The sequence below is a fragment of the Camelina sativa genome, chromosome 2 (genome assembly GCF_030686135.1).
Source record: "Camelina sativa cultivar CO46 ecotype springtype chromosome 2, ASM3068613v1".
NCBI classification, from domain to species: domain Eukaryota; kingdom Viridiplantae; phylum Streptophyta; class Magnoliopsida; order Brassicales; family Brassicaceae; genus Camelina; species Camelina sativa.
Window position 1 is genome coordinate 5,352,059 of NC_141881.1, and position 120,612 is coordinate 5,472,670.

The following is a 120,612-nucleotide window of genomic DNA, read 5'->3' on the forward strand; positions in this document are numbered from 1 at the left end:
TTAAATTGTTATAATCTTGTTATTTGTGAATGAGTAAAATTATTAGATGTTGATGTGAATCACATTCTATTGGGCTGGTCTATTCTTTGAAGTGAATATGACTTTATGCTATAAATGGTTTTCATTATTCTACTACAATATTAAGAAGTAGTAGAAAAAGTATTGAAAGCTTTTGAAGAATATAATAGTCTCCCAAGTCTCAAAGTTAAAAATGTCTAAGATATAATAGACGACCCAATTTGAGACTCTATATGTCAATGGTGGTGAAACCAGGCTATGTGATTGACAAAAAGACTCTATATGTCAATAAGTTCGCATCGGGCCAATGAACTATCATGAGTACTCCCCATTACAATTGGTTTGGGTCATAAACCAGATATATTCCATCTAAATGTGTTATACATGTTGAGTTGCTCCACCAAGTGATTAAAATGGGATTTGAAAGAATGTTGGAAATATATTAGATATAGATCTCTCTTGATGATTGAATATCTCGAGATGCAGAGACTGTTGTTTTAGTGAATCAGTCTTTCCAACATGAGGGGGAGAAAATAAACAGCTCGTAAAGAATTATATAGTAAAAAATTATCTTGATCCTCGTACTAAGAAATGTGCGCTAGAAATTAAAATGATAATTTATTGGCTAAGTTTGCAAAGATGCTAAAAGCATACCATAGCCAATTTTCTGACCTTGAAAGTGAAAAAGTCACATATACTAGCTGTGTTCCAATTAATGTCCAAGAAGGATAAGATCAACTGCTAGTATGTCTAAAGATCGCATGAAGTGTGATAGACTTATGGTTCCAAATATAAGCATCCTCAGAATAAAAAAGGAGCATAAATTAATATGGCACCGAGGAAGCAGAGAGTTATGAAAAATCTCTAAAAGAGATCTAGAGACTTAGACATGAGTAAGAAAGAGATTCAGGTACCTGAGAATGATAATGAAAAGAAATCTCAACAAGTTGAGTCATGTCTAGAAAGAAAAGGAACCAAAAAGCAAATCGACGTCGTAAATATGTTTGCATGCAATGATGCAGTTGATTATGTTATGGATAAAATCGAGGATCATAAACTGCGGTTAATAGAAAATGTTATATTGAAAATTGTACACAAAGAATGATTGGTTAATCACTGAAAGAAGTAACTATGAAATAGTTCAAGTCTCTTAAAGAGATAATATTTGGACATGTAGTCCTTACACTTGATAGTGTAAAATGAGTGAGACATAAGTGGATCTGTATGAGAAATAGAGTACGTATAGTAGAACAATGATTCTCAGAAAATACTTATGAGAGATGTACTCTCTTTTGGTGGAAGCAACTATTCTCGATTCCTTATGAGTTTGACAATAAGAGCAAGACTTGATTCAGTCTATCCCTTGAAGTGATTATATTGCTAAAGACAATATTTTATAGTTCTTGAGAACATTGTAAAAGTGAGAAAACGTTTTGATGCCCTTTGACACCTTTGGGGAGTAAATGGTGAGAGTTTATCTCTATGAGAGAATCCTGTATAGAGATTATTGTTGTTGATCTTAAGGATCTCATTGTAGGTTGAAAATAAATCGGGAACAAGCTAAGAGAAGATCTTAGGGTTGTGTAAATCCGAGATTGAACACTAATTTTAATTGTGTTCAAGAAATATTTTCAACAAATTTTGAGGACGTATGCATTTGCTGAACCTCGTTAAAAGAAAAATTATATGTCTTTTGTCTCTTCAGCACTTACAAGTGGTTCTTGTTAAAAGAAAGGTACAAGAAAAAGTGCAAAATATGTTGATGATGAAAATATTATCTGATCTCCGGTAGAAACAATCAATGATGAAATATTACTCCTGAAAGATGGAGAAATCGGATTTTATAAGATCATATTTTTCATGAAATTTCTTGAGGTTATGGATTTACATCTGTTGGAAGAGATGTTATCTCAAGATGATTACATCTTACATAGAAAAATGGTCTTGTAGTACCATACTAAGAAGAAGAGTTGAAAGAGAAAGTTTTACAAAGAGATTATAAATAACTCATATGTATAAGATGATTGTTTGGAAGATTGTATGTAAAAGAAGATTTGGGCTTAAAGTTCAAGTAGATATTCTATATGAAAAGGGTGCAAATGACTTGAAGTTCAATGACCCGAGAGAATATATGATGATCATATGAGTTTGTAAACTAAAGCTCTGTTTATTACAGTTTAGAAAAGGTGATATATATGATCACAATGCATAATCTGAAGATGATGCTTTCAAGGGGAGAAATATGATCATGTGTGTGGTTGTACTCTTTTTTCCTTATCATGGTTTTATCGCATTGGGTTTTTCCATGAAATTTTTTTAACGAGACAACAAAGAACACGCACAAGATAAACATCTTGAGGGATATATTATGATTCCAATGGTGAAAGACTATCATTTTCAAAGTCTCTGACATACACTGATGAGACCATGAGAAATGAAGATAATGATCAAGATGAGCCATTTAAGAGACCAATAGCCTACAGAAGAATGGTGATGTACGGTGATATACATGTTCTATACATTTGTTCAAGTGAAGATTTGGCGAACCATTTACCAAGGCGTTTTCAACCACTACTTCAAGAAGTTACTTCATCATATTGGATTGCGACATTTTGAAGATTTCAAGTGATGTACTCAAGAGGGGGAGTAAAAGCGCACTGCACTCTTTTTCCCTTAACCATGGTTATTCCCACTGGGTTTTCCTGGTAAGATTTTTAATGAAGCAGCATCTCATATGCGCATTAGGGTACATTTTTAACATGGTCTCCAAGGTGGAGTGTTATGAATGATTATATTGTTGTATGGATGCCCATTATCGGCCCATTAGTATAAACCCTAAACCCTAATATTGTATCCCTATATATGTTGTATCATATGGAATAGAGAATAATACAAGAAAACAATTTCCTAAACCTTTTGTCATAACATATTGTATTTATTTGTTATTTTATTAATGTTTTATTAATTTTGAAAATATAAAATCTTACAAGTATTTGATATAAGTATTCCAAATATAGGATTTTTGTAGTGTTTTCAAGGTTTTAACCCGTGTGGTATATGTATAGTCTAGTAATACATTTATCTACTGGTACACATCTAAAAGTGTTTAAAAAAAACATATATGGGATTAATGCCAACCCGTCTCACCAAAATCAAAATAAGTTTTTGCGTAAAAAAATAATCAAAATAATTTTTTTATCAAGTTTAATTATGTTAATTGTTTTACCAAATTAGCATATTATTTTTACCAAATTGTCTTCTTGCTAAAGTTAAATATTTGTGAATATTGGTTTTCTAATCATTCTAAAATTGGATTTTCAATTTAGAAAATTTATTAATGTTAATATAATTATGGAGATTGTAAACTTTTGTTATAGAAAATTTGTTGTATATCATTTAAATTTGAGAGATTCTAGCATCCATAAAATAATTTTGGAGATTTATTGGGTTAAATCTTTAATGGGTAGAGTTGTTTTTGGAAAAATCGGAATGTATAGATGTTGTTAAGATTTTATGGCAATAAATGTAACAAATGTTGATCAATTTAAGAAAGTTTAGTATTTGAGTTTCTCTGCAATGTTATTTATGGAATTGTTTTAGGGGTTAATGTTGTAAAAACAAAATTAAATAACTAAAACTTAAAGGGCATAAACCAAAATGTACTTCAAAAATGTTAATATAGATTTATTAACGGGTTTCTAATGTCTTCGGGGTCTGGGGGTAAACTTAAGATCAAGGTTCCACGGTTTGACAACTCTGCATTGATTGAGGGTTATGCTAAGACCTTAATTGGCATATGCATGAACCCTGGGATGCAGGATATGAATGCGCTGTTGTTTATGCTCCCGCGGATTTAGAAACCTGAGGAGAGAGTGGTTGGGGCTGATCTGGGTATGGGTCGCTGTCAGTTTGATTTTGAGCAGGAAGAGGATATTCAGGAGGTCTTGAAGATGGAACCGTACCATTTTGATCACTGGATGCTTTCTTTGGTTAGATGGGAGCCAGTGGTGGACCAACGCTATCCTTCCAGTATCAAGTTCTGGGTTCGTGTGATGGGGGTTCCACTACACTTCTGGGCAAATGAGACTTTTCGCAACATAGGATCTGATTTGGGGGATGTAGAGGATGTTGATCTCGATAATGGTCGGGTTAGGGTTGTGTTGGATGGATTCAAGCCCCTGGTCTTTGATGCCTCAGTAGAATTCCATAGTGGGGAAGAAACGACAGTGTCCTTGCGGTATGAGCGTTTGTATGGCTATTGTAGGAGGTGTCATAGTCTCTGTCATGATGTTTCACGGTGTCCAGTTTTGGGAGAGAATGGGAAGAACAAGATGGGGGATAGGTCGGAACCATAAACTTCAGAGTTACAAGGATGCAATGATTAATAGGGTACACCCTGGTAATGCTTCCGGTTTGAATGGAGATAGTTCAGGGGTGTCTCACCAAGCTTCTCTCTCAGGGAATGGGCGTGGGGCAGGTTCTCAGCCTATTAATCATTGGTACAAACAGGGTTTTGGTAATAAGGAAAGGAAGGGTAGAAGGGATATTCAATCTAGGGAGAGATCAGTGAGGCAAGCCAGAAATCCGCCTTTGGTTCCTGCTCATGTTTCAACCTCTCAGGTTGCAGTCTCGGGAGATGGTCTCAATCAGCTGCGCACCAGCGAGGTGGGCCACCATTTCTCTGATAATGAGCAGAAGATGCTTGAGGCTTTCCTGGGACCCAATCTGGAGGAGGTTGTGGGTCCGACTGGTCAGTTAGTTGTTGAGGAGCCTGTTGGTGTGCAAGGTGCTAATCGGAAGGTGTGTAAGAATTTGTTTCCAGGATCTGAGGAAGCTAATGAAGAAGTTTCGGGTTCCATGGAGTTGTCGCAGCAGGAGGCTTTGTTCTCGGAGGATTTAGGTGAGTTGCTGGCCACGAGTTCCCTCTCAGGGATAACCAGTCGCATGGGTTTATGGACGCTATTATGGAAGAGAATGGTGTGGAGTCAGAGGCGACTCATGAAGATAATACACTATTAGTGGAAGAGGAGGTGCAGTTTGCAGAGGAGGGAAACATTGAGGTGGCCAGGTCTGATCAAGGGTTAGATGGGGCACTGAGTGAGGCTGCAGAGGGCACCTCTGAGGATAACTCACAGGGTGAAGAAGCTGGGGGATTGGTTCACCCACCTCGGCACAAACTGGTCAAAATAAGGGAGTTCTCCCGGGGGTTAGTCTTAAGAAGAGGAATATGTACGCTTTAACATCACCGCGTAAAAAGGTTGTCACAAAGGGTGTGGGACTGCAGGGGCAAGTCGGTTCTCACCATGGAGGGAAGCATCCAGGTTCTTTAGCTAATTGATGTGTGTAGTGCATAAGGGTTGGCAAGGGGGTGAGGTGGATCCTTACTTGACTCGGCTTTGTTTCTTCTTTTGGGAGCAGGCTTCGGTTTCGTCTTCTGCATTTTTTATGTTTATTTCTGAGCTTTTGGTATGGAATAAGTTACCAACGGTTGTTCCGTATGGTCTTTGCTATTTTTTGCTTTTCTTCCCAATTATGGGATCTCTATGTACTGGTTTGTACCTTGTCCTATGGTTTTTCTTTGTGAGAGATTTAATAAAAAATTGTTGCCCCTCTTCTTACTCTCGTTCATCTCACTTTAATGGTCTCTTTGGTTTGAATCAGATTGGGCTCTATGTTCGATGGTTGTACATTAACCATTGTCTCTCCATAAAGGTGTTCGATTGGGTTTTGTTATTTCATAGTTTATGGTTATTATTTATCAAAGTCATTGAGTGGGGCTTCGATTATGCTTGTTTCTGGTTTCTGTGTTGGGCTTTTATATGGGCCTTATTTTTGGCAATGTTTGTGCATATTTCATACACAGATGATTCAAGCCTGCGGTTGACGTTTGATTTCTTTTCAAAACTTATCGTGGCTTTGGTTTTTGGGATGTTTTCCTGCTTACTTTCTCAAGGGTTGGAGGAGGTGGGTTTAGGTGTTTTAACACCACCAAACATAAGTTTTTTTTAAATAAATATTGTTAGTTGGAATTGTCAAGGTTTGGGTAACAAGGCTATCATTGGGAATCTCAGGGATTTATGGTCTAAACATAGGCCAGATTTTCTATTTCTTATGGAAACAAAACAACCTACTATTTTCATGGAAAATTTCATTTGTCACTTCGGATATAAAAATTTAAAAACAATTGATCCTATTGGTTATAGTGGTGGTTTGACTCTTTTTTATAATAAAGATGATTTTCAGGTCTCAATTTTATTTGAGTCTAACAGATTAATTGATGTTGAAGCAGTTTTTAAAGGACACATTATTCACTTAACATTTTTGTATGGTGACCCTGTTCCTAAGAACCGCGATTTGGTGTGGGAACGTCTATTACGAATTGCTTCCTCTCGGTCCTCTCCCTGGTTTATTGTTGGTGATTTTAATGAATTGACGGGGAATCATGAAAAACGAGGAGGAAAGCTTCGTCATCCGGCGTTGTTTCTTTCTTTTAATAGAATAATTCGGGATTGTGGTTTTTTGGAATTTCCCTATCTAGGTGATTGGTTGTCTTGGAGGGGTTGGCGTGATAAAAAACCGATACGATGTCAGTTGGATAGAGCTTTAGGTAATGAAGATTAGCATGAACTATTTCCTGACACAGTTACAGAATATTTACCTAGCACAAGGTTCTTCTAATTTTGTGGATAAAATTGCGAACTATCGTAGGGCGATTTCTCGCTGGCGCAAATCACATGTCCCCTTTGGCAGGGATACAATCAAGGATTTAAAGAAGCAATTGGCTGAGACTCAGGCAACTGATTTACCTCTCCCGTCTGTCATCACATATTTAAATAATCGCCTACGAGAGGCTTATAGGGATGAAGAGGTTTACTGGTATCAGAAGAGTCGGAGCAAGTGGATGCGGTAGGAGATAAAAATTTAGATATTTTCATGCCCAAACAAAGCAGAGGCGGGCCTGCAATCAGATCATAGGTCTTTTTGACAAAATTAATATTTGGCAACGGAAGATGCTGATATTTGTAATACAACGGTGTCATATTTTGAGGATTTGTTTACTTCTATTAACCCGGTAAATTTTGAGGAAGCATTAAGGGAGGTCAACTGTGTAATTATGGATGAGGATAATGAGCGGTTAACAGGACCAGTCACAGAGACAGAGGTTAAGGCGGCTTTATTTATGATGTATCCGGATAAATCCCCTGGTCCTGATGGGATGACAGCGTTATTCTTCCAGAAAGCATGGAATGTCGTTAAAACGGACCTAGTGTCACTGGTATATAGGTTCTTCGAGGAGGGTATTTTTGATAAGAGTTTAAACAGGATGCACATTTGCCTTATTCCTAAAGTGGCTAAGCCAACCCGGATGGTAGATTTGTGTCCTATTAGTTTATGTAATGTGGGTTATAAGATTATTTCTAAAATTTTATGTCAGCGGCTTAAGAGGGTCTTACCGGTCCTTATCTCTGAGACTCAATCAGCCTTTGTCCAAGGACGGTTAATTTTAGATAATATTCTGATTGCTCAAGAGATGTTCCACGGGTTACGCACTAACCCGTCATGTAAAGGGAATTTCATGGCGATAAAGACAGATATGAGTAAGGCGTATGATAGGGTGGAGTGGGCCTTTATTGAGGCGCTACTACGAAAAATGGGGTTTGCGGAAACTTGGATTGCGTGGATTATGTTATGTGTCACCTCGGTTGATTATAAAGTTCTTTTGAATGGCCAACCGAATGGGTTGATAGTCCCAGAGAGAGGTCTACGGCAGGGGGATCCTTTATCTCCTTACTTGTTTATATTGTGCACGGAAGCTTTGATTGCAAATATACGGAAAGCGGAGAGGGATAAGCTAATTACAGGGATTAAAGTGGCGAATAAATGTCCGCCAATAACACATTTGTTGTTCGCTGATGGCAGCCTTTTCTTCTGTAAGGTTGACAAGGACCAATGTAAGGCCATTTTGGATATTTTAAAGCAGTATGAGTCGGTCTCGGGGCAGCAAATAAATTTTGCCAAATCTTTGCTTCAGTTTGGTCATAAGGTTGATGAGGATAAAAAGGCAGAGATGCAGGGGGTTCTTGGGATTACAAGTTTGGGTGGTATGGGATCTTATCTTGGTTTACCGGAGAGTTTGGGTGGGGCTAAAACGAAGGTTTTCGCCTTTGTTCGGGATAGGCTACAGAGTCAGACGAATGGTTTGACAGCAAAATTGCTTTCAAAAGGGGGAAAGGAAGTGATGATACAGTCTGTGGCGATTGCGATTCTGACGTTTGTGATGCAATGTTTCCGGTTACCGAAGACAATTACATCCAAACTCACTAGTGCAGTGGTAAATTTTAGGTGGAGTTCCAATGGCCAGTCGGGAGGCATGCATTGGTTAGCTTGGGATAAGTTGTGTGTTAGTAAGCAATTGGGGGGGGGGGGGGGGGTTAGGTTTCAGGAATGTAGATGATTTTAACTCGGTTTTGTTGGCTAAACAATTATGGCGACTAATTGAGGTTTCCGACTCGCTGTTTGCCAGGGTTTTTAAAAGTAGGTATTATAGGAATACACACCCACTGGACCCAATTCGGTCTTATTCTCCATCGTATGGGTGGAGGAGTATTTGTTACGGTCGCTCTCTGGTAAACAAAGGACTTATTAAAAGGGTTGTCACCGGGAATTCCATCTCAGTATGGAATGACCCCTGGATACCGGCTCAATTCCCGAGACCAGCGTTATGTAAGGGTCCTTTTAAGGATCCCAATCTCCAATTGACTCACTTAATTGATTGTCGAACAAATACTTGACGTCTGTACATGCTCAACGAGCATTTTGATCCCCTGGATGTTGCATTGATAAGGGCAGTACCTTTGGGAAGCAATCATAGGGAAGACCAGTTAGGTTGGCATTTTACAAAAAAAGTGGAAAATATACAGTTAAGTCTGGTTACCATTTGGCTCGTTGGAAAGTACCTGGAACTTTCTAAGCACCTGATTGTGGCCCGGAGATTACTTCCCTTCTAGCTAGTGTTTGGCAGGTCCCTTGTCCACCAAAAATTCACCATTTTATGTGGCAAGTTTTATCAGGGTATATTTTGGTATTGGCAAACTTGGGAAGACGGGGCATTTCCTGCGATCTGGGTTGTGCACGGTGTGGTGCAGAGGAGGAAACGGTAAATATGCCATATTTGTTTGTCCTCCGGCTCGCCAGGTTTGGGCTTTAGCAAACATACCAGTGGGGGCCATTTCTTTTCCCATAGAGTCCGTATATGCAAATGTGGATCATTTTTTGGACAAAAATAACCCAGCATCTCAGGTTTCAATTTTTCCATGGCTAATGTGGTATATTTGGAAAGCAAGGAATGCACGGGTTTATGAAAATATTGTTGAAGGTCCTGAGGATATGGTCTTGGTAGCGGAAGGAAAGGCTTTGTCGTGGCAGCAGGCTCAGGTGGAGAATGATGGTATAGATTCGACCTCTACCAATCTTGCTCCAGACCCCCGTCAGAGAGTGGCCACTGCTAACCTTCCTGCGTTTGTTACGGGTTATCGCTGTTTCGTCGATGGATCATTGAAAGCGGGTGACCCGCTCGCTGGTGCGAAATGGGTTTGTTCACCGTTTCAGGACACGCCACCAATTCGAGGAGCCACTAATTTCCGATGGAGTCTCTCTCCTTTACATGCAGAAGTAGAAGCTTTCATTTGGGCGATGTGGTGCATGATTGGACATGATTTTAGAGATGTGGCTTTCTTTACAGACTGTTCAGACTTGGTGAAAATGGTGTCGTCCCCGGCGGACTGGCCAGCTTTCTCGGCGTACCTTGACGACATCAAGATTGACAAGGAAGTGCAAATGTAATTGCAGACTCCCTGGCACGCAAAGCGCATCGTTATCCGCATCATATTTTGTTTGTAAACAATTTCCCACCCAATTGGCTTTTTGAGCTAATCTTTTGTTGACAAAAAAAAAATAATGTCTCTTACGTTCTTCTTAGCGTTTGTTTTTTTAGTTTTCAAAATTTCTATTTTAATTATATGGAAACTTTTGCACAAAAAAATTATATGGAAACTAAATAAATTCTTTAAATAATTTTAGTTTTTGATGTTAGGTATCATCATTTCCAAAATCAAGTTAAAATTAGTTGGTGGCAAACTAAAAGATGAAGACCATTTTTCATTCGTTATAATTTCTTGACGTAATAATTATTTTTATTAGTTTATTTGCTATTTTTATATATGATCTCTAACTTAATATGTTATTCATATGTACATGTTTTTGGTTTTTGGTTTTGATCTAATAAACTGTTAATTATGTTTTATTATACAAAACAACATAAACAAATTCCAGCGGGAAATAAGAGAGAGAGAGAGATGGCGATTGTGATGTCGACTGGTTTTCAGATCTGAGATGGTTTTTTTTGTTGATGGTGGGGGAGGGAGAGATTGTCTCTCACTTCCTGGTTTCAAATTTTGCGCTCGGGGATGGAGCGGAATTCCATCCTGGACTTGATTTAAGATCCGATTCGTGTGGGTAGGGTTTGGTTTCAAAAGGGGATATTCGATCTCGGTGGGTTCTTATTCCATGATTTCTATGGATCTGGAATTAGAGGTGTTTATCAATATGGATTCTGGTGTGATCAAGGTTGGGCAGATTCAGTCTATTTTCTGCGATTTGGGGCTGATCCGGATTGCGTCTTCATTATGTCGGATCGGGGTGTGGATTTCTCTGTGCTGTAAGTATGGAAATGTTCACGTTTTATCGCTGACGATTAAGGCAACTGGGATTTTCAGAGTAATGGTGATGCGATCGGATTTTATTGGGTAGTGATTTGCATATCCTTTATTCGATTTCGTAGCGGTAATGGGGCAAGTTTTGTAGAGGAGGTATTTATGCGGTGGCTTGGGTTCTGTTCAGGAATCACTTTGCTCATTATTTCCCTTGGGTTCTCTTTAGTTCATCTCATTTCGTGTATCATTCTCTGGTTATTTTTCTTGGGTGGTGGTCAAAGCTTCTTATTGTTGCGAGATATTGCTCAGTTAGCGTTCACCAAGAGTAAGGCTTCATTGGTTCGCACCAACACAGTGACAATCTCCAACTCGGTCTTGGCTCAGAGAATTCAGCAGTTTTCTATGATTCTCATCGGGAGGTTAACGAATCCGTCTTGTCAGAGAATGGAGTCAGTGATAGCCAACTTCCCAAAGGTTTGGAAACTTGAGGAGAAGGTAGTGGGAGCGGATCTAGGTCAATGGGTCTTTCAGTTCAACTTTGAGGATGAAGAGGATATCCTGTCTGTTTTACAGAATGGTCCATACCATTTTGATGGGTGGATGGTTTTCTTGGTGAGATGGGAGCCAATCATTTCCTCCTCTTATCCTTCTGCAATTAACTTTTGGGTGAAGGTGACTGGGATTCCAATGCATTTGTGGGAGGTGGCAACCCTTGAAGCCATTGGTAAGAAGATTGGCAAGATTCAAGAAGTTGATGAAGAGTCAGGTAGTCTCTGTGTTTGTGTCAATGGGTTTAATCCTTTGATTACAAAGATGGTGGTGCCATTTGCTACTGGTGATGAAATTGTGGTTACTCTATAGTATGAGAAGTTAGGGGGTGTATGCGATCACTGCTCTAGGATGACTCATGATTCGAAAGTGTGCCCTGAGGTTCTTAAGTTGGGTACTGGTCACGGTAGTGAGGAGCTTTCAAATAAAAGGGGTGGACAAAGGCAGCTTCCTTTGGTGAAGCAAGAGGTGCATCATAAAGTTGGGGGTTGGGAGAAGCCTTGGAAGCATGCTAGGAGAGCTTTAGATTTCCAGTCTGCGGAAGCTGGTGAGTATGGATATTTCCCACAACTTCGTCATGGTGATAGTGGTCTTCATGGTCCTCGGCAACAGGAGAGGTTTCATGGTCAGATTTGGGGTCAACAGAGGAGCTTTGGGGAAACTGCTGCCCGTGAAGAAGGGTCTCGTCGCGGCTTTCATTCTGGTGGAGGGGAATCCTCGAGTAAGGCTCCCGGTTTCCATCTTAAAAGGAAAGGTGCGGGGCTGGCTTGGCCAAAACCTTTATATATGGTGAAGCAGGCTCCTATGGAGAAGCATTCCCAGCCGAGTCTTGAGAATAATATGGAGATCTCCAGAACTGGTGACGCAGTAGCGGTTAGGGACCAGGCGGGATACTCTCAGAAGGGTGATGGGGTGGCTGCTATGGCTATGGACTTTGTGGTTAAAACAGATGATCTGTTGGAGGATGGTGAGTTTAATGACAATGCCAAGGGTGACCTTAAGATCGTCCAGGAAGAGGGTAATTTCCAGGAACAGGGTATTGAGTTACACACTGGTCAAGGGACTGACTTGCAAACTGATCAAGAGTCTGATATTCCGAGTGATTCTGATGGTGGTCAGCAAGGTAACTCCCTTATTTCTGATCCGGTTGAGCTTGATGTGGGTGTAGTTAATAGTGCTTTGGCTGCTTTTACTTTAGGCGATAAGAGTGGTCATAAAAAGAGGATTATTAGTCCTTATGTTAGAAAAGGTGTACGTGGCCCTAGGATAGCTACTTTGGTTTCGGCTTCTCCCGGGAAACGTTTACTAGCTAAGGTTTTGTCTAAACCTGCAGGTGATGGGAACAAACAGAAGACGTTGGGGAAACAGGAACACTTTACAATGGGCGGTAAACCATCGGATGGTGGTCGTCTAGGCAAGAAAGGGATGGGGGCTCTCCCGAAACCGCCGGTTAGAACGTGAAGATCCTGAGTTGAAACTGTCAGGGCATTGGGGCTGATCTGACATAAAATTATTTGGGTGATTTGTGGAAGAAAAGTTTTTCTTATTTACAAAAATTTCAGAAAAAGTTTGGTTATAATAATTTGTATACTGTTGAACCCCGCGGGTCTAGCGGTGGCCTTGCTTTATTTTTTATAGATGAAATAAAACTTTCAGTTCTTTTTGATAATGATCGTATTATTGATACACAAGCTTATATTGGACAACAATTCATTTTTATGTCTTTTGTTTATGGTGATTTTGTTCCACAACATAGATAGGTCGTTTGGGATAGGTTGATGGATATTGGGTCTTTCCGAGTTGACCCTTGGCTTTTGATTGGTGATTTTAACGAATTAGTTGGGAATCATGAGAAAAGAGGAGGTGCACTGCGTCCAATTTCTTCTTTTGTGCCTTTTTGCTCAATGCTTCGACATTGTGAGATGCTTGAATTTCCTTGTTATGGGGAACAATTATCCTGGAGGGGTAATCGGTGTAATAATCAAGTGGTTCGTTGTAGGTTAGATCAAACTGTGGGTAATGAGGATTGGCATGGGTTGTACCCGAAATCAAAGGTAGATTATTTGGCGATGATTGGTTCTGACCATTGTCCAATCTTAGCAACTTGTCTGAAGCTGGATAGGAGACGGCTTAGACAGTTTTGTTTTGATAAACGTTGGTTGGGTAAGGAGGGTATAAAAGGTGCGGTTGAGTTCGGGTGGAATTGTACACGAAATTTTCGTATCCCTAGTTTTGTGGATAAGATTAGGAATTGCAGGAACTCGATTTCTTGGTGGCATAAGAACAATATAACTTCGGGCCCCTCGCCGTTATATGGATGATTCGATTTCTCAAGAGTAAATTCGGGGTATTGAGAGAAAGTTAAAGGAAGAGTACCATGACGAAGAAATATATTGGCAACAAAAAAGTAGGAAATTCTGGCTTAGGGTTGGGGATAAAAATACTAAATTTTTTCATGCCTCCACTAAACAAAGGCGAGTAAGGAATATGATTGTTGGTTTATTTGACACTGATAATACCTGGAGTGAATCGCCTTCGGGTATGGAGCATATTGCTACTAAGTATTTTGAGAATCTCTTTAAGAAGTCGGCTGGTCATAGGATTTCAGAGATGATTCAAGAAATCAACCCACTAATCACAGAGAGTATGAACAGAGATCTTACTCGAGATATTTCTGAGGCGGAAGTCCGCAAGGCTCTGTTCGCGATGCACCTGGAGAAAACACCAGGACCCGATGGTATGACAGCTTTGTTCTTTCAACGGTTTTGGTCTTCATTGAAAGGGGATTTGGTGGCTTTGGTTCAGGACTTTTTTTGGACGGATCGTTTTGACCCTCTTTTGAATGAGACAAATATTTGTCTTATTCCTAAAGTTGATAGACCGCAGCGGATGGCGGAGTTTAGACCAATCAGTCTTTGTAATGTAAGTTATAAAATTATTTCTAAAGTATTGTGCTTCCGGTTAAAACGGTTCTTACCTATCTTGGTCTCAGAAACTCAGTCGGCCTTTGTTTCTGGTCGTTTAATAACAGATAATATTCTGGTCGCTCAGGAGATGTTCCATGGGTTAAATACCAATCGACGGTGTCAGGCGGAGTTCCTGGCATTCAAAATGGATATGAGTAAGGCATATGATCGAGTTGAATGGGATTTTTTGGAGGCGGTTTTGGTTAAATTAGGTTTTGCCAGAAAATGGATTTTGTGGATAATGTGGTGTGCTTCTTCTGTGTCATATCAGGTTTTATTGAATGGTCAACCCAGGGGTTCTATTCATCCTCAAAGAGGTTTATGCCAGGGGGATCCGCTATCGCCGTATCTGTTCATTCTTTGTACAGAGGTTCTAATAGCAAACATTACGAAGGCTGAACGGGAAAAAAACTAACGGGTATCACAATTGCCGGTGATAGCCCTACAATTTCGCACTTGTTATTTGCTGATGATAGTCTGTTTTTTTGCAAAGCAGAGGCAACTGAGTGTAGAAAGGTAATGGAAATAATAGGTGATTATGGCAAAGCCTCAGGACAAGAGGTTAATCTGGATAAATCTTCTATTATGTTTGGCAAAAAGGTCCCATCTCATCTACGATCTCAATTAAAATCCGTTATTGGTATTTCTAAAAAAGGCGGTATGGGTTCGTATTTGGGTATTCCCAAAAGTCTTCAGGGTTCGAAAACTAAGGTTTTTAGCTATGTTAAGGATCGGTTGGATGACCGAGTAAATGGTTGGTCCGCGAAGCTTTTATCGAAGGGGGGCAAGGTGATTATGATTAAGTCGGTGGCATTAGCACTTCCTCCCCATGTTATGTCGTGTTATAAACTACCGCAGGAATTGACATCTAAATTAACGAGTGCTATTTCTACTTTCTGGTGGAAGTCGAATGAAAAGGCTCATGGTAAGCATTGGGTAGCTTGGGATAAAATGTGTGATAATAAGTGTGAAGGGGGTGTAGGTTTCAGAGCTCTGGATCAATTTAATGATGCTATGCTGGCGAAACATTTCTGGCGCCTGATTCAGTATCCAACTTCCTTAATGGCCCGGGTAATGAGAGGCCAATAATTTAGGAATAAACATCCTCTTTTGGCTAAAAAAATCATATAATCCTTCCTTTGGTTGGAGGAGTATCTACTCAACTAAGGCTCTAGTGGAGCAAGGAGCGTGATGGGCGGTAGGCTCTGGCTGTTCTATTTCGGTTTGGCGTGATTCGTGGTTACCAGATATTCGGCCAAGACCAGCTAATGGTCGAGGTCGATTGCTGCTTCCGATTTTGATGGTCAATCATTTAATTAATCCAACTACAAATGATTGACACTTACCTATACTGGAGGAGTTTTTTTTATCCGGTGGATATACCGATTATTCGGAGTATTGCGGTCAGTAAATTTTATAGGCCAGATTGCTTAGTATGACATTTTACTAAATCAGGAAAATATTCGGTGAAATCAGGCTATCGGTTAGCACGAGAACTAATTAAGGAAGTTGAATACGGACCTACGTGTATGGCTCTTCGAGCCCAAGCATGGAAACTTGAGGTTCCCTCCAAGGTTCAGCATTTTTTCTGGCAGATCACTTCTGGTACTCTTCCGGTATTGGAACGACTCGCGTATCGAGGTATCCGATATGATACCCTGTGCAAACGGTGTGGTCTGGGATCAGAGACCATCAACCACGCCCTATTTGAGTGTCCACGTTCGCAGAGTATTTGGGAGCTGGCTCTTTCATCACGGAGGTTTTCCATATGCTTCAATCTATGTGAATCTGGATTTTATATATTGGCGGGCGGCTACGCATTCGGGGATTTCTGAGGTCACTCTTCGTCTTCCCTGGATACTATGGTCAGTCTGGAAAGATAGGAATAAAAAGATTTTTCTGGGATTAGAGGCAGAGCCGATAGATATTTTAATTCAGGTGACTAATGACAAATTATTGTGGGATGATGTCAAATCTTTTACCTGGAGTTTTTCAACTTCTCTGGTTTCTTTGGAAGTTAGGGAGTCTTCTCCCCGGTGTCAAATTGATGGCTCATGGAAAAGTTCGAATGTTCTTCAAGGTTTCGGGTGGTGGTTTTGCAGTGGTGATGGTTTGACGCTTCTCCTGGGAGCCCGGAGTCAGCGACGCGGCCTTTCTCCCTTACATGCAAAGCTTCAAGCTCTGATATGGGCTATGGAGTCTATATTGGTGGCAGGAGTGGATTGTCAAGCTTTTGAGACGGATTGTGCAGAGCTACTCACGATGGTGCATAAGCCCGATGATTGGCCTGCTTTCTTGATCCTACTGGAGGACTTCTCTACACTCAGATCATCTTTCCCTTTCTTCACCCTGGACAGGATCCCGCGTAAATCTAATGTGAGGGCAGATTGTTTAGCCCGCTCTTCAAGAACTTTAGTTTCTGAAATTGCTTTTGTAAACTCTTTTCCTCCGGTTTGGGCAACCAACCTCGGAGTTCTCTTTTAATTTATGTTTGGTTGAAAAAAAAAAAAATTCCAGCGGGTTTTTTTTTTTTTTGGACGAATTCCAGCGTATTAAATCTTACAATTTAGATCTTAAAAGTATATTAATTAGTAATTAATTATTTTATTTCACCTCTCATCTAACAAATAAGATATGGAGTTTAAGAAAATAATTACTTCTAAATTTTATATTTAACCTTCATAAACATAATACATAAATATTCTAATTTTACAGATTTGAAAAGATATATTTTATTATGTTGTAATTAAAAAAATTTAATTTATAAAAGTGTACAGTATATATGTAAATATAAAATAATAATTTATCTTAATAAAAAAATAGAATAGCAAGCCGAGTGAGAAGGTTAGTATTAATATTCATTCGGTGTAAAATAAGTGAAATGAAATTGTAAATCTCCTTTAAAAACTCTAACTATAAATGTATAATTCTAATACTAAATAATCAAGTTTTTTAAACAGGTTAAATCTATAAGATACTAAATTCTAAAGTTTTTTAATTTTAATATAAAATTAGTAGACCATATTTTTTAAATATTATTATATGTAAAAATAAAAAATTATCCCGTGGTGTACCACGGATTAAATTCTAGTTTTATTGAGAGCACATGTATAATATAATTAGCATGCAATGGAAAACATATTGATTTTGTTAGTTTTCCTTTTTGATTTAGAAAAATAAATTTTTTAAAATATAACATGTAAAATTCTGTAAAATTAATTAGCTATCCTACTACGTTTATAAAAAAAAATTGACACGTGTCAACATCTAATCAATATATTTGACACGTGTCATAATCTTGTTAATAAGTAATTTTGACATCAAACTTTATATAATAAAATATATTATTTTCTTTTAATTTCTTTTTGCGTGGAAAAAGTTGTATGGGCTGGTCCTTCTACATTGCCCTTCTGTCTTTGTAGCAGACTGTTTGGCTCTCAAAAAGCATTCCTAGGAGTTTTTAGTTTTTACTGCTTTTAAGGACTATTGTTTTTTCCCAATATTTCCCTCTTTTGTTTTCAACCAAACATTAATAATTAAAAGAGAACTCCAAGATTGGTTGCCCAAACCGGAGGAAAAGAGTTTACAAAAATAGATTCAAAAATTAAACATCTTGAAGACCGTGCCAGGCAATCCGCCCTAGCGTTGACGTCTAGAGGGATCCTGACTAGAGTGAAGGAGAGGTAAGAAGATCGGAGTAAAGCAAAATCCTCCAGCAAATTTGAGAAAGCAGGCCGTCTGCACCATCGCAACTAACTCAGCACAGTCCGTCTCAAAAGCCTGACAAACAACTCCAGCCGCCAGTAAAGCATCCATAGCCCAGATCAGTGCTTGTAATTCCGCGTGTAAGGGAGTAAGGCCTCTTCGGTGACTCCGTGCTCCCAAAAGGAGCGTTGAATCTTCTCCACTGCAGCACCACCAGCCCAAACCCTGTAAAGGATCCGTACTTTTCCATGAACCATCAATCTGACAACGTGGGAAAGAACCCCTGTCCTCCAATAAAGGCGGTGAATCCAGATAACGGGCCGAGAATGATTTCCCTCTTATTTGGAGTGGTTTTGGATGTTTAGGTTTTGCAAGGTTTCTCTTCTTAGTTGAATGTTTTTTCTGTTTTTGTCGCGAAGCTTTGTAATCTTTTGGGGTTGCTTTGGATATTATCAATCAAGATACTTGTGAGATTATTTATATGCTTGGATCTCTTGTGCTTTTTTTTTTGTAACTTTTATATTCTATTTATAATTGTTTTACCACATTTTGTGTGGACTTTGTGGCATGTGCCTCGCTAGTTGCTTGTTAGTTGCTATATCTTGTATTTCTTTTCTATTGTATTTAGATGTAAGACTTCGTCTTTTAGAATCTTAGGCTTCCTTTAATTTAATGAAAATTAGTTGTTTGAAAAAAATGTTTAAGTTGGAAAATCTTAAATAATGAATCTATTATTGATTCCACAATTCATTCTTAAATTGCATCTTAAATTGTAAACAAACCCATAGAGAGATACAAGATTCACCTATCAGTTGATATTTTCTTCTTTGAAATGAAAATTTAGATATAAACTCAGTTCAGGATCAAAGATTTTGAATTTGGGTAACCAAATCTAATTTCACTTTTAGACGATTGATTGATTATTCATATTGAATACTAAAAAGGTAAAAAACTTAAAACTTAACAAAGACACATAGAGAATTCATGTAAATGTAGAGAAATGGTAATCCAAATGATGTACTCTTAGATGAAGCCTTATAGTACTGAAATTATACATACCAAAGTAATTTTTTAAACATAAAAATCATATAACCGAGCGTTTACTCCTCAAAGGAAGCCTTATAAGATTTGAAATTAGTTATGTTCAAAAGTAACTTTTTAAAGATACACCGAAAAACGGATTTTTTATACCTGGACAATTCCAATATGTTCGATTCATACATCGGACTATTGACTGTACGAAAACATACATAGACTTTTAAAATTTTTGAATTCCATACCCGGACTTATGATTTTGTGCTACAATATACAAAACGTTATTAAATTAGTAACTCCATTAATCTTGCCGTTAGACCAATCTGACGTAGAATCTACCTGTGCAGAGGAGATCAAAATGACGTCGTTTTAGTTAAATATAAAAATTTAATGGCGCATACTAGCCTCGAACCTGCAATATCTAAGCAACACTCAACTTCTCTTTTACCACTCGGCCATATAGATCTATTTTGGATTTATGAACAAAGATTTAATATATCTTCTTCTTCAATCACTCTTCTTCTTTAGTCAAAGCAACAAGACAAACCGTAGAATTGTTTTCTTCTGCTCCGATCGAATTCAGAACAAGCTTTGATGATTCTCTCGCTTCAACCTTCAATTACTGTTTTTTTTTCCGATTGCCAAATATCTTCTGATTAAATTTTCATTGCATCCGATTTCAAATTTAGGGTTTTTATTATTTTTTTCAAAATTTAGGGAGATTATGGTTTGTGAATTTTTAAAGCCAGCCATTCTCTTTGAGGGTTTCTTGAGTTTGTGTTACAATTTGGTTGTTTGAATTGTTCGATTTACCCAGTTGATTCAGTTTGACTAGTTGGATTGAAAAAAGCGTACACCCTTACGATAGAAGCATAATACCAACAATCATGTTTCTTGACTTCTCACAAAAATTAGGATTTTACTCAATTTATCGATTCAATTATTAGGTTTTGGTCTACCTAAACATCACAACAGATCTCGACTCAATTATGATCCAGTTGTAGCAAGATCTAAAAAAAAATATGGGAAGAAAGAAAGAAGCATTTGATTGATTTTAGAGAAGGAGAGAGAGAGAAGATGTAATAATAAATCTTTCTTCGTATAACCATAATAAATGTATATGGCCGAGTGGTAAAAGAAAAGTTTTTAGGGAGTTTGACTTTGTGGATTTGAGCCTACCGACGTTGGTTCCATGTCAAATTGGTTTAACGGTAAGATTAATGGAGTTACTAATTTAATCACGTGGATTCTAAGTCTATGTATGTTTTCGCACAGTTAATAGTCCGATGTATGAATCGAACATATTGGAATTGTCCAGGTATGAAAAAGCCGTTTTTCCAAGATACACCATATATGTATCAAACATATAGCCAAGACTTACTTCATTCTCCACCAGTTAAATTCCAAAACCATAGAGTGAGCTAAGATTCCATAAACCAAACTGGGTTTTAACTTCTAAAAGATGTCTTACCTTTTGAAAAAGATGCTTCTTGAACTATTTTTGGAATGTCTTATGTATGATACCAATAGCCCGGACATGATGGTTTAGTCTTGGTGGTGGGACATCTTCCTAAACTAGCAATGGTGAGGATTCATTTGATTGCTAATCAGAATCATCATCATAAACTTCTTCATCCTCAGAATCAAATGCAGTCAGGTCAAGCTGGTAACGAAATATCCCTCCGATTCCACCAAACCCTCTACAAAATTGAGGCCCCTCTTGTGATTTATTGGTCACAAATTCTAGCGTACAACCAAAATGCTTGTACTCATTAGCAAGCCACTCCAACAATTACAGTTTCTCCTCCACATCCAAGACCATATCATTTACTTTGATTCTCCATGTTGGCTTCTTGTTCCTTATTCAGGTGCTTGATTACAGCTTCAATAGTCACACTGTTCTTCATCATATATCTGTTGATATCAAGATTATCCCACGCAATCAGTGTCTCGACGTCACCTGAATCCAAAGCGTTCAATGTATCTTCCACACCAAACACGTATTTCCCGGTGTCATGGCTTATCTCCTCAAATTACTTCCCTATTAAACGCTTCTCTTGAACAAACTTCACATTCACCAAGATTTCCGCTGACAGCTCGATTGCTTGATTGAAACCATTATCACCTCCGTAAGATACATCCACCACATTTAGTATCTTGGCAGCGAGTCGAGGATCAAACATATCTGACTGACTTAATTCAGTCTTGAAATCCGCTGAACCAGCAAGTATCAGCCCTGAAACATTAGGCTGACCTGTTGAAGGATTTATGTAGTATTGCGTAGCATGCTTAGCAGTTTTTCTCACGTAATTATGGCGTTTCTCCATACGGAGTCGGGCAAAACGAAGAGCTGATTGTCCTCCTCTTCCGTGTTTCTTAGGAAGATCAACAGAGAACTTGTGAAGCACCTCACGGGTATTACCGCTCAGAGTACCAAAGAGAGTTCCATTTTCCATCCATTACAATGAAACCAAACTTGTCATCGGACTCGAGCAATTCATTCAAAGTTTCGGTATGGAACTTGTTGTCACAAAGATAGAAAGAGTTGTTTATCGGTCTGAAAGGCTCAAAGTCAATAGTAACCTTCTTTTCCTTTCCTTCCTCATTAACTATGGTTCCAGTATAAAGCACAATACCATTGGGAGGGACCCTGTTGTAAAGTTTCAGCCTTTGTTGAGAAGAAGTTATGCCCCCAAAACCAGACTGGCGATTAACTCTGCTTTTGATGTTTGACGTGGTTCCATACTCATCTCCCAACATCTTGGTAACATAAGAGACCTGATCATGTGGTGGCACAATGAGTGAGATCATGCTAGTTCCATTACCCCTAGCAGTTTCTAGGGATTTGATTAGCTTCTTAATCTTCCATATCTCAATGTTCTTGTTGTCATCGTTTTTGTCTTCCATTTTAGCTGCAATAACCCATGGACCACATGAGACTAATTCAACTCAACATATATAATTAAAGTTGGAGTAGAAAATATAATTCTCAATCAACCATCACAGTTATATGAGGATAAAGGTCGAAATTAAAAACAAGATACATTCCATTTGTAAATTGTAAGATCAAATACTTTCCGACAAAAGAAAACTATCACCAAAAATTTATACAATTTGAGTCATTTGACATGGTCCAACTTATTATTATTTTTCTTTTTGGCAGGACGTTCCAACTTATTTTTATATGCAATAATCTTAATCATAAAATATAAAATCATCCATGAAATTTACATTAAATCTAATAAACTTTTTTGCACATCACTAATTAATATAAATCTTAAGGGAAATTCTTGTGCATAACAAATTACTTGCAATTCTTGTAAATACCACTAAAATCATTTTTTGTTTTCATTTTTAGTATTTGTGTTTTTTTTTTGTATGTTTGTGTTTTTAGACTAAAAAGGTTTGTAGTGTTATTTATTAAAAAAACCATAGTGGTGGTACTTTTGAAACTAAAACTTAGTTTATCTTCAACACAGAGCATGATCTACAAGATGTTCTAGATAAAGGAGCTCACACCTTTAACGACTGGTCTATAGCGGTAGACAGATGGTATGAATACCCTTTGTTTGGTGTCTTGAGAGAAGACCAGGTTGGAACAGATTCTTTCACAGGTAGACCTAGAATTGCTCTGGAAGTACTAGAAGGAATGAGACGGTACCTCCTAGCAACAAACGGCGAAGATCACTCTACTAAGGTTGCGAGGGTAAAAAAATCAGTAGGGGAAGCTGAAAAAGATCCCATAGCAAAAAAATCCATCTTACAACTGGAACCCATTCCGATTATTCATCCTGAAGTTAATGGAGAGAAAGGTCGGGTCTTTGATTATTCGAGAGACTATTCACTACATCATGAAGATATTTCAATTGGCTTAAGTCTCTCCTTATTGCCACCAATATCAAAGCCAACCTTGGATAGATCTTGGTTATTGGATGCTCGCTTGATAGAAGCTGAAGGAGGAAGTAAATTCCTTGGTTTGTCCCAACCTTTTCAGAGTAAACAAACGGTTTTTAGGACCGGTTCCTCTGATGCTGGTCCATCCGGGTTTACCTTTAAAAAGGAAAAGCAAAGGAAAAGGCCAACCAAAATCAACAGGAAACCAAAACCTTTCAAGCCTCCTACTCTCGGTGAAACCCAAGTATTAAAGTCCGGGATCATGGTAGGTGGAAAAGATAAAAGAAAAGCAGAAGATGTGAGAACAAGCACTGCTAAAGTATCAAAGCTTAATCTCAAAGAGGTGATTCCAATGGGGGGGATTGCCCAATGCCCAATGACCATTTTGAGCTGGAATTGCCAAGGCTTGGGACGGTCTCAAGACTTGGATTTTCCACGTCTTAGGGAAATGCGTAAACAACATTTTCCTGAGATGATGTTCTTGATTGAAACGATGCATGATAGAGATACTTTAGTAGATGTTCAAGAATGGTTGGGGTATAGTAGGGTGTATACAGTGGACCCGGTTGGAAAGTGCGATGGTTTAGCAGTTTTTTGTAAGAGTAACGTTCATATAGAGGTGAAGTATGCAGATAAAAACCTCTTGGATTTACAAGTTCAGTTTGGAGCTTCCTCTTTTTTTTTGTGTCCTGTGTATATGGAGATCCATATTTAACAAAAGAAAAGTGGTATGGGAAAGAATCCGTAGGATTGGTATTAGCAGAAGAGAGAGTTGGTGTATGTTGGGCGACTTTAATAATATTCTGCATAATGGAGAGAAGCTTGGAGGTCCTAGGAGAAGCGAATGTTTATTTAAGCCATTTTCTGATTTGATACATGCTTGTCAAATGACTGAACTCTCTAGTCACGGAAATGGTTTCACCTGGGCAGGAAAGAGATACGACTTATGGATTCAAAGTAAGTTGGATAGGGTTTTTTGGGAATAAAGAATGGCTAACTCAATTTCCAGCATCAAACCAGTCATTCTTAGATTTCAGAGGATCGGATCATAGACCGGTATTAATGAAGCTTCTTACTTCTCGAGAAGAGTACAGAGGACAATTTCGTTTTGATAAAAGACTTTTGTTCAGGCCAAAGGTTGAAGCAGGGGTCATAAAAGCCTGGAATTTGTCTCATGCTCGCACAGATTGTTCTTCTTCGGATAGATTACGTGGCTGCAGAAAGGCTCTTAGCTCCTGGAAAAAGAAAAACAACACAAATGCTAAGGACAAAATCCATCAGGTTGAAGTAGCTCTTGAAAAAGATCAATCAGCTAGATTTCCAAATTTTGATCATGTTCATTTCCTAAAAAAAGAGCTAGCTCGAGCATACAGAGATGAGGAAATATACTGGCATCAAAGAAGCAGAGATAAATGGATGAGATGTGGAGATCGAAACACCAATTTCTTCCATTCATCGGTAAAAGGTATCAGATCAAAGAAAATGATTGAAGTTCTAAAAGACATAAATGGAAACGAGCAAAAATCAGAAGCAGCCAAAGGAGAAGTGGCCTGCACCTACTTTCATAAACTCTTCACAACTTCAAATCCTTCTAGTTTTGCTAGCTGGTTCGATGACTTTCCATCTAAGGTCACAGATGATATGAACAAATTTCTGCTGGAACCGGTTACAGATGAAGAGATCAAAAGAGCTACTTTTGCAATCAAACCCTCAAGTTCTCTAGGAGCTGATGGCATATCTGTTTTGTTTTTTCAACATTTCTGGACTACAGTTGGCCCCCATGCTATACTTGAAGTTATTCTTTGAGACAGGTATTTTTCCCATCAGAATGGAACTATACACATCTCTGCTTAATACCCAAGATTCCCCACCCTACAGAAATGGCAAATCTGAGGCCAATCAGTCTCTGTTCGGTTTTATATAAGATTATCTCAAAGATCATTGTTCAAAGATTACAGCCTATTCTCCCACTGCTTGTCTCTGAAGCACAATAAACCTTTGTCGCTAAAAGACTGATCTCTGACAACAATCTGGTGGCTCATGAAATGGTTCATAGTCTCAATGCTCACACGAATATCTCTTCAGAATTCATGGTAGTGAAATCAGACATGTCTAAAGCCTTCGACATAATAGAATGGAGCTACTTAAGATCCCTTCTTGGAGCTCTGGGATTTCATGAAAAATGGATAATTTTGATCATGTTCTGGGTATCTTCAGTTACGTATTCTGTTCTGATAAATGATCAACCATTTGGAATGGTCATTCCACAGAGAGGTCTCAGACAAGGAGATCCTTTATCTCCATTCATTTTTGTACTTTGCACAGAAGGATTATCACATCTGCTCAACTCTGCTCAATCAACTGGGCTCATTAATGGTATTCAATTCAACGAGGGGGGTCCTATCATTAACCATATCTTATTTGTAGATGATAGCCTCTTTGTGTGTAAGGCCAACAGAGAAGAGAGTTTGGAGCTACAAAAGATTCTCAAAGTGTATGGCAAGGCAACTAGGCAAGTAATTAATCTCAATAAGTCCTCAATCACTTTCGGGAAAAAAGTTTTAGAGATCCACAAACAAGAAATCAAGTCTACTCTTCTGATTCAAAATGAGGGGGAGCGGGTACCTACCTAGGTCTACCAGAGTGCTTCAGTGGTTCCAAGATTCAAATGTTGGATTACATTAAGGATATGCTAAAGGCCAAACTCTCTGGATGGTATGCTAGATCTTTGTCTCAGGGAGGAAATGAAATCTTGTTGAAATCAGTGTCTTTAGCTATGCCCGTTTTTGCGATGTCGTGTTTTAAATTGCCTAAGACTATCTGCTCCAACCTTTCTAGTGCAATGGCTCAATTTTGGTGGAGTTCTTTTGAACACAACCGTAAAATCCACTAGCAAAGTTGGGATAGAATGTGTCTTAGGATTCAGAGACATCGAACTTTTCAACCAAGCTTTGTTGGCGAAGCAGGCCTGGAGAATCGTCCAATTTCCGGTTTGTTTCTTCTCAAGAGTGTTGAAGAGCAGATACTTTTCAGACTGTAAATTTGTTGATGCTTCGCTTGGTCAGAGTCCTTCCTTTGGATGGAGAAGTATACTTCATGGTCGAGATTTACTCTTAAAAGGCTTGGTTAAAAAAGTGGCAATGGTGCCTCTCTTAAAGTTTGGGTGGACAGATGGTTGGAAGATGAAGTCAAAGGCAGAAGAGCCCCTTGGATTAAAAATGATCTTATTAATCCAGATCTTAACGTGCAGGAGCTCATTAATTTTGAAGAAAGAGACTAGGATATGGAAAAACTACAATATCACTTCTTTCCAGGAGAAATAGCCTTGATTAAATCAGTTAAGTCGGTTGTATCCATTGATGATTTTTGGGTGTGGAAACATAACAAGAGTGGAGATTTCATAGTCAAATCGACTTATTGGTTGGTGGCAAACTCAAATGAGAATCTCCTACTACAGGAAGCTTCCATTCAACCGTCCATCAATACTCTCAAGGAACAAGTTTGGACTATCTCTACTGAACCCAAAATCAAGGTTTTTCTGTGGAAAATGTTGAGTGGAGCCATTCGGGTTGCGGATTTACTCTCACATAGAGGAATGAAAGTAGATAGCAGATGTCAAACTTGTGGGCTTAAAGGAGAATCAATAGAGCATGTCATTTTCAACTGCACTATCTCTAGGCAGATCTGGGCATTATCAGATTACCCAATGCCAGAAGGGGGTATGGTTTCAGGTTCTGTTTTTTCTTTCATTCACCATTTACTCATAAATAAGGACAATCTGAGATGGCCTAGAGACTTGAGGAAAAGCTTTCCGTGGATTATATGGAGAATTTGGAAGAATCGTAACCTACTCTTCTTCGAAGGTAAATACTTATCTCTGCTAGATTCTACTCAAAAGATAAAGCAAGATGTTGAGGACTAGTTTCTGGCACATATTGTTCAAAATGAGGTTACTGCTGTTTCAAATGTTCAGTCGGTCGTGGTGCCTTCTCCCCTGTCTTCTTGGGAAGCACCAATCTCAGGTTGGGTTAAATGCAATGTAGGAATATCTTGGTCGAGGAGAAATGGGTTGGTAGGTGGTTCATAGGTGCTAAGAGATAACACATGGGATGTGTTGCTGCACAGTAGAAGAGCTTTAAAAAATATAAACTCTAAAGAGGATGCTAATCTTTGCTGTGTTATATGGGTGATAGAAAATATGTTTTCTCATAAGTATAACTATGTTATATTCGCTCTTGAAGATGTCCAGTTAGTTGGAGCAGTTCTCAGGCCAAATGCTTGGCCTTCCTTCCGATATTAAGCTGCAGAGTTATGGAGAGTTCTAAGTAGGTTAATTTTTTGGCGGTTAATAGTAGAAGCCCCTTCTGCGAACAGAGGAGCTGCTCTCATTGCAAAAAACGTCACTTCGGATTTGTCGTCTACAATCATATGCTGCAATAAGTCATCTTTCTTGGCTTAACATTGTCTTTCATAATGAGAGAGTTTAATCCTCTGTAGGTTTAGAAATGGTGATAGGCTAACCTTTCTATTGATTTTTTGGTATAGGCCCACTTCTTTAGGGTTGTTAAGTCCTTATATATCTTGTTAGGCCTACTTGTGAAGGCTTTTAGTGTAACTTTTTGTAAAGTCTGTGACTTTCTTCTCATAATATAATTAACACCAGATGTTGAAAAAAAAAATACTAAATGGGATTATCGGAGCATCACATTTATTATAAGATTGAAAACTTAATTACAAATCATTGCAGAAAAAACAATTTAAGATAAATATAAGTGTCTATCTAAAAAAAATTATGATAAAATTTATATCACTCGCGAAACTTAACTGCAATTACTCCTAGCAATAATCAGAGAATTCTAGTAGAACAATGATGAACACATAAAAAATTAGAACCAAAAAAAGAGAAAATAGTGATGAAGATAGGAAATAACCTGAAGAAGAAACTATGCGGAGGCTTTAGAGAAACTTTATTTTTTCAATTCTTGATGTGGTAGAGAAAAATATATATATATATATATATATATATTGGCTAAACTTAATCAATTGGTATATTATAGTTAAGTTTGTAAAACAATTTTAAGAAGTCATATCAAATATTTTAAACCATCAAAGCAAAATATCATATGAAAGTAAGGTATAATGATAAGTTATTAAGTTTAGTTTTCTATTTTACCAATATTTTTCTTAGATTTATATATGTTATAAATTTTATAATAAATCTTTAAATATATAATTAATTTCAACAAAAAGAAAATAATTCAATGAAAATTTACAATTAATATATGTTGAATGTATTTAATATATATAATGTAAATGTATATAAAATATATAAAAACTAAATTTTGTCCTTATATTAACAAAGTGAAAGATCTTAAAGCTATTTCTAGATTACTGAAAGAAGAAAAATATTTAAAGAGGGCAATGAACTATTAAAAAAAAGGAATATTAAAGTGCAACAAATTTTTAGAAAAATATAACAGAAACACTAGTTGAGATATTTGACACGTTTCCACTATTTTACATTTTAATGTGATAATAAAAGAAACACTAGTTGAGATATTTGAGTCGTTGCCCTAATAAGATACTTAATATTGTGTCATTGGAGTGAAACTAATTGATGTGAGCTTGAAAATTTTGGTTTCAAATCAATTAGCGAGCCTATTTTCTCTCATTGTTCTCTTTCTTCAGTATTCTCATTTTCTATTAAATGTATCTCTCATGCTTTTCCTTTACAAGAAACTCTTACACTAGAAAACTGTTTAGTAGTATTGTTCTTCTAATAAGACTTTGTCGTCTTGTTACATTGAATCAATCAAAGTTTCGGAAGTGCTGATGGTAAGAAGAAAACTTGCATGTAGCCATCGATGGTTGTCGAAAGTTTGTCTCATTACATAGATGATTTTCTGTAAAATACAAACAAAACTCAACGTTTAAGAATCACATGTCTGTGCAATTGGATTTACATTCTGCAGATATGAGCTTTTGATTTTTGTTACTTTTCGGTTTTACTTGTGCGTTTTTATTGAATTTCATTTTTTATTGTATGGTGATATCTCCGAACTTTAAATTTATGATAATAATTTACTATCGGCAAAAATTTGGTTTACATATGAAAATCCCATGTTTTTTTTCTCTCGTATGTTTCTTATTGATATATTTTTCTTTTTTAATTTATTATATTTGTTGAAGAAATGATAGAGTACTAGATATTTACCCACGGTACACCGCGGGACTATATTTATAAATAAAAAACAGTTTATATTATAGATTAATTATATACATAACTAAAAAATTTTACTTTTTAAATGTATAACCTTACAAATATATATCTATTAGGTAGTGTAAAAATTGTTTTGTTTGAAGTTTATTGTTTTTTACTATAGGAACTATATCATATAATTCATTAAGTAGTGATTTCTTGAAGAAAAAGACTGTTTATTTCTTTTTATTTTTCAATTTAAAGATAGTAGTATTGTTATTATATTGTAATTTCTAAAATATATGTATAGTATAATTTTTGTATTGTAGTTTTGTATGTTTTTTTTAACATCTGATTCATTCATCTTATTCCCCATTAGAGTAATAAGATATGTGAAATTATATACATTGAAGTAATATCTTATTTCCTATTGAAATTATGGGGAATATATGTGTATATATAATTCCCCATTGAATTTTTTGGTTATTAAGTTTGGAGCCATTATGTCTGTATATAATTTGATAGAAATAAGAAAATAGTTATTAGCAGAAAAACAACAATTGCAATATCACTAATAACTTATATATATATATATATTTATATATATATATATATATATATATTGTAATTGGATTTTTTTTTTGTGAAATCATAATTTGCTTTTGTTTTTGTTTTGCCTGGATCACTCTAGTCTCAGAAAACAAATCTATCATCTTCTTCTTTATTTTCATTGGTCCATTTCCGACATCTCCGCCGTTCTTGACTTTTTGGTTAACCGATTTCATATCCTTATTTGTGATGATTTAAGAAGATCATCTTTCGACATTACTTTCCACACCTTGTAGATTTCTTTTATCATTCCATATGTTCTCTTTTCCAACACATACAATAAAGAGAAATGTCTTTCCAATCAGTTTCTTCACTGCATCATGCAAGTTTTCTGGATCCACAATCAAGAATAAATTAAAAAATATGGTTAATAGTTTGACATAAGATAAACGATATATATATTATTGCAAGAACATATCTCCGAAAAGAATAAACAAAAAAATCAATAACAGAACATTGATTTACTTGAGGCAGTAGTGGATTGACATGGAGTTGAATACCATCAAAAAAATTAGATAAAAACTTAACACCTGTCATGATAAAGATTATGTAAGCAATGACACAATCATTGATCTTATTTAATCATAAATGAGTCTAACCGGAAGATGTATTTACTTTTGTAGCCATTTATGTTGTAAAATCTAAGCAGACAAACAACAATGCTTCCCTTAGATTTTTGACAGGCTCTAAAAACTTGATCGGCAAAATAACCCCACAACATACTCGCCATTCTTTCATCACTATGTCAAAATATTAGTATTGAAAATCAGAAAATATGACAATTATAACAACAACATGATTATAGAGAAAACTAAATAGTATGCAAAGGTCACCTTTCATCCCTAAGCTCAAAATCAATATTCAAAGGTGTATCTAATGGTTTTCAGTAAGTTGTGGCTGTTATGTATTCGGTGATGATAATTCTCGTTTAGGTGTAAAATATTTATAGGGTCGATTATGATTTCTTCTCCAAGGCAATAGTATTTGAGTTAGCAACTAATTAGGGAGAAAAATCTGTGTAATCAGTTTTATTAAGGAATATGCTAGGAATCACACATTATTACTTTGATTAGTGAGAGATATGATTTTCAAGTTTAGGGAATGTTATATTTATTTAATTAATTATCAAATAAGTAAATAATAATGACTTCAATTTTTTAGGAAAGTTGCGATTTAGTGGGAATAATTGTTTGCAAAAATCGAAAATTTTATCATTATTTAATAAATCGTAAATCATAAATTAAAAATATTTAAGACAATGGCAGAGTTGTAAATAAGTTGGAACTTAAGGATTTATTTCATAGATGTAGTTGGAAAATGTATATATAGATTTGTTGACTTATTTCCCAACTTGTAGAGATCTCCATAATTAGATACCAAAAAGGTATGATGTTTTCTTGTGAGTGATAATTAATTACCATGTGTTGATGTAGTCGCAATTGTGAATGTGAAATCTACACTTTAATATTTTGTGATTTAGATCATGGGAGTGTGGATCTAGATTTTCTTATCAGAACTCAAATTTATGATCGAACGAATAAGAATAAAGGACTGGATAGATTGATTTGAATAGGTCTTACAAGAGTATGAATTGAATGATGTGATTATAAAGAAATAGTTATTGGAGACAACATCGACGATAAGAAAGTAACGTTGTGATGGAGATGTGAGAAAATGTTAAACCGTAAAAACATAGTTGTAACTAATCTAAGAAAATAAAGATAAAATTGTAAGAATATTCAATAATAAGTTGACGCACGGATATCGTGACCATGATTTGAACTCTTTGCATTTTGAACAACAGTAATCGCTCTCTCTACTTTTACGAAACGAATTACATCTAAATTACAATATGGTTCGTCGGTGATCTTCCACTTAACGTCACCGCATCAAAGCCAAATCATTGTGTTGGAGCTTATACTCTCTTTAGTCTCTGTTAATGTATTATTTGTATTACTCTAAAGTTATTACTATTGTACCCTTTGGTTTATTTAAAAACACTAAAGATCAATAATATATTATAATTAAGAGGTTCTACATCTATGTCAGTACATCCCTTTAAACCCCAGACCAGAATAGGTTCTATGATCTTATCCCAAGAGTCACTTGGATCAGCGATTTCTAAAGTTTTACCAAAATTTTTCACTAGTTGAGCTATTGGCTCTTCCCTCTTGGTATAATGATAATAAATATCAACAATTTTAAAAATGAGTTTCGTATGTGAACTTTCTGAATAGTATAGTATAACGATGCATGATATGCATGGAATCATAAACGAATACACAAAAAGGGCACATTTAGAAAAAAAAATGATTTTTATAAGTATATTAGAAAGCGGATTACATATTGAACTTCTTTACCATATGCTTTAACAACAGTAAGTTATAAATAAAAATAAAAATATGAAATAATTTGAATTAAAACCAAATCTCCATCATGCTTTATATTTTAAGACAAAAAATGATATAATTGATCCTATACAGTGATCCGTTATTAGGAAAAAAAATGCAACAGCTACTTGATGATGTGCTAAATCGGTTAACCACATACTCGTTGCCACCAAATCTAATCCACCACCACAAAAAAAAAAAAAAAAAAAACTCTGAGTATTTTTTTAAATTTAAAGAAAAAACGATCGTGAAGATAAATTAATGATGAAGCAGCAGTGATGTCGATAGAGAGGTGCAAGTTGATGAATAGTTGGAGAATTTAATGAGCATTTCCCCTAAAAAGTAGTGTATTTTAAGATAAAAAAATTTTCAAAAAAATTTATATGTAACTGAAACCTATTTTTCATAAATTGAACAGAGACCATAGCAATTTTATTTTACTTTTACACCGGTACTGTGAAGCAGTATTAGATTTTATTATGACCCATCTTCCAATTCTGATCAGTCTCATGAAATCCTTACATAAAATCGTAATGTGAATTTGATTCGTATTAACTATCTTACACTTCTGATCAATCTCATATAAAATACTCTCATAAAACCATTGTTGAATTTTGTTTCTACAAGACTTAGGCTGTAAATAGATGCACAAAATTGAAAAAATGGATTGGACAAAATTGTATCGAATAATATTCAACTCATTCATCTTCAAAATAGAGATTGAACAAGTTAAAATTTTTTACTGTAGAATTAGTTTATTTTTTCAACTTTTTGGGTTAAACAGGCTGAATATTTTTTTTAACTTCTTCGATCTTTATAATGCAAATGGTAAAAATTGGTTGAATAATTTTTTTTACCATTAAAATCTAGAAACGAACAACGTTCATCAGGCCCAAGATTTCGAGGCTAGTTGATTAATTAACTATTCAATATTGAATTCTAAAACGGGATAAAAAAACCTTTAATAAGAAGCGTGGATTAAATGTCGTCCCAACTTATTTTATCAACTTCCAAGATTTCGAGGCTAGTTGATTAATTAACTATTCAATATTGAATTCTAAAACGGGATAAAAAAACCTTTAATAAGAAGCGTGGATTAAATGTCGTCCCAACTTATTTTATCAACCCAAAGTCAAAAACATTGATGCAATAAAAACCCAAATCATTACGTGTTTCTCTCAGACAGAGAGAGTATAAAAAACTGAAATCAAACTGACCAAAGTAAAATTATTAAAGAACAGCAACTCAAAAGAAAACTCCGTAAATGTTGCAGACAACGACGAACGCTACCAAAGCAACAGCTTCTTCATTCTCCACCTGTTCCATGATTCTCCACCTGTTTCAATAAACATCATTACAGAGGTATTAAGCTAAGGATTTCTAACAAGAAAGCTAGGTTTCAAGAGATATTTTTTTTACCTTCTTCAGAAGGCGCTTCTTCAATTTTTTTCGAACGTCCCCGATAGCCCGCGCAGGCTGGTTCAGGCATGGCGGTGGGCCATCTTCCTCAACCAGCGATGGTGAGGATTTGATTGATTGTTATTCCGAATCATCATCATCAACTTGTCCATCCTCAGAATCAAAAGCAGTCATGTCAAGCTGGTAACGAAGTATCCCTCCGATTCCTCCAAACCCTCTGCAAAACTGAGACCCTTCCTGTGATTTATTGGTAACAAACTCAAGCGCACAACCAAAACGCCTGTACTCATTAGCCAGCCACTCGAGTAAAGACAGCTTCTCCTCCACATCCAAAGCCAAGTCGCTGTCGACTACTTTGAAATTCTCCGTGTTGGCTTCCTGTTCCTTGTTCAGGTGCTTGATCACAGTTTCACCAGTCGCACTGTTCTTCATCACATATCTGTTGATATCAAGATTTTCCCATACAATTAGTGTCTCGATAGCACCTGATTCCAAAGCGTTCAACGTATCTTCCACACCAAACACGTACTTCCCGGTGTCCTGGCTTATTTCCTCAAAGTACTTGCCAATCAGACGCTTCTCTTGGATGAACTTCACATTCGCCAGAATCTCAGCTGAAAGCTCGATAGCCTGATTGAAACCATTTTCTCCTCCATATGATACATCCACCACATTCAGTATCTTTGCCGCCAACCGGGGATCAAACATATCTGATTGACTCAACTCAGTCTTGAAATCTGCTGAACCGGCAAGAATTAGCCCAGACACATTAGGCTGACTTGTTGCAGGATTGATGTAGTACTGTGTGGCGAGCTCAGCAGTTTTCCTCACATAATTGTGACGCTTCTCCATACGGAGACGAGCAAAACGAAGAGCAGATTGTCCTCCTCTTCCGTGTTTCTTGGGAAGATCAACAGAGAACTTGTGAAGCACCTCACGTGTGTTACCGCTCAGAGTTCCAAAGAGAGTCCCGTTTCCATCCATTACAATGAAACCAAACTTGTCATCAGACTCCAGCAATTCATTCAGAGCTTCCGTATGAAACTTGTTGTCACAGAGGTAGAGGGAAGCATTGATGGGTCTGAAAGGCTCGAAGTCAATAGTAACCTTCTTTTCCTTACCTTCCTCGTTGACAATGGTTCCGGTATACAGCACAAGACCATTGGGAGGGACCCTGTTGTAAAGTTTCAGCCTTTGCTGCGCAGAAGTAATGGCTCCCAAAACAGACTGGCGATTGACTCTGCTCTTGATGTTTGACGCGGTTCCATACTCATCCCCCAGCATCTTAGTAACACGAGAAACCTGATCCCGGGGAGGCATGATGAGTGAGATCATGCTGGTTCCATTACCCCTAGCAGCTTCAAGGGATTTGATCAACTTCTTTATCTTCCATATCTCAATGTTCTTGTCGTCATCGTTTTTGTCTCCCATCTTAACAAATAGAACAAAATCCTGAAACATCAGTAGAGAAGCTAGTTAACACAAAAAAAAAAAAAACATGTACAATTAAACTCAATATAGAACTGGAGTAGTGAAATACAATTCCCAGTAAACCATTACAAAACTATTACCAAAGCGTAATACAATTGGTTCATATGACCAGTTCCAACTCGTTTTAACACATTAATCATCAATCATAAAATAAATCAAAACTTTTATTTGCTCAATAAATTACTTCGCAATTTCAAAGATCAAGGCAATAGGTATATAACTGATGGATCTACCTTGTTTTTTTTAATAAAAAAAATACGAATCAAGATGATCAAAAACGATATGTCTACCAAAAAAACGAGGAAATTTAATAAACAAATACACCAAAAAAAAGTCTACAGAAAACAAATAAACAACGATCAACACATGCAAAAATATATCAGATCACAGATTCAATCGATCAAATCAAACAATTACGAAACGATAAGAACAACAAAATAAACCCCGCACCCCCCCCCCCCCCCCCCCCATCCAAAAAAAAAAAAAAAAAAAAAAGAATGATGAAGATCGAAAAGCACCTGAAGAAGAAAATGCTACGCGAACGAACAACGCTCAAGCCTTTGTTTATTGGATGCTAAAAAAAAGAAAGCAATTGTGGCAGAGAAGAGAATGAAGGATATATACGTAACCTAGTTTTCTTTTTTTATTGTTTTCCCCTCTAAACCTAACAAAACCGACTAACTTGAATAGGCCTAAGCCCAATAACATTAATGGGCCTAAGTCAATTCTCCTTGAAGATCCATTTTCACACAGAACACAAAAGTCTTCTCCCTGGTCTTTGATTCTTTGTTTGTTTTGTGGCATCTGAAGAGTTTGAGAGCAAGAAGAAGAGCGAGAGATGGCATGGAGAGGAAGCATATCGAAGTCTATGAAAGAGCTTAGGATTCTTCTTTGTCAATCGTCTCCAGCTAGTGCTCCCACCAGGTTTCAATTTTTGATCAAAAAAAAAAAAAGCAATCTCTCAGATCGGAGATTTTTCTTTCAATGTTCCATTTCCGTTTGGTTTTGTGATTTTTTTTTTTTGGGGGGGGGTTTTCAGAACGTTTGTTGAGAAGAATTACAAAGATTTGAAGTCTCTAAACCCTAAATTCCCAATCTTGATCCGTGAATGTAGTGGGATCCAGCCTCAGATGTGGGCAAGATTTGGTAAATTGCTTCATCTCCCCATTACTTAGACTCAAATTGTTTAATTTGTAGAGAGTTGAAATTATTTTGTGCTTAATGTTTTTTAAAGATTTGATGTGAATGTAGTTACAAATGTTGCTTCTTCTCTTGTTTATGTTTTTTTTTTTTTTTTTTTTTTTTTTTTTTTTTTTTGTATAGATGAGTGTCTTTATAACATCATGTGTTAAGCCATTACACTTGATATACACACTCACTCTTAGAGGCTTGTACCCTGATGAAAATGCAATTTTTAAAGACTTTTTCGATTTGATTGGTAAATAACAGAAGTGGCTTCCTCTTTTGTCTGCATTCAGTTTGTTTTATGAAAGAGTCCTTTAACATCTTGAGTTAACCCATTAAACTTAAAGTGCACACTCACCCTTAAGAGTCTTTGATGAAAATGTATTGTGTAAACCACTATGCGTATTTGCTTGTGTTTTTAAAACGAGGATTGTTTTCCCTAGTTCCTTGCTGTGTTTTATGTGAATGCTAATATCTTATATAATTCATGCGATTGCTTTACTACTGTAGTTTGCTTGTTCTCGTATTCTTTGGTTTTGTTATTGTATAGTAATCACATATCAGTGTCTTCAGCAACTAAAAGTATTCAAATATCTGCGACGAGAGAACTTTTTCCCGACTCCCATCATGTAGTTATGTATAGATATCTGTACCCATGTAACTGGCATGTTTAGAAAGTTGTTTAGCTGCTGAGATCAGAGAATCAACAATTGTTTATTCCATGGGAGATGCCGCTGCTTTAAGACTCCGCTCCACATGACTGCTAGTGTTAGATGACTGTATAAAACGTTAAAGTATCATCGTGTTTTCCCCCATGCGTATGCGTTAAAACTGTCATCCTCGATTCTACTTGGGACCCAGTATTTATAAATGCTTCTGTTTTTTTCTTCTTCATCCGTTAATTTGTGCTTGCTTGTAAACCCTTGTGCAGATATGGGTGTTGAGAGGTGTGTAAACTTGGATGGTCTGAGCGAGCCACAGATTCTAAAGGCCCTTGAAAACCTTGTGAAATCCGGAGCTACAGGAGCATAAGGTTGTTTGTCTGTTTATCTGAATGATGCCGAATAAGATTTTTCCGGAAACTCATTTGACATTTCCTGTCATTCTTTTACTTTGTAACTCCGTGGTGTCATATCGCCTTCCGTTTGAGTTGGTTATTTTTGTAATCCCTGAACTTGGAATGATTCGTACCAGTCCATAAAATGAAAACCATATGAAAGAGAAAATAAACGATAACAAGTGTAGAGAAATCTATTATAACTACTGAGTAGTATGTAGTCCGTATTGTTTTAGGATTTGGGCGGTATATTAGGACGTGTGTCGTTCTCGTATTCAGGTAACACTTTCTACTTCAGAATTTTAAAAAATTTGTTGCTTACAAAAAATTTATAAACACTTTTTAAAAACTTTTGAAAACAATCGTAAACCTTATAAAATCCTTTGAAAACACTTGTAAAACGTTTTAAATATTTTACAAATCATTTTAGGATTAAACTAACTAAATTCTGTTTGTTGGAAATACTATTTTCTCCTGCTACTCATACTCAGGTAATTTACAATGACATAAATTTTTTAATAACTTTCTAAAACCTTTGGTAAATCCATTTAAACACTTTTAAAAACCTTTGAAAACAGATGTAAACCTTATAAAGTCTTTTGAAAACACTTGTGAAACGTTTTAAATAATTTATAAATCTTTTTCCAAAGTTATTGATTTGTACTTTCAGGGTGAAACAATACCAAATTCATATGTCGAGAGTGTTCCTCGTTTTTATTGTTCTCCTATTGCTTCTTCAAGTCAATATACTGCCACCGATGATTGTGGATATGAAACATCTAGTATGCATAATCAGCAGATTAGACGTAACATAACAACCTCTGTTGGGTGTCCATCTGGTTCTTCACACTCAACTGGTCTAATTGATGTTGATTCACTGTTTTGTAGGAAGTTATTCAAAGACAAAACAGAAATGAGAAGTCAGATGCGGATGTATGCAGTCAAGCATAGTTTTGAGTTTCATACTACTAAATCAGACAACAAGAGGTATGTTTTTCATTGTATTGATGAAAAACATAGTTGGAGGCTCCGTGCAACGAAGGTTAAAACATCAAATAGCTTTGTTATTCAAAAGTATATTAGTCAGCACAGCTGTGACTCTTCTTTAAGGAATGTTAATCATCACCAAGCATCTGAAAAGACTTTGGCTGGTATGGTTAGTAACCATTTTACAGGAGGAAAGCTTCCTCTCATACCTAAATAGCTCATGAATTTTTTTAGGAATGACCATAGAGTTGGTGTCTCGTACTCAAAAGCATGGAGAGCTCAAGAACATGCATCAGAACTTGCTAAGGGTTTACATGCTGATAGTTATGAGGTTTTACGGAGTTGGTTCCACATGGTAGAAAAGAAAAATCCAGGTTCTATCACTTACATCAAAGTTGATTCTGCTAATAAGTTTAAATATGCTTTTCTGGCTTTTGGTGCATCAATTAGAGGTTTTAAGTTGATGAGAAAAGTTATTTCTATTGATGGCGCCCATTTGAAATCAAAATTTAAAGGGACTTTGCTTGCTGCATCAGCTCAGGATGATAATTTTCTGTTGTATCCTATTGCTTTTGCCGTTGTTGATTCTGAGAATGATACATCATGGGAATAGTTTTTGCGGTGTTTGAAGACTATTATTCCCGATGAACAGGATCTAGTTTTCGTGTCTGATCGGGCTTCTTCAATTGCAACTGCGCTTTCAGTAAATTATGAACATGCTCATCATGGGATCTGCACTTTCGACTTGCAAAAGAATCTGGAAACACGATTTAGAGCTTCTTCTTCTCTTCTTCCAGTTGTTCATGATGCTTCAAGAGCTTACACTATATATGAATTTGATTATTTGTTCAGTCCTAATGGTGACCTCGAACTTGGAGAATATCTTTGGCAAGCTGATATTAGGAAATGGTCTCGTGCATATTCTCCTTCTACCCGATACAACATCATGACATCTAATTTAGCCGAGTCCATTAACTCCTTGTTGAAAGAGACTCGTGAGTATCCAATTGTCTGCCTGTTTGAGACAAGTAGGTCTATTTTGACTAGGTGGTTTAATGAGCGACGTGAGGAGAGCTATCGACATCCATATATTGTTACTCCAAATGTGGGGAAGAAGATGAATGCATCTTATAATGTTTCTACACGCTGGCTTGAAAAATGTCAAGTAAATGAAAATGTGTTCGAGGTTAAAGGAGGTTTAAAGACGTATGTGGTGAATTTGGACACAAGGAAATTCACATGCTATATGTTTGATATTGACAAATTTCCTTTTGCAAATGGAATTGCTGCTGCCAAACATGTCAATCTCAATGAAAACATGTTTGTTGATGATTCTCATTTCACTGACATGTTATAACTCTCTTCTTTACTTGGATTTTGAAAAGGTTGCACAAATAAAGGATATGACAGGTTTTTACAATGTTTTAAAAGGTTTTTACAATGTTTTAAAAGGTTTTACAAGTTGTTTATAAATAGTTTCTAAAAGGTTTTACAAGGTTTTTCAAAAGTTTAACAAAGTTCTATAACGCTTATCTTCCTTTTTTATTTACAGATGGCGTTTAGCATATTCAGAGAGCATTCACCCAGTAGGTATTATGGAGTATTGGGAGATTCCAGAGAGTGTTAGTACTTCTATTCAGCCAACTTCTACCCGTATACCTAGTGGCAGGCGAAAGAAAAAGAGAATAGCTAGTTCGTGGAGCATGGAAAGGCTAAGACAAATTCAAAAAAATACAAATGCAGTAGGTGTGGTCAGTGTGGACACAACAAATCTAGTTGTGTAGCTGCTATCTAACTCTCTCCCTCTCTTTAATTCAACTTGAATTTATTCTTTTAGAAAAAATATTTCAGTCTGCGGTGTTGTAAACTCCATTTACAAAGAATATTTTTCAGATTTTATTGTTTTAAAACATTATAAACAACTTGTAAGACCATATAAAAAGCATGTATAACCACGTAAATACACTATTATAAAACATTATAAACAACTTGTAAAACCTTTTAAGAACCATTTAAAACTTTTTAAAAACATTTTTAAACCTTGTAAAGTTCTTCAAAAATCATTTATACTCTTGTAAAACCGTTTAAAAACCATTTAAAATGTTGTGATGCGGACATCAGAACTAGACCAAACCGGGAACATGGAAAACCAACCAGTCCACACACCAAACCGGTCCACGAAGAGCAACTTGGAGAATCTTTGCCCAAAGGGAGTTCTGATCAAGCACAATGCGAAGGGTTAAATAATCACAATCAACTTAACCCTAAGAAGTCCAATGGTTCAAGAGGGATCAAACATCAGCAAGTCAAATCACCTCATTGTTGGGATATGACTGTTGCACTCTTTTTCCCTTGTCTAGGGTTTTTCCCATTGGGTTTAACTAGAAAGGTTTTAATGAGACAACACCAAGTCATCAAGGAATCATTTACCATCCATCTGATTCAAAACTGACACAAGAAGTCGTTGCTGAAGTACTTGTTGAGATACTTGTTGGACCTGTTGAACTACTCGTTGATAGACATACTGAACTACTCGCTGATGGACTTAAACTACTCGCTGATGAATCATACATCATTGCAAACTATGAAGATTTTTAGCCTTTTGACACTTGGACCAGCCCTGGAGGAAGCACAAACACCCATTTGATTCACCACAAGTCCCTAGCCCATGGAGAACAATCCAAGAGAAGACCCAAGTCCAAACCACCCTTCATCTACTTGGAGCCAGATAAGGAAACTTTTAATTACCTTTACTTGGACGTGTCCCAAAACTACATGTGGAAACCAGCAGAACCTCTACAGCCACCAAAAAAATTTTGGAGGATTTTCACCAGCAATAATAACCATTGGATCAGGCGGATTCAATCTTATTATTACTTGCCTCTTTTGGACCCGATTATCATCAATGCACAACGACTACTTCCTAATCTATTCTTGTGCATATTCGAGTTTCCACAAGTACCTAAGAAGCTTCCAAGACGTCACCATTTTCTCCCCAAGTTAACGAGATACAAGACACATCTTCTTGCCTTAATTTGGACTGATTCTACATTTAATGGTCCAATGATCATATTTTCATTAATTGTTGTGATTTCTTTCTTGTTTTAGAACACTAGAACGTGTAGTTGAGCCAATATATGCTCATTAGTTTGTTCATTGTAATTTACCCTTGATCATTTTTAAAGTAATAGAAACATTTTCTTCTTTACAAAGTTTGAGTCTTTGTATTGCTTGTTCTTTAGTTCTTTGTGAGTGATTCACTTAGTACTCTAGAATCATGCGGATTGAGTGTGTTGAGTGATTCAACATCTTTCATTCGTTCATTGATCGAGTGAGTCGATTATCCCACTGATTGAGCAAGTCAATCACCCATCTATCCATCGTACCACCCCTTGATTCACGAGAGAGTGCCTCAGAGCCAGCTCGTGAATTCCACCTTCCGCAAGTTAAGCTTGGAATTTCTTGATCCTTGTGTGATCTTAAGTTGGAGTGATTACAATCTTATATCATGTTGTAAAACCTTTTAAAATATTGTAAAATTCTTTAAAAAATCATATGTACTCATTATAATACCGTTTAAAAACATTGTAAAAGTCTATAAATTTTTACAAAAAAATCCTGAATATCATTTTTGAACCTTGCAAACTTTGTCACGTAAGCTTACAATATTTGTTTACCAAACAATATTAATAATAATATATTTTCCAGCCTACAAAATAAAAAAACTAAATGAAATGTTGTTGAAAGAAACAAATTATGGATTTTCCTCGAAGTATTTGTCCCTGACCATCTGCAAAAGAAAAGAAAAATTAAAGTTAAAACTAAATAACAGTAAAATGTGCAATAAATATAACAAAAGTCGAGGTTCACTAACCTTTAATGTTAAAAACATTCGGGTACCGAGGTATCTCATTTGTGGAGAAACTTCTTTAGGAATTTTGTCAGGATGAAGAATTAACATTGCCTTCCTTGCTACTTTACTTCTATCTTCTCTAGTTACCAAATCGAAGTACTAGACTCTTTTCCACTTATTCCCTGGCCAAAGCAACTACAATGTAGAACATCCAAATTTTGTTAGTATTTAACGCCTATGATAACAAGTATATGATTTTTTCAAACTTACTTTTTCCACTGACGAAAGCATAAATTTATGTCCCCGAGCAAAGCCCAACGTCTTACATCTGTCTCGATTTGTTTCATTTCTTCGTCACTTATATTTCTCTCCTGCGTAGAAGGTGTTTGCACTAATACAAACATAAGAAAAAATATTATATGTCATTTTCAAAGGGGCAAATCATCTATAATAAAAAATTCAACAACTTACAAATGCTCATTTCCGGGCTGGTGTCTTGTTGTTGAGTGGGAGCTTCTTGTTGGCTGGTGTCTTCTTGTTGAGTGGGAGCTTCTTGTTTGCTGGTGTCTTCTTGTTTAGTGGGAGCTTCTTGTTGGCTTGTGTCTTCTTGATGAGTGGGAGCTGCTTGTTGGCTTGGATCTACATTAGTATCTGAAAGATTAATACACTCTTCGTCATCTGATATAAAAATGTACGCTTCTTGTTGGCTTGAGTCTACATCATCAGCACTGTTATGCTTCTCATCCTGCATAAATAATTATATTTTTATTAACCATATGTAAATGATTTTCAAATATGTTTTTACAAGGTTTTTAAAATTAGTCGATAAATACCTTATTCATATCCTCATCTTGTGTATCATTTTCATTAGTATCCTGGTTATTTTCCTCAGCTACCTATAAATATCATCAATATATAATGCTACATGTAGAGCTTTAATGTTCTTTTAAATCAGCTAGAAAACCATTTAAAATGTTTGTAAAATTTGTTTAAAATTATTTAAAACACTAGCAAAACCTTAGAAAATGATTATACGACTTGTTAAAAACTCTTTAAAACACTTTTAAAACAATTTAATGATTTATGTTTCATGGTTTTAAATGGAATTAATGTTTTTTTTTTCACTTACAAATTCACTTGGAGAAGCTGGCATTTCCTTGTCTTCAAAATCGGTGGCAGAGGCTGGTACTTCCTCTTCTTCAAAAGCAGTAGCAGATGTTGGTACTTCCTCTTCTTGAAAAGCAGTGGCAGAGGCTGGTACTTCCTCTTCTTGAAAAGCAGTGGCAGAGGCTGGTACTTCGTCTTCTTCAAAAGCAGTAGCAGATGCTAGTACTTCCTCTTCTTCAAATGCCTTTGATTCCCACTGTGGTGTTGCAGCAGCAGTGGTGATCTCCACATGATTCTATAGTCTCACTATTCTGTTGTGAAAATCATGTCAATTTTTCCACTACAAGATTTTTTTTTTTGTTATTTTAATTTTCAACTTTTGGACCTGCAAGTTCTCCTTCTACAACTTTGACTTTGTTCCCCTTCTACAACTTTAATCCATCCTTGAATCCATTCCCCCTTAGTCATCCTATGGCCTTGGATTACAAGTTTAAAAAACTTCATCAAAATCTTTGTCTTCATCATTCGGTGGCATAACCAAATGGTTATATTCATCGAGGTCACCAACAATATTTTTCACTTCAACCTGCAGAGATAAATCGATTCATATTAAATCTCAAAAGTCTTATACAGATATTGTAAAACCTTTTTGATATGATAATGGGAAGCAATGAGGATGATCAAGTGGAAGCTGAGCTTGTTCCTAAGGATGCTATGCTTGTACCTGTTGGACCAATGACAAGAGCAAGGACCAAACATCTTGCTGGAGCTGTTGATTTGACATTTGAAGATATTTGGAGCAAAGAGAACATGAGAATTTCTATTGGGGATGATATCTATCAAGTCCAGCCCACTTTGAGCCTAATACAAGCCCAAAATAATCACTGTATTTTGTGGTCAAAAATAAGTGACGAAAATAAGAGATACATGCACCAAAAGTCACTTTGGAGGAAAGAAACATGCACCAAGAGTTGGGTCTTTATTCAACTATCTATCTTTATTGTCTTTTAGTTTCAAGAATAATTAATACATGGCTTTGTTACCAAGTTTTTCTATCCCTATATAAACACATGTAATCTCATTTGAGAAATCATTCAATCAAGAAGTCTTTTATCTTTTATTTGAGAGTGGTAAAATCCTTTGTTCCTTTTGGAACTTGTTCTTTCTCCTTGGTGGGTTACATCAAAAAGTTCTCCTTGGTGGGTTACATTAAAGAGTTTTGGTATATCAAGTGATTCCGCCGCACTTGACGTTGCCACTCATTAGCTGAGGATTGAAGAGTCGTTACAAGAGAGTCTAGGGCACAAGGAATTTTGGGATTCGTCTCACGCCTTGTCATCTGTCTCCGCGAAGCTTCTATCTAAAGTTCCACTGCCCATCTTTGTTTGGTTTTTTTTAAGAGAGTTTGGGGCATAAAGATTTTCGAGTTCATCTCACGCCTTATCATTCAGCTTCGCGAACCTTCAGAGTTCTAGGAATATCAGTCTACCTACCTTAGAGCGTCGATTCCTTTGGAGAATCACATCAAGTGGTATCCGAGCCTGCTCAAGGACTTTTTGTATTCTTCTAATCAGAATCTTTCATCTTCTCATCTATCCATCTTTTCGTCTTCTTTCTTTCATTTTATCTTTTCATCTTCTTTCTTTCATCGTTTATCTTTTCATCTTCTTTCTTTCGCCTCCTATCTTTTTCATCTTCTATCTTTTTTTTTATTTAATTTTGTAAAAAAAAAAAGAAAAAAAAAGAAAAAAAAAAGAAAAAAAAAAAGAAAAAAAAAGGAAGAACCCGTTCTACTCTTCAAAAAAAAAAAACCTGTTCTAATTCTTTCCATCTATCTATTCCATTATAATTCTTCTATTTGGGTAACAAGTTACTGGAACACTTTGGTATCTCATTGAGTTGAGTGGGATTAGTTCTATTGGAACATTGGAGGAAACCACTACTGTGAGGAAATTTTGAGAGATTGAGTGAAACACTTAGTGAGATATTTTACTACTAATCGTTTGTTCAGTTATGTAGGGAAAATGTCTTCTGATGAAGGTGATAACTCCGGAAACAACAACCCTAGAAGAGAAGGGGTAGCAGGTCTTTCGCCTATCCAAATGCAGGCCTTGACGGGACATTTCACTTAGTTGTTTTGCACTGAAATGGAGGCTATGCACCAGCGGATTGATAGAGGGCATCAGCCTCAACAACTTGAAGAGGAACCCAATCAGAGGGGCAGAGATCGACTTAGGCGTAACCGAAATAAAGAAGACGACTACTACAGCCAAAGAGGCAATTCCTCTAGTGAGGGACAAAGGCGTCCAAGACAAAACAGAGAGGCTAGAGGGAGAAACGATGATGATTTGAGAGGAATCAAGTTACCACCATTCTATGGAAAGAATGATCCAGATGCTTACTTGGAGTGGGAAAAGGAAATGGAGTTAGTCTTTAGGTGTCAAGACTATTCGGACCACAAGAAGGTTCAAGTGGCTCCTACAGAGTTTTATGATTATGCGATAAATTGGTGGGATCAACTGGTTACTAGTAGGATGCGCCGACGAGTCCAGCCGGTTGACTCATGGAATGAGTTAAAAGCAGTTATGAGAAAGAGGTTTGTGCCCAGTGATAACTCTCTAATTTACATGTTTTAAGCATCTTTTTAATTCATATTTTGCATTATTTATACCCTAACCATAGCATTTTTAGGTCATTAACTGTAGAAATTTGCATTTAGACCATTTAGGGTGTTGCATTCTTGCATTTGCACATTTTGGATAAAAACAGGTGCTTTAGAGCCTAAAATGGGGAGAAACAAGGTCAAATCCGAGCATGTACCCGAAGGAGCTATTGAGCAGGAAGAACAGTTCGAACCCCAACCCGATCGAGGAGGATCCAAGAGAAGGAAGAACAACCCGAAGACCTATTCGAGGAGTAACCCGACCACATCCTCTTGCACCGCATCGAGCAGACCCTCGGGCAGGACTGGGCAGCTAGGCTAAAAGGGTTTCCATATATAATTACCCCCTCTTCTTCCTCTCGCCTAGCACGCCGCATACACTCAACACAGAGAGCGAGAGCTTGTGAGAGAGATCTTGAGCGACTCAAACACTTTTTCAATTTTGTTAGGATTTATTTTACATTTCTTTTGCTATCCTTTTAGATTTCGATTTTGTACTCTTTTACTTCTATCTTATTTTCAATACAATGCTATTTTCGTTTATCTATGTTCTTATGTTTTCTGCAATGAAATTTGAGTAGTGAAACAAAGTTTCTAGGGATAGGATAGACAATTATGTGTTCTTGATCGGTTAGGATATCTTAGCCTGATTGTTTATGTTATATATGTTCCTTTCTAGATTGGTGTTCTTAATGCTATCAAGAGACCGAGAGGCTGGAGATTAGATCTAGGGTGTTTTGCCATCGAGAGATGTAGTTGAAATGCTTGAATCAATTAATTCTAGAGATTTACTCACTTAGCCTAAGAGATTAGATGTGTAAGGAGTTAATTGACAATAATGAATCGGTTTGTATTGCCTGCTTGGTCATGTTTCTCCAACGAGAGTTGGGTAGGGGAGTGATCAAGGTTGATTGTTTCTATCACGAGAGTTTTTTAACAAGATTTTAGAGATTCATTGTCTAGGGAATATTTGCTTGAGGCATGTAGGACATCCATACTGGTCAGGAACACTTAGGAGTCAATTACCCCATCCTTAGGAGCTTTCGCATCTTGATTGTTTACATTTTTATTCATAACTCGACCTTATACCCGAACTGGTACTCGATCACCAGCTTCGTGTACACCTTCGAGCTGTTCATACTCTTCTTGTTTACCCGATCACTCCACCCGATCCTGTACTCGAATGCTTGCATCGAGTGCTTAGGTCGTGTGGTACTGACTTGTTTATTCTCTTTTAATTATTTTAGGATTGTTAGATCAAACCCCATTTTTGCTTGGCTTGACTTGCATAGTTCTGATCATATCTCATGTGCTAGCATAACAACCATTTGGATTGATAACCCTTTGTACTACAACTGCATAGGGAACTGATACCCTGGGTGAAAATCCTGTTATCACCCAGCCACTATAACAAAGAGTTGCCTCAGAATTTGAGACGTCTAAGTCAAAGCAGCAAGAGTGTAGAGGATTACTTCCATGAGATGGAGTCTCTTATGATTAAAGCTGATATTGAAGAAGAAGGAGATGCAATGGCAGGGTTTCTAGGAGGATTGGCCAGAAATATTCAAGATCAAATGGAGTTGCAGACCTATGAAGACTTGGAAGAGATGTTGCACAAGGCGATTCTAATTGAGGAGCAACTTAAGAGGAAGAGCAGTACTCGACATGTCGCTGGTTCTAATTCAAAGCCGAGTTACTACAAGGAGGAGAAGTCAAGTTTTCGGCCTAGAACAGAATTCAAAACATATGTGGGAGCTAAGCCAAATAATGTTGGACAGGAGTCAAAAGGAAAAGCTGAGGCTACTCACACAAGGAATCGAGATATCCAATGCTTCAGATGTTATGGGATAGGACATGAGAATGGAGAGATTGATGGAGAATGGAGAGATTGAAACCGGAGAAGAGAAAGAATGTGATTCTACTTCATCTTTGGAAGAACATGAGGTTTGTGCTACAGAGGGGAAATTGTTGGTTACGCGAAGAGCTTTGGTGATGCAAGAAAAGATCCAGGAAGTACAACAACGAGAAAACTTGTTCCACACAAGGTGTTTGGTGAAGGATAAAGTGTGCAGTCTTATCATTAATGGAGGAAGCTGTACTAATGTTGCAAGCACTATTTTGGTGGAGAAGCTGAAGTTGGATACAAAGAAGCATCCCAGACCATATAATCTTTAGTGGTTGAATAACCAAAGGAATATGAAGGTTAACCAGCAAGTGTTGATTCTCTTATCCATTGGAAAGTATGAAGATGAAGTGTTGTGTGATATATTGCCCATGGAAGCAAGTCACATTCTGTTGGGAAGGCCATGGCAGTTTGATCGCAAGGTTAATCATGACGGCTACAGCAACAAACATTCTTTTGAGCACAAATGGAAGAAGATCACACTAGTTCCATTAACACCACAAGAGGTCTACAAAAATCAGCTGCAACTTGGAAAGAATAATGTGAGTAAACCCCTAAACACTAAAAACCACAAAGAAGAGAGTGAGAGTTTGAGAAAAACCCAGCTAAAGGCCTTTGAGAGTAACCTTGTGAGACAATCTAACTTCTTTGTGAGAGCAAGTGAGATTAAGAGAGCTTTATTTTTGAATCAACCTATCATTGTGCTTATGTACAATGAAACTCTCATGAGTTTGACTAATCTTGAGCCGGAACTTCCGAGCAATATTGTTTCTCTTTTGCAGGACTATGGCGATGTTTTTCCAGAAGTAAATCCAGATGGTTTGCCACCAATTTGGGGAATTGAACATCAAATAGACTTTATCCTAGGAGCTTCACTTCCTAATAGGCCAGCCTATAGAACCTATCATGTGGAGACAAAGGAGCTGCAGAAACAAGTCAGTGAGATCATGGAAAAGGGATACATTAGGGAGAGCATGAGCCAATGTGCTGTGCCGGTGTTACTTGTGCCAAAAATGGATGGTAGTTGGAGAGAGTGTGTGGATTGAAGAGCCATCAACAATATCACTGTAAAGTATCGCCACCCTATCCCTCGCTTAGATGAAATGCTAGATGAGTTACATGGGTCTTGTTTGTTTTCTAAATTTTATCTTAAGAGTGGATATCACCAAATTCGTATGAAGGAGAGTGATGAGTGAAAAACTGCATTTAAGATTAAGCATGAATTATATGAATGGCTTGTGATGCCTTTTGGGTCAACAAATGTACCTAGTACTTTTATGAGGTTAATTAATCATGTCTTGAGAGCATTCATAGGAGTTTATTGGTTGTGTATTTTGATGACATCTTGATCTACAGTCGAAGCCTAGATGAACATGTAGAGCATTTGAAAACTATTTTAGATGTTCTTAGGAAGGAACAATTGATTGCCAATTTAAAGAAATGCACTTTTTGCACAGATAACCTTGTTTTTCTAGGATTTGTTTTGAGTGCACAAGGTATTAAGGTGGACGAAGAAAAGGTAAATGCAATTCGAGAGTGGCCTAGTCCAAAGACGGTTGGTGAAGTCAGGAGTTTCCATGGTCTTGCCGGCTTCTATCGGAGATTTGTGAAGGATTTCAGCACCATTGTTGTTCCTCTCACTGAGGTTATCAAGAAAGATGTTGGATTTAAATGGGAGGCAGCACAAGAAGAAGCATTTCAACTCTTGAAACAAAAACTAACTTCTGCACCCCTTCTTTCTTTACCAGATTTTAAGAAAACTTTTCAAATTGAATGTGATGCTTCTGATGTAGGAATTGGAGCTGTTCTAATGCAAGAGAAGAAACCGATTGCTTATTTCAGTGAGAAACATGGAGGAGCAACCTTGAATTATCCAACCTATGACAAGGAGCTGTACGCCTTGGTTAGAGCGCTACAAACTTGGCAACACTATCTTTGGCCGAAGAAGTTTGTGATTCACATAGATCATGAGTCTCTAAAGCAATTGAGAGGTCAACAAAAGCTAAACAAGCGCCATGTTTGATGGGTTGAGTTCATAGAAACATTTCCATATGTCATTCAATACAAACAAGGTAACGACAATGTTGTTGTCGATGTTTTGTCAAGAAGGTATGCGCTTATCTCTACTCTTGATGCTAAGTTGTTAGGCTTTGAACAATTTAAAGAGATGTATGTTATTGATTATGAGTTCAAAGAAGATTTTCAAGCTTGTGAAAAGTTTGCTCATGGAAAATACTTTCAGCATGAAGGATTTCTATTCTATGAAAATTGTTTGTGTGTGCCTAATTGTTCTTTGAGAGATTTGCTTGTCAGGGAAGCTCATGAAGGAGGATTAATGGGACATTTTGGAGTTGCCAAAACACTTAGTGTTATGCAGGATCACTTCTACTGGCCGCATATGAAGAGAGATGTGGAAATGATTTGCGGAAGGTGTGTCACTTGCAATCAAGCCAAGTCTAAAGTACAACCCCATGGTTTGTATACTTCTTCACCCATTCCTACTAAACCTTGGACTGATGTTTCAATGAATTTTGTGTTAGGACTGCCTAGAACCAAGAGAGGTAGAGATTCTGTCTTTGTGGTTGTCGATAGATTTTCTAAAATGGCACACTTCATTCCATGTCACAAAACTAATGATGCTTCAAATGTTGTTGATTTGTTCTTTAGAGAGGTTGTTTGATTGCATGGCATGCCTAGAACTATTGTTTCTGATAGGGATACTAAGTTCGTAAGCTATTTCTGGAAAACTTTATGGTCTAAATTAGGCACTAAGTTGTTGTTTTCAACTACTTGTCATCCTCAAACTAATGGACAAACTGAAGTAGTGAATAGAACTTTGTTTACACTTTTGCGTGCTATCATTAAGAAGAACATCAAATCTTGGGAAGATTGTTTGCCTCATGTTGAGTTTGCATATAATCATTCAGTTCATTCTACTACTAAGTATTCCCCTTTCCAAATTGTTTGTGGTTTTAACCCTTTAACCCCTTTGGATCTAATACCTTTACCTTTGAGTGAAAGAGTTAGTATGGATGGGAAAAAAGCTGAACTTGTTAAGCAAATTCATGAGAAGGCACGACTCAATATTGAAGTAAGGACAAAGCAGTATGAGAAGCAAGCAAACAAAGGAAGACGCCAGCTGGTTTTTGAAGTGGGAGATATAGTATGGATACACTTAAGAAATGATCGTTTTCCAGCTGAAAGAGAGTCTAAACTGATGCCAAGGGTCGATGGTCCATTCAAAGCCATGATGAAAATCAGTGACAATGCTTACAAGCTTGATTTGCAAGGTAAATACAAAGTGAGTTCCATTTTTAATGTTTCTGATTTGGCATCATTTGTTGCAGATGGTCCGGATTTGAGGACAAATCCTTTTCAAGAGGAGGGGCATGATATGATAATGGGAAGAAATGAGGATGATCAAGTGGAAGCTGAGCTTGTTTCTGAGGATGCTATGCTTGTACATGTTGGACCAATGGCAAGAGCAAGGACCAAACAGCTTGCTGGAGCTGTTCATTTGATAATTGAAGATATATGGAGCAAAGAGAACATTGAAATTTCTATTGGGGATGATATCTATCAAGTCCAGCCCACTTTGAGCCTAATACAAGCCCAAACAAGCCGAAAATAATCACTTTATTTTGTGGTCAAAGATAAGTGACGAAAATAAGAGATACATGCACCAAAAGTCACTTTGGAGGAAGGAAACATGCACCAAGAGTTGGGTCTTCATTCAACTATCTATCTTTATTTTCTTTTAGTTTCAAGAATAATTAATACTTGGCTTTGTTACCAAGTTTTTATATCCCTATATAAATTCATGTAATCTCATTTGAGAAAATCATTTAATCAAGAAGTCTTTTATCTTTTATTTGAGAGTGGTAACTCCTTTGTTCCTTTTGGAACTTGTTCTTTCTCCTTGGTGGGTTACATCAAAATATTCTCCGTGGTGGGTTACATTAAAGAGTTTTGGTATATCAAGTGATTCCGCCGCACTTGACGTTGCCATTCATTAGCTGAGGATTTAAGAGTCGTTACAAGGGAGCCTAGGGCACAAGGAATTTATGGATTCGTCTCACGCCTTGTCATCTGTCTCCGCGAAGCTTCTATCTAAAGTTTCACCGCCTTGCTTTGTTTGGTTTGTTTTAAGAGAGTTTGGGGCATAAGGATTTTCGAGTTCATCTCATGCCTTATTATCCAGCTTCGCGAACCTTCGGAGTTCTAGGATTATCAGTCTTCCTACCTTAGAGCGTCGATTCCTTGGGAGAATCACATCACTTTTAAAACTCTTTTAAAACTCTTGTAAATCCCTTTTAAAAATATAAATTATGTTAGTAACACCATTTAAAATAGATTACAATGTGTTTTAAAACTATTGGAAAACAAAAAAAAATAGTTCTAGTAAAGTAATAGTACCTTGCCAGCCTCAAGAACAAATTTTATATCAGTGGATTTTGGCGATTTTGTCATTTGCCATTGCAAGATCAGTGGGAGATTTGATTTTGTCTTGAAATGCTTTCTCTAACACCAAATTTTTCCCGTAAATGGCGAACTGATGATAATGCCTTGGATTGCAAATGGAAAGCCAACCATACCATACTGAATCCTTGACAACATTCCCACAGTCATTTGTTTCACTCCTATCACTAAAGATTCATAAGCAATTTCACCCCAAGGATACATCAGAAATCTTCAAAACTACTGGCTCTCTGCAAATTCTTTAAGGAAATTAGAACTATTGGATTTTGTGCTATCAATATCCTCTCGACTAGTAACAAAGCACCTAATCAAATTCTTTCCTCAGGTTGTATGTCTTTTCCTTTATCTCTCAAAGTATCAAGAAGCTCTTTGCAGGTCATTTTATCATTCATCCACAAATCTTGTTTCGTTGTAACAGTACCTGATGGAACAGGCCCTACCAGAAGGCCTGTTGCAATGACGAATTTCCTTAGCGAAAATCGCATAGGTTGATCATCAAATGCAAACCAGAGCTAATTTTTCGCAGACAAATTCCTCCTCTGTAGTAAGTGATGGACCAGTTGACTCAAGAAGTTGATTTTTTCCCGTTGAACAAACTCTATAATTGGACCCAAGAAAGACTCTTCTAACTTCTTGAACTCTTCAGGTTCTATGCTTCCTTTACATTCGCCAAAACAACTTTCTCAGAAGAATATTTAGATACTCTCTTCAATGTATCGCTCTATGTGCCTGGCTTGATTATTCTTTTTGGGAAGTATATTTTCTTCGCAGAATCTTCAAAATTACTCATATTGCAAAACCTGTCAACATTGTTTACAGAGAAGAACATAGTCATGCCAGGCAGCCAGGATCGCCTTTTAAAACCCTTTTACATTTTTTAAAATCATTTAATAAATACTAAAATATAAAACTTTTTAAAGACATTTTTAAATTTTCAATCTTCGAATTTCGAATTCACCAAGACATCATAAAAATCCAAATTGAAATTTAAATTGAAGTCAAAATTAAGTTCACAACCAAACTTACAGATGAGAGAAGAAGAAACGACGAAGTAGAAGAGAGGACTGAGAGGAAAAACGAGGGAGAAGAAGAGTCCGTAATTCGACAAAGAAAATGGCAATTTGAAGTCCTCGAGTACCCAATCAGCCGACTCCTAGTCCTCAATCCAACGACTTTGTGTCTGCAATCCGACGAAATTGAGAATCCAATTTAAGCAAATACAGATTTGAATGAATTTTGCGATTTTAACCTCCCAGACGGAAAGGTGTACTTTTTGGAAGAGGAACCGGTGACTTTTGGGGATATATGATACGGGGGTATAGTTTACAATTGGGCCTAGACCTAGACCTTTCACCCTTTTTTAAAAAAACATTGAAAAAACCATGTGCAATCTTTGGTTTTAACTGGTTTACTTGATTTTACATGGGTTTTAAAATGGATTTTAAAAGGTTTCGATTTTCTTTTGTTTCCCAGTAGTTTTAAAACACATTGTAAAACCTTTAAAATGGTGCTATTAACGTTATTGGTATTTTAAAAAGAATTAACAAGAGTTTTAAAACGGATTTTAAAAGATTTTAAAGGGTTACCAAATTTTGGATATTTCAATGTATTTTATAAAATTTACAAGAGTTTTAAAAGATTTTTAAAAGGATTCGAAAAGGATAAAAAACGTTTTTTAAGATACCTTTTAAAAATCTTGTAATACCTATAAAATAGATTGAAATACCTACAATTAAACGAAGTATATGCTAATTCTGCAAAGATGTCGAACGCCATATATTGAATAATCGAAAAGAAGGAACTTAACACTTTTCTAGAATAGTGTCACAGTAAAAATACAAAATTTTAAAATCTATAAATTTTTGCAAACTAAACATTAAAATATCTTGCTATTCATTATTGTTCTTGATGCAATAAGCTAAGGTTTCATTCCTCCGATCTTGTTTATATACCAGCAAGATGCAAACTTTCATATCCTAGGTATTTGCTAATTCTGCAAAGATAATATAATTAATGTTAGATTATTTAGGTCTTAAATATATTATAAAAGGGGCATGTAAGAACCTATAAAATACATTGAAATATCAACCTGCTAGCCATTTTAAAACTCTTGTAAAATCATTTAAAAATAGTTTAAACAACCATGTAAAAACCATTTAAATTTCTAGTAAATCCTATAAAATACATTAATATACCTACATTGACCTGCAAAGATGTCAACCGCCATTTTCTGTCGTAAATCACCAATGGACTCATTTGAAAGATTGCCACTTGTCGAAATGCTCATAGCCATGCACTCCATTATCTTTAGCAGGAAGACACCACTATCTTCAATCTTAGCAACCTATCAAGAAAAAACACAGTGAAGAGTCGACAATAATTACAGAGAACATATCACAAAACTAGAAAACAAGCTCAATAATATTTACATGACGTATGCAATTTATGATAGTAATTCTGAATGGAGAGTTATCAGTAACATCTTCCATGCCAAACTTCTCCTGGGCAATATATGGCATTGCAACGGCATATGCACCCACTAGTTTTTCTTTAACTTTGTTACTGTAGAAAGACTTACCTAAATCATAGATAGTCAACGTCCTCTTCTCCAAATTTATCAGCAATAGCATCCAAACCCTTTCCTTAACCATCATTGGTGCCAATATTTTGTTTGTGGGTGCTTCCTTGAAGAACTGACTGAATCCTTCTTTAGGGAAGTCATATCCATCTTTGTCGTCAATGAATGTGGAGTAATATTCATCAATCTCTCAAAAAAAAATACTCCCGCCAACGTCATTGCTTTGTTAACATAGAGATCCAGATGACTTTCTTCTCTTCTGCTTAACAACTTCACAATTGCATCAACTTCCCAAACGACAAAAAAAACCGGGTTAGAACAAAATTTGAAATTTAAAAGAGTTTACAAATCTAAACAACCCTTGTTGTCAAATAATTCATATAAATAAGTTCAAACCCAGTCACACTTCATCTTGTAAACCAGTTTAAACACATTGTAAAACTTTGAAAACGCTTTTAAAACACATTTTAAAACCTTTTATATACTTTTAAAACTCTTGTAAAACCTTTTAAAAACCTTTTAAAACTTTTGTAAAACCTTTTAAAAACCCCTGAAACATCTTGTAAAATACATACTACATTAACAACACATTATAAGACCTTATGATTTGTAATTATACCGTTGTTGTTAACGACTTTCCTGACATCTCTAGTGTAGTGAACCACCTAGCATCAACTTTGTTACCCACAATTGTTAGTTGCCTACATAAAAAAATAAATAGAATAACCTTTTTAAACCTTTATAAAAGACTAATTAAACTTTTATTTTTGTTGCTAGAAACTAAACTTACTTTGTTTTCCTTGAATTCTTCCATTCAGTCAATATTTCTAACCGGGTCTTATCAACTTTGGAAAAAGGATGAATTGTTGGGTGCTTCTTCTTTTCAGCCGTGTAATACGGCTGAGTGTAAATAGAAGGAACTGTACGTCGTTCACTTTTTCTCTACACACCACCAACATCATCAGATTTACTCTTCTTTTTTCGTGGCTGTACAAAACAAAAAAAATATCCCACTTTATGTCGATACTCTTTAAAACAATTTAAATATCTCATAGAAATTATTAAGTTAGATACAAACCCCTCTCTAGCTTGAACATCAACATCTGGATTGTCACTTGGTTTATGCTTCTTCCTCTACAGTGCCACAAGAAAATCACAATTTTTTGTAAACATAAGTAAACTGTAAAATATCATAAAACATTATACAACAACATACTAACCTCTTTTCTGGTTGTAACATCATCATCACCATCATTGCTTTGCTTAGACTTTCTCTGCAGTTCAAAAAGCTTGTAAGAAAACAATGTTTATATGATTTAAAGACTTATTATATATACCTTATCAAACATTATTAAAACCTAATGAGATAATTGATGAAATCTTTTAAAATACTCATAACACCTATATAAAAAATAGAAGATTTACCTTCTTTTTTTTTCTCTTTAAAATATCTTCTTACTGCTTGCTCCCTTCTCTTTAGACATGCTTTTATCTTTTCCACTATCCTGATCTTCTTGAGAAAGAAGATCAAATTTTGGTGTAGAAGGGCGTGGAGAAGGAGATTTATCCTTCAAAGATGATAACAATTGTGGTTTACAACAGGCTTTTAATGTACCTTATAACTTATAAAAATACTAATTCAATGTACCTTTGGTGTTTCTTCAAGGTAATTACCATCATCACCACCAGTTTTTCGGGTGTTTTCATCATCCCCAGCGTAGCTCCCATCTTGTGTTTATGACGGACGGTCAGAATCTGCAGACGGGCTTTCTACGAAATCTTCTCTAGCAATATCTCCATCAACATTTTGTTTTCCAGCCTGCAACAAAACAAAAGACCTTATAAAAATGTTATACTTTCAAAAATGGATTCGAGAATCTTTTTGAATTTTACACCCTTGTAAAACCGTTTAAACAAACCACTGAAGCCATATTAAATCTCAAAAGCCTTATACATATATTGTAAAAAAAGCCTTATACATACATATATTTTAAAACCTTTTACAACCCTTTTAAAACTCTTTTAAAACACATTGTAAAACCCTTGTAAAATACCAATTACGTTGACAACATCATTTAAAAGGTTTTACAATGTATTTTAAAAGGATTTTAAAAGGTTTAGGTCACCCTTGAAACAAGTTTTAAAACCATTTTAAAACTTTTTAAAACACATTGTAAAACATTTTAAAACCTTTTGAAACCCTTTAAAAGTCTTATCAAAGACTAATTGAACCTTTTAAAAACATTATAAAGGCTTTTATAAAATACATACAGCCTCTTCATTTCTAAACTCTTAATTTCTCTTTTGTCCATCTTCATCTTTGTGAAACTGCAAAGAGAAAAAAAAAAGCTCAGTTAATAGGCTTTTAAAATCTTATAACTTACAAAATTATTATATTTTAAAAATCTTACTCATTCGTCCTTATATTTTCTCTAATCTGATTTTGACAGCTTCTTCAATGGCTTCTTGTCTTTTATTAAGTCTTCTAACATGAAGAAGATTGTGTCAAGTTTTTCAGAATCTGACAAATTTTTCTCCATTTTCTCATGTTTCTCAGAGTGTGACAATTTTCCCCCATTTTGTCACCCAACTCTCCCATGTCATTGTCTACATCAAGTAATCTTGAAGACCACTCTTCTTTCTTCAGTCTGTAGCCTTTCATAACTAAGTCAATAACTTCTTCAAAATTATTGTCATCTTCATCTACCAAATGCTTATATTCTTGTGGATCTCCAATTATAGTTTTGACTTCAACCTACAAAAATAATCAAAATCCATCAAAACAAAACTCATCAAATAAGATAAACAATGAATAACAAAACTACAGTTTTAATAGCATTCAAAACTTACACAAGTTGATGTCTTAATAGTATCAACAACTTCGTCAAACCATGGACCTCGAGTTGAATGCCAGTTGAGAAACAATAGATACAAGTTTTTGGAAATATCACACCTTCTCACAAACGTAGAACCAAAAATGAGAACAACACTCAAAGCCCATATTGATAATGCCAATGGAAATCCCTTGACATTATACTAACCTTTTGACCATGAATCTTTAACAACCATCTGAATGCATGTAGCAAAAACATTATATGCTTACTTTCCCCATGGTTGGTCCACATACATATCAAAATTTGATGCTGAAACGACCGCACCCGGATTCCCAGTCCTCGCAGAGGACACACAGGAAACTATCCTACCGGAACCCCATAATTCCAGCGAGACAACCGGCTTACGAATCGCTCCTTACAAAAACTTCCACAAATACAACAACCACACATTCATAGACTCCAATCACCCTACATCATACTCCTTCAACGTCTGATCGAACAAGCCACTTGAATTTACCTTCGAAGCAAGCTTTGCTTATTCACATATTACCAAACGCCACCTCATCTAGTTACTGAGTCGCACAACCAACCATCCCTAGCGACCGAGTAACAAGAGAGGTGGGCTGGAATACTTTATTCCGTCCAGCCACGGAAACCCTTTTTCGATGAGCCCTTTGATTCACCATCTTAGCTTGAACCCTGCACTCTTGAGCTATAACTTGGTTCTCCAACCACTATGACCTAACACCATAAGCCATAAACACTCCTGCAAGGTTCCAGCTCATACCAAGCTTGTTGGCTCACCCAACAATACAATTTACAACAATAAAAACCATACAAAACCTCCAAATCAACACACGAATAATTCATAAACTAACTGTTCAAATCGAAGTTACACCGTTTGATATGAAGCCCGTCTATCACGAGTCTCTCTACCAAATTTCGTCTCGATCAGACAAGTTTTGAATCGCCAAATGCTGCCTTGAAAGAGCCATCTCGGAACAGTTTCTAAGGATCATACTTAACCCAGATTTCACAGTTTCTGGTAATTAATTGTCCAGGAAGCAACACACATAACTCTTCGTGGTTAACTCCAAATGAAGTTATCTCTATATCTTTGGAATCTTGGCTTGATGGATATTACTTCAGTATCATCATCTTACCGGAACAATGTCGGATATGGCACCGGAAAGCCTTCAAAGTCGGCTTCTCCACACTGCATTTATCTCCAAGCTTCTTCCACTTTCCTTCTCCTCTTCACCTCTGTCCACTCCGGCTTTGTTCTTTCGCCACTAATGAAGCTTCCCACAGCCACAAAATGACCAACCAGATCCATAAGAGGCTTCCCCACCTCTATCACGTGTCTCTCTCTCATCTCCACACATCTCGTTCTCTCTCATCGCCTCTCCTCACGGGTTGCATGTTTCCCTTCCTCCTATCCCTTGTCCAATAAGAACAGACCCAACCACGATACAGTAACGCTGGCTCTAAGACTCGAACACAATTACGACATCGGTGACTCAACCCATACAACGATGCCTCACTCTCCCTTCTATATAAGAACAACGTAAACAACACAATCGTACGATAACCACAAATGGAGAAGGAGATGCTTACATGTATACAACATGGCTCACTCCTCTCCTCCTTACACCACCTCGACCACAACCAGCCGTTTCTTCTCTCACACCACCACCAAACTCTCTCTCTCTCTTCCTCTCCGTCACGGCTCAACATCCCGCTCCGTTTCGTCTCGCTCTCTCCGCTATCCCCCGTCTCCCACTTTAATCCGATACCAAATCACAGCCACATCACAACTAAGGTGACTCCAAGGCCCATATTGGTTCTCTTCCTCACGAGTCCGACAACACCACCACCACGCAGCCTTTCCTTTCGACCAAAATCAACCCCAGCCCTCTCTACTCTCTCGCCACTACCGAGCTATCCCCACAACCACAACGACTCGATCCTTTTTCCTTCCGTTCCTGGCTGCGACCTCGGGGTGAAAGAAGGAGAAGAAATAAGCGTGAAACCTAGCCTTCCGGTTTAATTTAACCAAACCAAGATTTAACTAAACAATAATTAATTAAACCATTCCTTTGGTTTAATTAATAAACTAGGATATATCCCGTGCTTAAAGCACGGGTCAACATTTTTAAAAAAATTTATAATATAATAATAAAAAGTATTGTTTTTTAAAAAAAAATTATTTTGTTTGAGATAATATTTATTTTTAATTGTTATGTAAATCTATTAGTCTATATGAATACAAATTATTTTAGAATATTATAATATTTTCTTTTTGACGTATTATTACAGTTTTATATTGTTTATTTGTTGTATTTGCATCATATTTTGTGAAATATAAAATAGAATTTTAATATTGTAATTATGAGTAAATAAAAATTATTAATTTATATAAATTTAGTTTTACCAACCCGCCAATGTGGAAATTAAAACACACATTTTCATACATTTAGTAATATATCTTCGTTTTAAAAAATTCAAATCACAACATATGCATTTTATTAATTATAAGTATTATATGAAAGTTCTAAACAATTTGTAAATAAAATAAAATAAAGATGATAGGAGAATCATAATTTGAAATCTTAACAAAATCTTCGAATTTAGTTATTAAAAATAATTGTATTGTATACTTGGATATAAAATCTTAGTTTTTAAAATTCTGATTGGTTTATATATTTTTTAAAAAATAATTAGTAATTTCGTCCATAATTTATTAGAGAGAGAAAAAAAAATTTTAGATTTTTTTAGATTTTTTAATATTTGATATGTGAATGTTTTTTATTTTTAATTTAATTATATTTATTTAAATTAGTTAATTAAGCTTAACTATTTTTTTCTAATGGCAATTAAATATAATTTTTTACACATTTTAAGGTTAGTTTCATATTTGTACTTCTCAATTAATATAGTAGGATATTTGATATGTGAATGTTTTTTATTTTTAATTTAATTATATTTATTTAAATTAGTTAATTAAGCTTAACTATTTTTTCTAATGGCAATTGAATGTAATTTTTTACACATTTTAAGGTTAGTTTCATATTTGTACTTCTCAATTAATATAGTAGGATTAACCAAATTAATAAACCAAGTGAAATTAACCGATTTCATTCTGATTTCTAATATAATTCCAATCATTTATTTTATCGGACCACGGTCGTTATAGATGCATTCTGAAGCCGAGACAGTGGTATCTTCTCTAAGGAAGATAGTGTAATCAAAATTCCTTCTGTTAACACCACTGTGTAATCAAAATTCCTTCTGTTAACACCACTGCAGCGAGACATTCCTTTTCTTGAACACCCAAAGGTTCTTCATCTTTTTCTGGTTTTTTTCTAAAAGTCGATCTTGAAGTTGAGATAAAGTGTAGTCTGCTGTCACCGCCCAAGAATATGGTTCATTAATTGGATCTTTGTCATTATTCCTTAGTTCTCTATGAATAGGTTCTCATTGAATCCCTGTGTTAAATAAAACAATGATGTTAGTTTGTTCAAACTTGCCTAAAATACAAGGTTATTGATATAAAAAAACTGTAAAAAAATCCTTTTTAAAAACCCCCTTGTAAAGCCAAATGTGTTTGAAAAACCCATTTTACAATAAAAATGTTTTACAATATGTTTTAAAACGTTTTACAATGTGTTTTAAAAGGTTTTAAAGGTTTTAAACCCATTGAAAAACCTTTTTAAAACCCTTTTAAAACACTTTTCAAACCCTTTTGAAAGACTTTTCAAAACAATTTTAATGCCTGTTGTGAGGAATAACTCTCTCATAGAGAACCGTACTGGTTGCATGTCGACTGTAAACCATAAATTTTTCCCTGTAGTCTTCAGCCTTCTCAGCATCAAATAATGGAATATCTTTGTAACGCCCCTGAACCGTTATATGACCACGAAGGCCATTGGACAGCCACGGGACACCACTTGCGGAATTGCACCAAGGTGATCCGGTCGAGGGACGGAAGCTGCAGACTTCATAATATCATGAGTAATCTAAGATTACTCAGTGAGCCTGGGTACCCCTTTCTCCTAAACGGTATACTACTTTCCCCAACCCGACTACCCCGGTGAGAAAGAAAACAAGCAAGTAAACAAACTTAGCAAGTTATCAATGCTACGCAACGAAAACAATAGCGGAAGCAATTTAAACCACACACAAGCGAGAGAGGTTAGATCCGTATGACTCGACTCGATGATCTAGACTCGCTATACACATTACAAGACGACTAAAGAACACTTTAGACTCTTGACCCATACGCGACTCGCAAGGACAATCTAGAATAAACAAGGGACACTTGAATTACCCTAGACTCCTCCGTCTACCAAACAAACAAAGACATCTAGAATACTACAAGGATCGCTTGAAATATCCTAGACTCTTTTCACCTAAAGGCCCTCGATTATCTGTTCCGTTCCACACCATCCCCCATGCCGAGACCACAAAGGTCACCAGCAATGAGCCCACACTTATGCTACATCGTCATGTAGCGGTCACGCTAGTAGCTAGCTAGCCGTGACAGTGTCCCCACATGAGTGATCGTCGGGAACTCAAGCGTGACCACCGCTTTTGGAACAGAAAAATCGTCTCACTATTCTAGCTAAGACTCGAGAAACGAAATTCAAGAGGCTAAGCTAAAATAAAACACACAACAACAATTCGAGCATTGATGAATCAAGCACCATAGCAAGATATCAAGCAAGAATACAACATCCAATAATCAACAAGGAGCAAGAAATATATTTCAAGCAATTTAAGATTATTCTACATGCATGCAACCAAATTAAGCAACTTAAGAAAAATTAATGCAACAAGTTCTAATATGCATGCAACCGTTGGATTTAACCCCTTTAAAATTCGTTTAAGCATTTAAGCTAACATCACACGAATTATACGATAATATTTCAAATGAACTTTACCAAGTTTTCTTTATGCATGCAACCGGTTTGGAGCAAATAATATTGCTAAACAACTTCAATTTTTATATCGCATGCAAAATCCCTTGTCCCGATTTTAAGTATATCCAATTTACTTAAATGCATCCAAATTCATACGCGATCTTGCATGGTGATTCCTAGCTCAAATTCAATGTAATCTTTAACATGAATCTAGCATGAATCCTACCACATTTATGCATGCAACAATTTAACTGATTCTACCTTGAATCTAGTCTACATGCAACACACATTTACCACAGAACTCACCTTTTTCACGCGTCGATGATTACCGGACTTCACCGCACCACTCGATCAGACAGTCTTCGCGTCGACAGCTCCCCGCTTCTTCGACCGCTTCGTTCCGCAACCAACTTTGTTTCTCGGCTTCACTCGATCAAAACCGCGTCTCACCTCTTGGTTTTCTCCCGATCGCAACCACTTTTCCTCTCGGTCATTCTTCTTCGACACAATTACCGTAATTTCTCGGTGATCACTTCGACACTTACACCGGTTCTTTGTCGATGAAGTCTTCGACAGAAAACTCCTTATTTTCTCGGTCTTCTCTCGACGTAGCGTCGACGATCTCCCTCTCGATCTCTCTCGATCTCCCTCTCGACAACCTCTCTCGGTCTTTCTCGACAAACTCTCTCGGTCTCTCTCAACTTTGAGAGAAAAACAAGACTTTAGTGTTTTAGTGTTTGAGAGCAAAATGAGAAAAGTGAGGAATGAAGTCTCACATCCTCTATTTATAGGCTCGAGCTCTCCCTCTTTTCCCTTAGTGCTTCTTGACAAGTGGCTAGCTCATGTCTTGCATGCTGAGCGTGATTAACACCCCCCAATCGCTAATCGCCATTAATCTCACTAACTTCACTCTATTAGTGCATGTAAATTATTTTATTAGTGCATGGGCATGCACGAAATCTGATTGGTCAGATTTTTGAGAAAAATAAAAATTTTATTTTTCTCGGCCAACTCATCTCTCGGTCGAGGTTTCTCGATAAAACCCGTCTTTCGGTCGACGTCTCTCGACAAAAACCTGTCTCTTGGCATTCTTCGGTCTAACCCGGACATTCCTCTCGGCATATCCCGGACCGTATCGGTTCTCCTGATAGTTCTCGGACAAACTTTTCTTGGTTTCTCGGATATTGTCGGTCTCTTGGTATTTCTTCGACAATTTTTTCTCGACTCCTCGGATAATTTTCTCGACTCCTCGGACAATTTTCTCGACTCTTCCGCAGTCTTCTCGATTTTCTTTGGTCATTTTGATCTCTTCCCGGACATTACCCGAACATCCCTTGGACGTCTCGGTATTCTTCCTCGGTATTTACCCGACTCTTCTGCGGATGCCGTTTCCGCATAAACCATTAATTTTTGGTCGGTTTTAATGCCTCGATCTTACCTCCGGTCACTCCAGACTTGGCTTGGCCATTCTTCGATTCACGAATATTTTCTCGGACTTCTTCTGGTCGTTCCTTTTTGTTTTACATCTCCTTTCTTTTTGAGTCTTTCCCGAGTCATTTCCTTGAAATTTTATTTTGGGATTTTTCCCCTTGGTGAGGGTCATTACAATCTTCCCCGAAAATTTAATGTCTATATTTTTCGCAGCAAGCTTGATGACAGGTTCAAGGAATGAATCTTCAAGCTCCTTGAAAGATGCATCTCCTAATACATCTCTAACCTTTTTAACAAGGTGTAAGTCTGAATGTTGACATATGGTGGCTCCATCATTTGGTTCAAAACCATATCTATATACTTTCAGGTAGTGCAAGGGCTTCAAATGAATCACTGGATTCAATCTGTTCCAAAAGAAAATGATTAAAAAAAAAGAATTTTATTAGAGTTTACAACGGATTTACAAGAGGTTTAAAAGGTTTTAAAACGCTTTTAAAATCTTCTAAAACCCATTTTAATCAGTTCAAAAACATACTTTATCGATCTAAATTCGTCTTATCAACTACAACCACTTTTATCGATCAACTACGACCGAACTGAAATTGATTTCAAAATGGTTTAACAGGGGCTTTTAAAAAGTGTTGAACAAGAGATAACAAAAATCCAAATTTACAAGAGTTTACTAATTCCAAATCCATATCAAACACATTTATCAATCTCAATTCATCAGATCAACTATAACCACCTTTAGCCATCAACTACAAAGATAAAATGCTTTTAAAACCCATTGCAAAAAGTTCAAAAACACACTTTATCGATCTGAATTTGTCAGATCAACTACAACCAACTTTATCCATCAATTATGACCGATCTGAATTTGGATTTTAAAATGGTTTAATATGGAGCTTTTAAAAAGTGTTTTACAAGAGGTAACAAAAATCCAAATTTACAAATTCGAAATCTATATCAAAGACATTTATCGATCTAAATTCGTCAGATCTGAATTTTTGATCTAAAATCAATTTTCAGATTGATGAATATACCAAAGAGAAACAAAATCTTAACCACAAACCTGACAAAGAGTCTTCGATCCGACGAACACGAATCCCAAAACAAACGAGAAGATGGACAAAGATGAGGATGGAAGAGAAGCAGAGATCGCCGTGAACAAGGAGATCAAAAATCGCCGATCGAGGAAGGAGAGAACGACGGCGAAGAAAAGAACGTCCAATAATTATGTTTAGTTCATTAAGGGTAAAATTGTCATTTTCAACAAAAAAAATGTACTCTAAAAAATAGACGCTTCCCAATGGTATTTTTTAAAAGTAGCTCACCAAAAGGGGGCATTTTTGAGAATACCCCTATATTATTTAGAAAAGAGAGATCTTAATATTTAATTTTAGTTATAACTAGTTTTATACATTATTGTGGTATTTAAGAGATGTAATTTTTAATTGAAAAAAAATAATTTAGAAAGAAAAATATATATTTTCAATTATGTTAATTAGAAACTCACAATTCTTAATATATAAAGCTTGGAAACCCACCAATCTTACAATATAAGAAAATTATACAATATCTTAAGAAAATTGTATAATTACTTAATGATACTGTAAAAATATGACTATAAAGAAATTCCAAAAATAACTACTCTAAAAAAAAGATTACTTTTACCTTAAAATGAATATACTCCTTATGTCTCTCGATTTTACCATGTTTTAGCATATTTTTATCTCCTCTTTTGCATTGTTTAGATTTAGTACAAGCACTTTTATGCTTTTTATTCTTAGTTCATGCAATATGATAGAATTTGCATAGCATTTGCATATTTGTGTGCATAAACAAGGGAATTAGGTACTTTGAAGCATAAAAGGGAGTTGTGATCAAGAAGAGGACATTCGGTGAGGGGAATCAAGTTCGAGAAGGAGTTTAGAAGAGTATGAGCCTTCACATGACTACATGCTCGTCCAAGCACACGACCCAGCATTCAGTCGAGCAATTGTAGTCAACTCTCTATTTTGTCTGTTAGCCAAAGTAGAGATACCTCACTTTACTATAAATACGTAATGTACTTTGGCTGCACATGCAGTCTTAGTCAGTCCTAGTGAGTCACATATTTTAGTTTTTTACTTACTTTTTTCTCTTGCTTAGCTCTAGGGTTTTAAACATTTTCTAATCTAGATATCTTTTGATCCATTAAGTATTTGCACTTGTCTTTTTATATAAAGTTGTTCATCTCATCATTATCTATTTGTTCATGTTTGTTTCATTAATTTCTGGATTTATGTTCTTAATCATTTTTAGTAGATCTGATTAGTGAATTGATTCTTGGAGATGGGTCAGATTGGTAAAGAGCTTAGTTTGTCTAGGTTGTTTAAGCTTTGATTGTTATATATCCCTTCTGGATTAGGTGTTCTCTATGCTATCTTTGTTCTAAGAAGTTAAGAATAGATCTTAGGTGTTTTAGCATTCAAAAGATGTTTAAGATGCTTGATTAGACTAATACTAGATATTAGTGTGCCTAGCCTAAGAGATTAGTTGTCTATGGTGGTTTTTGATAAATAATGATCCCATAAACTTACTAATCCACTCTCATGGCAATAGCAATCAAGTTTAAACACTCATAGACCTAGTTCGCAATAGCTAAGACATGGATAAACAAGCATTAAAAACCATTATTTATCTAGGGATAGCTTATGTGAGTTTGATAAACAATCTAGATAGACTAGGCTTGATACTAACTCATTATTCAAATCTCTACAATCTATTTTGTTCATTGTTTGCTTATATTTTCTTGTTTAATCACTTATAATCGTTTGCTTTATTGTTATAGTTTCTAGAATTGATTATGTTCATCCGTTTTACTTCACTTGACCACTTGCTTGACCACGGTTCATATTGTGCTCGATCGAGTGCTCGAGTACAACCTTGTTTTTTTTGTTTATGATCTGTTCAATTCTAGCTTGCTTGCATTTACTTTTGCTTAGTAGTTTGCTTCTGTTTTAGAATTGTTATTGCACTTGATTTATAGTTTAAGTCTTCTTTAGTCTTGCTTTAAGTTGTTTTAGTCTTCTGCATTTACATTTATGCTCATTAGGTATGTTAGAATAGAATGCATTGATCACATCTTGACTGCTTGCATAACACACTTTTTATAGATTGACATCCTTTATGCTACAACATCGTAAGGATATTAAAACACCTTGCATTGCGTTCCCATCATCATTTAAGATCTTGGTTTATTTTGTCTGATCTCTATCATTCATTTATAAATCCCCAAAAGATCTTGTTTCAACTTCCATAATTCAGGAAATTATACAATTAATCCTAAAAAGGAAGAAGATTTTATATATTTTCCACTATATAAACAAATAAGTAGTCTCATATTTTATTATCAAACAAAACATAGTATTCAAAAACACCATTTTTGATTCAACTTCATTCAGTTGGTAAAATTTGTTGCTGTTTTTAAGAGAATATTGTTATATCATATGAGATTGTCTTAGATTATATAATAAAGCTACAAGACCATTCTATATATCTTTGTCTTTATTTTTTAATGAGGTTATCATGATGATGAGAACATTATTATTTATTTTTTTGATTATCCAATTAACTAAGGCCACAACCATATGTTTTCATACAAAACTGTTGAAGACATATAGTTCTTGATCAATCATGCATATATCAAATTATATTAGTTTTCTATGATTATTAAAATTTACTTTAATTTCATTTGTTGTTTTTTTCTCTAATTTTTGGAAAATAATATATCTTCCAAAAGAAAATGAACACATAAATACCCATTTTTGGTTATTTTCATTTTTGTCCTCTTTTACACAATTACAATATGTTTAATTAATATATTAGTCATTTAACAACTCTCCCACAGGACAAGCTGTCACCAATTGGGAAGGCTGTTAAAGAGTGGGGACCAAGGTTTTCGAGGAACGCCTGACGCACCAATAACCTACTGGTGGATTTGGATGTAATTTCCTTTCCATGGTGAGGGGTTAGGATCGATGCCCTGCAGGGTCAGCTTGGAGTCCATGAAGGCGGCTAGCGGGGGCTAGTGGGGTCTACGGGATGGGTTGTTACACTCGCACAGTTCCGTCAGTCACTTCCCGGAATGTCACCCATCCTGAGACTACTCCAGCATAAGCACACTTAACTGTGGAGTTCTCTCAGGACCCTTGACCAAAAAGATAAGTGCACTTTGGTGACACAAGTGGCCAAATAAATTCTTTTAAACCTCTCCGCAAGTCTCTGAAACCTGGGTATCACATAAGCATTCTCTCATTCTCTCATATTGGCATTCTTTTACTTTCTCATTTTCATATTCTCTCATTCTCTCCCACAATACATCAAATCATTTTTCATTTTTTTTGTTTAATTTTTGATTTCTTATTTTTGTTGGGTTACAAAAAACCAAATGAAATATCATTGTAAAATTTTACTGCTAAATTTTAATTTTAGAGACTACATGATATGTATTTTACATTGTTTTTATTTTTAAAGATTCATCTGCATTATCTAGTTTGGATTATCATCATATAAGTAATCATTCTATCCTCCTCTCCCACCAATATCAAATGTTGTTGTTATATATCATATGTGTTGTAAGAGTTTGATTCTATATTTTAATTTAGAAAGTATTATATATATTTAACATTGTTTTCAATTTTTATTTTATTATATAAAAATAAAATATTTTTTTTATATTTCTTGCCTTTCTAATCTATTCATATTTATTTTTTATATTTCCATAGTTAAATTTAAATTCACATATGTTGGCTTTAACCAAAAAATCAAGTTTATTTGAGAATTAGATGTTCTTATTCCTTTTAAACGATCAATGTGTAACATATTATACTTCTGAATTAAATTATGGACCCACCAACACTCACTTTTAAATTATATGGGTTTAAATTTTAGGAGTTGGAAAAGTATAATAATTTGTTTGTAACACTCATAATAATATCATAGTAGTGTTTTCAATGAATTAATTTTAATATAATAGAACATGTTAAAAATGTATTAATATGTACTTAATTGCACTTTTGTTACACTCAAATAATTACCTTTGATACATCGATTTCTGTATTATCTATTCAAAAAAAGACACATATCTCACTATAATCTTCATAGCCTCATATTTCAAATCTCACGTAATTTTATAAATTCTAAAATATATTCTTTTTTCTTTGATTTAACCAATAATATTTTAACTTAATAAAAGTTTTGGTTTATTTGAATAGGATATACATGTAATATATGATATATAGTTTTCATTTTATCAAACCTACTGTTTATTATTTTAGTTTTTTTCTTAATTGAAACATTTTGAATCTCTTTAAGCTATCACCATAAATAAATAAATAAAACCACTCATATGTGGACCAGTGGTAGGATGGATTTCGGGTTGAGGGTGAGATTTCCAATACTCCCAGGTTCGAATCCCCACGGCTGCAAACACTTTAAGTGGTCACCGCAGAAAAATTTAACATTGGGCTATGCGGCCTCCAGGAACCACTCTTGCCGCCTTCGGGACGCACGCCAAGCCTTCGGGCTAGTGGGCTAGTCAGAGTCCATTGGGCTTTGGATACCTGGATTATCAAAAAAAAAAAAAAAAATATGCATAACTAACACCACAAAATAAATTTTATGAAAATATGTATCACAATAATTTTGAAATATGACTATAACTACAAAAATATATAGCATATGGCATGTAATATACAATATGACTTGAATGCACTAAATATATTATCATCAAAATTTGATTTCTTTACTTTATTTAAATTCAGAGAGTCTTTAAATTTTGATGTACACCAAAAAAAACAAAATAATAATAACATGTTAAGTTATTTTATTTTTTTTCAAAATTAAATAGCGATTATGTAAGAACTCACACGTAGCGTGAACTAACACCTAGTCCATTCCAAAATGAAGGGATTTTCAAAAATACCTCCTTTTCTGTGTGACTTTTTAAAAATGAGAATTTGTTAAAAATACCCTTTTTGGTGTACCCTTTTTTAAAAATACTCCTTTTTTTAGCCATTTTTATTTTTGCCCTACTTTAATTTTTAATGACTATTTTACCTTTAGATGAAAAATATTTTATTCAATAAAATGAAAAACAAAATTTTCTCGCCAAAAAAATTTCCGACATATTTTCCCGCCAAAAAAATTTCGAAAAAATTTTTGATAAAAACTTTCGACAAAAAAAAATTTTGGCGGGAAATTTTCCCGCCAAAAAAATTTACAAGGTTTTTAAGAGGTTTTGTAAGGTAGAAACATTATATAAACCTTATAAACATCTTGTAAACGCTTTTACAAGATTTTAAAAAGGTTTTAAAAGGATTTTAAAACGCTTTTACAAAGTTTTTATAAGGTTTTTAAAAGGTTTTCAAAATGTTGTTTTAAAGGCTTTTAAACACCTTGTATGTTTTTTTAAAGCGTTTATAAGGTTTTTAAAACGTTTTTAAACACCTTATAAACGCTTTTACAAGGTTTTTACAACTTGTAAATGATATTACAAGGTTTTTATAAGGTTTTTATAAGGTTTTTAAAAGGTTTTCAAAAGATTTTTAAAAGGTTTTTAATTTTAAAAGCGTTTACAAGGATTAAGCACCTTGTAAACGCTTTTAAAAGGTTTTTAAAAAAGTATTTAAACAACTTGTAAATGTTTTTACAAGATGTATAAAAACGTTTACAATGTTTTTATAAGGTATAAATTTCAAAAAAATTGGCGGAAAATTTTTTCGATTTTGGCGAAAACAATTTTTTTGGTGGGAAAAAAATTTGATTTTGGCAGGAAAATTTTTCATTTTTTTGTGGGAAAATTTTTATTTTTTGGCGGGAAAAGTTTTTCGATTTTGATGACTGTATATTCTTACCATCATTCAAAAAAAGAGTAATTTGGTCATTTTGTACATAAAAATAGATAGTTTTAAAAATGGTCAACATAGAGGGGTATTTTTAAAAAGAGGTATTAAAAAGGGAAATTTTGAAAAATGCTCCTTTAAAATACCCTTTCTTGGTGTACATTTTCAAAAATACTTTTTTAATATTATAAAATAAATAAATTCTAAACTCTATACGCCAAATACTAAGTCCTACCTCCTATAAACTATACCCTAAATATAAAATCGAGAAGCCAAACCTAAAAAATATTTAAAAATTAATTATTGTGATTATGTAAAGAGGGTTAAAAATAAAAAAATTTAAAAACAAATTCTCAAAATAAAGTTAGATGATTTTCTTGTTGTATTTATCATTTTACGTTGATAATTTTGGATGATAGATTTTAGCCTTTTTTTGAGGAAAAAAAAAAAGATTTTAGCCTTTTATTCTACTTAGCGTGGGCTTTCTCACTTGCAGGCCCATAAAGGAAAAGAAAATAACGAGATAGTCGCTGTGAGCGAATCAAGTTCGGATAAGGTCCAATCAGGACACAGCCACGTGCAAATCCCAAGTTATTGAGCTGTAACAAACGGCTCAAGTGGCTAGCTCCAACCGTTCTAGTTGAGGCAAATCAAAACCAAAGTCTTGTTTGCTTTCTTGATAAAGGTTTTAAATTTCGATATATTTTTCTAATTATATATACATATCTATATATAGGGAAAAATATATTAAAAAAATCTATATATAGAGACGCTGGAGTAGATGTATTTGTTGGGATGCGAACAAAACTGACGATGTATGAAGCAATCAAAGGCATTGATGATGATGACCATCAATGGCGAGAGAAGAAAGACATTGAGTCTGCTCTTCAGATTTCTCGTTCCTCTTTTCCTCCCGACAAGGAACGATTAGTTTCTCTTGATGTCTTCCGTGGCCTTACCGTCGCCGTAAGTTTGTTTTTCCTAATCGCTTTCTAGATACCTAAGTAGCGAAGTAAGTGGAGTTTGAATTGTTTGAATGTAATCACAGTTGATGATACTTGTGGATGATGTTGGAGGGATTGTACCAGCTATTAATCATTCACCTTGGGATGGTCTTACACTGGCGGATTTTGTCATGCCTTTTTTCTTATTTATTGTTGGCGTCTCTCTTGCCTTTGCTTATAAGGTAATCTGAGAGGGTTCAATGTTTTTTATGGCTCTGTTCTTCTTGTCTTTCTCTTAAGACCGAGTCCGCTAACTCTAGATCTGTTTGCTTACAGAACTTGTCATGCAGGTTCGCTGCAACAAGAAAAGCTTTGATGCGATCATTGAAACTTCTCTTACTTGGTCTTTTTCTCCAAGGTTTGGTTCGATAACTTTGTCCTATAACTCATGGTGTTGATGGTGATACATTTACATTTATACTGTTTTTTTCTTTTTTTTTTTTTTTTTTTAATCTAAGTTCAGGAGGATTTATTCATGGTCTCAACAACTTAACTTACGGAATAGATGTAGATAAAATTAGATTCATGGGCATATTACAGGTATATTATCTAGAGACAGCATTGAAAATTTTTGTGTTCCTACATTCTCATTGTAAATTAGTAGGCCTTTTTGGGTTATGTTTTCAGCGAATAGCTATAGCCTACTTAGTTGCTGCACTGTGCGAGATTTGGTTAAAGGGAAGCCACAATGTCAGCTCAGAGCTATCTATGATCAAGAAATATAGATTTCATTGGTAACTGTCTTATTCTTGCAATTTGTATACAGAAATTGTTATGCACTTGCTTGATTTTATCCTTATCTTTGACAGGGTGGTGGCATTTGTTATTACAACAATATATTTGTCCTTGTTATACGGCTTATACGTGCCGGACTGGGAATATCAGATTTCAAGTGAAGACCAAGGATCATCAACATTCTTGGTTAGATAGTGTTTCTTCCTTCTACACAACCTTCCTTACATATTCTTTACCGCTCTTTTTATCATTGACGATCCATAAAACTGTTTAGAATCTGAAAGTGAAATGTGGGGTACGAGGACACACTGGACCAGGCTGCAATGCAGTTGGAATGATTGACCGTATGTTTCTAGGAATCCAGCATTTGTACAGGAAACCCGTATATGCACGAACCATGGTTCTAGATTTAACCCATGTCTTGTTTCTCTCAATATTTTTTTTATATCCATTTCACATGAACTCTTATATATTTTCAGCAATGCAGTTTAAATTCTCCAAACAATGGGCCATTACCTCCAGACGCTCCTTCTTGGTGTCAAGCGCCTTTTGACCCTGAAGGCCTCTTAAGGTCTCTGCTTTTACTCTCCAAAAACCATTTCCATTGCAAGTTTTGCTTCATCATTGTTCACAAAGTAACTCGCAAGTTTGTTCAATTAAAGTTCGTTGATGGCCACCGTTACATGCTTAGTGGGTCTGCACTACGGTCATATTATCATCCACTTCAAGGTAAATATATCTTTATTTTTCTTTGAAGAAGTTCAGCTGCTCAACTCTTAGCTATATATCTCCTCTAAATAGCAGATTAGAGTTGTTGGGAGTTGGTAAGAGAGACGTTAGTAAGGGATAGGTTTATAACGAGCCTTCCATAGCTTAAGAGAGTAAGAGGCTCGCGTTAATCTAGTAGTGTCTATGGTTTTGGTGAATTGGAATCTATATAAGAATAATATTGTTTCTATGTAATTAACTTCTTACAGGACCACAAAAAGCGTTTGAATCAATGGATTTTACGTTCTTTTTGTCTTCTGATGTTAGGTCTCGCACTGGACCTCTTTGGTATTTTCCTTGACTCCTATATCTCTCATTTACATTGACACGTCATTTTTTAGGTAGAATCACAGTTTTGCATTGTGTCATTCGTTTTTTGGTTCTCTGCAGGAATGCAACTAAATAAACCTCTATACACACTGAGTTACATGTGTGTCACCTCAGGCGCTTCTGGATTTCTGTTATCCGCGATATACCTAATGGTTTGGTTTGCTATTATCTTATATATGTATCTTAATGACTTACATATACTACGAGAGTAGGAAGCATCACATTGTTAAAACGTAAATCTCTCTCTCAATCTTCACAGGTTGACGTTTATGGATACAAACGAGCAAGTCTTGTCTTAGAGTGGATGGGAGTACATGCCTTACCGATCTTTGTTCTTATTGCTTGCAATCTTGTCTTTCTAATCATTCATGGATTCTACTGGAAGAAGCCCATTAACAATCTCGTAAGTTTTACTTTGTTATTTTTAACCATTGTTAAAAGTTTTGGGTTGGACTTCTAAATGTTATTATTGTTTGCAGCTTCATTTAATCGGAATCGGAAAATAAAGAAGAGAAGACAAGGAAAGGGAGGTGACCAAACATTGAGTTTCATGAACCAAAAACTGAAATGTTTTATCATAAAGAAACAAATGCCATATTCATCTTCACATCGCACCTTGTTTCACTTTCACATGTGCGATCCAATTTATGCTATTTTTATAAATGGAATCTGATCATATTTCACATCCTTTTTTTACGTCTTTATAATTTTTTCAACCACCGGCCACACTCACGGACTTCTCCTAGAATGCCTGCAACTCGTCGATGCTCTCTACTGTCACACAATCAACTACGGTGTCATTAACCGTTGGATCTCTACTCCTACAATGACCACATCCGCGTCCACGACCACGTCTGCGTCCCGCAACAGCACCACCTCTAACCATTTGCACTACCAAGACAAAAGGCTAAGCAAACAATTCAACTGCATACCGAAACACACAACTTATAATGAAATCTCATTGAAGGCTCGAAGAGGATGATACTAGGACTCCATACCACATGCAAATTTACTAACCACTCATAATTAATTCCATCACACAACATCATGCATCAAGCAACAAGAAAATAATTCAACCAATTAAATTCCTAAACTGCTCTAAACCATTCACTAACCCGCCCTAGAACCGTAAAGGCTCTGATACCACTTGTAAAGCCCCAATTGTCACCTCTTAGTGGTTCTCATTTCCAATCCCAGTCTCTGGGTCCATCTTTCTTAATGAGTCTCATGTCCTCTCACTAGGCCCGTGAGCCCATCCATATCCGACGGTCGGTTTGCTACATCCAAGAGGTTTTAAAGACTTGTTACCGTCCCTACAAGTCACCACATGATCTTTATCTATGTTTTGTCCTCACTCGCACAGTTCCGACAATCACTTTCCGGAAGGTCACCCATTCTAAAACTACTCCAGCTAAAGCAAGCTTAACTCTGGAGTTCTCTCAGGATCTTTGACCGAAAAGATAAGTGCACTTTGGTGACATAGGCGGCCAAATCAATTTTTTGAAACTTCTCCGCATGTCTCTGAAACCGGGGTGTCACAATTCACCCCCACTAACAGATCGCAACATCCTTGTTGCGTACCAAGACAGTTACCCCGATGGTGTGAGTCCACTTGACTCCACACTCATCTGAGTTTGGCTCTGATACCACTTGTAATGCCCCGACCGCCACCTCTTAGTAAGCCCCAGGGTTATGGGTTATCCATGGGTTAATAAAAAAAACATATATATTATATAATCTGTTATGATGTACGTAAAAACAAATTAGACTGGCTAATGGCTTCTTGTGTCCTTCCTTAGTGGAACCGATAGATTATGTTATAACTTACATATTTGAGCCAATGCATGTTTTTTTATCTGAACTAAATCCATGCATGTTATTTTTGGCTAATATATATATATTTTTTTTGTTTTACAGATAATATAGAAGATTCGGAGTCAAAAGTAGTTGACGAAGAAGAGATGATGATGGATGACGGTGATGATTGATATTGATCTAACCAACGAGCCATCATTGATTTGGTGATGAAACTGGAGGTGAGCCTCACGAAAAATCTTGTAAACCAAGGAGAAAAACTTCAAAAATGTAGAAACATTTTACTCATATTGGAAAAGGTGTCGATGATAAGAATCGAGTTCAGTGTAACTATTGTGGTGATAAAATTGTGTTTGAATCTACCACATGAACATTTCCAACGAAGCGTCATCATATGAGATGCATTAAAAAAAGCCAAAATATAGGAATGTAGCTGATATGATAATTGATGGAGATGGAAAGACTAGGAGAATGAAGATTGATGAGAGTGTTGTTCAGTAGATCTATAATTTGACACAATCTTCTTTTTGCTCTTGTTGAATATGAAGAGCTGAGAGGGTTTTTTTCAATATATGAATCCAGCTTACAACTACTACACTAGAAACACAGCAGCAATGGATATTGTTAAAACTTGGGAGAGCGAGAAGAATAAGCTGGAGATGGAGTTGAAAAGGATTCAGAGTATGATATGTTTAACTTCTGATTGTTGGATAACAATTTCTCGTGAAGGTTATATATCATTGAAAGCCCATTACGCCGACAAAAACTGGATTTTGTGACATATCTTGTGACATACCCAAGTGAATTTGAAATTTTCTTGAACGGGTTCAACCCAACCTATTTATTATAATGAGCTGAATTTATATACCCAAATCCAATAATATAAAATCCAGTAACTAATTAACAAAATGACAAAATCTTGCTATTCTAAATGACATACCTCCTCACAAGATGTCGTCTATGAAAATTCACACGGGGTTGTTTTGTCGTTTTTGTTTAAGCAATTCACACGGGGTTGGTGTATAAATGACTCGGTGTTGAAATGTATAAAATGACCCAAAGCTGAAATGAAAAAGAAAGTCAAAATAAATGGTCAGTAAAGAATTTTGACCATACTGGTGCGGTCCATCCATAGTTTCCCACTACCTTCCGTGATTTAGCACATCACAGATAAATGGCAATTTGCATGCCATTTATTTCATCTATTCCTCCGTCACTCTATAAATATATTTAAAACAAAAATCAGTTTCTTCCATACACAAAAATCAAACACCTTCTGAGAGCATAGATTTTATGTATTGACTAAAATAGTAAAATTACGGGTGTTATTTGCATAGATCTCCGTGGTTTTCTTGGCCATATCAAGAGTGAGATCTTTTTAGTTTGTTAGAATTGATGAAAATGAGACGAGGCAACTCAAGTACCGACCATGAACTTGGGATTCTACGAGGAGCTAACTCGGACACCAACTCCGATACAGAAAGCATTGCTAGCGACCACGGCGCCTTTAGCGGTCCGCTCGGCCGGCCTAAACGTGCGTCCAAGAAAAACGCGAGATTCGCGGCGGATCTTCCCAAGAGAAGCAATAGTGTTACCGGCGGCCACGGTGACGACGATGAGTACGTGGAGATCACGTTGGATATTAGGGACGATTCTGTGGCCGTCCACAGCGTCCAACAAGCAGCTGGAGGAGGATCCCACCTAGAGGATCCAGAGCTAGCACTTCTCACGAAGAAGACGCTCGAGAGCAGCCTCAACAACACCACTTCCTTATCCTTCTTTCGAAGCACCTCCTCACGCATCAAAAACGCCTCGCGGGAGCTCCGCCGCGTGTTCTCTAGACGCCCTTCCCCGGCCGTGCGGCGGTTTGACCGCACTAGCTCTGCCGCCATCCACGCACTCAAAGGTCTCAAGTTCATAGCCACCAAGACAGCCGCGTGGCCAGCCGTCGATCAACGTTTCGATAAACTCTCCGCTGACTCAAACGGCCTCTTACTCTCATCCCAGTTTTGGGAATGTTTAGGTAATTAAATCACTTCTGCTAAACAATTCTACTGTACGTTTCCATTTTTGTTAGTTTCATTTATGGTTTGTTTATCTTTTTACCTCTAGGAATGAACAAGGAATCTAAAGAGTTTGCAGACCAGCTCTTTAGAGCATTAGCTCGCCGGAATAACATTTCGGGCGATGCGATCACAAAGGAACAGCTCAGGCTATTCTGGGAACAGATCTCAGATGAAAGCTTCGATGCCAAACTCCAAGTCTTTTTCGACATGTAAAGCTTTTTTACGTATTTCACCTGACCCAAAAGAAATATCTTACGCGTAATCACTATTTGTCGTTTAATATTTGACTCTTAATGGAAAAATAAACGGTCATCAGAATTTAAGGACCAAAATAATAATATTAATCATTTGGTGGATTTGTAACTAATAAATGACATCACTGTTTTGTCAGGGTGGACAAAGATGAAGATGGGCGAGTAACAGAAGAAGAAGTGGCTGAGGTGAGAAACCACACACCATTCAATAATTATCTTTTCAAATATTTATTAGTTTTATGTACATATATTATATACTTGGTTGATAGTTTTTTCTCATATTTTATTTATATATCTATCAATATCCTTGGTTGATAATCTTGACAATTTTGTCCACGCGCAAATCCCCGCTTGACTTTATCTGATGACGTTTACTGTTAACATCAGCAATATATTAACTGCATGTGAACACGACAATAATGGTTACTAGATAGATAGAGTAGTCATTACTTTATTTTATTTTCGTTTTAGAGTAGCCCTTACTTTTCGCTTATGTTATTAATGTTTCAAATAATTTAATTGCAGATTATTAGTCTTAGTGCTTCAGCGAACAAGCTCTCTAATATTCAAAAGCAAGCCAAAGAATATGCAGCGTTGATAATGGAAGAGTTGGACCCAGACAATGCTGGGTTTATTATGGTACGTGTGGTCCACCTTCACCCACTCAATTACGCTAGTGGTATATATACTATGCATGTCGTTAATTTAACCACCCTTAAAAAACTAGGGAAAACGTGGAAAGTTCCCAAGGTTCTTTTGTCTTCTAGAAATCTAAAGTGGTCAAAATTATTGGGCCACCTTGATTGCTATTTTCAACTTATTGGGCCATCTTGGTTTTTTACCTAATCAATCAACAATAACTCGACAACTGTAGATGGGTGGTTCTCCAGTATGAGAAATGGCCAATAAAATTATAAAATATATATATGAAGAAATGAATCATGAAAAGTATTTTAAATATCAGTATTTAAAATAGTGGAGAAGCCTATGAAAAGTATTATAAAATATCAGTTTGCAATATTAGGGCATCTCCACTAGTTAGTACTAATCACTATGGTTACTCACATAAATTAATATAATAATGAGAGAAGGGAGAGAAAGAAAAGAATCGATTCTCCAATTCCTTAGGCAAGCAACGTTACTCACAAGATATAGATAGCTGTTATACTTTTAATGGTTGTTATTAATAAAACATAATAAATATATATAATTAAAATAATAATTTTTTCTCTTTTTAAAGAAACGCGTTACTGCAGTGGTGATGGTCTTAGAGCATTATTATCGGTCATCTTTGTTTTGAAGGTCTCAAAGCTTTTTTATTAAATATAAATATATTAATTTATTATTTAATTAAATTTATTGCCTACCACCAATAAAAATAAGATAGCTGGAAGTTTTTTTTCTCATCCGGATTTCTAAATGTCGCTGCAGAGATATTTTATCTGAAGATAAATTTTTTTCTCTTTCTTTTTATTTTTTTTATTATATTTTTTGACACTCATCCCCACAGTATGTGGGGTGGGAATGCTCTTAGTGTTGTATTTCCTAGTCTTATAGATAGTTTAATGATATTAAATGGACATTGGTGAAACAGATCGAAAACTTGGAAATGTTGCTACTACAAGCACCAAACCAGTCGGTGCGGATTGGAGACAGCAGGATACTAAGTCAAATGCTAAGTCAGAAGCTGAAACCGGCAAAAGAGACCAACCCTTTGGTGAGATGGTCGGAGAAAATCAAATACTTCATACTTGATAACTGGCAGAGATTATGGATCATGATGCTATGGCTTGGCATCTGCTGTGGCCTCTTTGCTTACAAGTTCATTCAGTACAAGAACAAAGCTGCCTATGACGTGATGGGTTATTGCGTTTGTGTCGCCAAAGGTGGCGCGGAGACTCTTAAATTCAACATGGCTCTCATATTGCTGCCTGTTTGTCGCAATACCATCACATGGCTCAGGAACAAGACCAAGCTAGGTACTGTAGTTCCGTTTGATGATAATCTCAACTTCCACAAGGTTATTGCAAGCGGGATTGTAGTAGGGGTTTTACTCCATGCGGGTGCGCATTTGACGTGTGATTTCCCACGTTTAATTGCCGCGGATGAGGAAACCTACGAGCCTATGGAAATGTACTTTGGAGACCAACCAGAGAGTTATTGGTGGTTTGTGAAGGGAGTCGAAGGATGGACTGGTATTGTGATGGTTGTGCTAATGGCTATAGCCTTTACACTCGCTACGCCTTGGTTCCGTCGTAACAAGCTTAACTTACCTAACTTTCTCAAGAAGCTTACTGGTTTCAATGCCTTTTGGTACTCCCACCATTTGTTCATCATTGTTTATGCTCTTCTCATTGTCCACGGTATCAAGCTCTACCTCACAAAGATCTGGTATCAGAAAACGGTACGCTCTTCAAACCTTCGTCATTCTATTTTCTTCATTTATTTCTTTTTTTCGGGTTTATAACACTTCGGGTTTATAACACTTCGGGTTTATAACACTTCGGGTTTATAACACTTCGTGTTTATGTGATTCTTGTAGACATGGATGTATCTCGCTGTACCCATCCTTCTGTATGCATCTGAGAGGCTGATCCGTGCTTTCAGATCAAGCATCAAACCGGTTAAGATGCTCAAGGTCAGATATACTTCTATTTATCTCTTGAAATCCTTAGGTTTCTAGATATATAAATCTTCCAACGTAGGAAAATGCCATGATTTGTGTAATTGTTTTGACAAAAGTAGGAAAACTGCCTTTGAAATTATGCTTTAAAGACTTGTAACGTTACGTATAAATGTAATAATAGGTAGCTGTATATCCCGGGAACGTGTTGTCTCTACACATGACGAAGCCACAAGGATTCAAATACAAAAGTGGACAGTACATGTTCGTGAACTGCCGAGCCGTATCTCCTTTCGAATGGCATCCTTTCTCAATCACATCAGCTCCTGGAGACGAATACTTGAGCGTACACATCCGCACTCTCGGTGACTGGACACGTAAACTCAGGACCGTTTTCTCTGAGGTCTGCAAGCCTCCTACCGCGGGTAAAAGCGGTCTACTCCGAGCAGACGGAGGAGATGGGAACCTACCGTTCCCAAAGGTCCTTATCGATGGTCCCTACGGTGCTCCCGCACAAGACTACAAGAAGTATGATGTGGTTCTTCTAGTAGGTCTCGGTATTGGAGCCACGCCTATGATCAGTATCCTCAAAGACATCATCAACAACATGAAATCTCCTGAACGCGACAGCGACATCGAAAACAACAACAGTAACAACAACAACAACAACAGTAAAGGGTTTAAGACGAGGAAGGCTTACTTCTACTGGGTGACTAGGGAACAAGGATCGTTCGAGTGGTTCAAGGGGATAATGGATGAGGTTTCGGAGTTGGACGACGAAGGAATCATCGAGCTTCACAATTATTGCACGAGCGTGTACGAGGAAGGTGATGCAAGAGTAGCTCTCATCGCCATGCTTCAGTCCTTACAACACGCTAAGAACGGTGTTGATGTCGTGTCGGGAACACGTGTCAAGTCCCACTTCGCCAAACCTAACTGGAGACAAGTTTACAAGAAGGTCGCAGTTCATCACCCCGGCAAACGAATAGGTATAAAAATTAATCTCGACCATTAATCTCGTTATCTACCCATTATTACATAATTAAGTAATGGATTCAGATTAAATACTGATATGAATTTTAATTGCAGGAGTCTTTTACTGTGGAATGCCCGGAATGGTAAAGGAATTAAAAAATCTAGCTTTGGATTTCTCTCGAAAGACAACTACCAAGTTTGATTTCCACAAAGAGAACTTCTAGATTATATAAGTTTGTAGAAAAAATAAAACAATAATTATCAAAACAGATATATATTTATTATAAATTCTTTTCACTATATGAAAAATAATATGAGCTATCTTTTCCCGTTGCTTCTTTTTTTTTTTATCCCAAACCGTTTTTTGTTGTTTACCTTTCTTTTCCTTTTTTTTTTGTAAGTTTAACGGAAAATTAAGTATAAGATAGTAAATATTTTTAGTTACAGCTTTGGTGTTTTAAGAATGTAATTATGGACTTATTGTAGCATTACATCTTGTACTTGTACTCTTACAAGTCATATGCATTCTATCATTACTTTTTTTTTTAGCCAATTTTAGCACAAATGTAATAAATCTTGTCTAAATACTCCTATAGCCAAAATGTGTCACAATCCAATGTATTTAACTAATTATAACAGTTATAAATAGATTAGGAGTGTTTAGACAACAAATATACTCATTTCGCCTCAAAACAGGTTAAAACTGACAAAACATTGCTTAGAAGCAGTAAACAGCTTTGTTAGTATTTGGATGATTCAAAATGTGTCACAAACTAATGTATTTGACTAATTATAAGAGTTAGAGATTGATTAGGAGTGTTTAGACAACACTTATACCCAATTTGTTCAAAATAGGTTAAAACCGATAAAACAGACTAAAACAGAGAAAACTTTGCTTAGATGCATTAAACAGCTTTGTTTGTGTTTCTAGGGTCAAAATGTCTCACAATCCAATGTATTTGACTAATTATAAGAGTTAGAGATGGATTAGTCAAATGCATTGGATTGTGATACATTTTGACTTTATAAACACTAACAAAGCTGTTTACAGCTTCTAAGCGACGTTTTCTCGGATTTAGCCTGTTTTCTTGGTTTTAGCATTTTTTTGGAACAAAATGGATATAAGTGTTTTCTAAACATTCCTAAGCCATCTCTAACTCTTATAATTAGTCAAATGCATTGGATTGTGACACATTTTGACTCTAGAAACACTAACAAAGCTGTTTACAACTTCTAAGCGACGTTTTCTCGGATTTAGCATGTTTTTTCGGTTTTAGCCTTTTTGGAACAAAATGGATATAAGTGTTTTCTAAACACTCCTAATCCATCTCTAACTCTTCTAGTTAGTCAAATGCATTGGATTGTGACATATTTTGACCCTAGAAACACTAGCAAAGCTGTTTACAAATTTTAAACAATATTTTCATGGTTTTAGCCTGTTTTCTCGTATTTAGCATGTTTTGGGACAAAATGGGTATAAGTGTTGTCTAAGCCTTCCTAATTTATCTGTAACTCTTATAATTAGTCAAATTCATTAGATTGTGACATATTTTGACCTTAGAAACACTAACAAATCTGTTTACAGCTTCTAAGCAATGTTTTCTCGGTTTAGCCTGTTTTCTCATTTTTAGCCTATTTTGGAACAAAATGGGTATAAGTGTTGTCTGAACTCCCCTAATCAATCTCAAACATTTATAATTAGTCAAATGCATTGGATTGTGACAAATGTTGACCTTAGAAACACTAACAAAGCTGTTTACAGCTTCTAAGCAATGTTTTATTGGTTTTAGCATGTTTTCTCGGTTTTAGCCTGTTTTAGCACAAAATAGGTATAAGTGTTTTCTAAACATTTCCAATCCATCTCTAACTCTTATAATTAGTCAAATGCATTGCATTGTGACAAATTTTGACTCTAGAAACACTAACAAAGCTGTTTAAAGTTTCTAAGCAACATTTTCTTGGTTTTAGCCTGTTTTTCTCGGTTTTTAGCATGGTCTGGGACAAAATTGGTATAAGTGTTTTCTAAACACCCATAATCCATTTCTAATTCTTACGATTTGTCAGTTGCATTAGATTGTAACACATTTTGACCCTAGAAACACTAACAAAACTGTTTACAGCTTCTAAGCAATGTTTTCTCGGTTTTAGCCTATTTTGGGATAAAATGGGTATAAGTGTTGTCTAAACACTCCTAATCCATCTCAAACTCTGATAATTAGTCAAATTCATTGGATTGAGACAAATTTTAACCTTATAAACACTAGTACAAAGCTGTTTCCAGCTTCTAAGCAACGTTTTCTCGGTTTTAGCCTGTTTTCTCGGTTTTAGCCTGGTTTGGGGCAAAATGGGTGAACTGTTTTCTAAAAACTTCCAATCCATCTCAAACTCTTATATTTAGTTAGTTGCATTGGATTGTGACACATTTTGACAAAATGGGTGGAGTGTAGGGACAACTTGTTTGATGAATTATGCCATATTTGTTGAGATGTTGTTTGAAGGCATGACTTGTATATTTCCCACCATTATCTGATCTCAAAATCTTAATCTTTGCATTATAATTGTTAGTCACATAATTTTGAAAACTAATAAAAGCTTCAAGAACTCTATCTTTAGAAGGAAGCAAGGTTAGCCAAGTATACTTAGATTTTTCATCAGTAAAAGTAACAAAATATTTTTGATTTTCTCTAGATAAACATGGAGATGTCCATACATCAGAGTGAACCAAATCAAAAAAATTCTCATAAATAGTCAATGACTTAGGAAAGACAGATTTGCAATGTTTACTAAGATACAAGCCTCACACTCATCATTTTTAAAAGAAATACCGGGAGATATTAGTTCTAAAGCTCGAGAATGAGGATGTCCTAGGACCCAATATAGCATAACAGTTTAAATCGGTGGTAGCTCTTTTAACTGATAATAAGTTTGAAGTGAAGCTAGGCATATAAAAAGCTTTAGATGTTTTATCAAATAATTTCAAGTTGCCTATTCCTTCAACTGGAACTTTTTCTATATTAGCTATAATCACATTACCTATGGCAGGTTTAATGTCACTAACTAACTTAGAATCACTAATCATATGATGTGATGCACCAGAATCAACAATAAGAGGTTTTGTTGGTTTTAAAGCAATATAAGAGTTACCGGAGGCCTCCTTGATTTCTTTGATGAGTGCATAAAGGTCTGATTTCCTCACCAGCTCTGAAGAAGCTGCTAGAGCAGTTCCATTCCCTCTGGAGGCTTGATGGTTTGGCTCGGAAGTCGTCGCTTCTCCCACCATGGTCGCTTGATGAGCTCTTGGTCCTCCACGATTATTCGTTGGTCGGTTAACTCAGAGATGAGGATGAAGAATCCAGCACCGGCTCTTGAAATGGCCAACCTTCTTACAATGGTCACAAACAGGTGAATTCTTGTCATCATGTTTGTAGTAGCCTTTGTTTGCGGAAGCTATCTCCACCTTATTAGCCGTTACAAGCTTTCCTTTGCTCCCAAACAAGTCCATGGAGCCATGTCCCTTTTGAATCTGGTTACAAACATCATCAAGGCTTGGGAGTTTGTCTAACCTCAAGATATGCTTGATAAGGTCGTTGTAGGAGGGATTCAGCGTGAGAAGTAGACCAAACACTTTATCTTGCTCTCGCCGCTCATTCAGGATGGTTGGATCGAGACTGGCCAGTCGAAGCATCTCAAGCTCTACCCAAAGAGACCGGAACTTCCCAAAGTGTTTGGTGAACTCCATATCTTCTTGACTGAGGTTGTTAATGGCTCTCTTGATTTCAAACACACGATTTAAATTGGTGGTGTTCCCGAACACATTTTGTAATGTGTCCCATAGATCTTTAGCCGTTTCACAATAGGAGTATGCTTCAAGGATTGGAGCATCAAGAGAGTTTTGGATGATGGAAGGAACACTTTGGTCTTCTTGAAACCACTTGTCTTCACCACTAGTAACAACTTCTTTGCCTTCGTGGGTTGGTGTCTCATTCGGAGCTTCACTCGAAGTAATGTGGGTCCAAAGCTCTCGGCCACACAGTGCCGTCTTTGTGGTTCTTTCCCACAGCAGATAGTTCTCTCCTTTGAGAGTAACTGGCACAATCAAGGTCTTAGTGCCTTCTATGTCGAAGTGACCGTTGGTTAAAGCTATTGTCCAACGGGTAAAGAAAAGAGACTTTCAAAGTCAAAATAGAAAGAGATTGAGGCGGAAGAGATCAGTGGGTGTGAGATTTAGAATAAGGAATGAACTCGCTCTGATACACATGTAAGTTTAGAAATAGATGAAGTTAACTTGTAGAACAAGTAGATCAGATTGTAATATTAAGAGAAGAGAGTGTAAAAAGCGTAAAAGTGTAAAGAGATTGTAAAGTGTAAAGGAGAAGGATACTTGATTTAGATCCTAGGTACAAACTAAATATAGACAATTACAATCGGAATATTCTTTACAAGATGTTATACACAATTACTCATAATGAAAGTGACATCTCTTCTTAAAATAAACATGTAATCTTCTTTGGTTGACTTGAGCTCCCACTTGTCCCAACTCGCTAACGGCTCTCTTGGTGAAGGTTCTAGATTCCTTGCGACCGTTGGAGGCTTATCTTCATGGACAGGACTTGCTAAATGGTACAGACGGTATTGATCAAGCTCTATCTCGAGACTCGACCGTACAAACGTCCATACAGTTTCACAATAAGGCCGAGATCTCTATCTAAGACATGAAAACAAGAGAAGAGAAGAAGTTCGGTCCATCAAGCACATCAAGTGTTCTAGAACACTCCAATCTAGCCGTTGGGGAACGACGCGGAGAAGAGAGTCACGGGTGCGCAAGTTGACTTCAGAGATGTCACTATCAACACTTGGGAAACGCTTCTCTCTCTCTCTCTAAATATCTCTATCCTATGTTTCTATTTTTGAAAAGGGGTTGCCCTAGTTTGTTCACCTATTTAAGGTTGTATTCACATGTTGTAGAAGAATATTCTAGTGGAATCTTATCTTTTCTCACATTCTCTTTGTTCGACACACAAATCTCTTCTCTAAGTCTCACATTCTTATCAACACTTCCGCTAATTCTAACATGGTATCAGAGCAAGTTCTTCGATCCTTTACAGTTTAATCTCATCATACTACTCTTCTTTCTACTCTCTTCATTCTACTCTTCACTCTTTTTCGATTCTCCTTGCTTTACCCGATGGATAATACTAAGCCAATTGTTACACCAGTAATTGTCAAGGGAACAATCTACTTGCTGTGGACAAGAACCACAAGAACTGCCCTTGGAGGTCGAGGGCTTTGGAGCCATGTCGAGAGAGACTACACACCAAAGGAGAAGACAAAGACACCTCCGAGGCGGAAGAAGAGAAGGCTGAAATGAAAGCAAAATGGTTTCAAGAAAACCAAGTAGTGCTCTCAGTTCTCCAAAACTCGCTTGATTCTCCGATTTTGGAAGCGTACTCATACTGCAAGACGGCTAGAGAACTGTGGGAGACACTCAAGAACGTGTATGGAAATGTCTCTAACTTGACAAGAGTCTTTGAAGTCAAGAAATCCATCAAAAATCTCACCCAAGAAGATTTAGAGTTTACCAAATATCTTGGCAAGTTTCGAGCACTTTGGTCTGAGCTGGACACTTTACGGCCAAGTTCTTTGGATCCGGCTGTACTGAACGAACGGAAGGAGCAAGACAAGATCTTTGGTCTCCTCCTCACTTTAAATCCAGCGTTCAATGATCTCTTGAAACATGATACTAGGATTTTTTTTTTGTCCTAGCAGGTTCAATTAACCTTATGTGTTGTAGTACTTAAGGTGTCAATCGAAATGGGATGTTGCTAGCAATCAAGATGCAATCAACAAGTCAAGCCAAATTAAAGAGGGGTTTTATTTCTGACAATCCTATAATGATCAGAATGCAAAACGGAAATGAGTCACAGAACCATAAACGAAAATGTATGACAAGAAGCGAACTTGAGAAAAAACGAAAACGAGTCTAAGCATGAACTAAATAGCAGGAACAGAAACGACCTTAGGAATGCAATAAAAATTAGAAAGATAGAAGTCCTAAGGATGGGGGTAATTGATGTCGGTGGAGTATCCTAGTCTACATAGTGTTTAACATGCCACAAGCAAACTATCCCTAAACAATGAACATCACGACTTAGCTAATCCAATCTCTTGACATAAGCTACTCAGACTCAACCACTTCCAAACGTAGCTCTCGCTAGAGAAACATGATCAAGCAGGCATGACAAACAAGTTCATTCACGTCAACAAACATCCTATAAAACTAATCTCTTAGGCTAGGAATGTAAGTCTCTAGCACTAGTTGGTCAGACATTTCATCGAACACCTTTTCGGTGTGGAAATTTCTAAGACCTAGTTCCAATTAATCATAGTGAAACTAGTAATTCTAACTCTAGTCCATAAGGGAATCATACATATCAAAGCTTAAACACTCTACATCCTAAGATCCTCCACCTAATCTATCTCATCCTCAAGAACTACCAAACTACTCAGATCCAAAAATCATCATCAAGGATGCAAACTCAGAAAACATTGAAACAAGCATTATTAGATAGATCAAAATGTGAAAACAACTTTGTAGAAGAAATCAAATGAAAATACTGAATAAACTCAAAGGTGTCGAATTACAAAGTCTGAGAACGTTTTCGATGGCTAGGTAAACCTTAAGGAAAATAAACAATACGAGATTAAAGATGTCTCAAGCCCAGACTTAACAAAAATGTATTTATAGTAAAAACATGTAAATACCTAAAACTTAAAACGACAAGATAGAGCTTCGGTTTGGGAATCGGGTTGTCCAAGTCGAGTGTCGTTAGTCCTGAGAGTGCGTCGGTCGAGCTGGGTCGAGTGGAGGGGTGTTGGCTCGACCCAGAGTGGTGTTGGCTCGACCCATAGTGGTGTTGGCTCGACCCCGAGTGGTTTTGGCTCGACCCAGAGTGGTGTTGGCTCGACCCCGAGTGGTTTTGGCTCGACCCAGAGCGGTGTTGGCTCGAGCTGGGTGTATATGCATCCCTTAAAACGATGATAAATCTTGAACCACACCTGTGACTGGCTTGAAATAAACGGCATTGGAAAGATGACTCAATTCCCTACAACTTTTATGAAGACGTCGAAAGCTGAATCCCACTCGAGTGGAACGGCTCAAACAGGGTGGAGTAGTTGGCGGATCCTGTGAGGCTGGCTCGAACGAGGTTGAATGATGGCTCGAAGAATGGCTCGATCGAGGTTGAGTGATGGCTAGATGGACGGCTCGAAGGACAGGAGACGAAGTCGGCTCGAGAGAGGGAGTTTGTAACGTCGGCTCGAACGGTGGACGAAGTCGGCTCGAGTGAGGGAGTTCGGAATGCGGCTCGAGCGTGGATGTTGGAGCGTGGAAGTTGGAGCGTGGCTCGAGCGTGGATTTTGGAGCGTGGCTCGAGCGTTGATGTTGGAGCGTGGCTCGAGCGTTGATGTTGGAGCGTGGCTCGAGCGTTGATGACATCCATTCCAGGCATGATGGATCGAGTGGGATACTAGTGCTTCTTCCTGGGAGCACGTCCAAGTCGCATGTCGGTTGAGTCACATGACGTCCATTCCGAGCATGCTTGGTCGAGCCGCATGTGTCAACCTCCATTCGGTTCCAACAGTCTGGACATCTCCTAAAACCTGAAATAACTCCAATATGCAAGATGTATGCAAGACCAATGCAAAAACTACCTAGATATGCATATTATGCAAAAGAGACTAAAAACAATGCAAAACAATGAGTTAAGAGAACAAAATGAATAGAAAATGCATGATGAAAGAGTGTAAAATATATACATATCAAAACACATCCTCAGAGCTGACAAACTACCTACCTTTGAAGACATTTGCTCGCAAATTCAAAAGAAACAAGGTTCTCTTGACCTGCTTAGTTGTATGGGGGAGCTTGTTACGGCCAACAAAGGTGTGTACATGCAAGAGGACAGGAAGGTGTGGATATGCAACCACTACAAGAAGAGGGGCCACATGAAGGACAAGTGCTGGATTCTTCACCCCCACCTCAAGCCGGCCAAGTTCAAAGCTAATCTCTCTAAGGAAGCGATAGCCGAAAGAGGGGCCGGTTCATCAAAACAAGGTGAGGAGGCAGCTATGACTGCATCCTATGGAGAGGTGGTTAGGAAGTCGGACTTGGAAGCACTCATTCGGTCCATTGCTTCACTAAAGAATTCCGGTACCACTTTCTTTGCCTCTAAGCCAAGTAGTTCAATTGTTGTCGACTCGGGTGCTTCTCATCACATGATAAGTAACCCAAGTCTAATAAACAACATAAAACCGGCTCTAGGAAATGTTACAATTGCTAATGGGGACCGAGTACCAGTAAAAGGAGTAGGGGACTTGAAACTGTTTGATAAAACCTCAAAGGCTTTCTTTATGCCTACTTTTACATCAAATCTTTTATATGTCAAGAGAGGTACTAATGATTTGAATTGCTACACCATATTTGGTCCTAATAGTGTAAATTTTCAGGATATTGAGACTGGAATGATTCTTGGAGAAGGGAATGCTAATGGATATCTCTATGTCTTAGAGAACACTTCACCAAGTCTAACTACTTTGTTTAAGTCTTGTTTTGCTGTTAGTTTAAATGCCGTGTGGCATGCTAGATTAGGCCACCCTCCTTCTCGTGCTCTTAGCTTAATGTTGCCTAATGTTTCTTTTGATAATTCAAGTTGTGAATCTTGTATCTTGGGAAAACATTGCAAATCTACTACTATTTATGAGCATTTTTTTGATTTAGTACATTTAGATGTTTGGACATCACCATGCCTATCTATAGATAATAACAAGTATTTTGTGACATTTATTGATGAAAAATCAGAATATACTTGGATTACTTTGTTACCATCTAAAGATAGAGTGTATGATGCCTTTGTTAATTTTTTCAAAATTATGTGACTAATCACTTTAATGCCAAAATAAAGGTACTTAGATCGGATAATGGAGGAGAATACACAAGTCACAAACTAAAGGAACATCTAGCAAAACACGGCATCCTATGTTGCAGAAGTGTCTCTGTGAGGATGATCAGTTGTTGGCTAAGATTCCTGAAGATCTTCAGCCTAACATGACTTTGGAGGCGAGACCAGTGAGGGTTCTCGGGAGATGGATCAAGGAATTTCGGAGAAGATTCCTTTGATGAGAGTCCTTTGGGACTGTGATGGTGTTGAGGAGCAGACTTAGGAGCTTGAGACGAGGATGAAGGCAAGGTTTAAGAAGTGGTATGAGAAGCAAGCCGCGACTTGAGCTTGTCTAGCCTGGTCCCATATGTAATCTGTTGCTGGAGCGGGAATGGAGTATTCCAGCCCATCTCTCTTGTTTACATGGTCGCTTAGGGGTGGTTGGTTGTGCGACTAAGTAACAAGATGAGGTGGTGTTCGGGGTACAAAATTTCCCTGAGGCAGGGTTTTGAGGGAAAGTTTCCTGAAATAGAAGTTTCTAAAAGTGAAAATTTTCCAGAAGTGGAAAGTCCTAAAAATGGAAAGTTTATGTGAGTTAGAATTGTCCATTTTTAGTGGTTGTGAGCCTTGGAGGGACTTGTGTGGCCTTAGTGGCGGACTTATGAGTCATTGTGCCCGTGTGTGGTGGTCTTTTGAGACATTGCGTTGCCTTTGTGGCGGGCTGTTTAGCCAATTGTGTAGCCTTTGTGGCAGGCTGTTTAGCCAATTGTGTGGCCTGTTGAGGCGATCGTTCGGGATGTATGGTCTTCGTGACGGTCCTCCGGGAAAAGTGGTCTTCGTGACGGTCCTTCGGAACGAGTGGTCTTTGTGATAGTCCTTCAGGACAATTGGTCTTTGTGACGGTCCGGTTGAGGACATTTGTTTGGCCTTTGTGGCGGTCCTGTTGAGGACATTGGTTTGTCCTTTGTGGCAGTCCTATTTAGGACATTTGTTTGGCCATTGGGCGGTCCTGTTTAGGACATTTGTTTGGCCTTCGTGCCGGCCCTTGTGGCATGTATATGATCCTTATGTGGTCATGAGGTATTCCAGTGAGGGGATATGTGGTTGGTAGGACATTGTGATGTTTTACACGAGCCACGAGAAGGAAACCTGGCTAGGGATAGGACTCAGACGTGTTCAGAATTGGTTGCTCGCGACTCTTTGGGGACTTTGGTTCTCCTAGTACAGCCATATTCCGAGACTTAGTGGCTTGGGAGTATGGTTGGTATATCGACTTCGGATGACGATCCGGAGGCGCGCTGTAGGGTGGCAACCTGAGAGACGAATATTGGACTTTCTTATATATTATGGCATGCGGGATTAGGCCCGATAAGGAGCCAACATTATGGCATGCAGGCTTAGGCCTGATGAGGAGCCAATAAAAAATCAAGGTTAAGGCCTATGAGTAAAGGCAAGTCCAAAAGTTGAGAGCAAATAACGCCTGGAACGTGAGTCTATCGCCTAGCGGTGACCTTCCGTAGATCGGTCAGGGGAGTGCAGGCAGTGGAGACGATTGCACTCCTTGGCTGATGGTTGTTCTATATTCGAGGACGAATCTATGTTGGTGGGAGAGAATTGTAACACCCGCGACCGAAACTTGGCGTTTTGGGGGTGGGTGTCGATCGACACCAAGGTGGTGTCGGTCGACACCATTATTTGTCTGGTTTGACCAGATTGTTTTAATTTGCGATTTTTGGTTGGTTTGGTTTAGGCAAACCATTAAACAAGGATATTAAGTGTTTGCCGATGAAAGAAAGGGTTTTGGCTTTTGTCTTGGTCGCCGTTTATCATTTTTTGAGAAAAACAAAGAGAGAAAAGTGTTCTTGAGGTTCTACAGGGAGATTGTTATACTTCAAGGCTTTCTGGGTGAGTGAAACACAATCTTTTGGTGGTATGGATTGATGGATGTATGCAATGGTGAGATATGAAATGAATGGATGGCAGGGTGTTTCAATTCCCCTTATGCAATTGTAGTACAAGAGGTGTCAATCCAATCTGAGAGTTGTGAACAATCAAGATGTGTATATGAGCCTAAGTTAAGCCAAATATGCAAAGGATGTTTGTCACTAACAATCCTATTAATGAGATGTAAAGAACAGAAAGTAAAACTACTAGAACTAGATGCTAAATGTAAATGGAACAGAATGATTATAACTAAAATAAAGCTAGAACAGAAATAGAAACTATACTAATGAACTAATGCAAGACAAAGATGAACCGGAAAGTAAGTAAATGCAACAGAAATGCAAATAGAATGAGACTAGAGATAAGACAGGACAACTACAAATCATAAACAAGAGTTCTGGGGATGAACTCGAGCAAGCACTCGATCGAGTGTAGATCGAGTACAGGGTCGAGCTGGACAAATCCGTGAAACAGAGCAATACAAGAAAAACAGAGCAACACAAGAATGAATCAAACAACAATCAAACAGCAGGATTAAGACTTAAAAATCAATAAACAAGTAAGGCCTTGAGGAGGGATTCATGGTCTGGACTAATGATTGAGGTTATCTAACTTGGTCAACAAATCTCAAGCAAACTTTGAGCTAATCTCTAGACATATAAATCTAAGTCATGTTTGATCCACTCTCATGGCAAGAAACAATCAAACCTATGCATCTCTAGACTTGTTCTCACAAAGAAAAAATCTACACAAGCAGGCATTAAGCAATATGTCTCATACCAAACAAGACCTCTAATCTCTTAGCAAGCCTAATGGTAAGCTCTAGATCTAGCCTTATCTATGCTCCTTAAACATTGGTGTGATGCTAAGATGCTTGAAATCAAACCCTAACCTCTCAGTTCAGGATTAGTATTAAGAACATATAGCCTAGAAGAGATTCTACTACAATCAAGCTTGACCAAAGCAAACAAACCTCAAACACAGCCCAGCCTAACCCATCCTCAAGATCCTAAGCTACTACTCACAAGAACACATGATGAACATCAAAGTCATAAACCCAGAAAATACTGAAACTTGCATCAAATGAAAGATAAACAAAGATCTTTAATATTCAAGAAGGAATCAAACACGAATTCTTAATATCTTGAAAGTTATGAAACCAACAAAATCCAAGAATCTTATGTTTTCTCTCTTAAAAGAGTACAAGATCTAAGAAAAATAAAAGTGCAAAAGGAATTATTCTCAAAATGGTAAAAACTAGGTTTCTGACTATTCTAAAAAGCTGGACTCTTTGGTGGCTGCAGGTACAAGGCTTTATATAGGAGAGGAGGTGGAAGCCCTAAAAATACTAAAAGACAAAATAGTCAACGGCTCGGTCAACTCGACCCTGTGCTCGGTCGAGTGGCTGGTCAAGTTGGCTTTTCTTCTGCTTCCTCCACTCGGTCGAGTCCTCCTCAGCACACGGTCGAGTGTCTGGTCGAGTGAGCAGTCGAGTTGGACTCTGGACCTTGGTTCTTCAGCCTTAACTCTCTTGCTTTCCCTTTATGATTGCCTCACTTCTCCTCAGCATTGCTTCCATGCTCCTTAAGCTCCAAAATCACCTGATTATGCATGAAAAGATGCAAATGCAATGCAACTATGCTCTAATGCATGATTGGTCCTAAAGCTATGCAATAATGGTAAGAATGGATAGAAAAAGATGCAAAAAGATGTGAATATACTAAGGGAAAACAAGGTAAAATATATGAACATCAACACTCCCAAACTTAGTCTTTGCTTGCCCTCAAGCAAATAATCAAGACATAAGAAGGTAGGTGAGGTTTGAGAGTGGGATCTCAGCTCCTAAAGCTTGCAAATAGACCATCTAGAATCAATGTCCAAGTTACTAATACTATGATGCAAGTTGAATAAACTGTACTTAATGATTTTAGACAAGTATATTACAACCTTTACTGATTTGAGCCTTAGATATCCACATGCGTTCAAGTCAACCATTTCCTTTAACATTCATTAATCAAGAACATGAATCAATTCTATGCAATGCTTAAACTCATTTGGCTTGGAGATAAAGGTTTAGAGACAATGATGGTCTCTTTTTTTAGAGTGGGGCTTATCAATTTCAAGGTTCTCTCATAAAAAAGGATTGAGCTTTAGAAGAATGCTAAAGGTAAGAACAGTTAGACACATACAAGAACAAAACCTTGTCTACCCAAAGGCACCCAAAGTGTTTATCCTATCAATCTAAACCCAAATGATCCTAGTGCTACCCTTTAACTTCTTCTTTTCTCTTTCACCCTTTTCTCTTTTGGTTTTCAAGTATTAGGAGAGGTTTCTTATTTGATCTTTCTAGTGGGATGGGGGATTCTTACTTATTTGCTATGGTTCTCTTTTCTTCTTATTCTTAAGACATACAAGCTTTTTGCTAGACTTTTCTTTTCTTTCTTTTCTTTTCTTTAACTAGAACCATCTTCAACAATTTTTACTTCCCATCCTTTCACTAGACTTTGCTTAAACTCATTCTCCTCTTAAAGACTCTACCCTTTTTCTTTCTCTTTTTCCTCTTTTCTTTTCAAAACAGCCAAGTCCCAAACCCAACAAGTGAACCACCTAGTCCTATCTAGTTTGAAAAATGCAAACTAGAACTACACAAGGTTTTACTCTTGTCAGTTCAAACCTAACACTTTCTACCAAGCTCAATCCCAAAAATAGGCCTCACACACACAAGAATAAACATGGCTTGAAAGAAGGGTTGGTTAAAGGGTAGGGAAACTGATTTCAATGGTTTAATCAGCTACTTGGATCAACAAGAGTGGTAAAAAGGAGAAAGATGATCCAAATATGTATATGGTATCCATGAGTTTAAAGCAATGCACACATTGATAATTGAAATTCAATATTAGGTTCTTATAAATAGGAAATGGTGTCAAATCACAACATGTTTCAATTTAGACCAAATGCAATGCATGAATTCAAGGCTTGGTTCAATCTTATGCTTCTAACCACTCAACTAGCATCAAAGTACTATTAACTTGGGCATTGATCATAGTCTAGTGAATTAAGCAAGCTAATAAGGAAAAACTCATCATAGATCCCTAATGCAAATATTATACAATCCTAAATGAAACATGCTAAACAAGATCCTAATATGCAATGCAAACTATATGAACACTCTTTTTTTTTAATAAAGATTTTTGCAAAAAATTTTCAAAATTTTAGGGTTTTTCTATGCCTTAGATGCTATGCAAATACTAATATGAGGATGCTAAAAATTGGAAATAAGAACACAAAACACAATGTTAAATGCTATCTCAAACCCTCCCCCAAACTTAAATCACACAGTCCTCTGTGTGAAAGAAATTTGAAAGAGGATTCAAGACCAAAAACAAAACACAATTTCAAATGCTATGATATTTACAAGTGAAGGTGATAGTGGTACCTCAAGGATTGGAGAAGAAGTTGTCCACATCCTCTTGCATACTGTCAAATGTGTAGTTGGGGTCTTGTTGATCACTTGGAGATGGAGATTGGGGCAGCTCGACGACGGCGATCGACCTGCACTCGGTCGAGTGTGTGCTCGAGTGGGGGGTCGAGCTGGACCGCGTATGCCAAAATTCTGAGCTTGCTGCTGGTAGAACTGCTGGTAGAGTGCTGGATCCATGAAGTATTGGGGTGGGATGGGAGGGTAACCTGGATAGCCTGGATAAGCAGCTGGAGGTGGGAAACCATATGGGGATCTGGGCTGGAACTTGGTCGAGTACGTCGGGGATGCTTGGTCGAGTGGGTGCTCGAGTGACCTGGTCGAGTGCCTCGAAAATTGTTTTTCTCGGGTACTTGGACTCCTCTTCCTCTGATTTGGCTCATACATTGAAGCTCTAGCTGGTTCCACAGGGTTTGCAACTCTTGAAAGTGCTCTAGTTGAGCTACTTCTCCTCAAAGGGCTTGATGGTGTAGGTGAAGAATTCCCACTCTTCAACTCACCAATCTCCTTCTTTAAGCCCTTGATAGACTTAGCCATGTTGGTCACCTTCTTCTTCAGCTTATCAAACCTCTTCCCATGCCACTTGCTCCACTTTTGCAAAAGTGCCAACCTCTTACTATTCTCCCTCACTTCTTCCTCACTCTCACTTTCAATCTCCTCTTGTTCAATCTCAACTGCTGGCCTCTTCCCTTTGGCCTTGTGTCTCCTCATGAACTCATTAAGGGTTGGCTCCTTTTCTTCCTCACTTTCAGTCCTCTCAGGATCTTCCTCAACTGAATCACTCCTTGGATACGGCATCTGGCTCGATCGGTCAGCTCGACCACCACTCGGTCGAGTGATTGCTCGAGTGGTGCGTCGAGTGGTTCTCCCAGATTTTCCTCTTGATTCAAGGCCATCATCACGACGTTCCATGGAGGTTGCAGCCGCTTGTTGAGATTTCCTGGTCATTCTTGAAGACATTTTTGAATAGAGCTGAAGGGAGTAGACTCAAAGCTCAAAGTTAATAGGTTAGTGACCCAAAAACTTGAAAGAACTAAGCTTGAGCAAAAGATGAACTTTGAGAGAGATTTTAAAACTTGAATTTAGTTGTTTTGAGCAAATGAGAGAGTGTGAGAGGTATGGGATCGTGTAAGCTCTATTTAAAGAAGCTAAGGGGACAAGAGGACAAGGGTGGAGCATCCATACCATTCAAATTTGAAATGGGAATCTTTGACTTGCTTTTTGCTGCAACTCGACCCCACACTCGACCAACACGTGGTCGAGCTCCCTTGACCAAAGTTTGAAAATTCATTTTTTTCTTCATTTTCTTCCCTCCACTCGATCATTCTAGAGGAATGAGAGTCGAATGGGCCTTACTTCTTTGCCAACTCGGTCGAGTACCTCTCGTGGGCTGGTCGAGTGGGCTTGCGTTTCTCCTTCCCCAAGTCCAAATTTCTCCATACCCATCTACACTTTCATTAAAAGGCTTGCCCAACACAAACATAAAAGAGAACACATCAAAACTACTAAGAAATTAAAGCACATTTACAAAGGATACCTTAGGGACTTCCTCCCTAGTGAGCTTGTTTAAAGTCACTAAGCTTGACTTTGGTTGCCTTCTTAGACTTGGTTTAGATACCAAGGAGGTGATGAAATCCTCCCTGGAACCTCTTGATCACTGTGAAGTTGATCCTTGATCACCTCACCATTAACACATAAACCATACTTCTTCTTAATTTTGAGCCTTGGTCTTGCTTTCATCAAAGACCTCTTGTTTAGCTTGACTTGGAGATCCTCAACCATACCAGTCAACTCTTGAACTGACCTCTTAAGCTTTTCCACAGAATCTTCTTGAAGTGAGGGCTCAGCCTTTGGAGTTGTCTTATCACTTAAACCTCCTTGACCACCTTTGTCCTCTATAGTAAATGGTTGATCATCAATGGTAGGAAGGTTGGTTGGATTATAGATGTTAAACTTCATAGCTATACCCTCAGCAATGTTCAAGGTCACAAAACCTTCCTTGACATCAATGACTGCCCCAACAATGGCTAAGAATGGTCTCCCAAGAATGATAGGATCTTCAGGCTCCTTATCCATCTCTAGGACCACAAAATCAGTGTGAACCCTTGCTCTCCCTATCTTCACTGCAATGTTCTCCAACTTGCCAACTACATCTCTATTTGACCCATCAGCTAGGCATACATGGAGGTTGGTGGACTTGAAATCAGTGTGCCCAAGCTTTTGTGCTATGGAGTATGGCATCACACTGATTGATGTTCCCAAATCACATAGGCACTGGTTGTAGTGGAGATAGCTAAGTGTGCAAGGCAGATAGAATGGCCCTGGATCCTTAAGCTTAATTGGGATGATCACTCCTCCAAGGTCGTCAAGATCCTTCTCATCTTGAGTTTGAGCCTTCTTCTTTGACAAATCAAGCAAAAAATTTCTATAGAGAGGATATAGTTCACACTGTTCCAAGGCAGGTCCTCTCGCTTCTTCTTGATAAGCAATGATGATCTCTTGAATGGCCATCACTTCCTCTTGTTTCTCAACCACAACTTCTTCCTTCAAAGCTTTCTCATCCTCTTGTTGCTTAGCCAACATCTCCTTTTTCTCAATGATTTCCCTTAATTCCTTGATCTTCTGTGCTTTGAAACGTCCTGGGAATGGTAGAGGTGGTTTGTAAGCAGGAGGAATATACTTGGCAGGTTTAACAGCTCCTGATCCTTCAGCTCGATCGACCACTCGATCAGGCACTCGGTCGAGTGCTGGCTCGAGTACCTGGTCGCGTGCAATGGCGGATTCAGATTTCTCTGCACAAACTTTACTCAAAGCTTCAATAACTGACCAATCCTCCCCATCTTGAATATCACTGTCCCCAGTGACTTCTTCATCAGATATATGGATGGCTTTTGCAGTGAACTCCCTTGGATTTTGAACAGCTTTTCCAGGGAGGTTGTTGGGTTTAGGAGCAGAAGTAGAGGCAATGTTGCTCTCCATATACTTCACTCTAGAGTTGAGACCTTCAAACTTTATATTCAGGTCATTATACTGGGATGTGAGCCTTTGATTCAACTCAGCAAACTGCTTGGCTTCCTCAATCTTTTTTTGTGTTTGCCCAATCAACAACTGTTGCATTATAGCTCTTAAGTCTTGTTATTGGCCTTGGTTAGTCTGAAACCCTGGTGGGGGACACAAATGAGGCTGGAACACTTGATGTTGTTGTTTGGGGACATAGTTTTGTTGCTGTTGAGGCTGTTGAGGTGGATACACTTGGTCTTGTGGATTAGCTACATTGGTGCTTCTATAGGAGAGGTTGTTGTTCTTGAACCCTCCTTGGTTGTAGCCTTTGAATCCACCTTGGTTTTGCATATAACAAAGCTCAGCAAACTCATTCTCCCCTTCTTGAACTGGAACCTCTTCCTCGCCAATGAAGTGAATGGACTTTTGTTGGCTAAGGAGGATTTTATCAAGCTTCTCATTGACCATCTTCAAATCCTTCTTGTATTTGTCCTCTTGGTCAGTGGAGGTGGACCTTATGGTTCTGTCATAGTCCTCATTATAGTTGCCATCTGACTGAGCAAGGTTCTCAACTAATTCCCATCCTTCTTCCACATTCTTGTTGAGGAAGTTGCTGAAACAAGAATTTTGTATGGTGGTGGTAGATGAATGTGTGGTAAATGCAAAGATGAATGGAATGATGGATGGGTGTTTCAATTCCCCTTATGCTGTTGCAGTATAAGAGGTATCAATCCTAAATGAGTGTTTGTGAACAATTAAGATATGCATATGAATCTAAGTTAAGACAAATGTGAAGATTGTTTGTCACTAACAATCCTAAGATGGAAATGTAAAATGCAGAAAATAAACTACAAGAACTAAGAACTAGATGCAAATGAAACTGAATGATTGTAACAGTAATGAAGCAAGAACAGAAATAGGAACTACTACTAATGAACTAATGCAAGACAGGTAATGAACTGAAAACTAAATGAATACAACTAAAATGAAACAGGAATGAAACAGGACAATCACAAATCATAAACTAGAGTTCTGGGGATGAACTCGAGCAAGCACTCGACTGAGTATAGGTCGAGTGAGAGGTCGAGTTGGCTAAATCCGGAAAACAGAGCAATGCTAGAAAAACAGAGCAACACAAGAATCAAATCAAACGACAAGCAAGCAACAAGATTAAGACTAAGATATCAATAAACAAGGAAGGTCCTGAGGATGGATTCATGGGATGAACTAATCATTGTGGTTATCTAACTTGGTCAACAAATCTCAAGCAAACTTTGAGCTAACCTCTAGACATATAAATCTAAGACAAGTTTCTCCCACTCTCATGGTCAAGAAACAATCAAACCTATGCAATTCTAGACTTGTTCTCACACAGTAAAGAATCTACACAAGCAGGCATTAAGAAATACATCTCAAACCAAACAAGACCTCTAATCTCTTAGCAAGCCTAATGGTAAGCTCTAGATCTAGCCTTATCTATGCTTCTTAAACATTGGTGTGATGCTAAGAAGCTTGAAATCAGATCCTACCCTCTCAGATATAGGATCAACATTAAGAACATCTAGCCTAGAAAAGATCTACAGCAATCAAGCTTGACAAAATCACATAAACCACAAGATCAATCCATCCTAACCCATCCTCAAGATCCTAAGGAAACTACTCACAACAATACATGATGAACAAAGTCAAAAACCCAGAAAATATTGAAACTTGCATTATTAGAAAGATGAAACAAAGATCTATAATATTGATGAAAGGATGAAACTCAAATTCTCAATATCTTGAAAGTTATAGAACCAACAAAATACAAGAATCTAGTATTCTTTCTTAAAAAAGTACAAGATCTTAAAAATAAAAAATGCAAAAGGAATAAAGCTAAAAAAAGTAAAAACTAGGTTTTGGGAATATCTAAAAAGCTGGACTCCTTTGGTGGCTGCAGGTACAAGGCCTTATATAGGTGAGGAGGTGGAAGCCCTAAAAATACAAAAAGTCAAAGTAGTCAACGGCTCGGTCAACTCGACCAGTGCTCGGTCGAGTGGCTGGTCGAGCTGGCTTCTCTCGTGCAATCTCCACTCGGTTGAGTCCTCCTCAGCACACGGTCGAGTGTCTGGTCGAGTGTGCGGTCGAGTTGGACTCCAGACCTTGTTGTTTCGGCCTTAACTCTCTTGCTTTCTCCTCATGATTGCTTCACTTCTCCTCAGCATTGCATCCATGCCCCTTTTTTTTTTTTTTGTGCACCCAAACTTATATTAGAATTAGACAGTTACAAGAAGATGAAGCCGATTCGGACATTCCCGGACAACAAACTTGAAAGGTAAAGCAACTAAACCACAAATCAAAGATAGAGACACAAACTTGAACAAGCTTGATAGGGTACCAGGAGAAGTATTGAAACTAACTATCACAAGAACACCCATGAAAGAAGTAGCAATCAATACATAAACCTCGACTGGAATAGAGTAAGTCACCATACATTGTGACGTTAAACGAACTGCCTCATACAAGGACAGGTTGACGCCGGAGGAGTCTCCGGTGAGCAAAGAACGTTGGAACAAAGCAGACGCTAAACCAACAGCGATGGTTTTTGGCTGGACGCAAACAGGTAAGGTTACATCAGAGAAATAACCGATGAACCAATTTCGCCGAAGATGGGCAGAGAAGGAACCAACAGCAGTGGTTCTAACCTGGAGACCAACAGCATCCATGCCCCTTAAGCTCCAAAATCACCTGTTTATGCATGAAAAGATGCAAATGCAATGCAACTAAACTCTAATGCATGATTTGTCCTAAAGCTTATGCAATAATGGTTAAAATGGATAGCAAAAGATGCAAAAGATGTGAATATACTAAGGGAAAACAAGGTAAAATATATGAACATCAGTTGCCATTAGAGGCTGTGTCAAGAAGCATCCTGATCTTGGGAAGCACTCCTCTATACAAGGTGCTTAGGAGTGACTCATTGCTGAAGCCATGGTGAGGACACTGAGTCTGAAATCCTTTGAACCTCTCCCAAGCTTCACAAAAGCTCTCATTGTTTCTTTGAGCAAACCCAGAAATTTCATTCCTCAATCTAGCAGTCCTTGCATTTGAGAAGAATTTTGCCAAGAAAGCCTTCTTGCAAGCATTCCATGTGGTTATTTCTCCAGTAGGAAGAGTCTTCTCCCAAAGGTGAGCCTTATCTCCAAGTGAAAATGGGAAGAGCCTCAACTTGAATCCATCCTCACTCACTCCATTAATCTTAGTAAGACCACATATTCTATCAAATTCATCAAGGTGGTCTAGAGGATCCTCCATTGGCAATCCATGGAACTTGTTGGCTTGAATCATGGAGATCAATCCACTCTTGATCTCAAAGTTGTTGTTTGGCACTGTGGGAGGCACAATGCCAGCTCTCTGGTTGTGGGTATTGGGTGCATCTCCAGCACCAATGTTCGTTGGTCTTGGAACCGGATCTTGTTGCTCCATTACCACTTGATCTCCTTGCTGTTCTTGAACTATTCTTCTTTGCTTATATCTCAAACCCTTTTGCAGTATGTGGATGTTGTCAATAGGCCTTTGAAGATTATCTTTTCCCTTTGACCTTGTGTGCATCAAGAAACTGATATACTGACTCGAACAGGTGCACGGTCGAGCACAGGCTCGAGTGAGTGGTCGAGTCGTCTGGGAACTGGTGTCTATTTAGATAAGTTGTCTAACTCGATCAAGTGCTCGATCACTACTCGGTCGAGTGGTGGTCGAGTGGGTGGTCGAGTAGGTACCTGAAACTCAAGACAGCCAAGCAAAAGAAGATTCGAGTTCAGCAACTTCACAAGTGTATAAACGAACTTAATCTTAGACTAAATATGATCCTAAATGTCACAAAAACACTCTCAAATGGGCAACAGCGCCAAATTGAAACACAATCTTTTGGTGGTATGGATTGATGGATGTATGCAATGGTGAGATATGAAATGAATGGATGGCAGGGTGTTTCAATTCCCCTTATGCAATTGTAGTACAAGAGGTGTCAATCCAATCTGAGAGTTGTGAACAATCAAGATGTGTATATGAGCCTAAGTTAAGCCAAATATGCAAAGGATGTTTGTCACTAACAATCCTATTAATGAGATGTAAAGAACAGAAAGTAAAACTACTAGAACTAGATGCTAAATGTAAATGGAACAGAATGATTATCACTAAAATGAAGCTAGAACAGAAATAGAAACTATACTAATGAACTAATGCAAGACAAAGATGAACAGGAAAGTAAGTAAATGCAACAGAAATGCAAATAGAATGAGACTAGAGATAAGACAGGACAACTACAAATCATAAACAAGAGTTCTGGGGATGAACTCGAGCAAGCGCTCCATCGAGTGTAGATCGAGTGCAGGGTCGAGCTGGACAAATCCGTGAAACAGAGCAATACAAGAAAAACAGAGCAACACAAGAACGAATCAAACAACAATCAAACAGCAGGATTAAGACTTAAAAATCAATAAACAAGTAAGGCCTTGAGGAGGGATTCATGGGTTGGACTAATGATTGAAGTTATCTAACTTGGTCAACAAATCTCAAGCAAACTTTGAGCTAATCTCTAGAAATATAAATCTAAGACATGTTTGATCCACTCTCATGGCAAGAAACAATCAAACCTATGCATCTCTAGACTTGTTCTCACAAAGAAACGAATCTACACAAGCAGGCATTAAGCAATATGTCTCATACCAAACAAGACCTCTAATCTCTTAGCAAGCCTAATGGTAAGCTCTAGATCTAGCCTTATCTATGCTCCTTAAACATTGGTGTGATGCTAAGATGCTTGAAATCAAACCCTAACCTCTCAGTTCAGGATTAGCATTAAGAACATCTAGCCTAGAAGAGATTCTACTACAATCAAGCTTGACCAAAGCAAACAAACCTCAAACACAGCCCAGCCTAACCCATCCTCAAGATCCTAAGCTACTACTCACAAGAACACATGATGAACATCAAAGTCATAAACCCAGAAAATACTGAAACTTGCATCAAATGAAAGATAAAACAAAGATCTTTAATATTCAAGAAGGAATCATATACGAATTCTTAATATCTTGAAAGTTATGAAACCAACAAAATCCAAGAATCTTATGTTTCCTCTCTTAAAAGAGTACAAGATCTAAGAAAAATAAAAGTGCAAAAGGAATTATTCCCAAAAGGGTAAAAACTAGGTTTCTGACTATTCTAAAAAGCTGGACTCTTTGGTGGCTGCAGGTACAAAGATCTTAAGGAAACTAGTCACAACAATACATGATGAACAAAGTAAAAAACCCAGAAAATATTGAAACTTGCATTATTAGAAAGATGAAACAAAGATCTATAATATTGATGAAAGGATGAAACTCAAATTCTCAATATCTTGAAAGTTATAGAACCAACAAAATACAAGAATCTAGTCTTCTTTCTTAAGAAAGTACAAGATCTTAAAAATAAAAAATGCAAAAGGAATAAAGCTAAAAAAAGTAAAAACTAGGTTTTGGGAATATCTAAAAACCTGGACTCCTTTGGTGGCTGCAGGTACAAGGCCTTATATAGGTGAGGAGGTGGAAGCCCTAAAAATACAAAAAGTCAAAGTAGTCAACGGCTCGGTCAACTCGACCAGTGCTCGGTCGAGTGGCTGGTCGAGCTGGCTTCTCTCGTGCAATCTCCACTCGGTCGAGTCCTCCTCAGCACATGGTCGAGTGTCTGGTCGAGTGTGCGGTCGAGTTGGACTCCGGACCTTGTTGTTTCAGCCTTAACTCTCTTGCTTTCTCCTCATGATTGCTTCACTTCTCCTCAGCATTGCATCCATGCCCCTTAAGCTCCAAAATCACCTGTTTATGCATGAAAAGATGCAAATGCAATGCAACTAAACTCTGATGCATGATTTGTCCTAAAGCTTATGCAATAATGGTTAAAATGGATAGCAAAAGATGCAAAAGATGTGAATATACTAAGGGAAAACAAGGTAAAATATATGAACATCAACACCCCCAAACTTAGTCTTTGCTTGCCCTCAAGCAAATAAGGAAGACATAAGAAGGTAAGTGAGGTTTGAAAGTGGGATCTCAGCTCCTAAAGCTTGCAAATAGAAGAATCAATGTCCAAGTTACTAATACTATGATGCAAGTTGAATGAGCTGGAATTAAAGACTTTAGACAAGCATTTCACAACCTTTATTGATTTGAGCCTTAGATATCCACATGCATTCAAATCAACCATTTCCTTTAACATTCATTAATCAAGAACATGAATCAATTCTATGCAATGCTTAAACTCATTAGGCTTGGTAATAAAGGGGTTTGAGACAAAGATGGTCTCTTTTTAGAGTAGGGCTTGTCAATATCAAGGTTCTCTCATGAAAATGGATTGAGCTTTAGAAGAATGCTAAAGGTATGAACAATTAGACACATATAAGAATAAAACCTTGTCTACCCAAAGGCACCCAAAGTGTTTATCCTAATAATCTAAACCCAAATGATCCTAGTGCTACCCTTTACTTCTTCTTTTCTCCTTAACCCTTTTCTCTTTTGGTTTTCAAGTCTTAGGAGATGTTTTCTTATTTGATCTTTCTAGTGGGATGGGGGATTCTTACTTATTTGCTATGGTTCTCTTTTCTTCTTATTCTTAAGACATATAAGCATTTTGCTAAACTTTTCTTTTCTTTCTTTTCTTTTCATAACTAGAACCATCTTAAACAACACTTTTCTTCCCATCCTTTCACTAGACTTTGCTTAAACACAATCTCCTCTCAAAGACTCTACCCTTTTTCTTTCTCTTTTCTTTCTTTTCTTTTCAAAACAGCCAAGTCCCAAACCCAACAAGTGAACCACCTAGTCCTATCTAGTTTGAAAAATGCAAACTAGAACTACACAAGGTCTTACTCTTGTCAGTTCAAACCTAACACTTTCTACCAACCTCAATCCCAAAAATAGGCCTCACACACTCAAGAATAAACAAGGCTTGAAAGAAGGTTTGGTTTAGGGGTAGGGGAACTGATCTTAATGGTTTAATCAGCTACTTGGATCAACAAGAGTGGTAAAAAGGAGAAAGATGATCCAAGTATGTATATGGTATCCATGAGTTTAAAGCAATGCACATATTGATAACTAAAAGTCAATATTAGGTTCTTATAAATAGGAAATGGTTTCAAATCACAACATGCTTCAATTTAGACCAAATGCAATGCAAGAATTCAAGGCTTGGTTCAATCTTATGCTTCTAACTACTCAACTAGCATCAAAGTACTAATAACTTGGGCATTGATCCTAGTCTAGTGAAATTAAGCAAGCTAACAAGGGAATACTCATCATAGATCCCTAATGCAAATATTATACAATTCTACATGAATCATGCTAAACAAGATCCTAATATTCAATGCAAACTACATGAACACTCTTTTTTTATGAAGATTTTTTGAAAATTTTTCAAATTTTTATGGTTTTTCTATGCCTTAGATGCTTATGCAAGTGCTAACATGATGATGATAAAAATTTGAAATAAGAACACAAAACACAATGTCAAATGCTATCTCAAACCCTCCCCCAAACTTAAATCACACAGTCCTCTGTGTGAAAGAAATTGGATTGAGGATTCAAGATCAAAAACAACAAAACACAATATGAAATGCAATGATATTTACAAGTGAAGGTGATGATGGTACCTTAGGGGTTGTGGAAGAAGTTGTCCACATCCATCTGCATGCTGTCATAGGAGTAGTTGGGGTCAAGCTGGTGGCTTGGAGAAGGACTTTGGGGCAGCTCGACGACGGCGATCGACCGTGACTCGGTCGAGTGCGTGTCCGAGTGGGGGGGCCGAGCTGGACTGCGAGTCTCCATTAACTGTCCCTTCCTCTTCTATTCAGACTCCCTAGCCTCCCTGACCATGAAAACACTAAAGCAAAAATCAAAATACCAAAATTCCAAAGCAATATATACAGGGATACCTTAGGGACTTCCTCCCTAGTGAGCTTGTTTAAATTCACTGAGCTTGACTTCTTCTAGCTTTTCAAACTTGAGTTGGAGACCAAGGAGGTGATGAAGTCCCCCCTGGTTCTACTTGATAACCCTTGTGTTCCTTCTTGATCACTGCTTCCTTAGCACTTGAATCATGTTTCTTTTTAAGCTTGAGTCTTGGTCTTGCCTTCTTCAAAGACTTCTTGTTAAACTGAGCTTGAAGTTCCTTCACTAAACCAGCTAGCACTTGAATTGGACCCTTTAGTTCTTGGACAGTCTTAGCTTGGGCTGAACCTTTAATCCTAGGATCCTCTCCATCCTTAAAACTTCACAACTAGCCTTTTTCCCTATCATAAAGTGCTGACCTTCAATAGTAGGCTGATGAGTAGTATGCTTGATGTCAAACTTCATAGTGAAGTCTTTAGCAAGGTGAAGTTTGATGGTTCCCATCTTAACATCTATTACAGTTCCAACTGTGGCTAAGAATGGTCTCCCCAAGATGAGAGGATCTTCTGGCTCTTGATCCATGTTCATGATCACAAAATCAGTTGGGATTCTTGCCTTTCCTATCTTGACTGGAAGGTTTTCAATTATCCCAAGCACATCCCTCTTGGATCCATCTGCCATGCCAATATAGAGATTGCAAGGCTTAAAGTATTCATACCCCAACTTTTCAGCCACTGAGTATGGCATTAGGCTCACTGAAGCTCCCAGATCACACAAACATTTGTTGAAGTGCATGTAACTAATGGAGCAAGGTAGATTAAATGATCCTGGGTCTTCAAGTTTTGTAACAGCTTCCCCAATCTCTTTTAGATCCTTCATGTCTTGTTCTTGAGCTTTCATCTTGGATAATTCAAGCAGCATGTCCTTGAAGGAAGGATTTTGAACAAATTTGCTCAAGTTAGGCCCTCTCTCCTCTTCCTCGTAAGCAATGGTAATCTCTTGTATAGCCATTACTTCCTTCAAGACTTTCACTTCCTCCTTCTTCTCAATGACAACCTCTTGTTGTATGGCCATTACTTCCTTCTTTTCAATGACTACTTCTTCCTTCAAAGCCATCACTTCCTCTTTCTTCTCAATGACAACCTCTTCTTTCAAAGTTGTCACTTCCTCTTGTTGCAAAGCCATCATTTATTTTTTCTCAATAATTTCCCTCAGTTCTATTATGTTTTGTGCCTTGAAACGTCCTGGGAATGGTAGAGGTGGTTTGTAAGCATGAGGAATGTATCTAGCAGGCTTAACAGCTTCTGTGTCTTCAACTCGATCAGTCACTCGATCAGGTACTCGATCGTGTGTGTGGTCGAGCACCTGGTCGACTTGTTTCTCTGCTTCAGTCTGCTCAGTAAAACCTTCACTCTGGGCTTCACTTAGTGATGAATCCTCCCCACCTTGAACCTCACTGTCCTCAGTGATATCTTCCTCATGGAGATGGATTGCTTTAATAGTGATCTCCCTTGGGTTTTGAATAGCTTGTTGAGGAAACACAATCTTTTGGTGGTATGGATTGATGGATGTATGCAATGGTGAGATATGAAATGAATGGATGGCAGGGTGTTTCAATTCCCCTTATGCAATTGTAGTACAAGAGGTGTCAATCCAATCTGAGAGTTGTGAACAATCAAGATGTGTATATGAGCCTAAGTTAAGCCAAATATGCAAAGGATATTTGTCACTAACAATCCTATTAATGAGATGTAAAGAACAGAAAGTAAAACTACTAGAACTAGATGCTAAATGTAAATGGAACAGAATGATTATCACTAAAATGAAGCTAGAACAGAAATAGAAACTATACTAATGAACTAATGCAAGACAAAGATGAACAGGAAAGTAAGTAAATGCAACAGAAATGCAAATAGAATGAGACTAGAGATAAGACAGGACAACTACAAATCATAAACAAGAGTTCTGGGGATGAACTCGAGCAAGCGCTCGATCGAGTGTAGATCGAGTGCAGGGTCGAGCTGAACAAATCCGTGAAACAGAGCAATACAAGAAAAACAGAGCAACACAAGAACGAATCAAACAACAATCAAACAGCAGGATTAAGACTTAAAAATCAATAAACAAGTAAGGCCTTGAGGAGGGATTCATGGGTTGGACTAATGATTGAGGTTATCTAACTTGGTCAACAAATCTCAAGCAAACTTTGAGCTAATCTCTAGAAATATAAATCTAAGACATGTTTGATCCACTCTCATGGCAAGAAACAATCAAACCTATGCATCTCTAGACTTGTTCTCACAAAGAAAAGAATCTACACAAGCAGGCATTAAGCAATATGTCTCATACCAAACAAGACCACTAATCTCTTAGCAAGCCTAATGGTAAGCTCTAGATCTAGCCTTATCTATGCTCCTTAAACATTGGTGTGATGCTAAGATGCTTGAAATCAAACCCTAACCTCTCAGTTCAGGATTAGCATCAAGAACATCTAGCCTAGAAGAGATTCTACTACAATCAAGCTTGACCAAAGGAAACAAACCTCAAACACAGCCCAGCCTAACCCATCCTTAAGATCCTAAGCTACTACTCACAAGAACACATGATGAACATCAAAGTCATAAACCCAGAAAATACTGAAACTTGCATCAAATGAAAGATAAAACAAAGATCTTTAATATTCAAGAAGGAATCAAACACGAATTCTTAATATCTTGAAAGTTATGAAACCAACAAAATCCAAGAATCTTATGTTTTCTCTCTTAAAAGAGTACAAGATCTAAGAAAAATAAAAGTGAAAAAGGAATTATTCCCAAAAGGGTAAAAACTAGGTTTCTGACTATTCTAAAAAGCTGGACTCTTTGGTGGCTGCAGGTACAAGGCTTTATATAGGAGAGGAGGTGGAAGCCCTAAAAATACTAAAAGACAAAATAGTCAACGGCTCGGTCAACTCAACCCTGTGCTCGGTCGAGTGGCTGGTCGAGTTGGCTTTTCTTCTGCTTCCTCCACTCGGTCGAGTCCTCCTCAGCACACGGTCGAGTGTCTGGTCGAGTGAGCAGTCGAGTTGGACTCTGGACCTTGGTTCTTCAGCCTTAACTCTCTTGTTTTCCCTTCATGATTGCCTCACTTCTCCTCAGCATTGCTTCCATGCTCCTTAAGCTCCAAAATCACCTGATTATGCATGAAAAGATGCAAATGCAATGCAACTATGCTCTAATGCATGATTGGTCCTAAAGCTATGCAATAATGGTAAGAATGGATAGCAAAAGATGCAAAAAGATGTGAATATACTAAGGGAAAACAGGGTAAAATATATGAATATCAGTGAGATCTTGCTGTGGAAGTGAGGATCCAGGCTAGGAATGTGGGAGAAGTTTGCTGGGAGTATGTATTCGTCATTGTTTGTCAGAATCTTCCTGCAGAGAGGTGAGTGCATGACCATGGCTTATCTAAGCTTGAGATTTCCTTTGTCTTGCTTGTTCGGTGTTGTTTGTGGTGTTTTGTTGCTTGGTTGGGTTTCTATAGGGTTCCTACGGATTCATATGGCTATGGGATCGAGTAATGGCCGGTTTGGAGGAGTTTGGGAGCGAGATTTAACTCTCAGCTTCGAGCGGAACGCGGTTGTAGAGGTAGTATCGATCAACACCAGTGAGTAGCATCGGTCGACACTGTGGGGTAGTGTCGGTCTACACCAAGTGCCAGTGTCAGTCGACACTAGGCTGGTGTCGGTCGACACCTTCTTTCCAGCGAGAATATGTGTTGCTCCCTGAGTTGTTTGCTTTGTTTGTTGTTTGTTTTAGACATTGGTATCTCAGTTGCTTGTGTGTATAGCCCAGTAGATGGGAGGATTGCCTCACTGAGTATTTATAAAATACTCATGCATCTCAATTTGTGTTTGTGGTGCAGGTAAAGGCAAAGTGTGATCATGGAATCAAGAGAATGAAGAGGAGGATGTTCTAGGGACTCGATTGGTTGTTGTCTGGCATTGCTAGGTTGCTAGAGTTGGGTCATTAGAAATATTGCTAGGTTGCTGGTTCTATGTTTCCTGTTGGTTGAATTTTGGATATTGTTTATGTTATAATTATTGGCTTATTATTGGATATTGGTATTAGCTATTTCCGCTGTTGATTTTTATTGCGGTTAGGTGGCTAGTGGGTATGAGACCACTAGTTGTAGCTTATTTATTATTATTATTATTTATTATTTTATTATTATTATTTTTTTAAAACGGGTCGGGTCGTTTCAACGACCCATGTCAACCAGCTAGTTAACCAAGTTCGATACATTCACCAAACTCCGCAACATAACTTACGCAGGTTACGACGCGAGGTTTTGGTATAACACTAGTTCAGAGAAGTAGGATAACGTGGTTAACGCTTCCGTTCTCTTGATCAGCACTTGGTGATCAATCCAAGCACATGCATTAAGATAAAGATGTCCCAAAAGAACTCTAATAATAAACCGAAAATAAGATCTAACAACCTAATTGAAGCGAACCATGAATTCCCCTTGAATCACCCTATAGAACCCAACAAATAAAACTACTCGCTCATGATGCAAAGAAACGACATTGATATTATAAAGTATAGCATCAAAAACGAATCAAATAACAAAAGGGGTTCAAAGGAAACTTCTCTATATGTCACAAAAGTTAGCTTGATCCCAAAGTAATGATTGTATGAAAGAACAAGAAAGAGTAGAAAGAGAGATGGTGGATATTTAAAGGCTTCAATGGAACGGCGAGCAACAGAGAGCTTCTCTGGTCGTCTAGGGTTGCACGGCGGCGGCGGTATAGGAGGCACTTGAGGTCACAATGAAGGCACACCTTGAAAACCCTAGGTCTTAAGAGTATTTATAGGGTTTTGTCTTGGATTATGGTTTGTAAGGGTAGGAACGTCTTTTCTTCTTGAGTGCAAGAAAACGGGCGGTGAAATAGACTTCAGGACCGTGGAGGAGGCTTGCACTGGGCCGCTGTGATGGTCGCTGGTCAGGCCTTGAATAAAAGCCCATCGGCTAGTCAGTTCTTCTTACGTCGGTTTATAACACGTTCTGGTAAATCGGGGATATCTTCCAGATTGACTTGATTCTACTTCGAGGAGAAAGATGACTCTTCTAGATTTCCATAGACATCAAGCACGTAAAAATGTGAGTTTTGGAAGTTCTTCAAAAGTGGCCCGTACTAAAGAGCTCTGAAACTTTCCTAAAACGTATTTTCCTTGTCTTTTGGTCCAAATTGCTCTAAAACCTGTAAAACCTTGTTGAAACCTGAAATACTTGATAATAGACCTTTTATACCTGAAATTTAATCAAAATCTTCCTAAATGCATATGAAACTATAGCTAATATGAATAAAATAATGATGTTATCAACTCCCCCAGACTTAGACTTTGCTTGTCGTCAAGCAAATAATCAAAATAAATCATGGAAAAGAGGTTTTGAAAATAATGGGAATTCACTTATCTTTAGGGATATTGTCTTTTCACTCTTCTTCACCTTGACATTAGGAACTTACATTTGTAATCCACCATGAGTGTAACGCCCCCGAACCGTTCTATGACCACGAAGGCCATCGGACAGCCACAGGACGCCACTTGCAGAATTGCACCGAGGTGATCTGGTCAAGGGACGGAAGCTGCAGACTTCCCGACCGGTCCTCCCTGGCACAACTCCACCCGCAAACGAGGTTACTTAGGCTTTGCAACTCTCGTGGCCTGGTGCGTTGTGTTAGCCCAGACAAGGCCGAGTATCATTTGCAACTTGCCATGTTTTCCTGAAAACCGTATATATTACTTTAATAAAATAATTCATCAAAAATAAATCATTAAAGCAATATATAAAGATAGTTGGAAAATTTATACATAACCGTTCATAAAAATATAGGGTTTTACAAAAAACACAAGAAAAACCCTATCCGGCACCCTAAAGTTTGCTCCAGCTCTAGACTCACTTAGGCTTCTCTGCAAGACCAAAGTAATATCATGAGTAATCTAAGATTACTCAGTGAGCGTGGGTACCCCTTTATCCTAAACAGGATTCTACTTCCCCAACCCGACTACCCCGGCGTTCAAAGAAAACAAGCAAGTAAAACAAACTAGCAAGTCATCAAAGCAACACAACCAAAGCGATAGCGGAAGCAATCAAACAACCAACACGCAAGAGAGGTTAGATCACTACGACTTAATTCGAACGATCTAAACTTCCTACTCTAAGAGAAAGACGACCCAAGGGAACAAGGAACTACTTGGACACCTTAGACTCTTACCTCCTACACGTCTTGCTAAGACGTCTAGAATAAAACAAGAATACTTTAAATACCATAGACTCTTAGACAATACATAACATGCAAAGACGACTAGACATAAACAAGGGACGCTTGAATACTCTAGACTCTTTACACCTAGGGCCCTTCGACAATCTGTTCTGTTCCAACACTTCCCATGCCGAGACCACAAAGTTCACCGGCATGAGCCCACAAAGAGCTACATCGTCATGTAGCGGTCACGCTAGTAGCTAGCTAGCCGTGGCAGTGTCCCCGCGTGAGTAGTCGTCGGGAACCCACGCGTGACAACCGCTTTTGGAACAGAAAAACCGACTCACTTTTCTAGCTAGACTCGAGAACAAAATTCAAGAGACTAAGCTAAAATAAAACACCCAACACCAATTCGAGCATTGATAAATCAAGCACAAAGCAAGAGATCAATCAAGAATAACACAAGCTATAATCAACAAGAAGCAAGAAATATATTTCAAGCAACTTAAGATTATTCTACATGCATGCAAAGAATATAAGCAACTTAAGCAAAATCAATGCAACAAGTTCTAAGATGCATGCAACCGTTTAAGATTTAACCATTTAAATCTCTAAATCCAATTTTACATGCAACCAATTCGATATGATCATCTGAATCCCCAAGATTCATTTAAGCATGTTTTAACCTTGATTAAAATTATGCAATACATTGCAAAATACTTACTCATTTAAACGTGCATGAAACCGGTTTTAAAGGAAGAATAAATTCAAGTAAAAACTTGGTTCGATCATGCATGCAACTATTTCCAAATTTTAAGTATGTCCAAATTTACTTAAAATGCATCCAAATTCATTCGCATGGTGATTCATGTTAAATGTGCATTTAAACATTTCACTAATATGAATCCTACCATATTACGCATGCATCCCATTTAAACCGATTATACATGCGTCTATCCTACATGCATTACCGCATAACTCACCTCTTTCACGCGTCGATGTTTACCGGACTTCACCGCACCACACGATCAGACAGTCTTTGCGTCGACAGCTCCCCGCTTCTTTGACCATTTCGGGTTCTCGACTTTACTCGGTCAAACCGCGTCTTACTCTCGATCTCTCTTTTTCGACACAACCGTTGTCTTCTTTCGATGATCTCCTTCGACACTATCACCGATCCTGATCGATGATTTTCTCGACAGCAACTCCTTTTTCTTCTCGATAATTTCGATCGCGAACAGCATCTGTACTCAACTCCCTTCAATCGCGACAGCTCCCTTTATCGATCGCTTCGTCCGCAGCAACTCCGCTTCTCGATGCAAGCGTCTCTCCTTCGATCTCTCTCTCGACCGCTCTTGATCTTTCTCTCGACAAACTCTCTTGATTTCTCTCTCGACAGTCTCTCTTGTTTCTCTCTTGACTTTGAGAGTAAACAAAGCTTAGGCGTTTAAGTGTTTGGGAAATGAGAGAAAATGAGAAACTTGGACAATGAAGTCTCACTTCCTCTATTTATAAGATCATCACTCCCCAATAGCTGCTCGCCATTAATCCACTAATTCCCCTTCTATTAGTGCATGTAAATCCTTCTATTAGTGTATGGACATGCAATTTCATTTTCTTATTTGTGCATGTCACTTAATTGTGCTTAACATTAGGTCTTGGCCAATAGAATTCCGCCATCTTCATTAATCTCCTTGATTAAGCTAATCCTCCACTATCTCCCTCAATCTCCTTGAATTTTTAATTCCTCCACTAACTTCACTTTGATTAAATTAATCCTCCACTTTTCTTAATTCTTATTGGTCGAAATTTTAAGGAAATAATAATTTTCCCAAAAATATTCGATCCTTCGTCCGGCACCTTCGATGTTCCCTCTGGCAATTCTCGTCTCACTCGGACCACTTTCTTGATCGTTCGGACAATCGCTATCGGTCCTCTCGGCAATGCGTGTCTCGATCGAGCATTTCTCTGAATCAATGGGTCGATCGTTATCGGCCCTCTCGGTAATCCTTGGACAACTTTTCTCGGTCCTTCGGTCAATTTTCTCGGTCATCTCCGGATACTTCGATACTCCCTCTCGGATACTCCCCGACACTTCGACACATCTCTCGGTCACAAATTCCCGCATACCCTGTCGACTTTCGATCAGTCTTATGGTCTTGGCCGTACACCCGGTCACTCCGTCTTGGCTCGATCATTCTTCTGGTCGTTCTTCTTTGTTTTACATCTTCTTTCTTTTTAAGTCTCCCGAGTCATTTCCTTGAATTTTAATTTTGGGATTTTTACCCTTGGTGAGGGTCATTACAATGAGAGTCATGAACGCTCTTTGATCCCACAATTCTTTAGAGTCTCCAAGATCTCCATTGTCATCTCTTTACATAAATTAAAGCAATAATAAAAAGTGAAATCTTACCAAAGGAAAGTTTATCAAAGGCTTTTCGACTCTCTTCAAGCCAAGACTTTCTTCGTATGATTCCTTTCCTCTCCCTTTTCTCATTTCCAAGGAATCTATCTTTCCCTAATTTTCTAGGGTGTCATTTTTTTTTTTATAGATCCCTTGCTTTTTTTTTTCTTTTTTTTTCTCATATATATACATTGGACAGGCTTCCATGAAATCCAAAGTATGCATGGGTTTACACGACATCCCTTGGCTCACTTCTTTGCTACCTATATCTTTATTCTTTTCTTTTTCTCTCTTTTTTTAGAGTATTGAAGGGAAGAGAGAGGGGAACATACTTTTGAAGAAGTGCAATGTCTTGTGTGACTAGAATGTAGAGATCTAGTCCAATGTATACCAATTCCCAGGGCTTGATAATTAAATTCGGTTTAGGTCCTATAAAATTTAGAGACAACGTTAGATCATCTGAATATCCATCGAATAGGGACTTGGGGGATTGTTGAGTCGGCTCACAATCTTTCCAAACTTCGGTTCTGTTGTCAAGCATAATCAAGAGTCATAAGAGTGTTAATCCAAATCAAATAAACCGTTAGAATAAGATCATAATCCCCTACTAGTTTTGACTCAATAAAAAAAAAGTGACTCGATAAAAACGTCAAAATTATTGATGTAAAAAGTTGAAAAGGTCTCAAGTCAACAAAATAGAAAGTAGTAATAGTATAGGATGTAACATCTTTCCCCCCAGACTTAAATCACACCGTCCTCGGTGGGAAAAAAAGAAAGAGTTGAGGATGAAAAATCATAAGGAAAAGTGTAGGGTTTAAGAACAATGTCACCTTGATGGAATGATGTTTGTCGACTCTTAGACATTTTATGGTTGCCCAAAAATTTGTCTAGAGTTCGGCTGTGGTAATGAAAATGTGGTGACTAACCATGATGTGATCCCGGGTTCGGCTCCTGACCGAGACGCCCTGGACGGCCCCGAGACGCATGACCGAGACACGCCGAACAGGACCGAGGCTTTGCACCATGCACGAGACAACGTTCGGCCAACGATCCAGTGATCCTCCCGAGAGGAATGCCAAGACACCTATTGGCATTTCAAGACCAAGCTACCACCCTACACACCAAGGGGCCCAAGGTTAGCATCACCACTAAGGAGCATTGAGTCGCGACCAGCTTTGGGAAGCCAGATTCGCGAGTCTTCACCACCACGCTAGTGTGAAGATACCCTAAGCCATTAGAAGGAGCTGTACTCTTTTTTCCTACTTTGGGTTTGTCCCATTGTGTTTACCAAAGAGGTTTTAACGAGGTAGCAAACTCTAGTGCATCTCCACTTCACTCCCACTTGGTTCATGACCTTGAAACACCTAAAGACAGACTTAGGAGCCAAGGAAGTGAAGATTCTACCACCACGCCCCAACCAATGACGTGGTGACCTAATTCCCTTCCTTCTTTTGAAATTAGTCTAGATCCTTCTTTGACCGTTGTATTTGGTCATTGCCTTGGATTACTTTTGCTTTTACTTTTGAGGACAAGTGTGTGGTTTAGATCAAGGCCACGTTTTCTAGGGTTAAGAGTCTCCATTTGTAAGCTTATCTATATAAAGGCCTAAACCTACAATGTAAAACCCAGACTTGTATGAAATAGAAATTTTCCTCAAGAGAGACTCTTGAACTTGTCTCTATCCTTTCATTAGTCAATCTGGGATTGCCTAAGGGAAAGAACCCTAGCAAACCTTGAACTGGGTTCATGGTTTTTTAGTGACCGTATCAAGAGAAGAACCAGCCCTCTTGTGTCGTCGTTCAATCCACCTCTATCCATAGCCCATCCTCTTTCGTTCCACCACCACAACCTCGAGTCCTTTGCCATCAGTGCTCGGGTTTATCTTCGATCCACTTCGCAACCTTGAGTCCTTTCACCACAAGACCTCGAGTTCTCCATCCTCCATCTCTTCGCGTTTCACCGTCGCTTCCGCCTCATCCCTCCGACAGTCGCAGCCATTCCGTTCAGCCGCATCCGTACAACTGATACCGCTTCGCGTCTGTTCTAACAAATCCCTCGTTGGAACCTCACCAATCTTCGTTTCTGTCGTTTGAATCCTCTCTGGATTCGAATCCTTGAAGCTTGGCCGAGGAAAATCCCATCGATCCCCACTTGACCGAAGTCACACTCGTCCAACGATCCACATCCGCGTCCAAGGGTCACATCAGCTTGGTATCCGAGCTTTAAAGCTCCTGACTTCAAAGGTTGTGTCTTTCTAACCCACAAACTCATTTCTTTGGGTCAAGTTTGGATCTTGGCCTTTGTGTTAGTCTTGTTAGCTTTTTTGTCTCGCATGTGTAGTTTGTTCTTTGGTTTAAATTGGTGTTGAGTTGTGTTGTTAGTAGGATCGTTTATTGTCGTTGCTTTAGGTTGTTAGTTCTTGTTCATTTTAGTCTGCTCTTGTCTTTGTTCTTGAGTGTTCTTAGTTTGTTTTGTCTAGATCTTTTGAAGGTTAAGTTGCTTTTTGTCCCAAAAGAGGCTAAAACCAAGAAAACATTGCTTAGAAGCTGTAAACAGCAATGTTAGTGTTTCTGGGGTCAAAATAAGTCTTAATCCAATGCAACTAACTAATTTTAAGACTTTGAAATAGATGTGGAGAGTTTAAAAGCCACTTATACCCATTTTTTCCCAAAACATGCTAAAACCAAGAAAACATTGCTTAGAAGCTGTAAACAGCTATGTTAGTGTTTCTGGGGTTAAAATGTATATTAATCCAATGCAACTAACTAATTATAAGAGTTTGAGATAGATGTGGAGAGTTTAAAAGCCACTTATACCCATTTTGTCCGAAAACAGGCTAAAACCAAGAAAACCTTGCTTAGAAGCACTAAACAGCTTTGTTAGTGTTTCTGGGGTTTAAATGTGTCTTAATCCAATGCAACTGACTAATTATAAGAGTTTCAGATTGATGTGGAGAGTTTAAAAGCCACTTATACCCATTTTGTCCCAAAACATGCTAAAACCAAGAAAACATTGCTTAGAAGCTGTAAACAGCTATGTTAGTGTTTCTGGGGTTAAAATGTGTCTTAATCCAATGCAACTGACTAGTTATAAGAGTTTTAGATTGATGTGGGGAGTTTAAAAGCCACTTATACCCATTTTGTCCCAAAACAGGCTAAAACCAAGAAAACATTGCTTAGAAGCACTAAACTGCTTTGTTAGTGTTTATGGGGTTAAAATGTGTCTAAATCCAATGCAACTAACTAATTATAAGAGTTTGAGATAGATGTGGAGAGTTTAAAAGCCACTTATACACATTTTGTCCCAAAACAGGCTAAAACCAAGAAAACATTGCTTAGAAGCTGTAAATAGCTATGTTAGTGTTTCTGGGGTTAAAATGTGTCTTAATCCAATGGTACTGACTAATTATAAGAGTTTGAGATGGATGTGGAGAGTTTAAAAGACACTTATACCCATTTTTTCCCTAAACAGGCTAAAACCAAGAAAACATTGCTTAGAAGCACTAAACAGCTTTGTTAGTGTTTATGGGGTTAAAATGTGTCTAAATCCAATGCAACTAACTAATTATAAGAGTTTGAGATAGATGTGGAGAGTTTAAAAGCCACTTATACCCATTTTGTCCCAAAACAGGCTAAAACCAAGAAAACATTACTTAGAAGCACTAAACAGCTTTGTTAGTGTTTCTGGGGTTAAAATATGTCTTAATCCAATGCAACTAACTAATTATAAGAGTTTGAGATAGATGTGGAGAGTTTAAAAGCCACTTATACCCATTTTGTCCCAAAACAGGTTAAAACCAAGAAAACCTTGCTTAGAAGAACTAAACAGCTTTGTTAGTGTTTCTGGGGTTTAAATGTGTCTTAATCCAATGCAACTAACTAATTATATGAGTTTGAGATTGATGTGGAGAGTTTAAAAGCCACTTATACCCATTTTGTCCCAAAACAGGCTAAAACCAAGAAAACATTGCTTAGAAGCTGTAAACAGCTATGTTAGTGTTTCTGGGGTCAAAATAAGTCTTAATTCAATGCAACTAACTAATTATAAGACTTTGAGATAGATGTGGAGAGTTTAAAAGCCACTGATACCCATTTTGTCCCAAAACAGGCTAAAACCAAGAAAACATTGCTTAGAAGCTGTAAACAGCTATGTTAGTGTTTCTGGGGTCAAAATAAGTCTTAATCCAATGCAACTAACTAATTATATGACTTTGAGAAAGATGTGGAGAGTTTAAAAGCCACTGATACCCATTTTGTCCCAAAACAGGCTAAAACCAAGAAAACACTTCTTAGAAGCACTAAACAGATATGTTAGTGTTTATGGGGTTAAAATGTGTCTTAATCCAATGCAACTAACTAATTATAAGAGTTTGAGATTGATGTGGAGAGTTTAAAAGCCACTAATACCCATTTTGTACCAAAACAAGCTAAAACCAAGAAAACATTGCTTAGAAGCTGTAAACAGCTATGTTAGTGTTTCTGGGGTTAAAATGTGTCTTAATCAATTGCAACTGACTAGTTATAAGAGTTTGAGATGGATGTGGAGAGTTAAAAAGCCACGTATACCCATTTTTTCCCAAAACAGGCTAAAACCAAAAAAACATTGCTTAGAAGCAGTAAACAGCTTTGTTAGTGTTTCTGGGGTTAAAATGTGTCTTAATCCAATGCAACTAACCAATTATAAGAGTTTGAGATTGATGTGGAGAGTTTAAAAGCCACTTATACCCTTTTTGTCCCAAAACAGGCTAAAACCAAGAAAACATTGCTTAGAAGCTGTAAACAGCTATGTTAGTGTTTCTGGGGTCAAAATAAGTCTTAATCCAATGCAACTAACTAATTATAAGACTTTAAGATAGATGTGGAGAGTTTAAAAGCCACTTATACCCATGATGTCCCAAAACAGGCTAAAACTAAGAAAACATTGCTTAGAAGCTGTAAACAGCTATGTTAGTGTTTCTGGGGTTAAAATGTATCTTAATCCAATGCAACTGACTAGTTATAAGAGTTTGAGATTGATGTGGGGAGTTTAAAAGCCACTTATACCCATTTTGTCCCAAAACAGGCTAAAACCAAGAAAACATTGCTTAGAAGCTGTAAACAGCTATGTTAGTGTTTCTGGGGTCAAAATAAGTCTTAATCCAATGCAACTGACTAATTATAAGACTTTGAGATAGATGTGGAGAGTTTAAAAGCTACTTATACCTATTTTGTCCCAAAACATGCTAAAACCAAGAAAACATTGGTTAGAAGCTGTAAACAGC

The 120,612-nt window shown here is 37.2% G+C and overlaps 10 protein-coding genes, 2 long non-coding RNA genes, 1 other non-coding gene and 2 pseudogenes across 21 annotated transcripts; 11 read left to right on the plus strand and 4 right to left on the minus strand.

Annotated features, from left to right (window-relative positions):
• Positions 1–3,719: 3,719 nt before the first annotated feature.
• LOC147948313 (uncharacterized) lies at positions 3,720–5,258 on the plus strand (annotated as a pseudogene).
• Positions 5,259–10,136: 4,878 nt separating this feature from the next.
• Positions 10,137–12,948, plus strand: LOC104750926 (uncharacterized). The gene is made up of 2 exons (XM_010472790.3): positions 10,137–12,402; positions 12,613–12,948. The coding sequence occupies exons 1-2, from the start codon at positions 11,631–11,633 to the stop codon at positions 12,738–12,740; spliced, it is 900 nt and encodes a 299-aa protein (XP_010471092.2). The 5' UTR covers positions 10,137–11,630; the 3' UTR covers positions 12,741–12,948.
• Positions 12,949–13,057: 109 nt separating this feature from the next.
• Positions 13,058–13,600, plus strand: LOC147948314 (uncharacterized). Its single transcript, XM_087466266.1, has one exon. The coding sequence runs from the start codon at positions 13,058–13,060 to the stop codon at positions 13,598–13,600; it is 543 nt and encodes a 180-aa protein (XP_087322392.1).
• A 166-nt stretch (positions 13,601–13,766) lies between these two features.
• Positions 13,767–15,334, plus strand: LOC147948315 (uncharacterized). The gene is made up of 4 exons (XM_087466271.1): positions 13,767–14,201; positions 14,331–14,400; positions 14,517–14,615; positions 14,742–15,334. Exons 1-4 carry the CDS (start codon positions 13,767–13,769, stop codon positions 15,332–15,334), a joined length of 1,197 nt encoding a protein of 398 aa, XP_087322397.1.
• A 440-nt stretch (positions 15,335–15,774) lies between these two features.
• LOC147948316 (uncharacterized) lies at positions 15,775–16,966 on the plus strand. Its single transcript, XM_087466279.1, has 3 exons — positions 15,775–16,004; positions 16,267–16,678; positions 16,961–16,966. Exons 1-3 carry the CDS (start codon positions 15,775–15,777, stop codon positions 16,964–16,966), a joined length of 648 nt encoding a protein of 215 aa, XP_087322405.1.
• A 3,622-nt stretch (positions 16,967–20,588) lies between these two features.
• LOC104722470 (eukaryotic peptide chain release factor subunit 1-1 pseudogene) lies at positions 20,589–21,892 on the minus strand (annotated as a pseudogene).
• A 1,899-nt stretch (positions 21,893–23,791) lies between these two features.
• Positions 23,792–24,685, plus strand: LOC147948317 (uncharacterized). The gene has a single exon (XM_087466292.1). The coding sequence runs from the start codon at positions 23,792–23,794 to the stop codon at positions 24,683–24,685; it is 894 nt and encodes a 297-aa protein (XP_087322418.1).
• Positions 24,686–29,727: 5,042 nt separating this feature from the next.
• LOC147948318 (uncharacterized) lies at positions 29,728–30,687 on the minus strand. The gene is made up of 4 exons (XR_015573653.1): positions 30,521–30,687; positions 30,303–30,427; positions 30,153–30,217; positions 29,728–30,018 (listed from the first exon to the last, which is right to left on the minus strand). It is a non-coding gene; the product is annotated as an uncharacterized LOC147948318 (long non-coding RNA).
• A 2,468-nt stretch (positions 30,688–33,155) lies between these two features.
• On the minus strand, positions 33,156–35,631 carry LOC104722460 (eukaryotic peptide chain release factor subunit 1-1). Its single transcript, XM_010440628.3, has 3 exons — positions 35,506–35,631; positions 33,497–34,948; positions 33,156–33,413 (listed from the first exon to the last, which is right to left on the minus strand). The coding sequence occupies exon 2, from the start codon at positions 34,925–34,927 to the stop codon at positions 33,617–33,619; it is 1,311 nt and encodes a 436-aa protein (XP_010438930.1). The 5' UTR covers positions 34,928–34,948; positions 35,506–35,631; the 3' UTR covers positions 33,156–33,413; positions 33,497–33,616.
• A 64-nt stretch (positions 35,632–35,695) lies between these two features.
• LOC104722450 (NADH dehydrogenase [ubiquinone] 1 alpha subcomplex subunit 2) lies at positions 35,696–37,402 on the plus strand. Its single transcript, XM_010440618.3, has 3 exons — positions 35,696–35,911; positions 36,027–36,133; positions 37,104–37,402. Exons 1-3 carry the CDS (start codon positions 35,826–35,828, stop codon positions 37,202–37,204), a joined length of 294 nt encoding a protein of 97 aa, XP_010438920.1. The 5' UTR covers positions 35,696–35,825; the 3' UTR covers positions 37,205–37,402.
• Positions 37,403–38,013: 611 nt separating this feature from the next.
• On the plus strand, positions 38,014–40,814 carry LOC147948319 (uncharacterized). The gene is made up of 5 exons (XM_087466306.1): positions 38,014–38,216; positions 38,451–38,793; positions 38,869–39,566; positions 39,769–39,967; positions 40,602–40,814. Exons 1-5 carry the CDS (start codon positions 38,014–38,016, stop codon positions 40,812–40,814), a joined length of 1,656 nt encoding a protein of 551 aa, XP_087322432.1.
• Positions 40,815–54,419: 13,605 nt separating this feature from the next.
• LOC147948320 (uncharacterized) lies at positions 54,420–59,623 on the minus strand. The gene is made up of 11 exons (XR_015577731.1): positions 57,649–59,623; positions 57,210–57,553; positions 57,070–57,126; positions 56,447–56,617; positions 56,224–56,366; positions 56,019–56,072; positions 55,877–55,932; positions 55,589–55,785; positions 55,418–55,499; positions 54,799–55,068; positions 54,420–54,564 (listed from the first exon to the last, which is right to left on the minus strand). It is a non-coding gene; the product is annotated as an uncharacterized LOC147948320 (long non-coding RNA).
• Positions 59,624–71,510: 11,887 nt separating this feature from the next.
• Positions 71,511–74,396, plus strand: LOC104722419 (uncharacterized). 9 transcript variants are annotated; one of them, XM_010440577.3, is made up of 13 exons: positions 71,511–71,838; positions 71,921–72,058; positions 72,153–72,234; positions 72,340–72,416; positions 72,504–72,610; positions 72,686–72,797; positions 72,886–73,011; positions 73,091–73,182; positions 73,274–73,340; positions 73,589–73,667; positions 73,770–73,861; positions 73,969–74,112; positions 74,189–74,396. In XM_010440577.3, exons 1-13 carry the CDS (start codon positions 71,668–71,670, stop codon positions 74,213–74,215), a joined length of 1,314 nt encoding a protein of 437 aa, XP_010438879.1. In that variant the 5' UTR covers positions 71,511–71,667; the 3' UTR covers positions 74,216–74,396. The 9 variants fall into 9 exon arrangements, 8 of the variants coding, with proteins under 8 accessions (XP_010438879.1, XP_087336949.1, XP_087336951.1 ...); XR_015577734.1 differs by having other exon boundaries at positions 71,523–71,838; positions 73,099–73,182; XM_087480823.1 differs by having other exon boundaries at positions 71,565–71,838; positions 72,167–72,234; positions 72,335–72,416.
• A 2,164-nt stretch (positions 74,397–76,560) lies between these two features.
• Positions 76,561–81,886, plus strand: LOC104722412 (respiratory burst oxidase homolog protein D). Its single transcript, XM_010440568.3, has 8 exons — positions 76,561–77,547; positions 77,637–77,799; positions 77,982–78,030; positions 78,370–78,483; positions 79,439–80,248; positions 80,387–80,482; positions 80,652–81,456; positions 81,557–81,886. Exons 1-8 carry the CDS (start codon positions 76,920–76,922, stop codon positions 81,664–81,666), a joined length of 2,775 nt encoding a protein of 924 aa, XP_010438870.2. The 5' UTR covers positions 76,561–76,919; the 3' UTR covers positions 81,667–81,886.
• Positions 81,887–101,765: 19,879 nt separating this feature from the next.
• LOC147948321 (small nucleolar RNA R71) lies at positions 101,766–101,872 on the plus strand. The gene has a single exon (XR_015586103.1). It is a non-coding gene; the product is annotated as a small nucleolar RNA R71 (small nucleolar RNA).
• Positions 101,873–120,612: the final 18,740 nt, after the last annotated feature.

Coding starts and splice junctions, on each gene's coding strand:
- LOC104750926 (XM_010472790.3), top strand. CDS start 11,631: ATGACTCATGATTCGAAAGTGTGCCCTGAGGTTCTTAAGTTGGGTACT. Junction 12,403..12,612: donor TTCTGATGGTGGTCAGCAAG/GTAACTCCCTTA, acceptor CTAAACCTGCAG/GTGATGGGAACAAACAGAAG.
- LOC147948314 (XM_087466266.1), top strand. CDS start 13,058: ATGGATATTGGGTCTTTCCGAGTTGACCCTTGGCTTTTGATTGGTGAT.
- LOC147948315 (XM_087466271.1), top strand. CDS start 13,767: ATGATTGTTGGTTTATTTGACACTGATAATACCTGGAGTGAATCGCCT. Junction 14,202..14,330: donor GACCAATCAGTCTTTGTAAT/GTAAGTTATAAA, acceptor CTGGTCGCTCAG/GAGATGTTCCATGGGTTAAA. Junction 14,401..14,516: donor GGCATTCAAAATGGATATGA/GTAAGGCATATG, acceptor GTGTCATATCAG/GTTTTATTGAATGGTCAACC.
- LOC147948316 (XM_087466279.1), top strand. CDS start 15,775: ATGGCTCTTCGAGCCCAAGCATGGAAACTTGAGGTTCCCTCCAAGGTT. Junction 16,005..16,266: donor CTGGCTCTTTCATCACGGAG/GTTTTCCATATG, acceptor TTTGGAAGTTAG/GGAGTCTTCTCCCCGGTGTC.
- LOC147948317 (XM_087466292.1), top strand. CDS start 23,792: ATGGTTTCACCTGGGCAGGAAAGAGATACGACTTATGGATTCAAAGTA.
- LOC104722460 (XM_010440628.3), bottom strand. CDS start 34,927: ATGGGAGACAAAAACGATGACGACAAGAACATTGAGATATGGAAGATA.
- LOC104722450 (XM_010440618.3), top strand. CDS start 35,826: ATGGCATGGAGAGGAAGCATATCGAAGTCTATGAAAGAGCTTAGGATT. Junction 35,912..36,026: donor CCAGCTAGTGCTCCCACCAG/GTTTCAATTTTT, acceptor GGGGGTTTTCAG/AACGTTTGTTGAGAAGAATT. Junction 36,134..37,103: donor TCAGATGTGGGCAAGATTTG/GTAAATTGCTTC, acceptor ACCCTTGTGCAG/ATATGGGTGTTGAGAGGTGT.
- LOC147948319 (XM_087466306.1), top strand. CDS start 38,014: ATGCATAATCAGCAGATTAGACGTAACATAACAACCTCTGTTGGGTGT. Junction 38,794..38,868: donor TGTATCCTATTGCTTTTGCC/GTTGTTGATTCT, acceptor CCCGATGAACAG/GATCTAGTTTTCGTGTCTGA. Junction 39,567..39,768: donor GATTCTCATTTCACTGACAT/GTTATAACTCTC, acceptor TTTTATTTACAG/ATGGCGTTTAGCATATTCAG.
- LOC104722419 (XM_010440577.3), top strand. CDS start 71,668: ATGCGAACAAAACTGACGATGTATGAAGCAATCAAAGGCATTGATGAT. Junction 72,417..72,503: donor GATTCATGGGCATATTACAG/GTATATTATCTA, acceptor TTATGTTTTCAG/CGAATAGCTATAGCCTACTT. Junction 73,668..73,769: donor TCTCGCACTGGACCTCTTTG/GTATTTTCCTTG, acceptor GGTTCTCTGCAG/GAATGCAACTAAATAAACCT.
- LOC104722412 (XM_010440568.3), top strand. CDS start 76,920: ATGAAAATGAGACGAGGCAACTCAAGTACCGACCATGAACTTGGGATT. Junction 80,483..80,651: donor AACCGGTTAAGATGCTCAAG/GTCAGATATACT, acceptor ATGTAATAATAG/GTAGCTGTATATCCCGGGAA. Junction 81,457..81,556: donor TCACCCCGGCAAACGAATAG/GTATAAAAATTA, acceptor TTTTAATTGCAG/GAGTCTTTTACTGTGGAATG.